Source organism: Theobroma cacao, chromosome 1 (genome assembly GCF_053813885.1).
Source record: "Theobroma cacao isolate CCN51 chromosome 1, ASM5381388v1, whole genome shotgun sequence".
In the NCBI taxonomy this organism is placed as follows: Eukaryota; Viridiplantae; Streptophyta; class Magnoliopsida; order Malvales; family Malvaceae; genus Theobroma; species Theobroma cacao.
In genome coordinates, this window is record NC_142639.1 from 15,081,911 (window position 1) to 15,218,974 (window position 137,064).

Below are 137,064 nucleotides of genomic sequence, written 5' to 3' on the forward strand. Positions count from 1 at the left end.
GACATGAGGTGTCATTGTGCATGTTCAGGTTAATATCACTTGTCCTTATTGTAAACAAGTGTTAACCATATGATGCTTGTATATATACTGAGATTTGCTGACTAATGAAGCATCTTCCTCTCCATCCACTGCTCTGTTGTTCTTCTTTCTCTCCACACACAATCAACACCACTGTTTTATCATTTTCTTTTACTTTCATATCACCGTGAAATATATTAGTGTCAGCAACCCAAACTGGGAACAAGTCGAGTTTGTCAAGCAGGTCCTCTTCAGGAAAATATCCAAAATGATTGGAAAAGGTAATGTAATACACCCAGATCAGCAACTTGAGGATGAAAGGAGCGTTTGCTAGCTGCTGAACTCTTCACAAACAACATTAAAAAATGTTGCCTAGAAATTTTTGAAAAAAGAAAGAATACCCAGAAAACTTTCTGGGGATAGCACATGCAATATTCAACTATGTGGAACTCAAAAAGCTGAGAAGTCAGGACGCCTAGCTACCATAACCAACACCGCCAGGTTTTTACCGTTTGAGAGAGGAAGGGATGGCAATGAAAGCAAAACTCATTCATCAAAGCGGAAGGGGAAGGAGACACCGGATCTAGAACAAATTAAATGAAATTAAAAAAAAAAAAAAAGGAAGGAATGAAAAGGCTGAAAATTTTTCAAACAAAATAGTTTATTGGAATGAAATTTAAGGAGCGCTCTTTAGTGAAAAGGAAATGAGAATGATTTTTTACTTTGAATATTGTTTGAATTTGCCGTAGAGTAGGAGGCAATCTACAATGGTTTTCATTTGGCTTGAAAACTGTCTGCAAATATATAAATTTATGCATGGTTTTAAGATTTCAAGACGGGAAAGAAGCAAGTATCGGTTCTCCTTTAATAAATTTTTGTAGTTGAAATGATGATCGTTATTAGTTTCAATGACAGTATCCGTCATGATTACACCGTACAATTAAATTCTCATTGAAATATTTCTAAATAGCCTTTCATTTTCAGTGAAAACCCCTCCTTCCCCTTCATTTCCCCCTATTCCTTAATACATGAGACATTTCATACATTCTACTGAAAAAAACTCGTATTCACGTTTTAGTGTTTGACTGTTAGATGGGCGTTTATTTTTTTCCGTGTTTTAAAAGTGTGGGTGGACTCAATTCGAGGCTTCTTCGGTCTTGCGAATTGATTTATTCAATCTAAACAATCTCCAAGATTAATTCTTGAAGTCTCAATTTCTACTCAGGAATTAGTACCCTATATTTCCAAAATCCTAGAATAATAAACCTCTTCATCTGGCCAACAAAAAAAAAAAACAAAGATACATATAAAACATTTTCAAACAATTGTTTCATTGAGTGAACTTCCTCTTGAAATTTGAGATCTAGAAATCGAAAAAGAAAACAGACCTAGAAATGAACGACATAATACATTGGAGAGGTCTGAGCATTTTTGTTTTATTTGATCTTTTAAAGTCTTTTTTACGCATAAGCTTTTTGTCAATTTGTGTGAATTGATGATTTAATTATGAAAACAATTTTTGCGCAATGGTCTGTTTGTAGGCATCTGTCTGTAATAAGTCCTCTGTCTATATTTAAAGCTGAAGACTCCACGCCGTGTTAATAAATATTCAAACCATTGCATTAATTCAAATAATTTATTTGCCTTTTAAAAAAATTCTTAAAATCATTTTGTAAGGTTTTGTGAGTTTTAATCAGGGATGAAGTCAATTTTTTTTAGTACTTTTCATAAATGAGCTTGAGACATAAGGCGTTTTTAAGAATGGTCCTCCTTATAATTTTATCTATTTTTAATCAAGAGAAAAAAAATTGAACAAAATTATCTTTAATGAAATCGACCCATTCGCTAGGCTCCGCACCTCAACCCGAAACCTATTAACGAGTCAAGTATATTTAGGTTTGTACCTCAAACTGACTCATAGTTTTTTAGCTTTCCTCACCAGACTATTCATCTTTAGAGTATTCCTTACCAGAAAGAAAAACGTTTAAGTATTTTGAGCATTTTGGAGTAGTTTTTGATACACGAAGAAAATCTATAAGCATTTTGAGCATTTTTAAATATTTTAGAGTGATTTTTAATATATGAAGAAAAACTTTCGAACATTTTAAGCATTCATATTTGTTAATTATATTGTTAAATAGAATATGGTGTATTGTTTGAAGTTGTTGATCTTGTTAAATGAAATTCAGTAGTTTTGATGATTTTTGAGAATTATGTGACTAGTTTTTAGGCATTGCGTGACTGATTTTGGATATTACGTTACTGAATTTGAGCATTATGTGATTGATTTTTGATAAAGCAATACCTAAAAATCAGTAAACTCAATTTTGAGGTTCTATGAATAAACCAATAAACTCAAGAACCTAAAACACATATTTTTTTTTTGCTAAGCCATGAAATTGTGCATTTCATAAAAGATAAGTTACAAAACTCCATAACCCTCCAAAGCAAGAGAAAATATATCCCTGTCGGGAGGTCTTGCTCACTCCCCTTATACAAAAACAAAATATACCCTATTTACAAAATATTCCTTGAACAATTTCAACTCAAAATCTCATAAAAAAAATCAAAATCCCTAACAAACATGCTTAACAATTATCCCAATCCCAAACACAACAAAACCGTGAACCACTATAAAACCCATCAAACATGTTTTAGCTGTTCTTTCTCCCTGAGCAAAATCGTTGCCTGCAAAGAGCAAAATCGTTGTTCATCGCTCTTAAGAACCCCAAGATCCACCATCTAAAAAAATAAAATAAAATAAAAACGAGCTTGATGTCATATTTGCGAATTGGATAGCGAGATAGACATATTTGAGTAGAGAGAGAAATCGAGATTTAATTTTAAAATTTTTATCTGGATGGCAGGAGAGAGAAAACTGAAACAATTTTAATTTGTCTGAAATAGTTTAAAAGGTATTATTGTCAAATCATACCAAAAATAGTTAAAATTATAAAAAATAATATTTTTGAATTGGACTTATGAGGAGTGTTATTTCTTACAATTTTTTTTTTCATAAATAGTGCCGATATAAAATTATATATTACTACTGTACACAAATTTTAAACACTTAATGAGTAATTCTGTGTTAAATTTAAAAAAATACTAAAAGAAGAAAGTACAGAACGAAAAAACGAGCAGATAGAACAGTAATAAGCTATATTATATATGTTGTCCATGCATTGTATATGATTCTTTATGATATGATTAGTTCAATAATGAGTGTACTAATAGTAAAATAATTATTTAAAACTAATATTTGAGTGTAAAAGTGAAGTGGTACTTATTTAATTGTGAAAATTTTATCTTATATTTCAGTTACATCACGTGAATAAAGTATTAAGTTTTGTTCAAATGATTTAGACTCTTGAGTACTTACTCTATTTAATAATAACTATTAATTCGTGAATGTTGATTTTAAGTTTAAGTTTTATTTAATTATTTATAAGGAAAAATTTCATAAAAGAAGTGCTTTGCTACCACGGAGAGAGCCAAACCACCTGCAGTCCAAAAATTTTCATCAAGAAAGCTGGGGAAAAGTTATTCTAAATTTCCCCTCAAATTTTATTTTATTAAATTTTCCTTTATATTCTTACCCTACCCAAACACAAAAAATAACAAATCAAGAATTTTAAATTCTTTTCTCCCATATTTTTCCACAAACCGAACAGCACGTAAAAGTTTTGGGAAAAACTTCTTAAACAAATTCACCTCTCTTGGTTTACATTCATATATTTAACTAATTTTCTTCCTCATTAATACAAGGAAATCTTTTTAATTCGAATAAATAGTAAACTGTATTTTTTAATTCTGCAATAGTGACAAGCAAAAGGAGAGCAAAAGAAAAAATTCTATGTCATGACTCATTCTAACATCAAGACCTTGACAGTGTTGTAATGATACCGTCGTGAAAATTTCTTTGCATTTCCCCCAAAGGTTGACTAATTAGCAGTCAGCAGTTTTCCAGTCAGCTTTTAGGAAAGTCCAATTTTAACCGCGGCCAATATTATCTATATAAGAGCATGCAAAGATCATGAAACTGGAGAGTTAATCACAAAAGAAAATAGAAAGGTCTTGTATTCATATGGAGATGAAGAGGAAGAACCAAAATTTGCTTTTATTTGTCATCATCTATCTAACCATCTGTCTTGAAAACTTGAGTGCCAAACCAGTACTTACTAACAAGACGGGAAATGAAATGGCTTATGAGGTTCATGTCGGAGTCATCCTCGATATGGGGTCGTTGGAGGGAAAAATTCTTCAAAGTTGCATTTCCATGGCAATTTCTGACTTTTACAGTGGGCATCATTACTATAAAACAAGGCTAGTTCTCCACACAAGGGACTCCAAGGGAGAAACTCTCAACGCTCTCTCAGCAGGTAAGTTTTCTTGAGTTATTTACATATGGTGCGACATTTATTGTTTTGTCATTTTTATGATCTTCTTGCATCCAACAGTTGACCAATGAGTGCTGTGAGGAGTACCTTTTCCGCTACTCAGTTTTTTTGTTCGCCAATCACTAATGGTTGAAAAAGTCAATAAAAATTACAAAAAAAATTATTTTTTTTGCCCTCTTTCCCTTAATTGTGATAGTTTTTATAATATATCTCAATTTTCCTAGATCTAAAATCATTAACTTGTAAAAAAATACTTGTTTCTTTCAAGCATTTTATTTCCAAAAAAATTTAACCAACCTATGTTTAGTTGTTGGGTGGGCTCAAGCACTTGAAACGAAAACAAGCGATGGCTAAGTGGTGAAAGAAATGGTGCCCCAAATGATAGTCTAAAAGATTTTGTTATGTGGTCCTTTTCGTGCAAAATTTATTTCTAGCACCTGGCTTCTATTGATGCTTGATAACCTTGGATGCCTTTGTTTTTTTTTGGAATACATCACATAGGCTTTGAGATCCTCAACGATGGATTACATAAAACTCATGACCTGGAACCCAGAAAATGAGTACAAATATGAATTTAATAAATGTGGTAGAAAATATTTCGTTTTTGCTCTTGAGATTGAATTCTCATTCTGAATTACAGATACGGTTTAACCGAACCGCACTCTTTCCCATACTAATCTACAAACATCTTGCAATTGTATTGATGTGTCGATTGAATTCTGGGGCTGAGTTGTTTATGGTTGGGCTGTACCGGGTACAGTGTTATGGAATTTTTTGCTGGGCCTAAGGGAAATTGTATGTATTTTGTGCTGGTATACCTCTGTTATCTTTTGTAAGGGGCATAGCCTTGCAAAAATCCTTTGAAAAGAGGTGATCAGTGGTTCCCTATTTTGATCAATGCATTATGAAATTTCAAAAAAAAAAATGATTGTGAAATTATAACTCAGAATCCATTGCAATTTGCAAAATACAGCTCTTAATCTCTTGGAAGATGCCAAAGTGGGAGCAATCCTTGGTGCACAAACATCATGGGAAGCAAAGTTTCTGGCTGAGTTTGGGGACAAGTATAAAATCCCAGTGATTTCATTTTCCACACCTAGTTCCTTTCCGATCTCAACCAGGTCTCCTTACTTTGTTCAAATTGCACATGACCAAACCTCACAAGTTAAAGGTGTCGCAGCTCTTATTGAAATATACAAATGGAGGAATGTCATCCTTATCCATGAGGAGAACGATGGCCTGAATCTTGATGATACCATATCTTACATGGCTGCTTTCTTTGAAGAGAAAAACATACGCATTGCATTTATGAGTGCAATTGCTGCATCATCTGAAGATGATCAAATCATTGAACAACTTCATGAGCTCAGGACATTGCAAACTACAGTATTCATTGTGCATTTGTCTTATTTTCTTACATCTCGCCTTTTCATAAATGCAAAAAGATTGGGAATGATGAGCGAGGGGTATGCTTGGATTGTGACTTCTAAGGGCATGAATCATTGGCATTTAAGAGACTCATCTATCGTTGAGTCAATGCAAGGCGTCCTTGGGTTTAGGTCTTATACTCCAGCATCGGAAGAGCTGCACAATTTTACTTCAAGATTAAGAACAAAATTTTTTACTGAGGGGCCCCTTGAGATTCAAGACATGCAGTTAAATATACTTGGTTTATTGGCCAACGATGTTGCCTGGAGTCTAAAAAGTGCAGCCGAAAGGGTAGCGGTGAAAGTTTCCTTTAACAGCAATCTAGATGCTCGTTCAAACTCAATGGATTTAGATATCTATAGAACATCAATGTATGGTTCAATGCTTCTCCAAGAGATACTGCGCAGTAACTTTAAGGGTTTAAGTGGTGAATTTCGATTCATCAATGGGAAGTTAATCTCAAATGCATTTGAGATAGTTAATGTGATAAGTAATGGGGAAAAAAGAGTTGGATTTTGTACTTCCACTGGCAAAATCACAAGGGAAATATACGAATCCAATCATAGAAGACAGCTGCCTTTCACCAACAATCTTGAATCGATAATCTGGCCCGGTGGATCTTCTACCATTCCACAAGGTCGGATGTTGCAAACGAGTGGTAAAATCCTTAAAATTGGTGTGCCTTTACAAGTAGGGTATCCGCAATTGGTGGAGGTGAAACGTGATCCTCGCACCAATGCTACAACGTTCACTGGTTTCTGTATAGATGTTTTCAAAGCTGCCCTGGAGGGTTTAGACTATCAACTGCCATATCAATTCATCGCTTTCGAGGATCCTAACGGAAAGAGAGCTGGAACTTACAATGAGCTCATTTACCAAGTTTATCTCCAGGTATGGCATTTACCTTCAAGCTAATAAACATTTTCAAAAAATAAATAAATAATTTAGAGTATTAGTCCATAACATTTTCGTAATATTTTATATGATATCCCCCCCACTAACATGTTAAAAATATAAGCACAATTTGTCACCTATATACCCACTTAATTGCCAGCAAATTCTATCCATACTAATGAAATGTTACCAATGAATGTATAAGAACAAATCCTAAAATTCATGGATAAATAATTGAGTTTTAAATCACGATTAAACATTAATTATTACTAAATATTTATGAAATAACGGTGCAATTTACTAAAACATATATATAATAAATAAGCTCTAGATAAAAAACAATCTCCTAGGTGACTGTTTTTTGTTTTATTATTATTATCAAATTTTGACCGACAGTTTTATCTCCCCTTGCATGTCATGTTGCGGTCGGATAACCAAATAGAAATTTGACGCTGTTGTCGGGGACACAACGATCACAGCAAATAGATCCTTGTATGTAGATTTCACGACGCCATACACTGACATTGGCATCGGAATTGTGGCCCCAACCGAGAATAAAGACATGTGGATTTTCTTCAAACCACTTGCGCCAAAACTTTGGCTAACAATTGTTGGTTTTCACATCATAACCGGATTTCTCATTTGGCTAATTGAAAGTCAAAGTCCTCGTCCTAGCGCTGAAAGCTTACCGTCCCAACGAAATGGGTTCCCCTTCTCAATCCTAGTTGGTCGTTGTAAGCGCCTTTCTCTTTCTGAATCAAAATATATGAGATATGCTATATGTATCACAAATAAAGGGTTAAAGGATTAATTTGTTTGTCCACTTAACATTTCAGGGGAACAGTTGAGAAACAACTGGTCAACATTTTTAGCTGTTGTTTCGCTGTTCGTAATGTTTATATTAAGTTCCAGCTACACTGCCACGCTGGCTTCAATGATGACGGTCCAGCATATTGAATTGAACTCCAAGAGAAGTTACATTGGATACCATGTGAGTTCAAATATCACGAAAGGAGTTTTGATCAACAACCTAAATTTTGAAGACGATAGCCTTAAGCCATTTAATTCTATAAAAGAATTTGCTAATGCATTATCAAAAGGAAGCAAAAATGGTGGCGTCTCCGCTATCCTTGATGAGTTGCCATACATCAAGATATTTCTTGCAGAGCATTCTGCCGATTATTCCTTGCTCAAATCCTTGTCTACCACTAATGGTTTTGGCTTCGTGAGTATATCAATATATCCCTTCATAATTACAATGAGAATATTGCTTTTTTATGTTTAATTTCTAATATTGTTGTCAATTTGGTCAGGTTCTTCCTAAAGGTTCACCACTGGTTCCTGACATATCGAAGGAAATTGCAAGGCTGAGGGAAAGCGGGAGGCTTAATATGTTGGAAAATACATGGTTTAAAAGCAAAGCATCACTGACATCTGGGGATAGTGCAGGCAATGTGAGGCCTCTTACACCTACTAACTTTGGCGGGTTGTTTCTTATCAGCGGAATTCTTTCAGTTGTAGCATTTCTCATATTTCAAATACCTTTGCTCAACAAATATTGGCTTGCTGTGAGAAATTGGATGATAAACTCCGTCAATGTATGGAGGCAAGTTCATCAGTTTGGAAAAGAGAATTTCTCCATAAATATTTTTAGAAGGATTAGGACGGTAAATTCTGCTGCAACGCATCCGCAGGTGTAAATGATTTAACTTCAGCAGAGACCGCTGTTAGGACATCTTATTTCCTTTTTTCTTTTTTCTAATTCTTTAAACATTTTTTTTTATTTCTTGGCTTGGTTTTGATTTATGTTACATGTTTAAATATCATAATACATTTTTATTATCCATGAAGAGACAATTAAACGGTTAGAATTTGATATTTTAATTTTAGAAGTTGGATTTGAATCTGTGATATAATAACTCAATATTTTTTCTTTTAGAAAGCAGGATTAAAAAGGTCATAAATTGTCATTTAGGATTGCAAGAAATCATAGCGGAAAGTGGAGTGACCAATCCGCTTGATTCGAATAAAATGGAGCTATAGGATTCAATTCATGAGTTACAGACGGTCCCAAACTCTTAGGCCCCATTTGACATATCCGTGGGATTTGATTCTAATGAAATGAAGCAACGATGGTAGTGAAATTGATGACAAGATTAAAAGTTGCAGCGATAAAATTGAAATTAACGACGAGAAAAAATAACATAATTACATTGTGAGAAGAGAAATTATTATAGTAAAATTTTTATAAATTAATAATCTCAATTAAATAATAGTTTTTATCAATTGTAATAAATGAATAATTTATTAATTTAGAAGGTAATATATTTTAAAAAAATTACATAGTCCCACTTGATATTTAAATTAATAATCTCCTTAAATATATCAAAAGTATATATATAAATAACTATGATTCATTTAATTATACAAAATTAAAAAGCTTTGGGATAATATTTGTGTATTGCAAGAAAAAATTATATAATGTGATTGTTGCTTTAAGTGCATCTTTGCACAAGACAAGCTCCAGCATAGAATTATCGTTTTCAACTTCATCTCCTTTGTCATTTCCTATGATATTCTCAATAATTTACTCGTCACGAATAATGATAATTAGTAATTCGGTAAATAGTTAATATTTGTATAATCACAATACACAATATATGTATTCAAGTTCAATGTTTAGGCAAAAAATAAAGAATATCCTGATAAATTAATTTTTTATTAATTAATGTATAAATTAATAAATTATTAATTTATCGATCCAATAATATCTCGATTAATTAATAAATTTTCATGATCCCAAAGTGTTAGGCATCCGGTTTGTTTTTTTTTAATATAAATTGCATTGTTTTTAACATAAGTGCATCGTACTACATAAAACCTTCCGTATCGTTTGCTTGTTCCCTTTCTATGTTCACTCATTGGGTTCACACTCATTCTTTTCAACTTCATGTTTTGGTTTTCAGATCCGGAGGAAGTTGGATCCTAAGTTAAGGTACTCCCTCATACTCATCTTTCAGTAGGTTTGCCCTGACACTCAATGATAGTACCCATACTCAGAGTCACTCCGTTGGTAGTCAAGGGTCTTTTGCATGTGTGTATAGTTGTTTTAATGTAAATTATGAGACTTGTTGTAAACACTATATGTTTAGTTTAAACAATAATGTCGTCATAGGTTGGCAAGTGATAAAACTATTTTGAGGATGGTATATGCTTGGTTGCATGATTTATTTTCGAAGAAATTATTATTGGAGATTACGAATTATAGATATGAAAGAAAGAGGGGTGATAGATGGACTAATAGATAGGTTTTCATAGAGAGGCTTGCTTAGGCCTAGTGGGCTATGCCTATTGGGCCCATGCGCGGGTCATAGCTTGAGATTGGTCTGTGACAATATGTCATGATCAAACTTGACAATCAAATTCATATTCAAATGCATAGCTCAAGTCAAGTTTTAGACTTTAAACATTAAGGTTAAGCAAAACTAAATATTATGTAAGCATGTGACTTGACCAAATACAATGGATGAACTAAAATTAATTTTCATGAAGTTCAATGGGTTCATCATAACCAATTCGATATGCATAATCAATTAATCAATTCTGAAATAATCAATTAAGTACATTCATAAAGCATATTCCAAGAACTGATTTTACACTAAGCATTTTAACATTTAAATTTCTTAAGAAATGATGTTATCTATGCAAGCACATGAGTAATAATAACATCAACAAATTCAAACATTTACTCATGCATTTATTTTCATCAAGAACAAGTCATAATAGCATTTTTAACACAAGGCACACTTGTTTAAGTTTTACATCATTAAAATCATTGTTACCTTAAGAATATCAAACATTGATGGAATGTTTGTTCATTTGCTTGAAAACTTTCATCAATGCCAAATTATAATGCTCAAGATCACACTTAAGAAAATTCTTTCAATAAATTTGACAAAGCATGAGAAAATCACCAATGAATAGGAAATTTATATGCATGTATCAAAAACAATTTGTTCAACCAAGCTATTGTCGTAACGTGCGGGTTCGGGAACCCGATCGCTAGACGTGGCTGTGAAAACTCACTAAAAAATTAAACTAGGAGTCGCCACCAATCCTTTTTTTTACTAGGTGCGATTGGCTACCTATTGACTCGATTCTAATCGATGCAAACTTAAATTAATTTTAAGCCCACCGAAAAAAACCTTAAACCGGTCTACAATTTTTTGGATCTAGGTTCGGGAGTACGGTTACGCCCGGGGAAGGATTAGCACCCCTCGGACGCCCGTTCCATGAACGGTACCATTTTTAGATTATCCTATTGGGCTTTACTTTTTAATTTCACTAGATTTCCTTAATTATTATTTTTATTTTATCTCCTATTTAACCTAAAATGTAATGCAAATGGGTGGCGAGATGAAATGCATGGCGTGAGATAAAAATGCCGGACAAATAACCTTTTATCGAGGATATTTTCCGAATCCGCCCATCATACTGGTGGGACTCGGGATATTCTCTCACCTAGGGAGTTATCCGAGAAACTCGCCTTCGCGAATTCGACGAATAATTCCCGTCTTCGGGGTCATCGTACGTTTTCTTTTTAAAATAATATTTCATGCATAATGAACCTAATTCGGGCAAAAGCCTTTTATTAAAGATGGTTCTCGAGCCTTCCCATCACACTGGTGGGACTCGAGGACATCTTTTCACTTAAGGAACTTTTCGAGAAATACCCGCCTTCGCAGGATCCCCGAAAGATCCCATCATCGGGGCTTAAACTCGAAAACAAAAATATTGATATGCAATGATATGTATGATGCAATATGTATATGCTATGCTAATGCAATTTTTTATTTTTTATTATCATTAATTATTTTTATTTTATTATCATATTTCCTATTCTTATTTCTTATTATTACTATTTTTTTATCTTTATCTTTACATTTTTTTTGTTCTAATTTCTTATGTTTTCCATTTATACTTAGACAAATTGCTTATAATTCTTCATTATTTTAGTAAACAAAAATTATATATTTTATTATACTATTTTTCATTTTATATATTTTTTTATATTTTTATTATTTACATATTTTTCATAAGCAAATCTTTTATTCAAACCTAATGCCTAAGATCTTACTTCATATGTATACTATTATTATTTTATTTTTTTTATTCTTTATCTGCACATCTTTTATAGTTTATACCACTTAATACTCAATGTTTAATTTTAAATTAGTTATTTTTATTATTTACTTATTTATTTATTTATTTAATGTCATGTATATTACATTTTCGTAAATTAATTATTTATCATATGTTTGAATTGTTATTACTTTATCATTATTTATTACTTATTATTATTTTTGTCAAGTAAATTTTACCGAGTAATTTTTTGTATAATCAAGCTCTTTATTTACTAAGGATTTCGGAATCTTGAAATCGAGGCCCTCCCATCATACTGGTGGAGCCTTGATTCAGATCCCGAGCCTAGGGAACATAAACTCGGGATTGCGACTTCTCGCATCTCGATCGATTATCCCATCATCGGCCTGTTATACTTATAGTTAATATTATAGTATTTTGTATTTATTTTATTATTCATTATCTTTTTTATTGAAGAGTTAATTATTTTTTTTAGATTGATTCCCATATCTATTTTATTATAATTATTTTGATACTTAACATAATATATTTATTTATATTTATTTACATTTATTCATCTATCTCTATTCACTATATATATATATTTTAATGTACATAAATATTTCCCATGCTCTTTTATATATTTTATTTAAGAATACCTCACTAATAGCCTAATAATTTTCAATTTCACTTACTTATTCTATATGTAGCTCTTTAACTTACTATTTATTTCATTCATTTATATATATTTCATTTAGCAATCTATTTTTTTGTTTTGCATATTTACTTCCCTCACCCTTGCTAAACATTCTCCTACATTTATATTTTTTATTAGCTATATATATATATTTTTATTTTTATATTGTATTTTTATATATAGATTTATATCTCTCTATGTGTATTATCTTCTTTGTCCTAAAAATAATATCTAAAAGATTTTGGAAGCTTATGCTAAAGTAAACCAATCCTAATTCTAAAAGACATTCTTCAGAAATTTCTAGGGCACTGTATTAAAATATTTTCAGATTAATCATATGAAGCTTAAATTGAATTTTATAGATTAAATCCAAACAACTCAAACCATAATAACCTAAGCAATTAAATCATTATGAATCAATTAGGCAAAGGAGTGAAGTTTTCCTTACCTGATCACACTAAATTACTTCAAGACGATTAGGCTAACCACAACTGGCACTAAACGCGCCATTTGGCTCTGCACAGCACCTTCTGGAGCACCAAACGACGCCGCACGGCTTAGGGGAGATGGACTTCCTTTTCTTATTTTTCTCTCCTTACTTTTCACCTTTCTTTCTTCTCTCTATGCCGGCGGTACTTTCTCTTTTTCTTTAAAAATGCTGCCTTTCTCTTCTCTTCTCAAATCATCTCCCACCGGCGGCTAACACTCCATCTATTTCTCCTCTTACCGGCAGCAAACACTCCAGGCTGTTACTCCTCTCTCCGGCAGCAAACCTCCAAGCTGTTGCTCCTCCTACCGGCGGCAAACCAACCCAGATTTCACTCCTCCTACCGGCAGCAAACACTCCAGATTTCACTCCTCCTACCGGCGGCAAACCACCCCAGATTTCACTCCTCCTACCGGCGGCCAACCTCCAAGCTGTTGCTCCTCCTAACCGGCGGCAAACCTCCAAGTTGTTGCTCCTCCTACCGGCGGCAAACCAACCCAGATTTCACTCCTCCTACCGGCAGCAAACGCTCCAGATTTCACTCCTCCTACCGGCGGCAAACCAACCCAGATTTCACTCCTCCTACCGGCGGCAAACCTCCAAGCTGTTGCTCCTCCTAACCGGCGGCAAACAACCCCAAATTTCACTCCTTCTACCGGCGGCAAACAAACCCAGATTTCACTATTCCTCTGCTCAAAATCCCAAAAAACCCCCACTCTCAATAATCAATTCCTATTTCTCTTTTTTTGATTGATTTTTCAGTGCTCATTGTGGAATTTTTCTGGGTGTGACTGCTGGAAATTTTTTTGTTGCAGGTTCCTCCTCCCCGAAATGCTACAGTGCCCCCTCTCCTTTATACTCGATTCTCGGGTTCTGAGGGGGGCACGCCCCATTGCCTTGTCCCTGGGCACCCAGGGGCAAGTTCCACTAACCTGCCAGACGCGAATTCTTCGCGTCTGGCAGGTGAGAGAGGTGCCTGGCAGGGTGCGTCCGCACCCTGCCAGTCGTACCTCTCTCCTTTCTTTTTTCATCATTTTTCATTTATTCATTTTTCATTTTTTTTTGTTTATTATATTTTTAAATTTTACTTGTTTATAATTTAGTGTCTACAGCTATATCATCAAAATCAAGAATAAATCAAATTCATTTAAATGAAATCAAGGAGATTTTGCAAGAAAATCATTTGACAAAAATTTAATTTCTCTTTTCAAAAACTTTGTGCTTGGAACATATAAGATTTGAGTTTGACATGCTTGGTGTAAAATCATGAGCTCAAAGTCATTCAACCTCATTCAATTATGCTCTAAATGATTTATGAAATGTGTAATAAGCATAATGAATCATGTTTAAGCATGTTAAGGGTCATTTTCAATTACTCATCAATTATGTATCAAAAATGCCTTTATGATCATTCAAGCTTGCAAGCAATCATGAACATCCAAAAAGAGCAAGTCAAAAATTATTTTCATCATGATGCAAACTTGTTCAAATCATAAATCACTATAGGCTCTAAGATGGCAAGCATTTCTCATATGAATTCAAGTAGTCAATTAATGTAAGGCTCACCATTAACCAATTTGAACTATTCAAGGAATTTCTAAATCTCAATATTGTTCAAATCATTAATTTATCATAGACTTAAGGAAATAAAAGAATCAACTTTGAAAGTTCACTTTTCCTGGTTTGGATTATTATATTGAATGACAATGTAACTGATCAAATGTGCTCATATGCTATCAAATCTTTCATGCTCAAGATTATGTTCAAAACCATTTTTTAAAAAAAACAATTATATGAAATCGATTTCACTAAACATGAGGAACTTTTATCAAAACAATATTCACAATCAAGTAAAATCAATAAGGAAAATGATGATATATTAAAGTTTAAATATAAGTGCATAGTTTTAGTCTCATAGGTTCATACTTTCTTCAAGATTATGTGATTTGTAACATTTATATCATTTCAATCAATTTTCATAATCAAGGTTTGTCAAAAAAAAACTTAAGGAAGAATTATGCACTCAATATTCAAGCAAGAATAAACAACAAAACATTTTCAATCAGAAATGCAAAAAACTTTTAGAAAACAAACTAAATCAAATTATTCCTCCTTGTTCTAGCACACTTGCCCTTTGGAGATGAGGATCTTTACTTAAAGGCGGTTATACCTATAAAAGTAAGACCAAGCTCTGATACAAATTATTATAAGTGTTAGCTCAATGAACAAGTGATAAGAATGTCCAAAATAAGGGTGAATTGGACTTTTAAAAATTTTGGAGAATTAAAAACAAGATGCTATAGTCGATTATGGTTGTGATCCTATAAACCGACTAACTTCAATGCCTTTCAATAAATTTTGTAGTCGACTATAAAAACTTAAGGATTGATCTTAGACCAAAAAACTCATTTTGAAACTTGTAAGAGAAATTTCAACAAAAACCTTAATGTGCATGCAAGTTTTAATCAAATCTACTCAACCAAACATATGCAAATGATCACTTGAAATACTTAAAAAGTTCTTCAAATGTAAACCAAATAAAGCCAACTTAAAAAAATATATCTCAAGAAATATTTTCAACTAAAATTAGGTAAGTGATGATGGTAGAAAAGATTTGACAAAATAACAACCAAGATGTGAAAAGTATGAATCAAACGACAAGCACTTTATGAAGTGGCTTCTCTTGAAATGAAATATGGCTAAACAAAACAATGATAAAATGATGACATTAGGTAAAAATCAAAACTTCTTCAAAATGATTTTCTACTTGTGTTAAAATCAAAGCAAATGATTTTTCTAAAATAAAGTTTCAATAATAAATTACAAAGCATAAAAGTAAATCAAGACACAAAGATTTATAATGGTTTAGCTTTTCAAGTGCCTACATCCACTCCCTTGGTTCTCCAAGGAATTTTCAATCCGCTAAAAAGATTCTTGCTTTTTAACAAGAAATGATAACCGTTACAATAACTTTTAACCGGTTCAACCAAAAACCTATGATTTTAACGGGTTCACCACAAACCCAAGGGTTTAACGGGTTCACCACAAACTCATGAATTTTAACGGGATCACCACAAAGCCATACTAACTTTTCAATGCTAAGTTAGAATCTTTACAAAGGTAGCAATAGTGCCTCTAAGAGGTGGATTTTGCTAGTTTGGTATAATAGAGAAAGAATGCCTAACATTGGGTAAAAAGATAAGATGTAGAGATGGAAGTGAAAGCACAAAGAAATTTTAGCTCAATGAGGCTTGAATTCTTTCATTTTCTTTCAAGACTTTGATCCTCAAGAGTTTGGCATTTTTCTTTCTTCTTCCTTAACTTGAAATGTTTCCAAATGGTCCTTTTTATAGTTTAAGAGTTTTAGAGCCGTTGGACGTGATTAAGGCAAGAAACTAGTTATTTTCCTTTTGAATTTTGTGTCTAACGGTCATTTATAGTCGAGTATCAAAGTTCTCTAGTTAATCCACTTTTAAAAAGCTTGTATTTTTTAAGGCTGGTTTGGTGTAGTCAACTACGGCTTCTTTATAGTCAACTATGTCTATGTAGAGTCAACTTTTTCATGCTTTTGAATTATCAAGGTTAACTATAGGAGTTACAGGGTCGACTATGGCTATGTATTTTTCAAGTTTCCTTGTTCGATCTTGCCCATTCCGCCATAGGATCGACTTGCCTTGCTCTAAGATCGATTTGAGCTTTGTTTCTGCAATATTCCTTGACATTTTGGCACTCAACTTCAACTACTTCTTCCTTGTGATCAAGTTTTGGGTTGAGAATGAACTTCTTGGCATGAGATAACCTTGGCGATCTTTGAATGCTTTGAGATAAACTTCACCATTTGAGAACCTATCTTGCAACTTCAACATGTCAAAGATAAATGTTAAAGGGATCATAAATAGAAATTTTTTAAGTAAATTTAACACTCATACAATCACGTCATTCAAGCTTGTAGACATTTATAGAATAAGTGTGTGATAATTCAATAACTTCAAAACTTCATACAACTAAAACAATCAAGCTTGTAATCATGTAAGAACAAATGTATAAAAGCTAAATCATTTCAAAAATTTATCAAGGATCATTCAAATATTGTTGAAGCAAATTTTGTCATAATCAAAACTATAATAATCTTAAAGCAAATATAAAAGTTTTACTGTATTAAGAATAGTAGACTACTGTTGGTTATAAAGTAATTTTTAATATATTCTACATTTAAAGCTAATGAAATTGACAAGATTAATAAAAAAAATTTTTAGATTAAATAGTTGTAATTCTCAAGAGCTAATAAAAAAGACAAAAAAATGAATTGAAACGTACACAAGAAAGCTATTTAAAAAATAGGTACAAAAAGGAAAAAAAAGTGAAGGAAAGGCCTTTGTGATAAATCCCATATTACTTGAAAATAGAGCACCTCAAGTTCTATAAAATGGTAGGAAGAGGGATTGATATGTTTTTGTTGTTCCTTTATCAGACATTAGTTAGATCGTTAAAATAATGGTTTTTTTTTTACAAAATATTTCATCAATTAAAGTCAAATTTCAATGGACATATTCTTTTTCGACAGAACTTTTAACTAAAAAATTATGTTAGATATTCCTAAGTTGGTCATGTTATTTCGTCAGAAAAGAAAATTCTGTTGGTAATAGTTAAACCATTATCGAAGAATATTTCTATCGTTAATAATTTAAAAATCTATTCATAATAATTTTTTACATTATTAAATTTTATAAAATAGTTTGTAATTTTTGTCAAAAATCAGTTGGTGATAGTCAAAAGTGACTTTTTTAATTTTATATTATTTTTCTTATTTTCTTTAATTTTTATATTTACTTTTAAACTAATCATATGAAAATTAAAATACACCTAAATAGCAAAAAATAAAATACTAAATTTTTATTGATCAAAAAGTAATATTTTACAAATATGTTCATGATTTCAATTTCATTAGTTTCTTTTTTTTAGATTTAATTGGTCACCTCTAATGTGATTCTAAACTTAACTTTCTTTTCAATTTAAAAGGAAAGGGTTTAGTCTAGAAAATGGATTTGGATTCCAAAGTATAGTTACGTCCAAAAAAGGTATTAGCACCTTTGAGATGTGAGTTTGAAAAATGATACCAATTAATCATATATTATCTTAATTTTATCCACGATAACTAACCCTTGACTTTATATTTAATTTTATTTCTCTTAATTATCAATTTTTTTTCTTCTCGTTCCTTTTCTTTCATCCTATCTTTTTTTTTTTTTGACCTATTATTGAATATTGGATACTTTTCTTGAGTTTTTCCAACACTTTTGGTAAAGCTAAGGAGTCACTCACCTCAATAGGATTGGTATATTATGGAAAGGTTTAGATTAAATCTTCTATTCTTTTTGTTTCTCTTTGTTCTTTTCTTTCACCTTTTTTTTTAATGAATTTTGTTATATATTTTATTTTTTCCCTTTTTATTATTTCTTTTTTCTTAAGAATTAATGAAAACCCTTGATAGAATTTTAAAAAGATTTCTCACATACGAATTTTTAGGAAAATTGTCACTTTCAACTTTCTTATAATCCCATCATTGGTTGATTTTCATTTGCTCGCAATTTTTTATATCTTTTATCTTTTTCTTTTTCTTTTTATTCTTTTTATTTTTCCTTAATATTAAATGAAACCCCTTGATATTGAAAAATTTTCTAATTTTTTCAACATTTTTAATAGAATTTTAAAAATTTTCCTCATTGAAAAATATTCAAGAAAATTGTCACTTACAACTTTTTTAAAATGGTGTGGTGGGGACAAGCTAAACAACCTAATAATTTGTTAATGAATAATCTTGTGAAGTTTCCTAAGTTGGGGGTTATATCAAAGGAAGGAAAAAAGAAGAAACAGATTGTTGGATAGCAAAAACCTCAAAAAAAGTGTTTAAAATTTAATATGGATGGTGCTTCTTGAGGAAATCTAGGAAAAGTAAGAGTTTGTGGTATCTTACGAGACAATAAGGGTGATAATGTAGCTTTATTTTCCAAGGCCATAAAGATAGCTGATTTGATATAATAGAACTACTTGCTGTGAAGGAAGCTTTTACCTTTTATGCAACATCTCGATGGGTAAATACACATAAAATGATTGTTGAAAGTGACTCATGTAATGTAATTAAATGGGTGCATGATTCTAGTAATGTTCCTTACTAGTGGCTGTGAAGGAAGCTTTTATCTTTTATGCAACATCTCGATGGGCAAATACACATAAATTGATTGTTGAAAGTTACTCATGTAATGTTGTTAAATGGGTGCACGATTCTAGTAATGTTCCTTAGAGAATGAGGAGTATTATTACACAAATTTACAAGATAAGCGAAAAACTATTAAATTGGGAAATTGATCATATATCCAAATATGCAAATGAAGCTGTAGACCAGCTTGCTAAGGAAGGAGTGATGAGGGCACAAGATTCATATTAGGTTTAGGCTAGAATTGGAATGTAGAAGGTGAAGATGCGACAAGTAATGGGGTAAATAACTGATGTTGGATATGATTTAAAATTGAAAAAGTAGATTTCAAGATTTAGATATGTCTGGATTGGGTATTTTTAAGGGAAAGTTACGATCTATGTCAATAGAGGTTCTGCTAACCTTTATTTTTCTAGTTACAAAAGTGTGTTAGGTATTAGCTGATTTTTTGTAAAGGTGTGCTGATACTGTTATACATATCATTAATTGTGTGGTAGTTTGTTAGCTAGCTGCAATGAAATTGCATAATAAGGATATATAAATAAAATATGCTTTTAAGACAAAACTCTTCGTTATGAATATGTGTGAAGATCCATTATATTTCATAACATCCAATGTATCTCCCCATATCCAATGTACATATTTATGTTGGTACATCCCTATCTCTTGGTTTCATTCAATTTATGTGCATTCCTTTCTACTAAATTCATCTCCTTTATTTATGTAAATTCATTCCCCTCCATCTATCTGTGCTTATAAATAAAGGCATTATAGTTGATGGTAGTTATATTGGAACAAGAAATAAAATAAAAGATCTTCTTACATTACTACTACTTCTCTCTAATATTCTCTTTCAAAGTTATATTCCACAACACGTTATCAGCATGAGGCTTTAACCAACTGTGAAATTGTCAATACAAGAGCAAATGAGAATCATGGAGAAAAGATAAGATGTTTGTTTGCTTGATAGTGCAACAACACATACCATACTTTGTGGCAAGCACTTTCTCGAGTGTGACATTGTGTAAGGCAAATGTGCATACAATATCAGGTCTCGTTAGGATTACTAATGGCTCCGAAAATGCCATAATTGTTCTGCCAAATGGCACCACTTTGCATATCGAGGATGCATTGCTAAGCAGTAGATCAAAAAGGAATCTACTTAGCTTCAAAGATATACATCATAATGGGTACCATCTTGAGACAATTTATAAGCAAAATAAGGAATGTCTTTGCATCATTTCTTATAAAATGGGCTAGAAGACCATCCATGAGAATCTGGAAGCTTCAACTATAGGATTGTATTGTGTCACTGTTAGAGCTATTGAATTCTATGCTACCATGTCTTCCATTATCTCTGAGGAACCATGTGGTATCAACGCTTAAGCGAGTACCTAATTAAGGAAATGTACAAAAATGATCCTATCGACCCATGTGCGTTTATTAAGAAATTAAAAACCAGATTTGCAATAATAGCAGTTTATGTCAACAATATGAATTTTATGAGAACTTGAGAAGAGTTATTTAAAACTACTGAATATTTGAAAAGGGAGTTTGAAGTTAAAGATTTAGGTAAAACCAAACTTTGTCTTAGTCTAAAGCTTGAGCATAAAGCAAATGGCATACTTGTCTATTAATCAACATACATAGAGTGATTGCTTCGACATTTTAACATGGATAAGGCTCACCCATTGAGCACCTTTATGGTTTTAAGGTCTCTTGATCCCCAAAAAGACCCGTTTTGTCCTAAAAAACCTAATGAGGAGATACTTGGCCTTAAAGTACCATATGTCATTGCAATTGGGGCTTAGATGTACTTGGCATAATGTACGAGACCAGATTTTGCTTTTACGATAAATTTATTAGCACATTTAAATTTTAAGGCAACTTGGAAACACTAGAATGGAATAAAACATATCTTCCATTATCTACGAGGAACCATAGATTTAAGATTATATTATTTCAAGGATTCCATTAACCCTAGTTCATTTGGTTACGTTAATGTAGGATATAAATCTTATTCGCACAAGGCTCATTCTCAAACTAGTTATTTATTTTGCTATAATGGCACCGCCATTTCTTGACGCTCTACTAAGCAAATGCTAGTAGCTATATTCCTTAACCACTCTGAGATTATCGCTCTATATGAAGCTAGAAGAAAGTGTGTTTAGTTGAGATTCGTTACAATGCATATTCATAATTCTTGTTGTTTAACACTAGTTACAAATTCTCCCACTGTAATTTATAAAGATAATGTTACTTGTGTTGCACAAGTTAAGGGAGGATATATTAAAAGTGATAGGATCAAGCATATATCGTCAAAATTTTTCTGCACTCGCAAACTCCAGGAAAGTTGACATTAAACAGATTTACTCCACTAATAATCTTCCAGATTTTTTTACCAAATCATTACCAATGTCTACATTTGAGAAATTAGTATATGGCATTAGAATGTAGCAAGTTAACAAGATGCAAGATTGATTTGACCCTAAAGTGGCAAAGTATCAAATGCTCTAGAAATGGTAGACCCCAAAAGTGGAAATATGACTTAATTGATGGGGAGTAATTATGGACTATGCACTATACTTTTTTTTATAATCGATTTTTGTCCCACTAGGTTTCTCCGACTTAAGGTTTTTAATGAGGTAGTTCAGAAGTGGCAACATGGCTTAATTGAGGGGAAGTAATTATGGACTATGCATTACACTCATTTGTCTTTCTTACCAGTTTTTGTCCCATTAGGTTTTTCCGGCTTAATGTTTTTAGTGAGGTAGTACAATGGACATTCAAGATGGAGTGTTATAAATATATGTGAATATCCATTGCATTTTATAACATTGAATATATCTCCCCATATCCAATGTATATAATTATGTTCGTATATTTCATGCAGTGTATGTACATTTATATCTATTAAGTTCGTTCCCTCTATTTAGATAAATTCATTTCCCCTCCATCTATTTGTGCCTATAAATAAAGGCATTGTAGTTGATGGTAGATATACTAGAACAAAAAATGAAATAGAAGATTTTCTTACATTCTTACTACTTCTCTATAATATTCTCTTTCGAAGTTATATTTCACAACACTCTTTTAAAATTAAATCATTGGTTGATTTGTATTACTTGAATAATTAAAATTAAATGCATATGGTGCAAGCAAATAAATATCACGATGCAATTTGCAAGTTACTAACAATTTTAAATACTACATATTCATTATTTTGTATATGCTTTTGTAATTATTTAGAAATAACTCTCTTTGAAAAAAATAATTTTTGGATTCCCCAAACACTTTTTGTAAGGTCTCATAATTTTTTCTACTTAGGAAAATTTAAGAAAATTACCACATAAAACTTTCCTAAAATTCACTTTTAAGAGATTTTTATAAATAATAATAATTTATTATTATTAAATTTATTTAATTAAGAATTTAATTGTATCATTTATATTGTTTTTTTACTTACTATTTTTTAACAATTTCATATATTTAAATTTTTATATAAATAATAAGGAAATTAAATAAGTTACAAACAATGGGCTAGGACAACATACCTTAATTAGGCTTAGCCCAAATCTAATGAGTCTGAGGTTTTTTAGGCTTTGTTGGGACAAATTCCTGATAAGGTTGAATTAGTTAAAGCCTAATTCTTTATTTTTCTCTCTTTTTTTTCTCATTAACAAATCTACACTATTTTGACACCTCAATTAACTTTAAGTATAAAGTTCCTTTTTCCATTCTTTTCTTCCTTTTTTCTCCTTAACTCAATGTCATATCCTAATTTTTGGATCATAATTGATGCAAAGGCCTAATGGGAATAACCAACTCGACCTGAACAAGTCTCAAAATTATAGACAAAATTGGATAATCATATATAAAACCACGTGAGGTATCACCTTCCATATATATGTATATGAAAATCATTATAGTTTATAAGCATCATCTTGTTCTCAATATTCGGAAGTAAATTATCCTTTTTAAAATAGATAAAAACATATTCCAACTCATGGCCAAATCTATAAAATATTAATACTTACTACAAAGTTTAAACAGAGTACTAAATCCAAATAAAACAAGCAGGCAGACAAACAGACAAAAAAGACAACAGCGTACAACTCAAAACACAGGATGTGTGAGTCATAAATAACTTCGTGAGCAACTATAGGGAGGGCGAACAAGCTAAACGGAAAAGTGTTTACAGAAATACATTTTTAAACACAATATAAACAAAGTAGATTTCAAATCTTTGGAAGCTTCGCTTTTAAAGTATAATTAAACCGATTTAGAGTGTTTCAAATGTAAATAGAATCTTTAAGAACAATAATTGGGAAAATCCAAGTCAAATGCATCTCAAAATCCTTTTAAAATAGTGAAAATTTTACAAATAAGCCTTAAGTATCGATACTTACTCTCAAGGTATCGATACTTTTCAAACAAAATGTTTTCCAAGGCTTCTTGGCCAAAAGGTATCAATTCCTATGTAATAAGTATCAATACTTCTAAGATAAAACGTCTCTTAGGAAAACTCTAAACAACAAGTATCAATACCTCAAGCAAAGGTATCAATACTTTCTTCATAATTTCCCAAATTCCAATTTTAAACCCTTCCTCCAAGTTCCATATAGAGCATGCAACAATTCCAAGAGCAGAGTTTTGACATTTAAGATATAAAATAGGCTAGAATAACTTATTCATATATGGTTTCCTTAAACCAACAATTGGATCAACTATGATCAAAATTCTAATTCAAAATTGTTTCATAACTCACGCTTTCAATTCAAGAATGCTAATAAATAGGTTAAGTATTTGTGGAGCACTAATATCATGTCCTGATTCTAGAGACATGATTAGCCTAAGGACTTACATGGGTATAACCCAGTAGGCCCAAACAAGCCTTTTATTCAACATTCATGTACTCACATCATCATTATTCTATCCATTGTCCATTTAAAGGCATCATCACACCTTATGGTAAGCAACCTCGTGAAGTATGGCTAAAACATGTAATTCATTTAAGAAATCAATATCACAAGTATTATCATTATGCGTCCTTTAAAACATATTACCTTAGGAAAATCTCATGCTTAATGTACATAAAATTCAATGCTCAATTCCATCTATGGCCTCATCATTATAAGCTATACATATATAAATCACCCATCTTGGTGTTGAACATAAACAACTTTATCGTGAGTATCATGAACAAGGTATTTTCAAATATTTACATAATAAGTCATCATATAACATAAGATAAATCCAAGACTCTACTTGACACACTGCAGAGTGTACGACATAATGTAGGCTTCAAAAAAAGGCACTATCACACATACCAATGCACGAGTTGAGCTATTCCTCCACAAACGATGAGTCAAACGAGCTATTGATCTAATAAAAAAGTAAAGGAAACTATCGAGTAAGTCATAAAGACTCCGAGAGTAAATACGGAAAGGGGAAAATGTTTACAGTAAATCATAATTTGCAATACAAATGGATTTCATAATCAATCATCACATTTCCTTTCAAATGCTTAAAATGATGTTGTTCAATATCATTTCTCATGAATCAAGCTCAAATATAAATCACATAATCATTTGGATTGAAAATGAGGCTTAAAACCATGCGAAAAATCATTAGAATAGTGAAAAATAGAGGTTCTGTACCTCGAGTATCGATACCTTCTCCATAAGTATCGATACTTTCTATTCATAATGCTTTTTGGGCTCAAGGTATCGATACTTCTCTTGGAAGTATTGATACTTTCAACACAGAATGTTTTCTAAAGCATTTTGTCCCAAATGTATTGATACTTGTACTTCAAGTGTCAATACTTCCCTTTTAAAAACCTAGAATTTGGACATTTTCCAACACATTCAAGCCTCTATGTAAAACCTGACCCTATAAACACATGTCATGACATACATGCACTAAGTAGCATGTTATTATGCTAGGAAAAGCACCTAAGAATAGACGAAACTCGATATTGTACCTAATGGTACACTTGAGTTGATTTAACCTCGAACTAGTTCAAATAGGAATTGTAGGATGAAATTTAATATTTTATAGTCAAGGAATAACTAAAAATGATTGTTCGGAGTTCGAGGGTTCATTTGGGGTAAAATCAAAAATTTTGATGTTTAGGGGCAAAAGTCGTCATTTTACCACCTAAGATAATAATTTGATCAATGAGTGAAATTTTTTACCAAGATTAACTATTTGGAGTATAATTTAATGATAGAAAGTGAAAAAGTTTAATTCTGATGATTTCTGGAGTGTAGGGACAAAAATCGTAATTTTACCACTCGAGGATAAAATTTGAGATTTTAAGAGAATTTAAATCAAATTTGACAAATTGGAGAATGGTATGAGTATAAGGGATGAAAAATATGTCTATGGGCAATTTTTCAGTTTTTTGGGCAAAAATATAATTTTTCACTTTTACGAGGGCAAAAGTGTAAATTTCAAAAATTACTCCACCGAGACTTTGGATAAGTCTAAGAATTTTATCTAAGCTATGAATATATGGGACAAGTGTATGGTGAAAATTTGAAAACAAATGGATGAAATTTTAAAAATGGGCTAATGGGAAAGTGACACATGGCATTTTTTTAATGATATAATATTATTTTAATGAAAAGGCAGCCCATTTAAACCCCATTTTAAGTGCTGGCCGGCTATAATGAAGAACAAGAGAGGAAATAGAGAGGAAAGGAAGAAAAAAAGAAAAACCAAAGAGAAACAAGAAAATTCAAAGGGGAAATCGCGAATTTTGTCTGTTTACACGTCTAACGGTAAGATTTTTCGACTTTAACTTGATTTCTACCTTTCCTAAGCCTTTATTTCCATTTAGCATGCTTGAGGAGAGGGATCAAAAAGTGATATCAAGGGCTGGACGAAATTCTAGGGGAGAGATTTTGAAATTTTTAGGTTTTGATTTTTAGTTAAATTAGTAGTTTTAGTTAGTTAAATGTGTATAGAAATTAAATTGGGCAAGAAAACATGAAATTTTCACAATACCCACTCTTGGCTGAATCTACAATGAGGTACAATGATGATGATCTGAAATTTATTCTAAGAGAAATGAAGAGAAAATGATGAAAAATGATTAAATGTGATAGAAAAACAAAGTAGAAAATTTACCGAGTTAATGTCCCATTTTTGGCCGAATTTTTCAAGGAAGGGAGTGAGCTGATTTTGTTGTTTTTAGAAGGTTATTGGCTGATATTTAATGGTTAGAAATGTTGGAGAGAGAATAGGATGATATAGAGCTAAAATGGAGTGCGTTAATAATTTATCGGGCAAAGTACCAAAAATAGGTTAATACCGCGTTTAAGCCATTTTAGGCTATTGCATTTCATACCATGCATTAGTATAGGATTTAAGTTAATTATATAGTGATTTAGCATCAATGTGATGAATTGTGTAAATTTTTGTAATGTGTCTAGGAGGAGAGCCTTCCGAAAAAGGCAAAGAAGTCGTACCCGACGAGTAGTGATCGGGGCGCTTAGAAAGCTTTTAGTTTGTACAAACTGTGAGTAAACTTATTATTATTGTAAATTATCTAGAGTTTATTTTTAAATGCCCTTTATGTATTTTATGAAATGAAAACAGGATTTTTGATGTTTTAGGAATAAATGTGACAAATAAAAATATATTGTATTGATTATGAAATTGAGTAATTGGAGGCTGCAAATTGACTTGAAAAATATATATTTTCCTAGGAATGGCTTATGAGAAATGAGTATATGTGGCTATATTTTGTGAGTGCATTGAGAAATTTATGTAAGTTGTTTTTACTATGCAGGCTGGATAAATAAATAAAAGCCACGTTATACTGTTGAAATTTTATTAAAATTAGTGGGTTAGTCACTGCAGTGACGGGTTTCCGCGGACTACCTATTAGAGGGGCACGGTAAACTCAGTTATATAGTTACTTCGGTTGTAGAGGCGATGAGGGTAACTCCTGAGGTAGTATTAGAGCTCACTTCACGTCGAACCTCCACGTCAATGTGTAACTCGGCCAACGCCAAGGGACGGCTTGTTTTAAAAATAAAAATATGTTTCACGTGTGAATATTTTAACACCCTTGGCGGACTCGGTTAGATGCCTCGGCCAAGGTATCCCCGAGGATTAGTTTTGGCTTGAGCCTTGTTTTAATAAAAGACATAAGCCTTAACAACTGTTTTGGTAAATTACAAATATTTTATGGTTTAAGAAATAAATTGAAAACATTATGAAATGGGTTCAAATTTGTTGTTTAAACTTGCATCCATTTTACTCGCCTTTAGATATTTATAATAATGTCTGTTTACTCATTGGGATTTTATAATCTCACCACCCTCCTTTCCACCCATTTCAGATTCAGTATAGACTGCAGATAGCTGATCTCATCGAGGACTACCACTGGATCTGCATTTCCAAACTGTAGGTTCACAGTCCTCTTTACTTTTGTTTATTCGGGGGCCCTCTTGTTATTGTAAATTAAATTAAATATTTTGGCTTATTGTATTTCAATATGTATAAATTTATTTAGCTTTTACGCTATAAAAATTATTCACGTATAACTCTATAAATATTGTTTTATAAGAAAATAGAATATTTCCCTTAATATTTCTTTTATTTTCTTATTATATTCAAATAACCGTAATTTCGTTTTAAATGAAGATTTTAGACTTTTAAACTCATTTTGAATATGAATTATGTGTTTTGTACTTGTATATTATGTTTTAGCCAGTTTCGAAATTTTTTTAAAAAAATTACCAAAATACCCCTGTGTGGCGAAAATTTTATTTTGATTGTTTTTGATCTAAAATAGTGTATATTCTCTAAAAACTTGATATTTAATAACGATTGCTCACAGCAAAGGAAAGAAACTGATATGTAAGCCTTGCGGGGTTCCGGTTGGCATTCTGAATAATGAGTGTCAATCGGGACGTCGCGACGATTATCATGGGCTTGATGGAGGTTTCGGGTCGTGACACTCTAGCTTCTACCTATTGTAGACACCTGTTCTTGACCAGGTTTCATTTTATTCTTGTTTGATTATTGATTTACATATATTATATTATATATTACTCATTACATTTTCTTTATTGATTATTTTTATTATTATTTTTTTATGGTACGTTGCTTAATGGGTTTTGGAGGCCCAAAAATAGAGTAGATATTTTATGGGTCCCCAAGGCCCATGTTTTTTATTAAAAAATTCAAATAAAAAAAAAAGGCCAACAAGGCATGGTGACTAAGCCATGCCCAGCATGAAATCTGCATGTTGCAAACGCACCTTGCCAAGTGCAAGATTTTGGCACCTAATAGAAACTATTTTGTGAGTAGCTAAGAGGGATAGATTGCCACCTCCCAGCACTTGTGAAGAGCAGCTATAAAGCTACCCTTTGCTTACTCAGCAAAGGAAGACGAGGAAGATTCAGCAGAAAAATCCTTTAAAAAAACATAAGAAAGAAAAAATAAGAAAAAAACCCCAAAAAATTCTTTCTAGCAACTACAATATACATGAAACTTTAGGAACCCTAAAAAACTTTCCTTCACTAGCTATTAATCACACAGTAAACCCTAGAATCCCAACCTTTACTACCAGCCTCAACATATTACTGAAAAATCTATGAAAGAACCCAAAATCTCTCGACATCAACCATAGAAAATCTAGGAATCCTAAACCCTATTTCTACCAACTTCAAGCCTCAATCAGACAAGGAAAATATCAAAAACATATACATAAATGGCTAAAAAAAGGATACTACTTTAAGAAAAACTAGAGTTTGAATTTCTCATTATCGAAGGCTTTAATTTCGAGGTAGGTTATGACTTTAGGGCACCGTTCTTGGAGAGAGGATAGGGTTTTCGACTTTGAAGGGAGAAAAGGGATAGGGGACACCATTTGAAAAAGAATGTAAAAGGAAAGAAAGAGAGAAAATAACCCTTTTATCATTAGGATTTAGTGGAGGAAAGATGAGAAAAAATAATGTAGTTTAAGTTAGGTTCAGAAAGCTCTTTAACGGTGCTTGAAATGGCATCGTTCAGAGATGAAAATGCAAGCTTGAAGCTAATCCTTGGCAAGATGGGCTTGGTCAGTGAGTGGGGCAAAGAAGGAAAGGTGTAAACCCATTTCTATGGTCCAAACTTCTTAGAACATTTCTGAGCCCAAGCTTTGGTAAAGGTCTTAAAGTCTTTGTTTGTTGGGTTTTGTATTTGGTTTATGTGTTTCTTTTATTTTCATTTGGTTTGTTTAATTGTTTATTTTATTTGTTTGTTATTTAGCTTACATTATTTGTAAAAAAGGATACAATAAAAAATAAGCTAGTTTATGAGAAAATGTATATGTCCATAAATATGCATCATAGAAAATATAAGTATAAAAAATAGAAAAAAGATAAAAATATAGTTTAATAAAGCTTTCCAAATATATATATGGAAATATTTTAATTTTATTTTTTCTAAACTTAAGCTAATATGTATGAAGTGAAACAAAATGAATTCAAAGTTAGTTGATAATAATAAAAGTGCAAAGTATAAGCATAAAGATAACATAAAAATATAAAATGATAAACTTTCTAACCATTTCATATCATTATTATTCATCCATAAATATTCATGTCATGCATTTTTGGGTAAATATTGTTGTGCAATATATGATGACTCCTATGACAGGACTGTCTCAGGAGGTTTGTAAGAATAAGTCTCTCAAAAAACTCTCTAGATGAGAAAGCAATCTCGAAATTTACCAAAAATATGGGAGGATTTGAGTTACCCTTTCAACAAAGGCATCGTCTGAATTAAATAAGCCAAAATTTGCAACATGATATTTACGTTTTGAAAAGAATGTTGTCTCCGAGGATGAGACTCTCTCTAAGAGTTTGTAAGGATAAACTTTCCCAAGAAATTCTCTAGGTGTGGATCTATTCTCGGATTTTACCAAAAGGATGGAAGGAATTGAGAAATGTTTCCAATAATAAACATCAATTCATATTACATAAATTGGGATGTGCATTATACTATATAATGCTTATTCTGTGCACAATTGTCAACCCCGTTGATGAGATTTCTTAAGGATCTTGTAACGATAAGTCTTCTCAAGGAATTCTATAGGTGAGAGGACATTCTCAAATTTTACCAAAATGATGGGAAGATCCAAAAAATGGCTTCAATAAAAAGTTGTCAATTATAATAATTAATATGTGTAAAACCTGACCCTATAAACACATGTCATGACATACATGCACTGAGTAGCATGCTATTATGCTAGGAAAGCACCTAAGAAAAGACGAAACTCGATATCGTACCTAACGGTACACTTGAGTTGATTTAACCTCGAACTAGTTCAAACAGGAATTGTAGGATGAAATTTAATAATTTATAGTCTAGGAATGACTAAAAATGATTGTTCGGAGTTCGAGGGTTCATTTGGGGTAAAATTGGAAATTTGGATGTTTAGGGGTAAATCGTCATTTTGCCATCTAAGATAATAATTTGATCATGGAGTGAAATTTTTGACCAAGATTAACTATTTGGAGTATAATTTAATGATAGGAAGTGAAAAACTTTAATTCTGGTGATTTCTGGAGTGTAGGGGTAAAATCGTAATTTTACCACTTGCGGACAAAATTTGAGATTTTGAGAGAATTTAGATCAAATTTGACAAATTGGAGAATGGTATGAGTATAAGGGATGAAAAATATGTCTATGGGTAATTTTTCAGTTTTTTGGGCAAAAATGTAATTTTTCACTTTTACGGGGGCAAAAGTGTAAATTTCAAAAATTACTCCACCGAGACTTTGGATAAGTCTGAGAATTTTATCTAAGCTATGGATATGTGAGACAAGTGTATGGTGAAAATTTGGAAACAAATGGATGAAATTTTAAAAATGGGCCAATGGGAAAGTGACACGTGGCATTTTTTAATGAAATAATATTATTTTAATAAAAAGTCAGCCCATTTAAACCCATTTTAAGTGCTGGCCGGCCATAAGGAAGAACAAGAGAGGAAATAGAGAGGAAAGGAAGAAAAAAAGAAAAACCAAAGAGAAACAAGAAAATTCAAAGGGAAATTCACGTTTTTCGCCCGTTTACGCGTCTAACGGTAAGATTTTTCGATTTTAGCTTGATTTCTACCTTTCCTATACCTTTATTTCCATTTAGCATGCTTGAGGAGAGATATCAAAAAGTGATATCAAGGCCTGGACGAAATTCTAGGGGAGAGAAATTGAAATTTTTAGGTTTTGATTTTTAGTTAAATTGATAGTTTTAATTAATTAAATGTGTTTAGAAATTAAATTGGGCAAGAAATCATTAAATTTTCACAATACCCACTCTTGGCTGGATGCTCAATGCTGTACAATGATGATGAATTAATTTTATTCTAAGGAAAATGAAGAGAAAATGATGAAAAACGATTAAACGTGATAGAAAAACAAAATAAAAAATTAACCGACTTAATGTCCCATTTTTGGCCGAATTTTTCAAGGAAGGGAGTGAGCTGATTTTGTTGTTTTTAGAAGGTTATTGGCTGATATTTAATGGTTAGAAATGTTGGAGAGAGAATGGGATGATTTAGAGCTAAAATGAAGCGCGTTAGCAATTTATCAAGCAAAGTGCCAAAAATAGGTTAATACCGCGTTTAAGCCGTTTTAGGCTATTGCATTTCATACCATGCATTAGTATAGGATTTAAGTTAATTATATAGTGATTTAGCATCAATGTGATGAATTGTGTAAATTTTTGTAATGTGTCTAGAAGGAGAGCCTTCCGAAAAAGGTAAAGAAGTCGTACCCGACGAGTAGTGATCGGGGCGCTTAGAAAGCTTTTAGTTTGTACAAACGGTGAGTAAACTTATTATTATTGTAAATTATCTAGAGTTTATTTTTAAATGCCCTTTATGTATTTTATGAAATGAAAACGAGATTTTTGATATTTTAGGAATAAATGTGATAAATAAAAATATATTGTATTGATTATGAAATTGAGTAATTGGAGGCTGCAAACTGACTTGAAAAATATATATTTTCCTAGGAATGGCTTATGAGAAATGAGTATATGTGGCTATATTTTGTAAGTGCATTTGGAAAATTTATGTAAGTTGATTTTACTATGCAGGCTAGATAAATAAATAAAAGCCACGTTATACTGTCGAAATTTTATTAAAATTGGTGGGTTAGTCATTGCAGTGACGGGTTTCCGTGGACTGCCTATTAGAGGGGCACGGTAAACCCAGTTATATAGTTACTCCGGTTGTAGAGGCGAGGAGGGTAATTCCCGAGGTAGTATTAGAGCTCACTTCACGTCGAACCCCCACGTCAATGTGTAACTCGGCCAACGCCAAGGAACGGCTGGTTTTAAAAATAAAAATGTGTTTCACGTGTGAATATTTTAACACCCTTGGCGAACTCGGTTAGATGCCTCGGCCAAGGTATCCCCGAGGATTAGTTTTGGCTTGAGCCTTGTTTTAATAAAAGACATAAGCCTTAACAATTGTTTTGGTAAATTACAAATATTTTATGGTTTAAGAAATAAATTGGAAACATTATGAAATGGGTTGAAATTTGTTATTTAAACTTGCCTCTATTTTACTCGCCTTTAGATATTTATGATAATGTCTGTTTACTCATTGGAATTTTATAATCTCACCACCCTCCTTTCCACCCATTTCAGGTTCAGTATAGACTGTAGATAGCTGATCTCATCGAGAACTACCATTGGATCTGCATTTTCCAAACCGTAGGTTCACAATCCTCTTTACTTTTGTTTATTCGGGGGCATTCTTGTTATTGTAAATTAAATTAAATATTTTGGCTTACTGTATTTCAGTATGTATAAATTTATTTAGCTTTTACGCTATAAAAATTATTCACGTATAACTCTATAAATATTGTTTTATAAGAAAATAGAATATTTTCCTTAATATTTCTTTTATTTTCTTATTATATTCAAATAACCGTAATTTCGTTTTAAATGAAGATTTTAGACTTTTAAACTCATTTTGAATATGAATTATGTGTTTTGTACTTGTATATTACGTTTTAGCCAATTTCGAAATTTTTGAGAAAAAAATGACCAAAATACCCCTGTGTGGCGAAAATTTTATTTTGATTGTTTTTTATCTAAAATAGTATATATTCTCTAAAAACTCGATATTTAACAATGATTGCTCACAGGAAAGGAAAGAAACTGATATGTAAGCCTTGCGGGGTTCCGATTGGCATTCCGAATAATGAGTGTCAATCGGGACGTCGCGGCGATTGTCATGGGCCTGAGAGAGGTTCCGGGTCGTGACAATATGAATTTGCATTCTATTGACATGTGCACTAATATACGAACAATGATCTCGATGATGAGATTTCTTTGTGAAGCTTGTAAAGATAAATTTCCCTAATAAATTCTCTAAGTGAAAGTGCATTCCCAAATTTTACGAGAAGGATGGGAGAACCCAACAAATGCCCTTAATAAATGATTATAGTTCGTATTTAATTTAAATTTCATAATATTCATCATCTTTGCATTTCATACTCATCATGCATATTCACATTTTCAAAATAAGTTCGAACAATAATTCCAATAATGAGATTTTTTCTAAGAAATTTAAAAAGATAAGTTTCTTGAAAAATTCTCTAGGTGAGAAGATACTTCCGAATCTTACTAGAAAGATGGGAGGACTCATGAAATGGCTTCAATAAAAAGATAATCATTCAGCAGCAAATAACATAAAAATAGGAATAAAAAATGAAAAGAATAATGATTAAGGAAATATAAGAATAAAATTAAAAATTAAGATTAAACTAGGATAACATATGATAAAATGGTACCATTCGTGGGATTGGTATCATAGAGGTGTTAATCCTTCCTCATGTGTAACCATACTCCCAAACCCAACTTTTAAATTTGTAAATTAGGTTTTTGTTCTTTAAACGAACCTAAAATTAATGTAGAACCTCGTCAAATAAAATGAATTTAGTAGATAACCAACCACACCTAACAAAAAAGATTAGTGGTGACTCCTACACTTTCTCGTCAAGGAGGACGAGTTCCTGGACTTACTCGTAGCAACAGATTAGCAACTCCATTAGGGACTACAAGACTCGAGCTAGTAATTAATTATAGGTTATCCTAAGCTTTAAATAATTTAATGTTTAGTTTCAAGCATTATTGTTTTGTTACTGTTATTTATTTATTACTTTTAATAATTGTGGGGCATTTATGATAGAGGGATATGAGATGAGTGATTAAAAGTTGGTCCAATCCTTCACACACACACACAACACATTGCATTCATGCATGAAAGTTCTTCCAAGCTCTATCCTCATTAAGAAAAGGTTAAGTAGCTATGCTCTCATGAGGTAATACCCTCCACATGGGTATTGTCAAATTTTTTACCTACGTAAATATACGTATCAAATAAATAATATAATGGTAAGTAGAATATCAATCTTATAGAGAATTAAACTAATTCCTATTGTTAGGTACTATAGTTAACACACCTTAATTTTATCCAAATAATTAAAATTAAAATTATTAAAATTAAAACTAATAAACTAAAAATAAAACTAATCTGAAATTTATCAACAAATTGTTTTAAGAATTTAATTAACTACTAGACATAAGATTATGATATCCTTCAACATTTCATCTGAGTATAATCTCTTTCTTTTAACTTAATTTAATAACCTAGAGTCCTAAATTATTTACAAGTCTCTATCAAGTTTTTTATAAAAATATCTCTCCCAATTAACTTACTATATGTTTATGTAAATTAAATTGAATAAAGATTCATTAAGTTCATGCTCTAATCTTGACTACGTATGGCTTATATATGTATGTTTACCCTATATGCAAATCAAACCATCTAATTAACTAAGTGCATTCAATCATATGCTATTCTATTTAAGATCTACCTAAATCTCCTTCGTCAAGGTTTAACTTAAATTTTCAATTCAATCTAATTGATGGCTAGGCAATTAAAAGCACTAAAAATATAATAGAATAGAATAAACAACTTAAAACCATCAAACATAAGCAAAAGAGAAATAAATAATTCAAATTACATATTGAGTTCAACCATAATTTTAGATAACTAAATTAGCTCCTCATAATGTCACAAATCATCATTAAATAAAGTTTAATCATTGAAACCAAACCAAGAAAAATAAAGAATAACAGAAATAATAAAAGAAACTCCAAGAGTTGAACACTTGATCTTTAAATCTTTTTGAATCTTTCAATTTCTTCTCAACTTCAATGAGAATTTTCTTGAATGACCTTTTGTAGCTAAATCTCAGCTTTAAATCTGGTGTTTGTTCTTTCAAAAGGTTGCATAAATAGGGTGCAAGTTTGCATCAAGAAAGAAGCTCGATCTAACAAGGATTTCTTCACCAAACTAGGTAAGTCGCGCCTACCTTCACCAAGGCTATGTCCTTGACCACTTAAATAGCCAAAAAAAAGTGATTTTTAAGTCGGAACTCCACGGCTTACCTCCTCCAAGGCCACAGCCTCGCTTGGATTGCTATAATGCTTCAACTTCGACAAGGTTTTTGACCACTTTCCAAGCCAAACTAAGCAAAATGGTAAACATGAAAGTTCACTACCAAAAAACAAGCTTTTTCCGACGAAATTTTCCTTTGAAAAAAGTTAAAATTTTGTTGGAAATACATTTTTCCGATGTGTTTTCAACGAAAAAATCCGCTAAAAATTTCGTTGGTAAAAGTATTGTTGAAAATACTTTTCGTTGGAAATCCATTAAAAATTTCCAATAAAAAATTCCATCGCAAAATTCCATTGAAAAAGTGCATAATCCGTTTACTGTATTGAAGTAATTCTGTTGGAAATTCTTTTTGAACGGAATTCCATTGGAAAAGCATTTCCTACGAAATTCTGTCAAAAATTGCCACTAGAATTTTTCGTTGCAAAAGTATTTCCCATGGAATTCCGTCAAATATTTCTAACGAAATTTTCCGTTGAAAAAGCATTTCCCATGGAATTCCGTCTGAAATTTCTAATGAATTTTTCGTTGAAAAAGCATTTTCAACCGAATTCCGCAAGAAATTTTCAACAAAATTTTCTATTAGAAAAGCATTTCCCACGAAATTCATTAGGTATAAAATTAGGTATTTTTATACAAATACAATTATACATACATATATATTAAATAATTTATTATAGAAAATTATACGTTTTATAAACATATACTAAATATACATTAGGTATTTCTAGAGACTAGAAAAATATTTGATATCATGAGCTTCAAAGAACTTTATAATCACAAAGTATTCAAGAGAAGAACAATGCCAATATATTAAATAAACCATTGAACCAAAATTTCATGTATTTGCCTAATTGCATTGTACTGTTAGACTGCATTCTTTTCCTTCAAAGGGATAAAAGAAAGGCTACATTTGAATATCAACTTTATAAGAACATAAATTTTTCAAAGGGAGATAAAAGTAACTTACAAAAAACTTTACAATTACAGAGTAAACTTACAATAACAGTTGTTATAATGGCTTTCAGCTCCCCCTTACCAGCTATGGTCAACTCCGCAAATCTCTTTGCAATGCTCTCTATATACCTTAGCCTTCCATTCTCAGCCAATACAACTAGCATAGATAAATATAAAAATAAAAAATAAAAAATTAGAGAAGTATTTAATCCTTACAAACAACAAATTAGGATCTATAAATAAAAAAGAGGAGGTGACAAGAAAATTATGAAAGTAAGTCCAGCAGTACTACAGGCCAACATGCAACAAATTAAATCCAGGCTAAAAGCCACAAAACACGTGATGAATATCATACAAAGAGTTGCAAATTATAGCGAAAGGCAAAAATGCTAAATTGAAATCCGTTGAAATCAAAAAAGATTTTATAGACAAAAAAAAAAAAACTACAGAATAAGAACAGATCAACAATAGGAAAAAACAATAACAAAAATATAATCATGGGTGAAAGAAAGAAGTGCTCCATATTTAGTTTGTAATGACAATAGGATAGTGTTTGGTCTACAACCATAAGAATGTACAATAAGTCAAACATAATTCAAATAGATTACAATAAGTAAAAAATAATTGAAACAGAAGCTCAATAACGCATCAAGTGAAGCACATGCCAACAACTTATCCACAACATCCCAAGCTAAAAATCTCACTTGAAACTTTTAAACAAGTAGCTAGCTAACCACATCCAGGAAGATTACTAACTTATCATACAATTCCAAAAATTCTTTTAACAATGCCTTAATCATCCTATAGTTTCATATGTCAATGCCACCATCCTCCATTTCCTGCATCAGTTTAAGATGCAAAAGTAGCTACTCTAGACCATAATTCCATGAAACTATCAAGCTTTCCAACCACCTTATAATTCACAAGGCATATTGTTATACAAAGCAGTAAAATTTCTTCATGAATTCGATTCTTCACATGAACATAACATACCTATGGTCATTGAGAAGAAACAAGAAAAGAAAGTCTTATACATAGTCTCAATTTCTCATTTCATCACAACCAAGAAAGATCTAACTTCATGAACAAATAAAATTAATTTTTCATTTCATGACATAAACTCTTTTTTTGTTTTAGTATATGGAAGTAAACGTATATAATCATTAAATAAAATTATATGTTACATAAACAAATGTCATTAAATTTTTCAATTACACCTCTTTCTTTCTTTGTTTTCTTCTCTTTTTCTTTTTATATGTTACATGAACAAAAAGGGTCAATGTACAGCAGCAAAAGAGAAGGGCAGTTAGATGCAAACTTCATATAAAGAGGCTAACTCCTCCAATCATTTACCATTCAATTACTAAGCACGAGTAATAGCTGAATTTGGACTCTTACCTTTCCACATTTGCAATGGATCAAAACAGGATGATTTCTCACATCTGTAAACAACCAAAAAGAGTCTCGTAGAAATCCATAAAGGTCAAACATGCTGGCAAGGAACAAAGAAGTGAAACTGAAAGACGTGAATTGCATGGTTTATGAATTCAATACCAATTAGGATCTTGAGAGCCCCCTTGATGGAATCCTTGAGAGCTTCACTTATCAAAGAATTCCTTAAATCTCCTCTCTTGCCTATAAGAGCTTCACTGGTTAGCTTATATGCAACCACACAAGGTGGGGAAAAGAAAAGAAAAAAAAAATTCTTGATTTATATAAATGAAATAAAACTCCCCAATCAAATATTAGTATAAACTCAATCTAACTATTAGTAAAGACTACGCAACCAAATTAACTGAGTGGTCTATATTTTAATTTACAAAAAGCTTAATTATTATCAGTTGCTAGATCCATATTTCAACACAAAACCTATCTAGCACAACCAAAATGCTAACTTTAAAAGTTTAATGGGTATAGGTCGTTCTTTAATCGTAAATGATGAGAAAGACAACTGCCAAAATAGTAAAACTAAAGTCTAAACTACCAACTAAAAATGTCCCAGAAAAAGCATTAAAAACCTCAACAGAAAAAACTGATAATCATAAATGAGAACAAGAACAACACCATTTTGAACAGACAAGTTGGTAAAAAGCCCCGAAGGAGAGCTACTTTACCTCAGTAGGCTTGAAGTAATCGGCTTCCCTTGACTGTGATGATCCATTCCCAATAACTCGTATGAGCTATCCATAGCAGACGAGCTCGTGGCAGAGCTCTGCCTTGGATAATGAGGAGGTAACCCTGAATAACTCTACTGCGAATTCGCATAGTTAACACCGACCTCTGTCCCAGATTTATCCTCGATTTCGTTGTTGCCGCCTCTTGAATTGATGAATCTGGATATCAATCTGTCTGACTCGAAACTGCCTTTATTGACCCCACAATCAAGGTTATTGGTGAAATTAGCGAGAAGAGAGCTTGGAGCTGAACGAAAACGTAATAGCCCTGAATTGGGCTGATTGTTTTGGTTTTGATAGCTTTTTTTCCCATTTCTCTTAGGTCATCTTCGACGATAAGGTTCTGATTTCCTCCTGTAATCTTTCCTTCTTCTTCTGAATTTGAAGATTCCGTGGTCATCTTTTGAAAATGCCCTAATTTGAAATATTCAAAAAACATAATCCCCCAATTCCCTCCCAAAAACCTCCCAAAATATAAACGGGGCATTTAGAAGTTAATAAACGTTTAGTTTATTATTTTATTGAAGTAAGAAACGTTTAGTTTAGTTAATAATTCCAAAAAGAAAAACGAAAAATTTGGTTAAATTTCCTGTTATTTAATGAATATATATATTTTTTAAGATTGTTACCTATCCATGGAGGATAGGATAATTGAGTAAATTAATTTACAATGATATCTATATGAAAAGTTTAAATAAGAAATATAAAAGTGTAAAAAATTATTTTACTACAATTTTAATTAAAGTATTAGGGTAATTAAATGGAAGTATATCTCAAATTTATAAGGATGATCCAAAAATAAGATTTATTAATCTATTAATTTCGACTCCAATGTTAATTTTAATTCTGACTTTTAACAATTACTATATATATAACATTTTATATTACGAAACAATACTATATATTGGTGTAATAATTATAACATATTAATGTGTAAAATATTTATTATCATATATTATATTAACATATAAGTTATATCATTTAAAATATATAATTTATAATTTCATCTTAATACATATTTATAAATATAATAATACAATTCAATTATTAAAATTACAATATGAAACCAATCGTAAAGGATCCTGTACTCAAAATAATATTAGAATTATCTAATATGAATATAATTCCGATATAAATATAATCAATGTAAAACATAGTATTATATTACTTTCTTTTTTATATATATACATAATTGAGGGAAGGGGATTCAAATCTATACTCTTTAAGTAGAGAAGTCATGTACTAATCAATGAATTAAATGTTTGAATTTTTATTGTATATATATTAATGACATAAATTATATGTTATAATGTTATATTTATTACAAAATTTGTATAACCAATAACTAAATGTAATCATATAATAAGTTATATGTTATAACGTTATAAAAACTAAAATAATAACTAATAAAGTTATTAACTGTAATCATATAAATAAAATTTATTATAAGCTTACATATAAAACATAAGTGTAATAATTATAACATATACCAATATATATGTACGATATTTAATATCTCATACATACATATATATAAATATATTAACTTATAAAGTTATATCATTTAAAATAAATAACATATTAATACATGTTTATATATAATTACATATATATAATTTGTATATATATAATAAATTAATATATTTCAAATATATTATATTAATAAATTTACTATATATATCAATTTTCTTAATTTATACTAACTAATATTAGTACGTATCTAATAAAGTATTATTAGTTTTTGTTTAATATATTATTAGATTTTATCATCTATTTTAATAAAATTAAAAAATTTTATTACGTTATTTTTATAGACTTTTTAATTTTATAACATTAATGAATTTTGAGCAATTAATTTATAATTTATAATTCAATAAAGTTTTCAAAATATATAAAATAATAATAAACAAAGAAAAACATATTTAAATTTTTAATATTATAAATCTCAGTATGTACATATTTAATATTATTAATATATTACCTTAAAGGATTAATAAAATTTTTAAAAAATGTTAATATATTTAAAATAAAAAATAGTAATATCGATAGAATTCTCCAACAAAAAATTTTGTTAGAAAATTTCCCTTGGTAATGGCTTATTCCAACGGAAAATTTCGTTAAAAAATTTAGTGAGCTTTAAATTTTTTTTAGTCCATAAACTTAAATTTTTACCTCGGGAGTTACCCTACTCGCCTCTCCAACCGAGGTAAAATATAACAGGATTTCGTGCCCCTCTAATATGCTAGTCCACAGAACCTAGCCCACTACAACAGGTCAAACCCACCATACAATAAAATTTTGACAGCATGACAGGGCTAATATATTACTACCCAGCCTACAAGGGTAAAATAAAGCAATTCATACAATTCACAAAACACAGCCCAACTAGTCATGCTAACACAATAACATACGCCATCAATTAAATTTTAAATTTACAACATATCAATGGTCTCCAATTACTTTATTTTCAAAATCGTTATTTCGTTTCAAGACAATTTATAAAATATTTTCATTTAAACTCATTTTTGTTTATAAAACCTAAAATTAACCATTTAAAATCATTTTCATACAATTTTACCAAAACCGAATTAAAACATACTTTAAATAATTAATATGATGATAAGGTTACTCACACTACTAGGAGTTCGATATACTCCTATTCTCGGTCTTCGGGCACAATCTCCTTACCCTTGTTAGAGGGCTCACCACCTATACATCATACGTGACACAAATTTCAATAAATTGTGTCAATTTGTCATAAACTATTTTAGGCTCTCTAAATCTAAATGAATGCATGCGATGGGATGCAAAATATCCGATTAATCACTTAAATGTGATATTCGACCTAAGTCACACTATACTCGGTCTAATCGACTAAAATCTCCAATTTAACTCCAAATCAATTCTTCTCACTTTCTACACTCCAATTATACCTAAATTACCTCAGTGACTGCGAATGAAATTCAATTTATCAGTCCCGGATTAATAATCACACATGTCTATACATTAGGTAAAAATTCAAATTTTCACACCAAAATTTTCCATTTAATTTCTAGCCTCACCAAACATCAAATATCACCAAAATATCATGCAAATATCATCAATTTCAGCCACAATATCCTCCCTAGAAAATTTAGCCAATGATGGTGATGGGAGAAAATGAATTTTTCTTGTTGGCTTTTCATGCTACACATCACTAACTAACTAAAAACACTAGAATATCTTAAAATCTAACCAAAACATCATCAAATTCTCTCTCCTAGGTGTTCGGCCAGCAAGGGTATCCTCATGAAATCTTGAGTTCTAAGCATGGAAAATGAAAAAGAAAGCATGAGTAGAGTAAATCACAAGATAAAATCAAGAAATTTTACCTTTATTAACTTAATCCCTTGAAATCCCACACTTTTTCTTCAATTTTCCCACCTAGGGTTCTTGTTCTTCTTTTCCTCTCTTTGTTCTTGCTATGGCCGGCCATATGAAGAGAAAATGGGCTGATTTGTGTTAATTTATAAGCCAAATATTTAATGGTTATAAATATGCCATGTGTCACCATTTCATTGGTCCATTTTTATTTCTTAACTATTAAGCTTTCTCTCTCCACCATATAAATTCCTTCAATTATCCATGATAAAATTAGGTAAAATCCATGTGCTGGACAAGTGTCCTGGTGGTGGAAAATTACTGTTTTGCCCTTGGGGTGGCAAAATTACCATTTTACCCCTATGCTTCGAAAAATACCAGGATTACAAATTTTCACTTCTCAACCTCAAATCATACTCCAATAAGTCAAATATGATCAAAATCTTTCAAAAAAAATTCCCATCTTGTCTTCGAGTGCCAAAATTACCATTTTGCCCCTAGATAGTGAAATTTCTTATTTGACTCCAAATTGATCCTTGAACACCGAATCACCATTCTAAGTCATTCTGATATTTTAAAACTTTCAATTTCACCCTCAAATCTCTATTTGATCTAGTTCGAGGCTTAAATCAACTTTATTGTACCTCTAGGTACAATACCAACTTTTGTCGATTTTTTGGGGCTTTCCTAGTATGTAAACATTCAGTCAATCACATGCATGTCATGACAAGTATTTTATAGAGTCAGGCTTGACATCTTCTCCCCCACTTGGATAAACCATATGATCCTTCTTCATGACTGATTTCGACATCCGACTAAATATTAATATTTTAATATTATTTTATTAATAAAATATTATTTTATTTTAAAAATTTTATCTTGTCTCTTTGGTTCCCAAAATACCTTATTATGCCTCAATTCACATCCGATAAGCTTTATTTGTCACCATATCAAAGTATGGGGCATTTCAAGTTATATATCTTAATAAACCCATAACATAATTTGTTAGAATGCTTTAGTTACGGGGGCATTCATGGGATTTACCTATGTGAGTGTGAAGTGTGGCTGCTTCTAGGAGTTCAAGAGCTTGGCTCTAACAGCACTCATGAAAAGAAGATACAGACGCATGGCCGTAAAAGCGTCGTCAGATACTGTGCATTCATTGGTATTGAAATCATTGTGTGAGATGTATTCGGTTAACCAAATGGAATAACTGGTTCAAAGCATAGTCTACCATGCAATTTCGATTAACTTTAATATGTTTTCACTAAGTGAATGTTCAATCGGAAGACACTTTCATTTATGCAATTGATTTTCAAGATTATCGAAAATTTGAATTAATTTGAAAATGGTGGGGGATTGTTGGATATTTTCAAATAAAAAATATGATTTCATATCTTAATAAAAGGAAAAATTGCGACTGTTAGAAATTAAATTAAAAGAAGGGTTGTGTTTGTTGGAAATAAATAAATAAAATTAAAAAAAATAATAAAAATAAAGAATAAGAAAAAGAGTTACGTCTATTGGAAAAGACCAATAGGAAGCAACTCTTTGAAACAGACACAAACAGTGTCTGTTGAGAACAGGCATTTATGCCCATAAAAGAGACTCCCTTTATTCAACAAAACGTACACCAGAAAAACAAAAACTTTCCTTCCTTTCTCAAATTTCTCAAGTTTTCTTCTATACTATTTTCCTGCAGAAAAATATTATAGAAGTTTGATAAGCTTGTTATATTCCGGTGAGTGCTTAGTGGATTGATTTCGTCAGTGCAAAACACCGTCAACATTGGGCTTTATTGTATCTTCAAGGTTTATACGCCGAAACTCTTTTTCACACTACAAATGGGGGCGAATAAAACCTTAAGGACAGTGGCATTGATACACGCCTTGAAGCCAATTTCTAAGTTTTCAGTTTGGTGTTCTAACAATCTTAAGGTTTTATTTTCGTTCCAACAATGGCTGCTGTAAGTGGGACACTAAGAGAATTAGCTTCTGACTTTGTAAAATTGGATCGGTTTGATGGTGGCAACTTTCTAAGATGGGAAAAGAAGATGGATTTTCTACTATCAACCTTGAAAGTTGTCTATGTTTTGACCACACCTAGACCAGAAGAAGAAGAAAATGAGTCTGTTGCTGCAACGAGAGAAAGGCAAAAATGGGAAAATGCCGATTATATGTGCAAAGGTCACATCTTGAATGGTTTGGCTGATGGCTTATTTGACACATACCAGAATGAGGCTACTGCAAAAAAATTATGGGACAAACTGGAAGCCAAGTACATGACAGAAGATGCAACAAGTAAGAAATTTCTAGTTAATCGCTTTATTAATTATCAAATGTTTGATGGGCGTTCTGTTATAGAACAACTATGAGAAATTGAAAGAATGCTTAATCAGTTTAAATAATATAAAATGAAAATGGATGAAACTATAATTGTATCCTCCATTATAGACAAATTTCCTCCATCATGGAAAGACTTTAAAAGAAGTCTAAAACACAAAAAGGAAGAAATAACTCTTGAGACTTTGGCAAATCATCTTCGAATTGAAGAGGAATACAGGAAATAAGAACAAGTTGCTATTTCTGGTGAAGCCAAAGTACATGTTGTAGAGGAAGGACAGACCACTAAACCTGCCAAAACAAAGTTCAAGCAGATTGCTAATGGTCCGAAATTCAAAAGACATAATAAAAGCACATGTTTCTATTGTGGAAAACCAGGACATTTCAATAATGAATGTCGATTATTGAAGAAGAAAAATAATTCTTCAAAAAGAAAAGCTTCTGAAAATTTTATAGCTATGATTTCTGAAATCTATGTGTTTGAAGAAAATGATGCCTGGTGGGTTGATTCTGGAGCAACAAAACATGTGTGCAATGATAAGAGTATTTTCAAGAATTTAATACCAAGTGAGTGTGAAAATTTCCTATACATGGGAAATTCTTCTACAGCAATGATTAAAGGCAAAGGGACTGTTGAACTTCAATTCACTTCTGAAAAAACTTTAACTTTGAAATATGTATTCTATGTTCCAGAAGTTAGAAAAAATTTAGTGTCTGAAAGTCTATTAAATATGTTTGGTTTCAAGCTTGTATTTAAGGCAGATAAATTTATTCTGTCCAAAGGGGGAATTTTTGTTGGGAAAGGTTACATGTGTGATGGAATGTTCAAATTAAATATTGTTAATAATAAGATAGATGTTTCTGCTTATACGGTTGAATCTTCTTATTTATGGCATTATAGATTAGGACATTTAAATTATAGAAGATTGGATGACATGTATAAAATGGACTTAATTCCAAAATTCAATCCAAATATTGATAAATGTAATACATGCATGCTAACAAAAATAACTAGAAATCCTTTTCCTAAAGTTAAAAGAAATACCAAATTACTTGAATTAATACATAGTGATGTGTGTGATATGCATAGTACACCTACATTAGCTGGAAAGAAATATTTTGTCACATTCATTGATGATTTCTCTAGATATTGCTATGTATATTTGTTGCATTCTAAAGATGAAGTACTTGATAAATTTAAGGTTTATAAATCAGAAGTTGAATTACAATGTGAATCTTTTATCAAGTGTTTAAGATCAGATAGAGATGGAGAATATTATAGTCTAAGTTATTTTGTCTCCACTAGAATAATCCATCATATTTCAGCACCTTACACACCACAACATAATGGTGTAGCAGAAAGGAAGAATAAGGTCTTGACCGAAATGGTAAATGCTATGTTATCATATTCAGGTCTTGGAAAAGGTTTTTGGGGAGAAGCTTTGTTAACAGCTTGTCATATATTAAATAGAGTTCCTATAAAGGAAACTAAAATGACCCCATATGAGCAATGGAAGAAAAAGAAACCAAACCTTAATTAAATGAAGGTTTGGGGATGTAGAACTGTAGTTAAAATTTCGGAACCCAAAAGAAACAAATTGGGTGAAAGAGGAATATAATGCATATTCATAGGATATGCACAACATAGTAAAGCATATAGGTTCATGGTAATTGAACCAAATGATTCAATTCCTGTCAATACTGTTATTGAATCAAGAGATGCAATATTTGATGAAAATAGATTCAAATCTGTTTTAAGACAACTACAGCCACTACAATCAATTCAGTCAAATGTCATTCCATTGGAACAAAATGAAGGTAATGATGTATCTAGACCAGAAATAAGGAAGCAAAAGGGCTAGAAAGGTAAAAGATTTTGATCCAGACTTTTATATGTTCTTTGTAAAAGGAATAGGGGAAAATATTAATAATAAGATTCCTTATTGTTTTAATTTAGAATCAGACCCTGTTACATATGATGAGGCAATGAAGTCTCAAGATTCTGCATTTTGGAAAGATGCAATCAATGATGAGATAGACTCAATAATGGGAAATAATACTTGGATTTTGGTTGATCTTCCACCAGGTTCCAAACCAATAGGTTGTAAATGGATTTTCAAAAAGAAAATTAAAATAGATGGAACCATAGACAAATTTAAAGCAAGATTAGCAGCCAAAGGCTTTACGCAAAAGCAAGGGATTGACTACTTTGATACTTATGCTCTAGTAGCAAGAATTGCTACAATTAGACTTCTAATCTCGCTTGCATCAATTTATAAGTTGGTAATTCACCAAATGGATGTCAAAACAACATTTTTAAATGATGAATTAGAAGAGGAAGTCTACATGGAACAACCATAAGGGTTTATTATTTTAGGACAAGAGCATAAAGTTTGTAAACTTGTCAAATCATTGTATGGGCTTAAACAAGCACCCAAACAATGGCATAAAAAAATTGATGAAATTGTTTTAGCTAATGGCTACAACATAAATGAATCTAACAAGTGCATATATAGCAAATTTCAAAATGGTAAAGGTGTTCTAATTTGCTTATATGTGGATGATATGTTAATTTTTGGTACGGATTTAGAACAAGTCGAGGAAATAAAGAAGTTTTTGTCAAAAAAACTTTGCAATGAAAGATATGGGTGTAGCAAATGTCATTTTAGGAATTAAAATATTTCGAGATGAAAATAACATAACTTTATCTCAATCGCACTACATTGAAAAAGTGCTTGAAAAGTTTAATCTTACTAATTGTATACTAGCATCTACACCCATGGATCCTCAAATTAAATTAGTACCTAATGCCGGTAGAGCTGTTGATCAATTATAATATGCAAGAGTAATTAGTTGCTTGATGTATGCAATGACATGTACAAGGCCAGATATAGCATTTGCTGTTGGAAAGTGAAGTAGATATACAAGTAATCCAGGTACTTTGCATTGGCAAGCCATAAATCGAGTACTAAGATATTTAAAGAAAACAATTAATTATGGACTTTGCTATAATGGATATCCATCAGTACTAGAAGGATATTCAGATACTAGTTGGATTACAAGTTTAGAAGATCATGCTTCCACAAGCGGATGGATCTTCATGCTTGGTGGGGGTGCCATTTCTTGGGGGTCCAAGAAACAAACATGTATAACTTATTCTACCATGGCAGCCGAATTTATTGCATTGGCTGCTGCCACCAAAAAAGCTGAATGGCTAAGAAATTTACTCTATGGTGTGCCTTTATGGCCTAAACTAATTTCTCCAATTTCTATCCGTTGTGATAGTGAAGCAACTCTAGCAAAAGCATATAGCCAAGTGTATAATGGAAAGTCTAGACATATTGGATTAAGACATAGCTATGTTCGACAATTAATTTCTAATGGAGTGATCACTATAACTTTTGTGAGGTCTAGTGAAAACTTGGTGGATCCTTTAACAAAAAATCTTGCTAGAGATCTTGTAAATAAGACCTCAAAAGGGATGAGCCTCAAGCTTATAAATTGAAAGTCACCAATGGTGGAAACTCGACTCAACGCTTGGTATAACGTCAAGTCTTGAGTTCAATGGGATAAAGTACATCATTTGTATGTGGCTGCTAGCACTATAATATAATATATTTTATCCTAAGTGAAGTGCTAGGTACCCGTAATGGTAAGGAAAGGATAAGTTATGTCACAACCTGGTACTCCCTTCGAGCCCGTGACAACCGCCGCGACATCCCGATCGACACTCATTACCCAGAATGTCAACCGAAACCCCGCAAGGCTTTAATATCAACTTCTCATTTCCCCTGTGAGTAATTGTTACCAAATACCACGTTCTAAAAGATTTTAAACTGTTTCCAACTTAAAACAAACAAAATAATAATTTTCATCTCACATAAGTATTTTGGTCATTTTCTCCTAAAAGTTTCGAAACCGACTGAAATGTAATATATAAGCACAAAACACATAATTCAAAATCAAAAATAAATTTGGATGTCTAAAACATTCATTTACAAAGAAATTATGACTATTAGAATAAAATAAAAATATATAATAAAATATTTAATTTTTTAATAAAATAATATTTTTAAGAACACTGCATAAATAATTTTTTACAGCGTAAAAGCAAAATAAATTCCTACATACAGTAGTACAGATAACCAAAGTATAAAATTAAATTTACAGTGACACGTGGGTCCACGAATGACTAAAAGTATCAAAAGAAATGAACCTACAATTTTTGGATATGGCAAGTTCAACTGTAGTCCTCGTCGATATCAGTTACCTACAATCTATTCTGAGCCTGAAATGGGTAGAAATGAGGGTGGTGAGATTATAAAATCCCAGTGAGTAAACAAATATCATTTAAAATATCTAAAGGTGAGTAAAAGGAGACTATTAAAATATTTCATCAAACTATAATTTATCATCTTTCAACTAATTTCAACCAAATGAAATCAATTTATTTAAATCAAGTAATTAGTATGGCTTATGAATTTCTTAAAAGCTTGGCTCATGCCAAAAATTATTATAATACTCAGTTATCTAGGATACCTTGGTCGAAGGCTATCCCAACTGAGTCCGCCAAGACTATTAGAAAGTCATGTTTTATTTTGAAAACATAGCTGTTCCTTGGCGTTGTTCGAGTTCCCCCTCACGTGGTGGTTTGGCGTGAAGTGAACTCTAAAAGTTATACCTCGGGAGTTACCCTACTCGCCTCTCCAACTGAGGTAAAATATAACAGGATTCTGTGCCCCTCTAATAGGCTAGTCCACAGAACTCAGCCCACTACAGTAAATCAAACCCACCATACAATAAAATTTTGACAGCATGACAGAGCTAATATATTACTGCCCAGCCTGCAAGGGTAAAATAAAGCAATTCATACAATTCATAAAACACAGCCCAACTAGTCATGCCAACACAATAACATAAGCCATCAATTAAATTTTAATTTACAACATATCAGTGGTCTCCAATTACACTATTTTTAAAATTGTTATTTCGTTTCAAGATAATTTATAAAATATTTTCATTTAAACTCATTTTTGTTTATAAAACCTAAAATTAACCATTTAAAATCATTTTCATACAATTTCACCAAAACCGAATTAAAACATACTTTAGATAATTAAAATGATGATAACGTTACTCACAGTACTAGGAGTTCGATATACTCCTATTCCTGATCTTCGGGCACAATCTCCTTACCCTTGTTAGAGGACTCACATCATACGTGACACAAATTTCAATAAATTGTGTTAATTTGTCATAAACTATTTTAGGCTCTCTAAATCTAAATGAATGCATGCGATGGGATATAAAATGTCCGATTAATCACTTAAATGTGATATTCGACCTAAGTCACACTATACTTGGTCTAATCGGTTAAAATCTCGAATTTAACTCCAAATCAATTCTTCTCACTTTCTACGCTCCAATTATACATAAATTACCTTAGTGACTGCGAATGAAATTCAATTTATCAGTCCCGGATCAATAATCACACATGTCTATACATTAGGTAAAAATTCAGATTTTCACACCAAAATTTCCCATTTAATTTCTAGCCTCACCAAACATCAAATATCACCAAAATATCATGAAATATCATCAATTTCAGCCACAATATCCTCCCTAGAAAATTCAGCCAATGATGGTGATGGGAGAAACTGAATTTTTCTTGTTGGCTTTTCATGCTACACATCACTAATTAACTAAAAATACTAGAATATCTTAGAATCTAACCAAAACATAATCAAATTCTCTCTCCTAGGTGTTCGGCCAGCACGGGTATCCTCATGAAATCTTGACTTCTAAGCATGAAAAATGAGAAAGAAAGCATGGGTAGTGTAAATCACAAGATAAAATCAAGAAATTTTACCTTTATTAACTTAATCCCTTGAAATCCCACACTTTTTCTTCAATTTTCCCACCTAGGGTTTTTGTTCTTCTTTTCCTCTCTTTGTTCTTGCTATGACCGGCCATATGAAGAGAAAATGGGCTGATTTGTGTTAATTTATGAGCCAAATATTTAATGGTTATAGATATGCCATGTGTCACCATTTCATTGGTCCATTTTTATTTCTTAACTATTAAGCTATCTCTCTCCACCATATAAATTCCTTCAATTATCCATGATAAAATTGGGTAAAATCCATGTGCTGGACAAGTGTCCTGGTGGTGAAAAATTACTGTTTTACCCTTGGGGTGACAAAATTACCATTTTACCCCTATGCTCTGAAAAATACCAGGATTACAAATTTTCACTTCTCAACCTCAAATCATACTCCAATAAGTCAAATATGATCAAAATCTTTCAGAAAAAATTTTCCATCTTGTCCTCGAGTGGCAAAATTACCATTTTGCCCCTAGATAGTAAAATTTTTGATTTGACTCCAAATTGATCCTCGAACCCCGAATCACCATTCTAAGTCATTCTAGGACTTTAAAACTTTCAATCTCACCCTAAAATCTCTATTTGATCTAGTTCGAGGCTTAAATCAACTTTGTTGTACCTCTAGGTGCAATACCGTCTTTTGTCGATTTTTCGAGGCTATTCTAGTATGTAAACATTCAGTCAATCACATGCATGTCATGACAAGTTTTTTATAGAGTCAGGCTTGACATCTTCTCCCCCACTTGGATCAACCATATGATCTTTCTTCATGACTAATTTCGACATCCGACTAAATATTAATATTTTAATATTATTTCATTAATAAAATATTATTTTATTCTAAAAATTTTGTCTTGTCTCTTTGGTTCCCACAATATCTTATTATGCCTCAATTCACATCCGATAAGCTTTATTTGTCACCATATCAAAGTATGGGGCATTTCAAGTTATATATCTTAATAGGCCTATAACATAATTTGTTAGAATGCTTTGGTTACGGGGGCATTCATGGGATCTACCTATGTGAGTGTGAAGTGTGGCTGCTTCTAGGAGTTCAAGAGCTTGGCTCTAACAACACTCATGAAAAGAAGATACAAACGCATGGCCATAAAAGCGTCGTCAGATACTGTGCATTCATTGGTATTGAAATCGTTGTGTGAGATGTATTCGGTTAACCAAATGGAATAGCTGGTTCAAAGCATAGTCTACCATGCAATTTCAATTAACTTTAATATGTTTTCACTAAGTGAATGTTCAATCGGAAGACACCTTCATTTATGTAATTGATTTCCAAGATTATCGAAAATTTGAATTAATTTGAAAATGGTGGGGGATTGTTGGATATTTTCAAATAAAAAATATGATTTTATATCTTAATAAAAGGAAAAATTGTGACTGTTGGAAATTAAATTAAAAGAAAGGTTGTGTCTATTGGAAATAAATAAATAAAATTAAAAAAAATAATAAAAATAAAGAATAAGAAAAAGAGTTACGTCTATTGGAAAAGACCAATAGGAAGCAACTCTTTGAAACAAACACAAATAGTGTCTGTTGGGAACAGGCATTTATGCCCATAAAAGAGACTCCCTTTATCCAACAGAACGTACACCAGCAAAACAAAAACTTTCCTTCCTTTCTCAAATTTCTCAAGTTTTCTTCTATACTATTTTCCTGCAGAAAAATATTATAGAAGTTTGATAATCTTGTTATATTCTGGTGAGTGCTCAGTGGATTGATTTTGTCAGTGCAAAACGCGATCAATCATTGGGCTTCATTGTATCTTCAAGGTTTATACGCCGAAAACTCTTTTACACACTACAAGTGGGAGCGAATAAAACCTTAAGGATAGTGGCATTGATACACGCCTTGAAGCCAATTTCTAAGTTTTCAGTTTGGTGTTCTAACAAAAAGTATTTTCTTTCCTTTCCTTTTCTCGTCTTGTTAAAAAAAGGAAAGGAATAAGATTTTTTACATTCATTATTTCTCTATTTTTAAAAGATTTTTCTCTTTATTTTTACTTTCAAATTTCAAAAGATTAGTTTTCTTTCTTTTCTCCTAAAAAAAAGATAAACATGAAAAAGAGAGAAGATTCTTTTCTTTCTTTCGTTAAAAAAAAACAACAAAAATAAATGAGGAAGGAAAAAGAGAAAATGGTGTTTCCTTCGAGTGAAGTCTTTTCAAAAAAGAAAGAAAAAAAAAAGAAAGAGTCTTTAGTTCTTCTTGTCCATAAAAATGAGAGAGAAGAAAAAAAAAGGAGAAAAGCTTTCTTTTTTACAAAAAATAAATGAGGAAGGAAAAGGAGAAAATGTTCTTTCCTGCACCTCTTCCTTTTTCTAAAATGAAAGCAAAAAGAAAAAAAAAGAAAGGGTATTTCATTTAGGCAACAAGAAGAGAGAAAATATAAAGGTATTTTCATTTATTCCATTTTCTACAGAAACAACAAAAAAAAGAGGGATTTTAGTTTTTAATAAAAATTTCTACTTATGATTTTCAATAATGTGGTTTTTGCGTTTCACTTCATATCATTCATACATCAAGGCACCATAGCATTTCATGCATACATGCTTATATCATATTTTCATATACATGCAATCATCTCATGTTTATTCTAATAAAGAAGAACCCTATAATGTTATTATCTTTGTAAGAAAAGGAATAAATCTATTTTTTGAAAAAAATAAAAAAATCCAAATTTTTAGTAAAGTTTCAATTTTCTTTCCTAATTTATTTCGGTTTGGGTCAAAAGGATTGCAAGATATGAAACATCAGTTGGAAGTAAGGATAAGTGCGCTAGAACATAATCCCGAAAGAATTTGGACATGACCTTTAAGAGATAAAAGGACAAATTGCCAAATTGATGAAAATTAGTTGAATGTCTCAACGAAGCCAACAGAATTCATCTTTAAAAATCTTCATTGCTTCAGACTGAACCACGCCTTGAAGCAACCACTGAATGAAAACCAATTTGTCTTTCATAGGTCCAACACCTTACTTGGTGGCCCAAGTAAAAATCAAGATTTGGAAGGAGTCATGAGAGGGATAGATTAGTTGAATACACAAATGACTGAATTGAAGAGCTTTATGACCAAAATAAGTTCTTTGAGTCTTGCTCAACCTTCAAACAGTGATTGGCAATCAAGTGCATACCTCCAACCTACCACTTTTCAACCAACATTTCAACCCATGAACACTAATTTGCATCCCAGTTTGCACCCTTGCACAAGCACCTTTTGACCACTTTTTCAATAAGCTCCTCAAACCTAGTTACGCGCACCATCATGAACCACCATTACTCTTAGCCCAAGCATCACTCAAAAACAATCCAACAAGAAACAATAGTTTGACCTCATTCATATTTCCTACAGAGAACTATTTTGTCAATTGATTCATGATCATGTCATTCCCACTATACTTTTGGAACCCTTGTGACTGCCATACTTGAAGTGGTACAACCAATAAGTGAGATGTGATTATCATTACGAAGCCACTAGACATTCCTTTGAGGATTATGATGCTTTTAAGTATTAGATGCTACATAAATAGACACCAAGTGGTTTGATCTAGCAAAAATGGTTGGGCATGGCTATGGGAAACGCAATTAGGTTATCGGATGAAAGAAAGATTCACTGTAGTGTGGTTACTTTTTCCAGACAAGGATTTTGAGACCCTAAGACATTTAATGTTTAGACATGGTTGTCTTTGGTTTCTTTTAAATTTGTAAAGAAAAAAGAAGGTTTATATTTGTGAACAATTACGTGGAAATGAATGTGTTTAAGGTTATGCTTCAAATAATACAAAATGTTTTCATGATTTGGAATGAATGTATCAATGTTGACTTTTGAGGTTTTGTTCAAATTTCTCAAAAAAAAAGGAAAAAAGAAAAGAAAAAAGAGATGAAAAGAAAGAAAGATGAAAAATGAGCTGGTTCAAGAAAATAAACGTGCTATACAATTTAGATTTTGTTAGAATCTCATCATGCATATAAAGTTTCATTGCCATTCATGAACAAGCATTTTTGTGTTTTAAATCATTCGTCATCTTTTACTCATACATACATTTAGTCATCCCATCATGCATTCACGCATCCCTTAATTTTAACATGCATGCATTCATTCATCCACTTTTGTTGTAAATGGCATCATTTGACTCTACTGTATTCAATGAAATAAGGGGCAACCATGTTATTGATTTCAAGAGAGAATAAAAGATCTTTTTCTAAGTTTTATGAGGATGCAAGATATCTAGCAAGATCTTTAGTAATGTATAATTTGACAGTTAGTCTGATGTGTTTCCATCTTGTGAAAAAAGGAAAGCTCAAGGAAGCATAATTACCATTTGCACAATATGTGGGCACAAGTCAGAATCATGGGAGATAAACAATCAAAACGGATGGACAAGATCGAGAAACCTTAGGAAGAGATAAAGGAATAGTTGGCAAAGCTAATAAAGATGATAATTGCTAGTAAAGGGAAAGGAACTATCGAAGGATCTTCAAGTTCATAAGGTCTAAGCCAATCACTAGTACAAGTGCAAACTATGTCAATACCAAGGGCAAATCATTTTTACACGATTTCTATACTTGACTTGGATGACCCTAAAAAGTAAGAAAAATTGAAAATAGACTCATCAAGACCTTGAAAAGAATCGAAAGTGCAACAAAAGCATGACATTTTAAAAAAGCATCTCAAAGCCATTGAGGGGGTGGATGCTTATGATTGCATTAAAGCAATAGAATTAAGGTTGGTTCTTGATGTGGTTATCCCACCAAAGTTCAAAGTCCCAAAGTTTGAAATGTATGATGGAACCAAATGTCCTAAGGTGTATTTGGCCATGCATTGCAACAAGATGGGTGAATATGCGCATGGTGAGAAATTGCTCATTCACTTCTTCCAAGATAGTTTGAATGGAGCTGTGGTTAAATGTTATTTTAAGTTAAAGAGAAATCATATTTGCAAATGTAGAGACTTGGTTCGAACATTTTTGGGGCAATACATGTATATGTTAGGGGTAGGGCCTAATCAAGTAACCCTTTAAAACATAAAAAAAAAGCCTTTTTGAAAGTTTTAAGGAATATGTTTGTAGGTGGAAGGGGGTAGCATTACAAGTATAACCACTTTTTACTTGTAGAGAAATAAATACTCTATTTGTTGATACTTTCCCTCCTTCATATTATGGTAGATTGATGGGTAATACTTTTTTAGATTTTGCATTTTTGGTGTTCTCTGTGGGAAATATTGAAGAAAGGATAAAAAAGGTAAAGATTATAGACATTTGAGCAAATGATCTTATCAAAACAACAGATGATGCTATTGATAAATATGTTCAAGCAATGACTTTTGAAAAGAATAACAAGAGAAAACTTTGTGCCTTACAAGGAGATCCTGTGGGCACTTATCCACACCCATCCCCATATTCCCACAATCTACCTCAACTTTTAGCTTCTTACACTCAGTCACCATTTGTGCAAGCTTCTTTACCCCATATGTTCACTTCAATTGATCAAGGATTCAATCCATATTGCTTTCAAATATACAAAACAAAGAAAGTTAAAGTGTACCATTCACTACCAATGTCCTAAATAGAGCTTCTCCCTTTATTGGTACAAAATCATAAGATTTCCATCATTTTTACCAAGTCTAGAAAACCTTCTTACCTGAAATGGTATGACCTAAATGTTAAATGTGACTACCATGTTGGGGTTGAAAGTCATTCCACAGAGAATTGCATTGCACTCAAGAACAAAGTTCAAGCTTTAATCTATGCAAACCTAACTAAATTTAAAGAACTTGTCAACAGTTGTGAAAATTGAATATGATAGATGCAAGCCTCATGTTTTGGAACAATTGACTGGCATGCCAATCTCAGGCATTCTTTACTCACTTAATAGTTTTGTACATGCTTTTGAAAGCATCAATTCTTGGGAGGATGAACTCTTGTCTTGCATGAACATGTGATTGGGAATGAATGAGTTTTAAACTCTTATCTTGTATGAACATGTGATTAGGAATGAATGAGTTTTAAACATCATAGCATGTTGTTTGATTTGAATCAAATTTCTAAATATGGATCCTTAAGGATTGCTTGAATTTCTTCTGTTTATTTATTTATCCTTTTTTGCATGATAGAGAGGGAGTTTTCAAAAAAACGAACAACAATGAAAAGAAGAAAACTGGAACATTAGCTTGAGAAATAATCAAGTGAAGCAATTTAAAATTGTTTGAGAATAAAGCCCTGATTACTTATTGTTTTTAAAATAAATGGTGAGAATGATCTTGAAAGAATTGGTGGTTACTATTTGCAAATGAACCCATCCTCATAAATATTTGCAAGCCATTTCTCTAAACACTCTCATAACCTAAATCACTTGAGTAAAAGCCATTCAAGAGCTTGAATCCGAAAGGTAGTAAAGGTTTTAAAATTTCACCAACCTTATCATGAGATACCAAAGAGCAATGGCCTTTGTCTAAGCAATGATCAACGTTATAATTGGTTTTTTTGAAATATTATTCCTTTTTTATTCCTTAAAAATGAAGCAAATTAGGCATTTTTAAAAAATCTAAATTTGGTAAGTTAATTAATATTAAGACTATGCCGAAGCTTCAAATATATCAAAGCCACTCAAATTCTTTTGGATCCAAAATGCGAACCTCTCAATCCATCATCTAAAGCTATCCTTCATCCATACTTTGGGGCAAGATGACCAAAAGAAAAGGACTTCTCAATAGCTCCAAAAAACTTTAGTTTGTAAAGTACTTTTCGCTTCTTTATCATATGGCAAAGATAATATGAGCAATTCGTGCCAAGAAAATTGATTATGATAAGGGTTTCATAATGAGATCTTTGAAGGCTTTAAAAAGATCATTGTTGCTTAAAACCTCCATCCAAGTGGCCAATTGACGAAGGGCGTTCACAATGAATCTTTCATTTTGAAAAGTTTAATTCAAGTTGAAGTTGTGAAAGCAAGAAGCAAAAATTAAGATAGAGAAAGAGGAAAAATGAGAAATGGTGAGTAAAAATTGATAGTAACAAGTAAAATCAACCTTCGCTTCAAAATTCTTCCATTTTAAGGATTACTCTTCAATGTAAATAACTATATTTGAGATGAGAAATGGCCATGTTACATTTTCTTTTCACATATGAGAAATTATCCACTTACTGCCCTTTTGAGCCTATTGAATTTTTTCTAAAATGCACCTCAACTAAGGATCACTTCTCACATTAGGGGTAATTATATAAGAAAATTTTTGTCAAAACCAGGGATGATAGAAGATTCATTTTGAAGGAAAAAGGAACATCCTCGATATTACCCTAGCAAATGCAAGTTTGAGTTCTAGAAATTTTTTAACTCAATTCATCAAAATGAAAATTACAAGAAAAAATACAAAAAGGAAGAAAGAAAAAATAGAGAAATGAAATGATGAAAAAACATACTCTAAAAAAGGACAAATGTCTGAAAAGAGTCATTCACATCACAAGAAATAGTCTTTGGTTTAATTACCCTTCAATACATGTTTGGGCCTTTGTATCCACTTTTTCAGAACCCTTAATCATAGCTTACAGTATGTACTTGAAAAATTCCAATTTGATCAAGTGTGGATGCTTAAATTGAAAGGCTTTCTCTTAGATGGGAATTATCGAATAAAAAACGAGGCCTTGGCTTCTTTTCTTTACCAACATTACCTTTTGAATCCATCAAACCAATTTGAAAAAATTTTATAGTTTTCATGTGCATGATAGAACGATCAAGGGTGTAAAATTAATGAGAAAAGAAAAAAGAAAAAGAAAAATGGAGCTTTAGGGTGAAAACTCGAAAAAGTAGTCTAATGCAATATAAGAACTCACGAAGGCACTCATAATTTTAGTCAAGGTTGAAACAAGAAGCACAAGATAGAGGTCATTCCAAAGCAACTAGAATGCATTACATACCTTTTGCCCAAGAATGTCAAACACCATAAAAGATTCAAGAGTTGTTGGAAAATCTATTCTGAATTTTGAACCTTTCTCTTCCAGAATAACTTTGCAAATCCTAACCCTTCAAAAGCTAGTCTTAGCACTTATCAAAACTCCACACATCATGAGACTAAGAGAGTGTCAAAATTGATCAAGATTTGAAATGAATCTTTTTTGCAAAAAATTTGATTCTCAAAGAATACAAGTTTTAAAAAAATCATGTTTCATTTGTGAGCTTAGACAAAGAAATGTCAATTCATCCTTTCTCTATCCAGTAATGAAAACTTTCTTATTAACCAAGACCTTGATGTGCCAACCAATCCATTTGAAAGACTAAATTGTGATTCAACCCATCTGAGGTCATTTCAAGTAGTTATCATTGATTCTTAAAAGATTCAAATATGACATGTTTTTCAAAACTTGGATATTTTATCACTATAATAAGAAAAGTGTAGAATTGATACATTTTTGTTCCAAAGTTTAATTATCTTTGATCATGAAAAACAATTATGTGGGGCATATTTGTTGTCATTTCATCAAAGTTCAAGATGTTTTTGATAGTAAAAGGAAAATGTAATCATTGTAAGGTAACTCCCATTATCATTGCATGAAGACCAAAAGTTTTGAATGACTTTCTCAAGGAAAAATAAGGATGCTTTTCAAGGCAGAGTTTTTATGATTAAGAGGCATGGAATGATTGGAATCAAATCTGAATTGATACATAATCCTTTGTTGATATTTATTGGTGAAAAATGATTTCGAGTATCAAATCAATGTGATAACATTAGCTTGAAAATTCTTTTGTAGCAAAAAGATTGGCAATTGCATAAGATCATTATCAAAGAATGCACAAAAACAAGAAAAATGGTTTTCAAGAGGGAATTACATTATACGAAACAAAGGGATGCAATGAAAATCATTTTCTTCCATCATTCAATCATGCATACATCATGTACATCATCACACATCATCAAAATTGAAAATTTTCAAGCAAAAGTCAAAACTAATGCATGTTTTTCAAACTTTGGGAGTTGAATGGCTCAATTTTTTAAGATTATGAAATGTCAATTAAGTGGAAGAAGGATTTGAGTCTTTCATTAAATTTCATAAACAACTAACAAAGAGAGAGTCCAAGCCTAATATAGCTATCACTAAGATGATTTAAGCTCAATTAAGTTGGCAAAAGAGAGTTTAAGCCCAATTTTAGCAAGCACCAAAATGAATTAAGCCCAGTTAAGTTGGCACAAGAGATTTTAAGCCCAATTTAATTAAGCCTAGTTAAGTTCACACAAGAGAATTTAAGCCCAATCTAACTGGCATAAAAAAGAATTAAGCCTAGTTAAGTTGGCACAAGAGATTCCAAGCCTAATCTAGCTAGTAGAAAGATAAATTAAGCCCAATTAAGTTACCACGAGAGATTCCAAGCTCAATCTAGCTGGCACCAAGATGATTTAAGCCTAGTTAAGTTGGCACAAGAGATTTTAAGCCCAATCTAATTAAGCCTAGTTAAGTTGACACAAGAGAATTTAAACCCAATCGAATTGGCATAAAAAAGAATTAAGCCTAGTTAAGTTGGCACGAGAGATTCTAAGCCTAATCTAGATAGTAGAAAGATAAATTAAGCCCAATTAAGTTACCACGAGAGATTCCAAGCTCAATCTAACTGGCACCAAGATGATTTAAGCCTAGTTAAGTTGGCACAAGAGAGTTTAAGCCCAATCAAGTTGGCACAAAATGATTTTAGCCTAGTTAAGTTGGCATGATAGAATTTTAAATTTTTAAATCGAACCTATTTTGAGCTATGTTAAGCCTAGGTTAACTCTAGGAATTTTGAATTTTAAAATCGAACATGTTTTAAGAGAGGTTGAGTCTAGATTAAGTCTCAAAACTTTAAAATTTTAATCAAACTTGTTTTGCGATTCTTGCTTTTTATTGTTATATACAAAGAGTCAAAAATTTGAAAATTATTCCTTTTGATTTGGAAATCAAAAAGATCTTTCATAGACTACAAAGAGAGAATCAACAAGCTTCAACTCACCGTGACACAATGGTTGATGAACAAGAAAAGAACAAGTTCATAGACCAAAAGTTAAAATTCTATTGTAATTCTATTTTAGCTCAAAAATAAAACTAAAAACAAGAATCGCAATTTAAATAGAATTAATCAATCGAACAAGACTTAGAATTACAATATCCCCTCAGCACTTCATTTGAATCTCTTCTACTCTTTCTTTACTTATTAGATAGACGAAAGTTGTTAGCCTAAAGTTCTAGTGTATTTATAAGTCTTCGTCGAGGTTCTTATCAAAATATCTATCTCAACCAATTCACTATATATTTGTGCAAATTGTAATTGAGAAAGACTCATCCAATTGACTTTACATTCATCTTACCAAACTTTTTTAGCATTTCCTTGGTGCATTTCGTTTGGTAGATGAAGATCCCATCCTCACATTGTTTGATTTGTATACCAAAGAAGAAGCTTAATTCTCCCATCATACTTATTTCAAACTCACCTTGCATTTTCTTAGCAAATTTCTCACATAATTTTTCATTAGTAGCTCTAAAAACTATATCATCCACATATATTTGAAAAATAAGTAGATCATTTTGACTTTTCTTAATAAAAAGTGTAGTATCTACTGTCACGGGTTTGGAACTTTAGCCAAGTTTCGTGCGACGCTGTAATCTCGTATTTGTAAGACTACGCAAGCCTTAATGAGGTTTATTGACGATTGTTGTAGAAACGTAAAGTAAGTGAATATGAAGAAAGAGATTGGGGAGAATAAATAAATATTATTGCTCCAATGAGAGAAAAATAAAGTACCTAAGATTTAAGGACAAGTAAATTGCTTGATAATACGACTTCGGCAATTAGATGCCTTACAAAAACTCTCTAAGGTGTTATTTATAATAGCCTACTTGACCTAAACTTGGTGTGCAAGTAATATAAAATTGCATCAAAGGAAAGTCCTAAAACTAGGTTTACTTGGTGAGCAAGTATCCTTGCAAGTAACAAAATTGGCAAGTGTTCTAGAATTCTTAGAAACTTGCTTGGCTGCCAAGTCAGTTGCACTATGGCTCTATGTTCTGAGCGTACTGGCTATTGGTGCCGCCTGCTAGTGCATGTCGGTTGTTGGGGCACTCTACTAGTCTGGTGCGTAGCCCATATTTTTGCAAAGCCCCATAGCCATGTGCGATAGTGGTCTGGCACAGTGTGCCTTTGCGTGCTACTCTTGGGTGAGCTAAAGGGTGTCCGTGTCAAGTCCTCTAGTGCGAGGCTTGCTAATGGGTGGTCCTCCTCAGGGTCGAACTCCAAAGGTGAACGACTCCTAGACAAGTTGGTTTGGTGCACGGCACCCATGTGGAACTAACTTGCACCGTTTGCTGATGGGCATTTGCCATGTGCTAGCCCCAAGGGCATATGACCCCCTATCATTAGGCTGTGGGGTGCGCTGCCCGTGTGAAGCCCCTCTAGTGCTCGGATGTTGGGAGTGTGAGGCCCGATATTTCACAACCTATGTGCGTTGCTGCCTTGTGTACAAGCAGCTTATGCAGTAAGACTTGTGTGGGCTTCTGTTACACGTCCCAATAGTGTTAGGTTGATGAGCGCGTAGTCCTTTCCTGTGAGGCTGAAGTGTGTGTGGCTTGTGTGCACACTACCCCCTACTGCGAGGCCTTGCGCTGCTCGGACTGTGTGGCCCAACTCTGCTTGTGCATCCAGCATGCTAATTTGTGGAATGCGTGGCCAATATACGTGCTGTGTGGCTATGCTAGCTTGGCTTGTCGTGCTGGCTGGCCATGCCGACTGACTGTTTCAAGGTGTGTTGTCTGTTGGCTTACGTGCCACTGTTGTGGCCTAGCCACCCTATCATTAAGGTTGTTTGAAACCCTTTTCCTGCGGACTGCCTACCTGTAATCCTCAATGAACTCCCTGCTCCAATTATGCTTGTGGGCTGGGTAGCAGACGTACGTGCCGTTGGGTCGACAGTGGTAGATTGGACTGGTCACAAGTTTGCAGACCATGACATTTACACTTCCCTTAAAAAATCCTTTTTCAATCAAAAATTTTAAAAAGCCTTTCATACTAAGCTCTTGGAGCTTACTTCAATCCATATAGTGCTTTGTGCAATTTATAAACATGATCAATCTTTTTAAAATCTTCAAAAGCAGGGGGTTGCTCCACATATACCTCTTCTTGGATAAAACCATTTAGAAATACACTTTTAACATTCATTTGGAACAATTTGAAATTTATATAACATGCATATGTAAGAAAGAGTCTAATTGCTTCTAATCTTGCTATGAAAGTAAAAGTTTTATCATAATCAATACATTCCTCTTGATTGTAGCTTTGAGCAACTACCTTTACCTTGTTCCTTTCAAATTGCCCAAGTTCTTCTTACATGGCTATTATCCAACTCTCTTCCTTTTCAACTTCTTAAAATTTTTGGGTTCCACTGGTGATATATATACCACAAATTCACTAGTTTCCCTTAGTCCTTTTCTAGTTTTAACACCTTTAAAGGGATCTCAAATCATTTGCTCTTGAGGATGATTTCTTATAAGTTCCAAAAAGATCATTATGCTATTCTCTAGTTCTTTGTAAGTCCTCCAATAGTGGTTTTTTTTTCATTTATCTTCTTGGAGTTGTCTTCATCATCTTCTTTGTTCTCCAAGTTTATTTTTTCCATTTTCTCCTCAATAACATTTGCATCATCATCATGCATTACCTTTCTTGGTGCAACATTAGTCTCAATAAAAACCACATGAATAGATTCTTCTACAACTAAAGTTTTTTTGTTAAACAATTTATAAGCTTTAGAATTTATAGCATAACATAAGAAAATAGCTTCATCACTTTTAGCTCAAACTTTCCCAAGGTGTATTTTCCATTATTTAAAACAAAGCATTAACATCCAAAACTCCTTAAATGTGCAATGTTTGGTTTTCTTCCTTTGTAAAGTTCATAAAGAGTTTTTGAAACCAAAGGCATCATGGAAACTTTATTTAAAATGTAAGCAGCTGCATTTACAACTTACCCAAAAATATTTTGGCAAGTTGTTTTCATAAAACATTGTTCTTGCCATTTCTTTTAAAGTCTTATTTTTTTCTTTCAACAACTCAATTTTATTGTGGAGTTCTAGGACCTGAAAAATTGTGATCAAAACTATTTTCATTGCAAAATGTTTCCAAATCACTACCTTCAAATTCACCACCACAGTCACTTCTAATGCTAATAATGGAAAACTCTTTCTCATTTTACACTTTCTTACAATGTTTAACAAAAGCATGCAATACATCATCTTTTTAAGCAAAGAAATACACCCAGTTGTACCTTTAGTAATCATCAACAATAACAAAGCCATATGACTTGTCTCCCATGCTAACAACATCAATAGCTCCAAACAAATCAATATGCAATAGTTCAAGTGGTCTTGAAGTTGAAATCACTTTCTTTTATTAAAAGAACTTTTTACTTGTTTTCCAAATTGACATGCATGACAAATTTTATCATTTTCAAAAAATATCTTTGGAAGTCCAATGACTAAATCTTTTCTTAAGAGTTTTAAAATGGTATGCATGCTAACATGTCTTAATTTTCAGTGTCACAACCAATAATCACAAACATCATTGGCCATAAGACAAGATTCATTTTGAATATGAATTTCGTCAAGAAAAATCACATACATATTTTCAACCCTTTTGCCAATGAATACAACTTTATTAGTCTCAATGTCAATCACTTGACATACATGAGAATTAAAGTAAACTTTAAATCTTCTATCGTAAAGTTGACTAATGCTCAATAAGTTATGCTTTAAACCTTTGACAAATAAAACATGCTTACTTTGAGTTCAAGTAGTGTCACCAATAGCTCCAATTCCTTGGATGATGCTTTTAGAGTCGTCAGCAAAAAAAACACTACAACTTTTTTTCTATCAAGCTTGACAAACAACTTTTCATTTTCAATCATATGCCTTGAGTAGCCACGGTCCAAGTACCAAGATTGCCTCTCATTTGGTTGAGCTTTCAAATATTGTTCCTTTTACTTTTGCTCAACCTACGAAATAATTTTTCATTTTTTTTCAAAGGTACCCATGCATTGATGAGTCCTTAGGTTAATGGGCATATGAGAGAACCTTTGGCACCCAAACCAATTTAGTTTAAGGAGATTATTTCCCTTATGATAACAATCATGGGAGAAATGACTTCTTTTGCCATATGCATAATAGTGACATGAAGATACATTATTATTCTTTCTAAAAACAACATTTCTTTTCGGTTTCTCTTCTTTGTTCAATTTATGTTTTGAACTCTCTTCCATTGAAGCTTTAAAAGCAACATTCTCATCCAATGCCTTTTGCAATGCCTCATTTTTACTCTCTAGTACCAACTTCAAAGATTCAAAATCTGTTTTGAAATGCTCCAACTAAATTTGAAAAATGTTACTTTAATCAAAAACAGATTTGAGATCACATTTAATCTTTTCTAAGTCATCATCTAAAGATAAATTTTTCTTTTTCAAAGCTTTATTCTTTAAAGCTAACTTTTCAAATTCAGCATATAAAGAATCATACTCATCTTGAAATTCATCATATGAAATTTTAGCTAGATCAGAAATTACCTTAGGTTTTTTTGTTAGGTATAAGCCCTATAGCCAATTGGATTGCTAAAGGTTTGTATCCTTAATCATGCAACAAGATCACTCATAACGAGTGATCAAAGGTTTTCCTTCATCAATAAGTTATTATGCATAGGCTTATTGGATGAAGTCCAAGGAATTAGCATGCCTTACAAGAGAATTGTAAAGTGTTACAATTATGAAATCCTTATGCATCAAAGCAGTATTTCTAAACTGTTCCTAGTCAAAGTATCATTGAATTGGACATCAATGATGCTTAGAGATTAGCACATTCGATGTTCCTTGTGAAGTAAACAACTAATCTCATAGGTTGAAGTATGGAGATACTTGAAACTAGAATGTGAGTGTAGGGATGTCAATGGGTACCCTATTATAGGGTACATACGGGTACCTTACCCGGTCCGGATTAGGGTACTCCATAAAAGGGTTTGGGTAGGATTTGGGTAGTGATTTCATTACCTGAATAGGATTCGGGTAGGGTTCGGGTACCACCCCTTCGGTACCTGTTATCCGAACCCCGATTAATATTTATAAATATTTTATTTATTATTTTAATAATTAAATTAAAAAATTACAATTTCTATCAACTTTACAAGCAATTTTTTTTTGTTAAAAACTAACAAGTATATGAAAAGTATGGTTACTCTAATTATTAATATGATGACATTAATATATTTAAATTAAAAAATTATTAGATTGTTAATTATATTTAAATAATTTGAATATTATATCATATTATAAAGGAATATAATTACTATTATATATGTACTTTTAATATACATATATTTACTTTTTGTTTTGTGTTAACATTGCAAAAATTATGACTTATAAAATTATTAATTATAATATATATACCATTATTTATATAATCTTATAATATATATACGTAAAGAAAACTTTTGAGATTATAATAGTTTTAGAACCTAAATTTTTTTTTTTAATTTCATAAAATTAAGAACAAATCCTTATAATTAATTAAATTAATTCATGAAACTATTATTATTAATTAACTTGTAATGTCTTTTAATATATATAGTTTATATATTGTGTTAATTTATAAGAAATATAATTACTATTTTATATATTAAAATATTTTTTATGTATGCGTGTATGTATATATGTATGTACTTTAAATATAAATATATTTACTTTTTATTTTATAATAACATTGCAAAAATTATAACTCATAAAATTATTAATTATAGTATATATACCTTTGTTTATATAAAGTTAATTGGATAATTGGGTACCCATGAAAAAGATTTTAATAATTTTTTTATTTAATCGAGTATTTAAACTGATTAGGGTAATTATAGGGCAGTAGGAATGTATTAGGGTTAGGATAGTAATTTTTAAATTATTCGGGTAGTTAATAGGGTTATGGTAGTTAATTTTTAACAGGGTTAGAGTTCGGGTATCTCGAAATTATAGGTACCCGACCCGTTGACATCCCTATGTGGGTGCTTGTTCTTGGAACAAGCTCACTAAACATGTCTTGCCATGAAGATTCCATTTGGTATGTCACTAAAGTATCTATAGAATATATCCTCATGTGATAGTCGTGCAAGTGATCCTTAGACTTTAAACACCAGGTTGTCTTATATGAGGATTTCTATACTTTGATATTATCCCTCCGAGTCCTAACTAACACTACAAAAAATCATTGTATTTCCAACGAAAAAAATTTCGTTGGAAATTTCCAATGGATTTGCAAGGGATTTCCAACGGAATTTAATTAAAATTTTTAAATGCTTGTTCAAACGGATTTTCAACGGATTTCTACTGAAAATTTTCCAACGAAATTTTTCGTTGGAAATTTGACTTGTACAACACACACATATTACTGTTTAATATTTCCAACGGATTTCCAACGAAAAATTTCGTTGGAAATCCGTTGGAACTTTAAACTTTAAAAAAAAAACGTGTGAAATCTTTACAGTTTCCAACGAATTTTCAACAGAATTTTTCGTTAGAAATTCAAGACACACGTGTTACTGTGTATTATTTCCAACGGATTTCCAACGAAAATTTCCGTTGGAACCCTAAACTTTTCCTATGTTATCTTTATCTTTTCCAACGGAATTTTTCGTTGGAAATCCGTTGGAACATTAAACTTTAAAAAAAACGTAGGTAATCTTTATAGTTTCCAATGAAATTTCTAACGGAATTTTTCGTTGGAAAGTAACTTTTTAGTGCATCAAAGTGTTTATGACTTTTTAAACTTTCCAACGGACGTCAACTGCCGGCCTACCATGCCACGCTCGTCAGCTGCCGACCTACCACGCCAAGCTCGGGTCCTTTATCGATTCATCTGCCTTTTCTCTCCAACCGGGCAGCCACAACCACGCCCTGCCGACTACGTGGGTGTCTCCCCAAGCCCGACGCCGTTGTTCTTCCCTAGCTGTCGGCCTACCACACCACACTCGTCAGCTGCCGACCTACCACAACAAGCTTGGGTCCTTCATCGGTTCATCTTTCTTTTCTCTCCAACCGCCCAGCCACAGCCACGATCTGCTAGTTTCGTGGGTATCACCCCAAGCCCCAAGCCCTTGTTCTTCCCTAGTTGTAGGCCTACCACGCCACGCTCGGCTCCTTCATTGGTTCATCTTTCTTTTCTCCCCAACCATAGCCACTCCCTGCCGGTTGCCTCTGTGTCACCCCAAGCCCTACACCATTGTTCTTCCCCAGCTGAGATTTTGGTATAGGATTTTGTTAGACTAGGTTCATTCTTAATAATTGTTATGCAAATAAGATTTGATGCTTCAATTAGTGCTGTCTGTTACTGAAAAATGATACTATTTTATTGACTACTTCAGACAGTTTTTTGGAGTTGATGTGTTGCTATTGTTGTCTGTTAATATCTTAATGATATTAGTATTGTCTGTTACTGAAAAATGATACCCTAAGAATTAATGGAATATGCCAATGTCGATGTTGTCATTAGTTTACTGGAGAGTTTTCCATTACCCTAGATTGCAATTAGTACTTTCAAACTTGATTTTTGGTGAGAATGCTGTTGTTTGGTTCCCCAGATATTTGTTTTTAGTTATTTAATTTTGTGTTTAAGATTTTGTTTTGATTATTTAAATTTAAATTTTAATATTTTTGTGGAAAAAAATTTAATTAGTACTTAATTTTATGAAATACGTAGAGAAATATTATTGTATATGTATACGAATTCGGATATACACTGAGAAATTGTATGAAGAAGATTTTAATAATTTTTTAATATAATCGGGTTTTTAAACGGGTTAAGGTAATTATAGGGTAGTAAAAATGTAATAAGGTTAGGGTTAGGGTAGTAATTTTAAAATTATACGAGTAGTTAATAGGGTTAGGGTAGTTGATTTTTTATAAGGTTAGGGTTCGGGTTTAGGGAAATTATAGGGTCCATGACCCGTTGACATCCTTAGCCCTAGGGGTTAATTTTGTATATCTTGTTTATTTGATGTTTATCCAGATTTGTTTATCAATTGATGCGCCCTAGGTATTTTTAATGATGTTATTGTGTTTTAATTATTTGACTTAGGGTTACAAGCCTAAACGTTTCATTGCTTTAACTTCAATCAAAGGCTAAGGTCGGCTCTGGAAACATCAAACTAGTGTTTGGTTTGCTTCAAAAGGAGATTGGGTTTTGGTCTAATTTTTCAGGTGAGTAAAAGAAACACACAAGCAATTAAATGTTGGTATTTGAAAACTGACCACCCCTGTTAAACTTCAATTTTATAAATAATAATACTAGCCTTTCCAATGGATAATAGTACATATATTTTGACCCACCGACAATACTCATGTTGTTCAATCTGATGTTATCCTAATAAATATAAACCATTTTCCTAGGTTTTTTGATAATTCATGTATGCAATAATTTATACTATAAGGGCTACTTTGCATCTTACAATGTAATTTTGAATATATATATATATATATATATATATATATATATATAAATATAATACATATTGGAATGTAAGGTTTAACAAATTGTTTTGTTACCATCAATACAAATTAGTCTTGATAATGATATTCTATGACACTTAGGATTATAGAATGTTGGGAGATTGCTCTTGGATGTATCGTCGATTACAGAATGGATTCATTACAGCTGAATTTGTAAATGGAGTTACTGAATTTATTAATTTTGCATGTTCGAAGACTACATTTATGTGAAAGAATAAAATTAGATGCCCTTGCACACGATGTAGTAACAACAAGTTCTTAGATAAAGATAAAATTAGATAAGTTCTTAGATTCACAATTTGAGTGAATCATGTTTTGATCGACTGTTGAAGATAATAAAGAATATGTTGCCATCTGATGAGAATTTACCTATCGACTTTTATAGGATGAAGAAGAAGGTAGCAAAGCTTGGTTTGGGATATATCAAAATTGATGCTTGCAAGAACAATTGCATGTTATTTTATGAGCGATTTGCTACATTTGAGCATTGTTAGGTATGTGGACATCTTCGGTATAAATAGAGGAATTCAAGTGTGAGAAGGTAAAAGAAAATTCCTTACAAGATTTTGCGTTACTTGCCACTTATACCGAGGCTTCAAAGGCTTTATATGTCATGTAAAATTGCTGAACATATGACGTGGCATGTGCAACACCACAATGATGATGGACTCTTTAGACACCCTGTTGATGGTGAGGCTTGGCAACACTTCAACCGCACACATGAATTCTTTGTAATGGAACCTCGAAATGTAAGACTCAGGTTATGTGCTGACGGTTTCAACCCTTTTGGATTGACTGCCAAGCCTTATTCTGTTTGGCCAGTAATGCTTTGTGTGTATAATTTACCCCCATGGATGTGTATGAAACAATAATATATATTTCTTAACATGGTTATTCTGGGTAAGAAAAGTCCTAGTCAAAATATAGATGGTTTCTTGAAGCCTTTGATAGATAAGTTGACTTTATTATGGAGAGAAGGTGTTGTGACCTATGATGCATATAGGAAACAAAATTTTCATATAAGGGCAGCATTATTGTAGACAATTAATGATTTTCCTGCATATGGTATGTTGTCAGGGTAAAGTACACATGGACGATTATCATGTCCATATTGCATGGAACATTCTAAATCTTTCATATTGGAACATGGTAGGAAACCCTGTTTCTTTGATTATCATCGGTAATTTTTGCCAGCTAATCATCCTTTTAGGAGGCAAAGAGACAAATTTATTAAAAAAAGAGTTGAACATGACTTACCATTTCCTCGATTATCAGGCGAAGAAATATTGACACGTTTGAATTCGCTTCCTCATCTCCCATTCGGAAAAAAAATGTGGTGAGCGAAAGAGTTCAGGATATGGTGTTTGTCATAATTGGGTGAAGAATAGTATATTTTGATCTCTACCTTATTGGCATACGCTTCTTATTCGTCACAATTTAGATGTTATGCATATTGAACATAATTTTGTTGAGAATATACTCAACACAGTGATGGATGTTAAAGGAAGGATAAAGGACAACATAAAGGCACGACAAGATTTGAAGGTGTATTGCAAGCAGCTAAAATTGGAATTGGTGGAAAATAATGGAAAACTATACAAGCCTAAGGCTGCGTACACATTAAATAAGGAGGAAATAAGAAATGTTTGTGCTTGGGTTAAACAATTGAGATTACCAGATGGTTTTGCATCGAACATTTCTCGGTGTGTTAATGAGATTGATGAAAAATTTTATGGGATGAAAAGTCATGATTGTTATGTTTTTATGCAACGATTGCTCCCAATTGTATTCCGTGATATGCTACCTCAAACAATTTGGAATGCAATTACTGAGATATCTCAATTTTTTATGGATTTGTGCACAACTGAAATACCTATTGATCATATGGAAATGTTGCAAGGAAAAATATGTGAAACTATATGCAAACTAGAGAAGATATTTCCTCTGGGTTTCTTTAACTCTATGGAGCATTTGTCGATTCATTTACCTTACGAGGCCAAGGTTGGTGGACCCATCCAGTATCGATGGATGTATCCATTTGAGAGGTAAAATAATTGTTATTTGTTTTCATATATTTATTTTGAAGAGTTTAAAGTACATCATAAGATTGATGAATATTGTGGTTGTTAGGTTTTTGCAACAGTTGAAAAAGAAAGTAAAAAATCGTGCCTCTATTGAAGGATCTATATGTGAGGCTTATGTTATCGAGGAAGTTTCCTCATTCTGCTCATGGTATTTTGAACCTGCTGTGCGAACAAGAGTAAATAGAGTGCCACGTAATGATGATGGGGGAAGGGTGGACTCTATGGGTCGTCTTTCAATTTTCACTCACTCGGGGTGAGCTTTTGGTTCATGTGATAAATCTCAATTTTTAGATGAAGATGAGTTTTATGCTACTGAGTTATATATTTTAATGAATTGTGAAGAGATGCTCCCATATATAAAGTAAGTACCATTACTTTTTTAACTTGTTAATACCCTATAATAAGATTGAAGTTAATCACGTAGTCGTCGATATTATGATAGGATATTTGATGAAATTGTGAAGGGAGATGTTGTGGAAATTTCAAAAGAGGAATTGGAGAAAGTACGTGATGCGAGATTCGTTAAATGGTTTAAAAATTATGTAAGTTTTCTTAACATACAAGTGAACTTTTAATTAATCATTGACGAATAAATTATGTAATTTATTATTTTATTCTCTTGTATCTCATGTTTGTAGGTTGCAAAGCATAATGAGGAAATAGACCAACGTATAATTGAAATCTCTTATGGTCCCGGACGTATGATAAAGTGTTACAGTGGATATTTTGTAAATGGTTTCAAGTTTCACACCTTAGATTACGGCCAAAATCGTAAGACAATGAATAGTGAGGTTTGCATAAAAAGGAGTTTTTACAATGATCATGAGCGTGACTTTTACGGCATCTTAGTGGATATAATCGAGTTGGAGTATTTTGGTATAGGAAATAGAGTTGTTCTATTCAAGTGTCACTGGTTTGATACTGAAAAAGGAATAAAGGTAGATTGATTGCATGGTCTTGTTAATGTGAATTACAACTCAATACTGGCCAGTAATGAACCATTTGTTTTAGCTGCCCAAGCTCATCAAGTTTATTATAATAGTTATCTATCAAGAAGAAGAGATCGGCGTGATTGGTGGGCAGTATTTAAAACAAAAGCTAGGAGTAGATTTCAAATTCCTATTAGTGGTGATAGAGAAAATGAAAGTGATTTGAATGAAGGAGTATACCAAGAAAATGTGTCCAATTCAATTACTAGTACTCAATCAGAGGAAGTTGATTTAACAGAGTTAGTGAATGGTGATTATGAAGAGGTTAATCTATCGATTGAGGATGAAGAAGATGATATCGATAAAGATGAAGATGAAGAAGATGACATGGAAGGAGAAGATAATGAAGATGATGATGAAGATGAAGATGAAGATGAAGATGAATATGAAGATGAAGATCATGTGGAGCACGACGATTGTGAAACTTATAATGATGATAGTGATAATAATGCAGAACATGAGTTTGATTATTAAGGAAGTGAATGATGACTGTAGGTACGTACAATATTGGTTTAATATTTTCTTTTGACGGTATTGTTGAACTTTAATTTTATAATATTAAAGTATTTTGACATGATGTAAAATTAGAACGTTTGAGTTAAAATCAAGATATAAATGTTGAATTAGTTAATATATAATTGCTGCTTTGCTTCTAATAATTAAGAATTATATGTGTCATTGCTGTGAATTGATTTTTTTATTCTGTTATAATAATAATCATATTAATAATAATTGCTAATGGGATTTTAACAATATAATATTGCAGGAACGATGGTTAAAGGGAAGCAATCAAAACCAAGACCTAGGTCTTCATATGCATCGGCAAGCATGGCTGTGCCTACAAGTTCCCAAGCATGTGATGATATATCCATTCCACAACAGGTGTAGCAGGAGAATAATGATGCGCCATTTGAGACACAGTCTTTGTACGATGCATTTGCAGAGCAAGTAGAAAATGAGACATCTGCACATGATATTACAAGATCCCCATCTATTAATTTAGGTGGAAATGCAAATGAGGAATCGTAGGGGACCCAGTGTAGGACTACAGACTCTTGTAGATCCATCGGACAGACTACGTATAACTTCTATTGGGGATAGGTATTTTATCTTGTTAAACTTGTTATATTTTTCAACTCAATTTTTAATTTTTTTAATTTTAATATATACAATTATTTGAAATATTTTACAAGTACTTTTTTCAAGAGAGGGGTCACATCTACAATAACAAGGATCATCAAAAATCACTTTCATGGTCCATGGTCGACATGGAGGAAAGTCCCTAATGATATCAAAGAGTTAATGTTTCGAAAATTTCAGGTATTATGTTTGTTATATATTTATTAAGCATTTTCTTTTCCATTAATTTATATAACTTTGTTAAATTATTGTATTACATTATGTTGTAGGAAAAATGTGTTTGGTATGCACATAAAGATGTTTTAGTTCGACGCATATGGGAAAAAATTTGTTCCGATCGATTAAGAGACATGCTTTCAGAAGAAAGGCATAAAGCAATGACTGAAGCCAAAACTAACAACATTACAGAATGCAGAGGCATGTCGAGGGAATGGATCACAAATGAAATATGGGACACCCTGATCGATACAGTATGGGGTACAGAAGAGTGGCAAAACAAATCGCGAAAAGCAAGGCAAAATCGCTTAACGCCAAAAGAAGGAAGCATTCCAAAGCACACTGGTGGTTCAGTTCCATTTGTGGTTCATGCAAAAAGGATGGTATGAATTAATGTTACTTAGAATTAATATGTATGTTTTTCCATGAATTTCATTTAAATTGCTCAACCATAGTTGGATTTCAGTTTTGCTATATATGTTATATATATTAGGATATATATATATATATATATATATATATATATATATATATCGATTATGATTGACTAAATATAATTGTTAATAAATTCAGGCAATTGAGCTGAAACAAGATGTTACCTTCTTGGAAGTGTTCAACCGTACTCATAAGCGCTCAGGGGGTCATGGTGATTTTATTGATAACAAGTCCAAGTCTATGAGTGTAAGTAAAAATTCATTAATTTTGACTATTTCTTCTAAGTTGATGTTCTACTTCAATATTAATCATTAATGATGGTTTTTATGTAAGAAATGTATAATTTTGTACTTTCGCAGAAGTATGGCGATGAGTCATCTTCTCAGCCAGAATTCGATCCACATGCTTGGACTGAAGCAATTAGAGGGAAGGAAACTACACGCACTCACGTGTATGGGTTTGGCACTCATGTCCCTACTACAGCTTTACTAACTGGAACACAATCCAATGTAGCAACATTTGAGTCTGCGTGTGGCCCTATCAACTTAAACTTTAACAGTCCCGTAAATGCATTGGAAGAAAAAGTGGAAAATCTTGCATAAAACTTGAATAAGATATGTGAGGAAATACGTGGGGAAATACGTGAAGAAATGAGAAATGTGATGGCGGGAGGCATGAGTGAATTTATGACACGTATGGAAACCATGTTCATGAGTAATGCGTGTTCAACCCTTAGTGATGCGGGACCTTCAAGACTTGACTAGTAAGAAAAAAAATTCTCTCACATGATGTATAATTTTCAGTGCAAACACTTGGATACTTTTTAAGGATGTTATGTTTAATATTCATATGTATTAAACTATTTTATATATTGTGTGTTAAGGATAATTTCTAATTAGATGTTAGGACTTGAATCTCAATTTTGTAATGTGTTTTCCTTTTATATATTTTACAGTTGAATGCGGAATTAAATTTAGTATTAGAAACAAAAATGGTAATTTTTTCTGAAAATTTATTATAAAAATAATAGGTCAAAATATTTCCAACGAAAAATTCCGTTGGTAATATTTTTTCAATGAAAATTTTCGTTGGAAATGCTAAATGTTTTTCCGTTGGAAATAGAATTTGCAACGGAAATTTTCGTTGGAAATAATTTTTCCAATGGAAAAAATTTCAACGGATTTTTCGTTGGAAATCCGTTGGAAATTTCCAACAGATTTCTAAAAAAAAAGGGCAAAATTTCAAATTTCGAACGGATTTCCAACGAAATTTTTATTGGAAATTTTCAATGGATTTCCAATATATTTTTAACAGAATTTTTCGTTGAAAATTTTTAACGGAAAGTATTACCCACAAGGCTTGTACCGACGGAATTTTCAACGGACTTTTCCATTGGAAATAAACATTTCCAACGAAAAAAGGCCTATTTCCAACAGAAATTTCTGTTGGAAATAGCCAAATTTTTTGTAGTGCAAGGATGCCCGAATAGGATACTGTTAGGTATAACATGAAACATATAAAGGCAAATGAATGGTCAAAAGAAAATTCACCACTCTAAGTGATTAAGGAGATGTGTCTTGATCGATCTTGCCCTAAATTAGCTTAATGAAGTTTTTAGCCAAAGTAAGGTGAATTTTGGAAAAGAAGTTTTCCATAATCCGTGTTAGCTAATTAATGGTTGCAAGAACTATTATGGAAAGATCAAAGAGTAGACATTGCACCATGCTCTTTGGATTTCTAAGACAATTAGTGAAGAGATTAAATGGCATTAAAAGACTGATCACTGAAAGGTTGAGTCAAACCATCATGACTCTTCTAACATTTAAGTGGCCATAATAGATTACTAGATTATGCTTTTAGTCTATGAACTTTTGATAGTTAATTTAATTAATAGTTAATTTAATTAATGATAAATTCAAAGTAGTTTGAATTTATCTAATCTTAATTTTAACTTAAGGATTATATCTTAATTTCATTGTCAACATGTTGGAAGTTTAATGGGTCACACACCCAGAATGAATATTGAAAATAAAATGGAAAAGGTGATTAAGTTAGACTCAATCAAATTAGAAGTTATAAGCTTATTAAGGACTTATTTAAATAATTTAATTAAGTTATTGGGTTAATTGATAGTTACATAAAAGCTATGTAATTAACCTAATTAGGGCTTAAATTAATCAAAGGTATAAATACCTTGCTATAGCCTCCCAACACAAGCAAGACTACACACTTACAAACATTCTTACCCTAGCTGCACCCCTTGTGAAGAGAAAATTTTTTTTTTCTCACTTTAGTGTGTTTGGCCCTAAGGCTGTTAGTGTGGGAATTTGAGTTTATGAAACTCATCTTTGCTAGCACATTACCACGGCATAGCACTCCCAATCCTTAGAGAAGGATTTTCAGGTTCATTTGTGTGGATCACTATTAGGAGCTACACAAAAACTCCTTGGACATCTTTAGTTTGCAACAATCGGGCTTAGGTGGTTGAGCCTTTTAAAGGGATGTTATGGTGGTTTCAACTTCCATTTCTAATGAGGTAATATGATTTGATCATATAGTTATATCCTCATTTTGTTTGGGTGCTCAATTTGACAAGAAAGAGATCCTAGAAATGTTAGGTGCATTTTGTTTGTTAATTTTCTTCCTCTGTGATTTTATTTGTATTTGATGCTAGCCTTCACCCAACATCTTCATTTTTGGCCATCAAGCAAAAGTTAGCTTTTGCTTCTATTTTTTCTTTCACATCATCCAAGTTAGAGGAATTGCTATTAGACCAAGTAGCTGCCACCATTACTTTCTTTTGCTTCTTGTTCTTATTTGAATGTTCCTCCTTAAGCAATGGGCAATCGGATTTGAAATGGTTTGGTTTTTAGCATTTATAACATACCACTTCTTCTCTTTTGTTGATTAAACTTTGCATTAACTAATTAAAATCTTTATATTTGTTACAGTGTGCATTCTAGTATTCCTTTAATTGATTAAAATCTTGTGTTAATTGATTAAAAGCTTTCTACTTGTCTTAATGTCCCTTCCAGTGTTACTTTAATAGATTAAACCGTGAGTTAATTGATTAAAATCTTTCTGTGAAGCTTTGAATCCTCCTTTTTCGACTTGTTTGATCAATCAAACTAAGATGTTAATCAACTAATCTTTATAAAATGTCTTTTATCTTACTTGAATCACTTTCTTTGGACTGAAGACTTATCATGGGGAATTTAAGATGTGAGATAACAATAATATACCAATTTTACCCCTGCACACTCAAATAACATAGTTAGACTTTAAAGAATGAGAAATGTTTTGTTGTCATTAAAAACATATGGAGTCAACAATTATTACATTGATATAAATTGTGATTTTAATCTTTTACCTTCTCTGGATGTTGAGAATAACACTTATTCTACTAATGTACCCATTGATACCTCACCATTTATTCTAGTTGATTCTATTCATCCCTATAACTCTAAAACACAATCTGAAACACATACCCACTCTTTTGATAATCCTCTTTATCAAAATGCTTCGAATAACTTGCTATTGATCTTTATGTCAATGAACAACATATCATAGTTACTCCATCCTTAGAATCTTTACCAATGCCTTCATCCAGTAGAAAAACATCAAAATAAAGAGTACTCCCAAATATTTTGAAGATTACCAACATAATTTACCTTCCTAATCCAATTTGATCACCAATCATTCAATTTAAAAAGTACTTTCTTCTAGCCAATTTTCTTATCCTCATAAAGTTTTTACTACTTCTTTAAGCCAAATTCCAGAACCTAAAACCTATAAACAGGCAGTGAAGTATCCTTAGTGGCAAGCAACTATGACATTTGAAATTGAGGCTTTACAGAATAACAAGACTTGGTCTATGGTTTCTTTTCTTAGTAATGCACACACCATAGGATGAAAATAGGTGTATAAGGTAAAATAGCAAGCTAATTGGAGCATTGAACGATTTAAAGCTAGGCTAGTTGCTAAGGTTTACAATAAACAAGAAAGATTTGATTATCATGAGACTTTTAGCCTTATGGCTAAACATGCAACTGTGAGGGTATTTCTATCTCTAACAACAATTTATGGTTGGCATCTATCCCTATTGGACATAGACAATGCTTTCCTTAATAAGGACTTAGAGGAAACAATGTACATGGATCTACCCAAGGGTTATTTGGTAAAGGGGTTTCCAAGATCATCATAGTTAATTTGCAAGCTTAGAAAATCATTATATGGGCTTAAACAAGCCTTCAACTAGTGGAATTCTAAATTCACTACCGCTCTCATATATTTTGGGTTTCAACAATCTAAGTCTGACAATTCTCTGTTTACAAAAATGATTGACAAAAGAGAGTTCATAGCTTTAATGATTTATGTTGATGATATAGTAATTGGCAACACTACAACGACAATAGCAAAGCATGTAAAACAATGTTTGAAATCAAAATTTAAGCTCAAAGACTTATGATGGCTTAAATACTTCCTTGGTTTGGAGGTAGCAAGATCAAGAAAGGTATTTTTCTTTGTAAAAGGAAATATGCTTTAGATTTTATCAATGACTATGGATTTTCAGGATGTAAACCTATTTCAACACCTATAGATTATAATCATAAGCTTGCAAAAGATAATTTTAATGAGAAATTTGTGAATCCTACTATATGTAGGCAACTAGTAAGGAGACTTTTATATTTAACTTTCACTAAACCGGACATAGCATATGTTGCCTAATGCTTATCACAGTTTATGGAAAAACCTAGTGATAGTCGTTTGCAAGTAAGTATTTGGAAAAAGCTCTAGGACAAGGTATATTACTAGCATCTCATTCTAATTTTCATTAAGGTGTATACTGACAATGGTTGGACTGGTTGTCAAGACATCAAAAAGTCTATTATAAGTTTTGGTGTGTTCATAGGAGATTCCCTTCTCAGTTGGAAATCCAAGAAACAATCTGTCATGGCAAGAAGTTCTACAGAAGCTTAATATAAAGCCATGGCTGTGACCTCTTGTGAAACTGTATGGATTTTATCTTTACTTGTTGATTTTGGTGTTACACATAAAAAACTTAGATAATTTCTACATGTGATAATCAATCTACTTTACATATATGCAAAAATCTTGTTTTTCATGAAAGAACTAAACATACAAAAATAGATTGTCACTTTATTAGAGATAAAGTACTAGAAGGAATCATCACTCTACAATATGTTTCCACAAAGAATCAACTAGCAAACATGTTCACAAAAGCATTGCAACCGGCACAGTTCTACCATTTGATGGGCAAGATGAGCATTATGGACATTCATGCTTCTCTCGAGGAGGAGTGTGAAGAATGAAAGTCATAGAAGATGGGTAAACTTGTAAATATCTACAAAGGTCAAAAATTATTATTGTAATTAAAATAAACCCTAATTTAATATTTGTATCTATAAATACCACATTGTATAAGAAGCTCAGCCGTGTATTCAACTATTCAAATAAAACAAAGTAATTCCAAATTCCTTGCTCTCTTGAATCTGCATCTTCACTCCCATTTCCTATGGTTTTTCATCTTTAAAACTTTCAGAGGAAGAATTTATGATTGAAGTAGTTTAGAGGGTGCCACTAGCATTACTAGTAGAAGGTTAGTGACAATGATGGAGCAAAAATTATCTGGTTGGACTTGTTGAACAACATACTCATAGAAAAACAAAGATGTTTAAACAATATTCTATTATTGATGACCTGTTGAGCAGTCTACTAATATTTACTTGAGACGTATAACATAAGCTAGTTGGAGATACAACTTTGATCTTTGGTTTTCATGTAATAACTGCATTTAAGAATTAACCTTAATTATCTTGGCAGCAATGATAGATGGTTCAAAAAAATTATTTTGTTAGGAGAACCCTTTCACAAGGTGGGTTCAAAACAAGCCTGTGCCTTTGTTTTTCGAATTTAGCACATAAGTTTGAAGGGTTTTGGACTAATTGCCAAGCAGAAATTCAAGAAAATGGGTTTATTGATGATTCAAGAGTTAACAATGAGTAGGACAAGATATTATACATCGTGGAATGACTAATTATGTTTTTAACTTTGTCATGCTTTATTTGTTTTATTTTAAATAGATTTATTATCTAGGAGTAAATTGGTTATATTTAATTATTGACAACTTGTGTTTAACATTTTATATGTATGGTTTTATAATAAGTACTTATTTTGATAGGTCAGAAGTTGATAGTCATTTTGCTTTCCTAGATAATTAAATAAGACCAACAGATAACTGGTAATATATGTAATTTCCCATACTATCTCTTATAAAATTTCTAATTAATTTTAAACAGTTAAAAATGTTAAGACCCTTAATTAAAAAAGCAAAAAAACAAAGAACAAAGATGATTTTTATAAAGCTACGAGATAATTTATATGATGATCATAGTAGAATGAACTAGGAAGAATCCGCCAATCATGTCCTTAAACACTCCTTTTACAACTATATCAAATACAATTTACAATTTGTATCCTTTTGACTCGATGATAAGTATATTTATTTATTATTCAAAAAGTTAAATTCAAAATTCAGTTTTTTTAAATAAAAAAAATAACAACTTACTCACGATAATAATTAAAAGCGTTTAAAAATATTTCCTGATTATATGATACCATTTTGTACTTTAGATCCACTCCAAATACAGGTATTGATCAATACATTGAACAACAACATGAAATATAGACATCAAATTGAAAGATAAAAGTAAAATGTTTAATAGTTAGTAAAGATGTCAACTTTACCAACATTACTATTACTTATATGGTCACATAAAATAGTTCAATTGTACCTATATGCATTTTTTTTTACTCTTCATTTATGTCATAGCAATATTTCAAACTAATACATGTCCTGGTTGGTCTGAAAAAGTAGGAGGTTCTATCTAAGATTAGAAAAGACTTGACTTATTAAATTAACTTCCTAATTATAACACTCAAAATTAAAATTAATCAAATTCAAAAATAACGACCCAAATTAAATTTATAGCATCACTAGCTACTAAGCTATTAAGCAATATAATATTTTCTCTTGAATCCAAAAGCCAAGAAGCTCACTTAGAAATAGTAGTTACATAGTCCTAGTAGTAGAGGTGGTAATTGGGTGAGTTGGATTGGGTCATTTGGGATCGGATCATATAAAAAATTAGGTTATTTTGAATTTGAGTTATTTTAAATTTAAAACTTTTTAGATATTGATCATCTTAGACTCGAATTATTTTAAATTCTGTTCATTCAAATTTAACGTTCGTGATATTTAATTTTAAGTTGTTTTATATTTAAATTATTTTATGTTCGAGTTAGGTGAATTCAGAGAGTTGATTTTTTCTAATTAAATCAGATTGGATTGAATCCAAATTCAAATTAAGGAATTGAGAAATAAATTTTACAAATTGGGATCAATTTTACTATCTCCACATAATAGGTTATGATCAAGAAATCATTTTGGCTTTTGGCCTTTTTATAGCATCAAGATGAGGAAACTTGACTAAAAGTTTAGTCAAGACTGATTAATCTTTTCAGCTATCAATTTCTTATTTTTATATAGTCATTCTAACATGTCAAGGGATTAGAAAGAACTAAGATTTGGGTAAAGTTTAAGAAAGAGCTAAGGTTTGGGTAAACTTTTAGGTTTAAGTTGTAATGAAAATCGTTGAAACTCTATGCACGACATAATTAGTCAGATTTCATAGTCCTTTGTAGATTACTCTTTTTAGGTTGCTAATTGACTCATGTGATTCTAGGCCCTCAAGCCATTTTCATATGCTTTTTAAGACTATATTAGATAAAACCAATGAAAAATTCTTATAGTAACAAAGAATAACTTAACCCAAAATAATAAAGAGAATAAATTATTCAAAAAAAGAATATTTTAACCAAAATTTGACCATTCAAATCTAATCTGACATGATAATAAAAATTATCGTTAAGATTAAATTAAATTACAATGAGTATTATTTTTTATATAAATTTGGATTTCAATTTTTTTCTACTAGCAAACATGTGTATATCATGTATTTATTAAAAAAAGATCAAGTTATTTTGGTGTAAATTAATAAACTTTCCATTTTCATAGCTTTTTATGGGAGCAATAGTTTAAAAAATAACTGTTAAATATAATAATATCTTAATATTAATAATGCATATAAATTTTTAAATCAATTTGATATTAGTATCACCCTCATAATATCTTATATATTTAATGGTTAAAATTTTTATTATAAAAATAACTATATTTTTTAATTAATTTAAAATTTTATATTTATGGACCATATATATAGAGAATATAAAATCTAATGATTTAACTGATAAAAAGAAAAATTATATAACAATAAGCAAAATGTAAAACTCAACAAATTTTATATCCCTCGTTTTATTTATTTATTTACTAATAAAAGTTTTTTTTTTAACTTTTTGCAGTTTTGAGATGCGGAACATCAGATTCTAACCAGCTTTGGTTGTTGCAGCTACCGGCACCAAGCTTACGCCAGGACCGCAAATGACAATCTCGTAATCCAAGCCACTTGGGGGCATTTTAGTGAACTTATCCCTACTTTCAAGGAAGAAACAAAAGAATTTTGTCCTTCACTTCACCCCACGTAAAGGACAACTTGTTCAGAGGCCCACGCCCACCGCCTCTCGCGTGTCCATCACATCCACATTGATCATCGACTCCGAAAGTGACCTTCCTAACCTCCCTTCGCGCACTTCACGCGCTGTTAAGCTACAGTGAGTGACAATCTGGTACGGTTGTGCCAAGCGATCTCATTTGGTCTTGTACTTGTGTGTTTTTAGGTCTTTCTAATCTTATCAAGATATTGTAGCGTACGAAACAAGTGTCAAGATTTGGACCGTTTGATCTTCCAGGCATATCTTCAAACCAAACAAAGAGGCGGCTTTCGACACGTACCTGGGATCATCAATTACCCCGAAGTCCTTTTAACCCTTATTAATTATCTGCAATTAATCCTTTTTTTGTTTTTGTTCGTTTATTTATTTTTTGCTATGCTTTTCTTTCTTGCTATGGGAAACTGATGGAATTCTCCATTGTATTTCCAACTACCATTTATTAATCTTCAATTTTTTGCTTTTTATTTTCTTGTTTGAGTAAACAGTCTCTTTCTTTTCAATCTTTTCTTTACTCCAAAAGTTTGTTTTGACTCTGCAGCAGTGCAAGTGGGTGCTTTGTGCTTCATTTTTGCAGTTTCTTTGTACTTTAATATGAATATATTTTTTTTAATGTTTTTACTGGTTGAAGAATTGGGTCTGGATCTGGGACTTCAGTTTCATGGTTGTTCTTCATCAAAGTTTTTTCAACTTAGTTTCGTGCTCTTTTCGGTTTTGACTTTTTCAGTGAATTTTAAGGTTAGGGTTGGTTATGCTTGCAAAATTTACTATATTTAAGTCTTTTTACTTTTAATTCTTCTACTAACACTTTGTTTTTTCTTTGGCTTTCAGTGAGAAAACTGAGTTATGTTTCTTCAAGAAATTTCGGTACTGTTTAATTTTGGACTTTGTCTTGGTCTTATTGCTGAGAAATATGGAGAAAACAAAGGCTAGAAAATTTTGGTTTATTTTTTATGTTGTTTAGTCGAGACAACCTGACTTCCTTTACCTTTCATTTCTCTGCTGTTTAAGCTTTTTGCAAATTCAGCTGTTTATTATGGTTTCCAAATCCAGTAAATGTTTCTTAGTGGCTTTTGATTTTATTTCTTTCATATAAAAAATTTGCAAAGCTTAAGATGTTTGATAAGTTCTTAAAACCTTAGAAATTCTTTTAGCTTAAGCCTTTGTAATATGCATGATTGCATATAGAAGTTCCCCCTTTTCCAGCTTGTCCAGCTAGAGAGAGTCCAGAATCTGTGGTGAGTTTTTGGTGAATAACAAGCTCCATTTAGAATGAAAAATAGAGATATGGGATTGTAAAGGTTTTCTGGATTTTTTTTGGTGTACTTGTCATCTGGATCAAAGTTGTTTATCTAGCATTGCATGTGATATTACTTCTTTTCGGTATGAATGCTTACAAAATTATGTTTTGTGGACGTATACTATCTTGTCATGAATTCTAAGCAGTTCACTTGATGTTTTGACTTTTACTTCTCCTTGTATGTTTTTTAGTATCCGAAGTTCAATTCTTGTCTGTTGACAGGTAATTCCATCTCCTTCTTTCATGTTTGAAAGAAACCCATATTTCTGTGAGTAAAACTATATAGATCCCTTTGTGTTTTTGGTGCTATTCATGGCGATCTGAATATTGTTTTGCTTGGACTGTCCGTGTCATAAATGATGATGTTTATGAAATGTAAGATATTGGTGGCTTTGAAGAAACGTTGTTAGATGTCACTATGTGCATAAAGATTTTGTGCATAGAGTATAATAAGTAGCTATGAATGGTTTCTGCTGGAGTTGCATGATTCTTTTTCTGACATTTTTTATCTTTAATTTTTCAGGATTGTTAGAACTATGAGTTTTGGATGCAATTCTACTGCTTTAGGGTCAATGGAAACTGAATTTATGGAGTTCAATGACATTTATATTATTTTGAGATTGAAAACAGCTTGGTACTTTCTCAATTGTAAGCAAGCCACTGTACTTAAAGCATCTTTTCTGTTAACTAATGCTTCTCTGCAATATATTCTTACTATTTCCCAATTCTCTTTGCAGATTTTACTTTGAGATTTGACACATTATCAATTGACAACGAGAGAGAGCACGCTCGTTGGCATTCTTGCAAGGACATGGATGTGTACAAGCGTGCTCTCTATCGTTGTCATATGATATGTACAAAGCTGTCTTTTCTCAATTTCTTAGTCTGTTGCTGCAATGGCTAGCAGGTGATTCTGTTCAGCTGGAATTTCAATTTTGCTGCAAACTTTTTCAATGAAATATAGATAATAAGATGGTTGTTATTATCATGTTATACATTTGGCTGGAATTTCAATTTTGCTGCAATGTTTTTGATGAAACATGAATAATAAGTCAGTTGTTATTATCATGTTATACATGTGTGTGTTGTTTAAATTTACTTATATTTCTTTCTAATCATTTATCAAAAGATTAGTATAGTAATTTTCTGTGTGATCATTCATTCAATGCTTCAGGTACTTCTATGTTTTTTTTTTAATCTAATCATTGATTAATGCCTGTTATAATTGTAAACTTGAATAAATATTTATAATTCCTTCTTCTTTATTGGAGAGTCTGCAACGATTTGCTTCACAAGATGCATCAGTTGCCATCTATCAAATGGTTTTTTTCTGACTTGTGCCTTAAGGGCACAGGTTAAGTTAATTCTTTCAGAAATATTGTTGCTTTCCATTGCATTGAAATTTAATATAAGACAAGCCTTAAAATTTTTGTTTAGTAGGTGTCTTAACCCAGTCACAGGTTAGAAAAACCCCTTGAAAATGTATTGTTGTCTATTTCCTTGTTACCACTAGATCGTCTCGCAACACACACTGCTAAGACTGGGACATTGCTAATGATATATGTGTGAAAATAAATCTTATCAGTTTATGATAACATAATTAAGCACCGAAGATCATTTTTCAAATTCAATTTTAAGTGCGTTAGAAACTCGCACTTAATATTCTCCAATAAAGTATTCTAGTAAGCTAATCTTATTTTTATTTATCTGCTGAGCAATTCTGATACAATAAAGCAACTATAATCATAACTGCCACTATTATTGCACCACCAACAATACTTGCTTCACCACTATCCTTGGTATTAAACAAAGTGCAACCACTGTTACTTCAATTTTTAACGATTCCACTACTATTGCATCTATGGTGACAACTATTATAACCATTGGGTGTTCAATGTAAATATTGAAGCTGTATATGGTATGTGATTCGTAGATATTTGATACCTAGGAGTAGCAAGTGCCTCATTTGGCTTTGATATGTTGTTTGGTATCAACATAAAATGTTATTGATAATTTAGTATTTTGTAATTTTTTTAGTTAAATAAGGGTATTTTTGACCAAAGATTTTACCTCATCTCTGCAAACTGGTTATGAGATATCAATCTTCTTAAGTTACATTCTCTTATTTTAGTTAAACAAAGTATTTAAGATTGCCATCAAGATAAAAGGTGCCCTTTCAAGATTACTAATAATCCTCCAAAATTTCTCAAACCAATGCACCTTTGGGTTATCATAGTCATTACCATCAACATAACCACTTGTGCCATCATCAACACAATTGTTATTCCAACTATTTCAACAATTTCAGATTGATATCATGACCATGAAAGTCATCATAGATATCATATCCTTTTCCAATTTTATTTTCCTTTACACCTTGTTTTTCCTTCCTTCTTTTCCTAAGAATATTGTATGAGAACTTTTTTCTTAGCTTCTACTGGAAAAACAAAAAATTGAGAAAATTGTTTGGATAATTGCTTATCTAAAATGGGGTAGATTGCTCAAATGAAATTCCTTCGGATTTATAGTTTATTAGAAATATGATCTATAATATGAAAATTCTATGTTTTTTTTATTGAAATTTATCACATTCATTTAAGATTGACATAGAAAATTTCTAGATGACTGGCCGGGGATAGTAAGGTGGCGTTCGATACCTTGCAATGCAATGTGATTACAGGAAAGATAACATTGCAGTATTTGGTATATAAGTAAAGTAATGATTAAAATGTAAAGAATATAACATTACAGTATTTGTTTCACAAGTACTTTACTGTAATGTAATGTCAATTTCCAAAATTACGCTTATTTATTAAAATGTAAGTTTAATATACTTGTATTTTTTATTGTTAATTTTTATATAATATCATCTCTTAAATATATTTTCAATATCATATATTTTATTTTCATTCTTATTACAATCTTATATATTTTATTTTCATTTCTTAATCTAATTTTTTATATTATATATTTTATTTTAATTTTTTTTTCCTTTAAAAGACTATAAATTTTATTAACAAAGAATGGCTACCAAGGGTAACAAACAGACATCTCTCGAAATCTATATAAAAAATTATAAAATTGCAAAATATCTTTAACAAGGTAATAAAGTTGAAAGGCAAAAATATTTTTGATAACATTGTAGAGTGCAATGCAATCTAATTGCTTTAGTTTTGAACTACAATCACATTACATCCATTGGCTGTAATGTGATTGCATTACAATCTTACATTGCAGTGGTTTGTTGCAAAATAAATACTGTAATGTAATTTAATTGGGCACATTTCAGGGAATGGGCTTTCACTTTCCTCGTACCAAATGCTCCCTAAGATTTGAAGACTAAGTTTTAGTGTGAAGAATTTAATATTTAGTTTAGCATTCTTTAAGTGAGATCTAAACTTGTTTGTATATCCGTCAGAGGAGTGGATTTGAGGGAATGAAGTTATTTTCATCACTAGAAATAGATAGCTTAATGGGGTTTTAATCCAAGCAGGTACATGATTTATCTATTTTATTCTTGGGATTCTTTTAATTAAAATTATGTTCTTACTCTTCAAAACAAAACAAAAAAATTATGTTCTTAGGATTTTACTGTCTACCTACTAGATATAGTGATCCTCTTTTCCTCATTGTTTTGACATACACAATTACATTATCATAGTTAAGATGATGCAGTTTTGATGTGTCAGGCTTTTGTTTGTAGTTTGTATTTATTTTCACAATCAGGTTAAATGGTTATTGTTAATTTTGATCCATATTGAATTAGTGATCATTTGAAGCATATTTCAATGATTGCAAAAGGAACTTTTATTGTCAACAGGTAAGACCAATTTTTCCTTAGAATCCTTTTATGGTAACCATTCATGTTGGCTTTTTAACTTCTTTTCTTATTTCAACATTTTAAGATCTGTTCTTCCTTTGATTGCATTGTTCCATGTCAACTGTAAATATAATAGGCTTATATGCTGTGTGTTGTACAAGAGCTTCCTTGTTTAATTTTCACTGACGTCAAAGAGAAATTTCTCTAGATAAGTTCTTGGCCTGTGCTTGCTGGATGTGACTTATTGTATAAGAACTTTTTCTCAACTCCTACTGGAAAAATAAAAAATCACAGGAAATTGTTTTGGATAATTCCTTATCTAAAATGGAGTAGATTGCTTGGATAAAGTTCCTTTGGATTTATAGGTTATTAGAATCATGATCTGTAATATTAATATTCTATGTTTTCTTTATTGAAATTATCAGAACATTTAAGGTTGACATAATTATAAAAGGGATGCTTGATGAATGTGAAAGGAAATACAATATAGAGATCTTTTGGAGGTAGTTTTAGCCCAGGGCAACCTTGATATTCTGGTTGTTACTTGCCACTGGCCTTACAAGCATAAGATGTCATTTTATTTTTGCTCAGCAATAAGATGTCATTTTATTACTTTGGATTGACTATAAAATATTTGTATGTATGTCAATAATGACCTTTACCATGTGATAAATGACAAAAAAAAAATCAATTCTACCTTTTTGGAGCAGGGTCGTCAAAAAAATCATTCGAGACAAAAAAAACCAATTCTACTTTTTTTTTTTTTTCTGCAAAATGGCCTATGCTTGTGATGATGGAGCATGGAGCATTGACAGCTTTGTTCAAAGTTTTAAACCTATTTTGAAGCCAAAGGCTAAGGTCATTAGCAGGTTTAATTTATCAGTTAAGTGGTTTTTGGTGTGCAGGAGTATTTTATTAATTTTATGTCTTCCTGGAATAGGCATAGTTGTGGCCTGCTTGGTCTGGTCTTGGGTTTATTTAAGTTTCTAAGGCTTATAATTTCCATAAGTTGAGTCTAGTTTCAAACTCTAATGATTTCATGATGATAATAATAGTTAGTTTTCGAGTAGTCTAGAAGAACCTTTGTGATCTTCATATTTCGCCAGGCATTTGTTCAACTAAATTGTGAGTACTTTGGTTTATTTAGGCATGTGTGCTTAGGAAGATAGTTTATGCTTTTTTTCTTTCTTCTTCATCTTCTTCTCTCTTTGTTTATTTAGGCATGTGTGCTTAGGAAGATAGTTTATGCTTTTTTTCTTTCTTCATCATCTTCTTCTCTCTTTGTTGCTACGGCATTTTCATAACACAAAAAAATCCCTTTAAACTGCTAAATGCAAATTGTGCTGGTGCATGAATTTCCAGCACTCTTTTAATTCTCAATTGATTTGTAAACCGTAAGGTTTAGTTCTGCCATTGCCACAGATCTAAATCCTTTTCTAACCTAAGCTCACCATCATAAATCCTAAGTAGCTAGCTAAGTTTTCCCAAATTTGTTCTACACTCATGCAAACTTTGGCCTAGAAGGTATCAAATAGCATGTATTAGTCAATAAATCTCAAGTTTGATTGCAAGATTGCAAACATGTGGGGGATTGAAGATATTAATAGATAATGAAAATAAAATTTCAAAAATCTTTAAAAATTTACTAATGCAAATTTAAACATGTTAATTTAGTTTCTTGAGTTTGTTAAATAAATCTTGTTTGGAAAAAAAGATAAATTTATTTAAAAAATGTGTTGGATATCTGTATATATTGACCTCATCTAGTTTGGGATGAAGGCTATATTGATCTACTATAATTGGGTTTTTTATTTGAATTACCAACTGCAAGGAGTCAAGTATATTTATTTTCTATAGGGTAGGTGATTTGTAGACATAAAAAATGCCAAGAAAAATCAAAATTAAATACTAACAATATTTGAAATTGTGGTCTCTATTAGTGTAGGACTGATTTAAGCTTGGATGGATATTATTAAGTTGAAATCTTTTGCCTCTTTCATGTTAAAGGTATATTTTCTTTTTGTCTTGAGTTTAAAATGCTAGTTATTCTGGCAATTTCTAAATCTGCTGGAAATTGCAGGTTTTGAGAGTTTAATAAGGGTTTTATTTTGGTATTTTCCTTGTGTTATCAGCTCTTTCTTCATTATTAGCAGTTTTTTTAGTCAAATTTGATAATTTCCTTTGGTGGTCTACATCTTTGTTAAAGTCCTTATGGGACTAGGAATAACAGCAGTCTGCATATACTGATATTTGATCTTATCCTTGCAATAGAGAATAAGTTTATGAGATTTGAGCAGCTATTATGTTTCTTTTTGTTAGGGAGATAAGCCAAACCTTGAGCTCATAAGGAGCATACCAAAGTGACTCATACATACATGCTGGACACCATTTGAACCCAGAGGCCTAAGCTTATAGGTTCTTGGATCCTCCATGTATATATGCTACCTTTACATCCCAGTTTCTAAGTGATGTGAGATTTCAGTACATGTGAACCTCAACATTTTTTATGAGATTTTATCAGCTTTCATGTTTTCTTTGGACTTTTAATCTGCCAAATTCTAACTGATCCGACTTTAAAGAAACCATCATATGTCAACCCTAACCCTAATATACTGTTTAAAGTCATAACATGGTAGCCAAAAATGGCTATCTAAACCTTGGTTTTTTCATTATATGTCAAACCAGTACCAAAGTGCATTGCAGGCGCTAATTCTTTGCATAAATATCCAGTTGGACCTCAGTTTACTCTAGAACCTAGATATTAGTGTAAAACCCATCTTTTCATACTTCCCTACAACAGCCTTTTTGGGATAGCTAAAATTTTCATCACCAAAAGGAAGCAGGAATGCTGTATAACCTTCTATAAAGAGTGCCAAACCTGTGGAATAGCAGTGAAGCAACAGCAAGAAACAGATAGAAAATTAAATCGTGAAATAGCAAATCATAGCATCAAATTAATGATTTAGCAATATGCAGAGTGGCGATCTAATGTTCCTTTATTTAAACCCCAACTTTGACAGAGAGCTTTGGTTAAGGCTTGTTGGCAAATTTTCAAGCGACAGTTGATTGTAATTCAGATAACATCAGCTATATGGGGAAAATGCCTGAAGGAGGCTGAGGACTTTTTCCACACTCCTTGTCATTCCTTTCTTTCCAAATAAAGCAGACTGCATGACCAAGCAACCTCAAGAATGATTGCTAATGAGGTTTTATCTCTTAATGAATTTTTTGCCAGCAAAACTTATAATCCCTGGCCCTAGTCTCTGCCTGTTCTTACTTCTTTACACATATCTAGCAATTTTTGCCTATAAAGATCAGCCTGCTCAGTTAATGATGAGTAGTGAGTTACATGTGCACACTATAATAGGCCATTGTTCTTGTTTACTTAACCACTCATACGGCTTACATAGCTAACTTGCCAGAAGAGACAACCTCTATAAGTAGAGACAACACGATTCCTATGTGCAATTCACTTGGTAGAAAGCGTGGACAAAGAGGCTTTGGTACCTTGTTAAGAACCAGTTAACCTGAAACCTGGAGATGTTAGGTGAGGTTTCAATAAGAAATTTTACTCTCAATGCATTAAGGCTTCCCAAGCTTGTGTTGTAGTTGATTGGTACCAGAACTTAGGTATTAGAAACTTTCTTTTTTCTTGTTTCTTTCCTTTGTGCCTGGTGGGGTAAGTCTGCATGCATGGACTCTCTTGTATTCTGCATGTATCCCTACTGCCCCTTTTTAATGTTGATAATTGGTTTGTTTTCCCTTTCTTTTTTTATCTATATAGATAAGTGAAGGCAAAACACTAAAAGGCACCAAGGGGATGACAAACCACGTCCAGGGCTAATGAGTAAAATATATCAACCCAAGTTGATGATATGTATGTAAATTAGCTTTTTCAAGTTTTTTATCTTCTGTATGCCATAGATGTGTACGCTTTAGCTCGGACTGCCTTTGACTACGTTTTTTGTTGTTGTTGGTAACCAAAATTTTGTTGATAGGTATACTGATTCATCTAGTTAAAGGCTGTTGGAGGTCATTTGCAGTTTCTTGTATATTTATGCTAACATTAGAATTGTATGCAATTGATAGTTGATTTAAATTTATATTAGCATTAGATTGATATATTCTTCCGTAAGTCTTCATAGCATTTTTCGTTCTATCCTTGAAATTGTTGTATTATACTATTCATTTCCCATATATAGAAATATTGAGTTGCTGCAAAGAGGACTGTTGTAATGCAAGATGCATATACCCTCTCTAATGGTTTATACTTGCAGATAATTCTAGTGATGGCCTGTTTTGCTTAATTATAATGTATAGATAGATAGATATATTTTAAATTTCAATCATTGTGTTTGTTTCTCTTTAATTGAATGTTCGATATCCATATCTTGGCTTGCTTGTTGACTCTTAATGGTAGGACTGTTGTAGGACCATTACTCTTGATGGCATGATCTTTCCTTTTTTTTTGGTCACAATTCATGTTACTTTAGAGTATTATATAGATTATCTAGTCAGGGATTTCATTTACGATTGTTTCATTTTATACCACAATTTATTTTGTTTGCGTTCTTGTTGGATAATGAAGTCATTTTTAATGGCATGATTGATCTTGCCTGCATGACACAAGCTCTATACCTGGAATTACATGTTGAGTTTCACAATACCTTAATATACTAGCAGAGTATAAGTCTTCTTATTCCTACTAGTATTATAGAAACTAGAAGGGCATGCATTTCTAATTGACCCTTGATGTGAAGGTATGCACTTGTAATCTTAGTATGAAGTTTGACATTTCGTATGTTTAGCATTTAATTGTCAGCAACAGCAAGTAGTGCAAAGTGGAATTCAGTATATGGATTTTACCGTGTGTTGAATGTGTTGAATAGTGAAGTGCATCAATCTTGTCATGGCTTAGTTCCTGGATTCAATATCCTAGAAGTGAGGTGGGGAATATCCATGAGCATGAAAATGCAATAACCAGGCTGAATGCCTGATGTTGCTACATCTGATAAAACCTTAAAACTGTTCTCTTTTCTGTGTTTTTTTTCGTTGTTTCAAGTCTTATGTCCAATTGAGATAGCAAGTGCATCTTGATTGGTCCAAACATAGTGTATTGCGATGGGTTCTATGTTTGTTTGTTGTTGGTGTTGTTCCTTTTTATGTTTGAGGGCTTGTCCCCACAGATCCGACAGACAATTGGAAGAAATAAACGTGGAATGAAGCCTTGGGGGTTTAACGGCCACAGCATAACATTTCATTCTCTCCAAATTGTTTAAACAAAGTCAAGTGGCTGCATCTGGCTATCTTGTATTTTTCTTGAAAGACAGACTGCTTGTGCTTTACGTGATGGACTATATCTTGATTCTGCAATGATAGTATACAAAATTTTAATCTCACGTCATGTACTCCCTCTCTTACTCAGTTGTTACTCTCATTAATTGGACAGATGGGACATTGGAAATCGTTGTCCATCTGAACAAGGAAAAGAAAACGAAGCTACCAACTTCTAATCCATTCTTTCAACATTAATTGCTTCATTCATTCCTCTTATTTTTCTACATTTTACCTTCCAACGTTTTCGCAAGTAAGAACCTTATCTAGACACGAAAATAATTAATGTAATACTGAAATGTATGATTTCATTTTTTCTAAACGGGCAAAATGAGTATAAAAACATCACTCAAAGTCATACGGTGGGGTAACGGCAGACTTGGAGGTACGTCACCCACAAGATAATAGCACAGTGAAATAAAAACAAAACGACGACGTTTTCTTCAGCGAGGAGAACAACAACACCCCGTGTAACCAAACCGGCTTGAATTTTCAACGCAGTGACGTCGGGCAAAAAGCTTTTGCGACCAACTGATACAACAAGAACAACCGACCAACAGATACTCTAAGGTGCTCTTCTCTCTCCCTCTTTGCTATGGAACATCATTTGCTTATTCTTATTTTGTAATGTAAACCTTTTGCTTTATTATTGAAAACCAAGGATCTCTGATCTGGGAATCACTTACAATCTTCTATCCTATCCCACCTTCAACTGAATTTTATGTGTTGATGGAAAAACAGAGCTAGCATAACAGAAAATTGCTATGTTTCTTGGAAGCCCAGGGGTTAGTTTGGTGGGAAAATGTGGGCATAACTCTAAAATTTTAATCTTCGAGGCTTTTTCATAAATTGGGATTAACACAGGAGGAACTTTAATGTAACACTCAAAAATGTGTTCTTCAAGTGACAATATGTTGCTTTGATTTTGGGCTGCACTCCCATTTTATTGTGGGACTTTTTCTTTTTCTAATTGTAGGATTATTTGTGAGTTTCTGATCTAGAAAATAAGAAGCAATTATGAGATTTGGCTATAGTCTTTCACTGAATCGAACCTGATAGAACATTGTGTAGTATGAAACTTGTATATATGCCGTCGTATTATTTCTAATCAGATCTTGATTATTGTCTGAGCTATATACCTTGTTGACATATTTATCTTTGATTTCAGTATGTTTGTGGTTGATGTCGATCAAGAGTAATATAGGTTGCTTAGGTAGAAAAACAAATGGTTCGAAGAAGAGAGTTAGAAATGGATTTAAACAAAAAGGTTATCTAGTCTTAATGTGGTTGTGATAGAAGTATAAGCAACCTAGCCTTGCTGGACAATATTCTAAAATTTTGCATTCTTCAGGTTTAGATGTGAACTTAGTAATCAACTGTTTATTTCTCTGTATTACTGTAACTATTTTTCAAGCAAATGAAGGATCCTTGTGTCCATAAAATTCTGGTATGCAATTGAGATGATTTTCCATTTCTTAATCCTACCTTGTGATTGACTTGCAAACTCTTCAGCTCTTCTTACAAATGCATATATTGACTTATAACAGAGATGCATGATAATCGAGGACCCCTGCCTGGAGTGTCAGGACCACTGCTAAATCCCCCATCCAGTCCTTTTGGAAATTCATTTTATGGAGCTGGTTCTGGGCTCATTCGAGGAGGATTAGGGGCATATGGAGGGAAACTTTTTGGGTCAGGCTCTGATTACGTACAAAGCAATGTAAGTTATAAGTTATTACAACATCAACAAGATGCAAAAGTAACCTCCTGATATTATGCATGGCAGTTAACCAATCTCTCAAAAATCTTTCTTGTGCCCCACTTTAGTAAATGCATTACTGAGTCCAGGATTTTCTTTCCTGCAAGGGGAACAAAACTGCATTTATTTTACAATTTCCTTTTTAAAGCCTAATAGTGCCACTTTAGCCGTTCTGATAGCTCCATGCTTCCAAGAGGTAAAGATAACCTCCTGATCAGTGGGTCCATTCCCTTTTAACCATTTTGGTAGATGAATTTTTACATGAAAATTATGTATTTTTTGTGATTAAGAATTCAACAGTTTGAATTTGCAAACTGTTTTCGTTTGACAGATAAGCAAGTACTTCTCTGATCCTCAATATTACTTCCAAGTGAATGATCATTATGTCAGGAATAAACTGAAGATTATTCTGCTTCCTTTTCTACACAGAGTAAGCACAAGCTTCTAATAGTGGCTTAAGTACCTCAACCCTTTCTTCTATTGACAACATATATATATATATAAATGACAAAGATTGCTTTATTTATATCTTTGCATGTTTAGGGTCACTGGACAAGAATTACAGAGCCAGTCGGAGGCAAGCTATCTTATAAAGCTCCTGTTAATGACATAAATGCCCCTGATTTATACATTCCATTTATGGCATTTGCTACCTACTTGGTTCTTGCTGGCATCTCATTAGGTCTTTCAGGAAAGTAAGTTTGGACTGTTGGAATGCTTTTAGAGCCTCAAAGTTATCATTATATAACAATCTTCAATTCTCTAATTCATGCCAGGTTTAGTCCAGAGGCCTTGAATTGGCAGTTTGTTAAAGGAATGTTGGGCTGGTTTCTCCAAGTGATGCTGCTGAAGATATCATTGCTTTCACTAGGGGGAGGAGAGTCCCCATTGCTTGACATGATAGCCTATGCTGGATATTCTTTCACTGGGATGTGCGTCGCCGTGGTGGCAAGGATCACTTTAAGCTATGCATATTACTTTATAGTTCTGTGGATATGTTTGTGCATGGGCACCTTCTTGGTGAAGACAATGAAAAGAACTCTGTTTGCAGAGATTAGAAGTTATGACTCAAGCAGGCACCATTATCTCTTGCTCTCCATTGCCCTTGCTCAGTTTCCTTTAATCTTCTGGCTCAGCAACACTACTGGGAATTGGTTTTTCTGAAGCAACTCATTGAGGTTGTTCACGCTTGCTTTGATGGTTCCCGCTGCTGATAGCATTTTATTCTGTCGACAACATACCTTTGCTTGATTCTAGCAATTAAATTCGTTTATATAAGATAGCAGGATAATTCTTTGTAACCCAAAATTAGTTTTTCCTTGTTTAATCCAATCTGCTGTACTAATCATTTGACTTAATTGTGTTTTACACTTAAACTTTTGATTTCGTATCCACTTCCTTTTCCTGTTTCATTAATTTCCTGCAAAAACCCATTGCTAAGAAATAGTAGAGATGTCCATTACTTCATTCTCTTCACTAGTAAAAAGTAGTGGACATCTCTAGTACTTAATCTTAGGGTGACTAATGTACATTAAAATTAATGAATATAACTGAATCTTAAATTTTGTAGGAAGATTATGAGAATGAAATGGATAAATTTTGATCCTCAATTTGTTTAAAAGTATAAAATTAGTGGATATCTTCATTAAAAAGTTAATAAAGAAGATTTCTTTCCTAAAAAGAAAAAGCAAAAGATATGCAAAACCACTGGAACCTAAAATTACTTAACTGTCTTTAAAGGAAATTTTAAAGAGTTAAAGCATTTATAAGAGAGGAAAAGATCAAGTTCAATTAGCTTTTGTATGAGCAAACGAAACAAGAAGCAGGCTATGTTATAAATACAATGCACATTGTTACAGCAGTAACAGTTGAAAGGACAAGAAATGAGTTACTCCACTCTAGCCGTTGTAGGAAACTTTACTTACCCGCCAAATTCAAATCCATATTCCTTCAACTCTACTCTACAAAGAAAAGAATTCATTTCACTCTTAAAAAATTGCAAACGCATCAACCAAACCCTACCAATACATGCCAAAATCATTAGAACCGGCCATGACCAAGATCCTTTTATCCTCTTCGAGCTTCTTCGTCTTAGCTCCACCTTCCACTCCATTAACTATGCCTCCAAGATTTTTCAACAAACACATAACCCAAATGTGTTCCTCTACACTGCTCTCATTGATGGGTTTGTTTTGGCTGGTTCTTACTCTGATGGCATTAGCCTTTATGTTCAAATGATTAATCGATTTATCGTGCCGGATAAGTATGTGATCACCTCTGTTTTGAAAGCTTGTGGGTCTCATTTTGCCTTGAGAGAAGGAAAAGAATTTCATTGCCAAGCTTTGAAACTTGGGTTAAGCTCGAATAGATCGATAACCATGAAGCTGTTGGAATTCTATGGGAAGTGTGGGGAATTTGATGATGCAAGGAAGGTGTTTGATGAAATGGTGGAGAGAGATGTTGTCGCGTCACCAATAATGATTAATTGTTATCTTGATCATGGACTGGTTGAGCAGGCAATTGAGGTTTTCGATCGGGTACGGATTAAGGATACTGTTTGCTGGACTGCAATGATTGACGGGTTGGTCAGGAATGGGGAGATGAATGGGGCTTTAGAGATGTTCAGGGAAATGCAAAAAGAGAATGTGAGGCCTAATGAGATCACTATTGTTTGTGTTTTGTCTGCTTGTTCACATCTGGGAGCGTTAGAGCTTGGAAGATGGGTTCATTCTTACATGGGGAAAGAGCATGGGATAGTGCTTAGTCATTTTGTGGGGGGAGCATTGATCAATATGTATTCGAGGTGTGGTGATATCGATGAGGCAGAGCGAGTTTTTGCAATGATGAAAGAGAGAAATGTGATTACGTATAATTTGATGATTTCAGGGCTTGCGATGCATGGGAAGAGTATTGAAGCTATTGAGATTTTTCAAGTAATGATTAAGAAAGGGCTTTTGCCAACTGGTGTTACCTTTGTTGCTGTTCTGAATGCTTGTAGTCATGGAGGTTTGGTAGATTTTGGGTTTGAGATTTTCCTCTCTATGACTAGAGATTATGGGATTCAGCCACAGGTTGAGCACTATGGATGTATTGTTGACCTTCTTGGTCGTGTAGGCCGTCTTAAAGAGGCTTTTGATTTTATTAGAAGCATGAAAATAGCACCAGATCATGTCATGTTGGTGGCTTTTCTAAGTGCTTGCAAAATCCATGGAAACCTTGAATTAGGAGAGCAAGTTGCGAGAATCTTAGTAAATCATGGAGTTGTAGATTCTGGGACTTACATTCTGCTATCAAATGTTTATGCTTCATTAGGGAAATGGAAAGAAGCGGCTCATATCAGGGCAAAGATGAAGGAGGATGGAATACAAAAAGAACCAGCTTGTAGTTCCATTGAAGTGAATAATGAAATCCACGAGTTTCTTCTGGGAGACCTAAGGCACCCTCAAAAGGGAAAAATCTATGAGAAGTTAGAGGAATTGAACCAAATATTAAGAGAAGCTGGATATACTCCGGCAACAGAGGTTGTTCTGCATGATATTGAAGACTGGGAGAAAGAGCAGGCTTTAGCAATACATAGCGAGAGGCTTGCAATATGCTATGGTCTAATCTCTACTAAACCATTTACCACAATAAGGGTTGTGAAGAACTTAAGGGTTTGTGATGATTGCCACTCAACGATCAAGCTCATTGCTAAGATTACTAGGAGGAAAATTGTGGTGAGGGATCGCAGAAGATTCCACCACTTTGAGAATGGGAATTGTTCTTGTGGAGATTACTGGTGATTAAAAATGAAAAAGAAAAATATCTGGCTGTGATTAGTCAAAAGAAGACCTCAGCATGAGGATTGAGTAGAGCTTCAGTTTGTTCACCATTGCTTATAACATTTGTATGTTGACTATAGCTTGTACAGGTAGTGTGATTAAGTAACGTCTGTATTTTGTCAACAACTGTAAATCCAAGGGGTTCAATGTTCATTATCAATGATAAGAAAAGAAGAAGAAAAAGTTATGCAACAACTACAAATATATGGTCATTTTCTATTCTCATTGTTGGATATGAATATGAATTTCGTTGTTGTTTTCCGATGTCACAACAAGAATGCATCACCCATTGGAAGATCTTGTTAAGTGGGATCCACCACTAATTAATCAGAACCGTAAGATAACATAATCTTTTTGCGTGAAACGAGGAATTCCCTCCTAATATACGTACGAGAGGGGTATAACTGTCGTTTTCAAGTTTTTCTAACGTAAGAGGTAAGCAAAAGTTAGTTAATTGAATTAATTGATCAAATTCAGGATATGTTAATTTAGTTAAATTAATTAAGTCGTTTAAAAAATTTGGTTAAATCCATTAAACTGGGTCAATTCTGTTAAAAAATTTTAAAACCTGCTAATCAACTTAATCGATTTTGAATTTAATATGTTTTAAAGGTTTTTGTTTTTACACGTATGCATTCACACAGTTTTTTGTACTTATATATGAATAAAGGGTTTAAATTTGATCATCAAGACATCAAACAACAAAAAATAAAATAAGAGTAATAAATTACATAATCTCATTGCTATTTTATTTTTTTTATTTCTAAATTTATATATATATATATATATATATATAATACATGGCTATATTAAAAATTTCCAATGCAAAAAAAGTCAATTTACATAGTAAATCTTTCTTTAGACATGAATATCGTTGATATAATCATATCAAACATCTATATAAAATTAAGCATAATGCAAAATATAATGATAACTATATGAAAATTTAAATTATTAATATAATAAAATAACTTATTAATATGGTAATTTAATTAACATTTAATATATTACAGTATATTATACTATAGTAATACAATATTACTTATTATATTAAAATAGTAACTTATTAATATACTCATATAGTAATACACTAAATATTACTATACTATATATTATACTATAGTAATATGGTATAACTTTTATTATATTATTAATATGAATTTGGTATTTGTTTTTGGATGTTCTGTACTGTTTGTAATCTCTATATAATAAGAAATTTTGATATAGCTGTCATTATATTTTGCATTATGTTTAATTTTATATAGGTATTTTATATGATTATATCAATGATATTAATGTCTAAACAAGGATTTATTGTATTGAAAAGTTGAATATCGGCATGGATTATATATTTATCTACAAATAAAACTTGAAATTCAACAAAAATGAAAATACTAATTGGATTATGTGTTTTTTTTTTTTTTGGGATAAGCAAGATATGTATATTTCATATGCAAAAGAGCCAAAAATGATACAAAAGGAGGAGTAGTGGATAACAAAAGGAAGTTCAACTTTACTCCACAATAACTGATCTTGCTTGGTTAACTAGCAGGTAAAGGGAGAAACAAAAACCCGTACAAAGGGGTCAATCCAACGAGGATCAAACTCAAGCCTAGCAAGGTTCATCCAAATAAAAAGTAGCAGGAGGAAAAACTCAAAAGACAAAAGGAACATAGCAATCGATAGGAACCCATAAGCACAACCAGAGGAAAATTATTTGTTCACACAAATCCAGAGCAAAGGTTGTGAGTTGTGAGTTGTGAGCGTGACAAACTCTTTTTGGCCAGGTGATCTGCTTTGTCATTAGCAAATCTAGGAATGTGGTTAATATTCCGGTTTCCGACTGTACAAAGAATCTTAAGGATTTTCATAATTAACGGCCTTAATTTCCATGGAACTTCAGATGGCTTTTTGAGCCAGTCAATGACGTTTTTGGAGTCCTAGTCAGTCAATAAAGAATGGGAAGAGCACCACCTTAAAGCTGCAAAAATCGTTGCAGCTTCATTGATAGCAAGCAATTCAGCATTACTGGCACAAGTAACCTTTCTTTGCGAGTGTCTCTTTTACAGCCAAACGACCTCTCACGAGCTGCCAGCAAAAGATCTTGATTTTGAAAAGAGCTAAACTCGACCATATCAACTTCCAGTGATTAACACTATGGGTATTAGTGAGCATGACTTGTCGACAAAAAGATTTGGAGGTACAGTTGGCTTGAAGGGTCCATTTCCAAATGAGTTTATTAGGGAAGACTTTGTCCATAACCTGATTATCCAAGGTTGAGTTAAAATAGTCCCACTGCTCACACTCCCAACCAAAGACGCATCTCCAAAGTTCAATTTTCCAAGCCCAATTATTCTCGGACCATTCATCAAATTCACAAATTTTCCCATCTTTTTTAAAGAGCGAGAACAAAGACTCGTGGAAAAACATATTTGAGAATGAAGCATTCGATCCATTCTGTCTTACTAAAAGTCGATTTTACTACCATCACCCAAAAAGAGATGGGTGCCCTCATAAACAAAATTGCCATACTCACATCTCCCATAAAGAGGCTTGGTTGTATTTTTCCACATGGAAGAGGCTTTATTGTTGCCGTTAGGACTCGGAGTAAGGCTGTTGTGACCTAATCCCAGTTTAACGTCAACAATCTACCTCCAAAAACTTCCTGATTCATTACCATACCTCCATAACCATTTGTTGAGAAGAACCCTGTTTTTGAGTCCAAGTTCGATCATCCAAAGTCCACCAAAATCTTTATAATTATACACATTAGCCCATTTGACGTGATGCAATCTACGAACTAGATTAGGACCACCCCATAAGAACCTCTTTTGGATATTTTCAATGGGTTTCTTGACTTTTACCGACTTCTGGAAAAGAGACATGAAGAAAAGAGGCATGTTGTTCATGACAGATCTCAACAAAGTAACTCGCCCACAAATATATAACACTTTAGCTTTCCATGCTGCTAATTTACTTTCTAACTTTTGTATGAGAGGCTGTCAGATGGTGATAGAGCTAGCTGGGACACCGAAAGGAAGTTTAAGGTAAGATGACAGAAGAGTCTCGAGTTGGTAGCCAACAAGATCAACCCACTACCTTGTCAACTGTTGATCCAGTCCCACAATATAAAAAGCTCTTTTGAAAATTAATTTTAAGGCTAGAGACAACTTGAAAACATCTAAGTAATCATTTAGTATTAAAGAGAAAGATAGGATCTAGGTCACAGATGATTACCATGTCATCAACGTATTGCAAATAGGTCACATTAACTTCTAAGGAGCCAACTTCAATTCCTTTTATGGGTTGCAGATCAGCAACTTTAAACAACATGGCATTAAGAACTTCAACCACACTATTAAAAAGCAGAGGTAAGAGAGGACATCTTTGACATAGCCTTTTCTTCATGTGAACCTCTTTAGAAGGCGAGCCATTAACAAGAACAAACACTATGGCAGTGGTGGCACATGATCTAACCCACATACGCCATTTGTTTTCAAATCCCATCATCTTCTTAGCGAAATCAAGAAAATCCCAAGAGAAGCTATCAAAAGCCTTTTCAAAATCAACTTTGAGAAAGATCCCACATTTGCTATTCTTCTTTATGGAGTCAATCATTTCATTGGCGATGAAAGCACAATCAAGGAGCTGTTTTCCTTTGACGAAGGCAAATTGGTTAACCCTACAACCTCATCAATAACTTTTTGTAGTTGAAGAGCTAAAGCTTTAGTAATAATCTTGTAAATGTAACCAATAAGACTAATAGGGCAGAAGTCATTCAGAGAGCTTCTATTGTCTTTCTTAGGCACCAAAGTGATAAAAGAAGCATTGATCCTTTTGCCTTTAATCCTGAAGTTCTAAATTCGATGACAAAATCCATCACATCATTTTTGATGACCTTCCACTATTTTTTGACGAACCAAAAATTGAAACTGTTAGGGCCGAAGGTTTTGTTACCTTTACAACTATCAATGGCATCCTAGATTTCCTGCTCAGATAAAAGAGAATCGAGGAAAGCAACTGACTGTTCTTTGACAATGGCAACAAGGCAGTTAAGCTCCCTCAATCTCACCAAAGTTCGATGGTTGTAGATATCTTCAAAATGACAAGCTACCACTTCTTTAATTTCAACCAAATCAGTAAGTTCCCTACCAGGATAGTTAAGATTAACAATATAGTTAGATCTTCGCCTGGAAGACGCTACATTATGGAAGTAGCGCATGTTACGATCCCTCTCAAGAAACCACTTAATTCGGGATTTTTTGTGCCTTGCTTTCTCATCAATTCTTAAAAGTCTCTAAAGCTCGCTTTTCTTCTCAATAAGATTTTTCCTCAACCTAACATCAGAATTTCCTTACTAGATGTTGACTTCAATACTATGAAATTTAGCTTTAAGTGTACGAATCACAACACTCATGTTCCCAAATATCCTCTATTACCATTACCTAATAGGTTGTTTGATACCCCTCAATCTGAGCCAAATCGCTTTCGACTTGCCTATAAACCTTTTTGTCTCGTGCCATGCCTCTAAAAACATGTCACTGAAAGAATGCTCCTCCAGCCAATGGTTGTAAAATCGAAAAGGGTTTGGGCCCCAATTAAACTCCTCAAGACAAATCATGAACGGGTTGTGATTAGATATAGATGCCAAAAGACAAAGTTAAACTAAACCCGACCACTTCTCCATTAACTCAACCACAATAAGGAACTTGTCTAGTTTATTGAAAGAAACACCTTCTCGACATTTGCCCCAAGTGAAGCTACTACAATTCAATGGCATGTCCAAAAGTTCTATCTCCTGAATAAAATTGCTGCACTGAATTAGAGTATTTTCAACAACATTGCACCCAAATCTTTTTTTAGTGCATTTTACTATATTAAAGTCATTGCCAATAACCCAGGCAATGTCCCATACCCTGATGGCTTGAAGAAGTTTTCCCCAAAAAGAGACTGTTCACCCTCAACGTTAAGACCATAGATATTTCCAATGCCAACAAAATCATTAAGACCCTAAATTGTACTTTTAATGAGAATGAACCTTCTAGTTACCACTAATTCCTGAACTTTAAAATAATCATCTCTCTACCAAGTGATTAAGCCACCTAAAGCTCCATTAGCATTGGAAGCAATCCAACCACATGTCCTTCTTCTTCAGATTCTATCAACAATTCCTAAATCAACATTCTATGATTTTGTCTCCTAAAGCAATAAGAAATTTGGCTTGTGCTTTAATGAAAGGCATTGCACAACACGTTTTTTCTTAGGTCTCCCAATACCTCGTATATTCCAAGAAATAATAGTCATGTAAGATGGTAATGAACATACACACTAACAAAAAAGATGAAAATTGCAACATAGCTAAAACAAACAAACAACCTAAAATAAAGATCAAACATTTCTTTCATCAATTCTAATAAATACACTAACCATGTCTGAATCATCATGTTCAAAAACCATACCAACCTTTTTTCTCCAATGTGTTAGTAGCTTCTTTAATAGTTATTGAATTTCTCATGGCGATGTCATCACTAGTAATATGTTCATCTAACCTTCAAACGATCTCAATTCTTCTTTACCTCCCCCTTGTGAGGCATTTCTCCTAGACCCTCTTCCTTTTCCATGCCTTGTGCCAGCCCGGGTCATATTCTATCTGGAACGAACGACAGTGGTGGACTCCACTTCACTATTTTTTTCATCACCCAAATTTTTAGCACAAGTATTTTCCTCACACACCAGGTTTATGATAACTAATTTAGGCTCGTCCGTTTCAATGGTGGGAATCACAACTGCCGTAGCCTCTTAAAGTAAGAAATTCATCCAAGTCACCATTACCACTTCTCAAGAATCGTTAACTTAGGCCTCAACATGCCGCTCAGCTTCTTTATCGCTTAGTTCAGAAGGGTGAATAGGCTTTATGGTGCTACAAATCAGTTGAAACGAAGTTTGCTCCTTCACAATGCCATCAAACAGTGCAAAAGTCGCTTGACTCAATAGCTCCAATTCTGACAAGCAATGGTATTCCTCAATTGAAGCCTTGGCCATCACCCTTGTCAGATGAGAACAACATCGTCATAAAGATCGAGGGACTTCTTCACAAGTATTAGACAATCTTCAGATCTACCCCATGGGCTTGAAGAGGCATTGGATTCAGACTTTTCAAATAAGTAAAGCCTAATTGGGCACTTGAGATTGACCTTTGATTGGTGAATGCAGTGATGACATAATGAAAATGGGCTGATGTTAAGATCAAAGGTGGGCTTGGTTCTGTTAACCACAGGCTCGACATCACTATGCACTCCTTGATTCCAATTGCATTACGCACTTAACTTTTTCAATTCAAAATTCAATTTTCCATATGGAAAAGATAAGTTAGCCTTTACCCTTTAGGGGAACATGTCGGTTGAGTCTTCCTGAGTGGATGTCCGGTTAAGAAGCTTGCTTTTGGAACAGTTTTTGGTGGCTTCTAATAGTGCCTTTGCCCTTTCATTGGACTTCAAATCCACACTAAATCTCAAAACCATCCTAGATCCATTAATAGTAACCTTTTTCCAAGCATGAATAACCACATCCTTGTCTGCCATGATAAGAACACTTGCATAATCCAATCGCTCCAAACGACTGCTGGTATTGTTAATTTTAATGACTCGTCCCCATAAATTACTAATTTTCCTGAACATAGGATCACACCAGAAATGAAGAGAAAAATTCTCAATTTTAATCCAATTGCTTTTTTATCACCTTCAACAGCCACAGTTAACAATATGATGCTAAAAAACGATGGCTTTAATAGTTCAGGATAATCGGCAAGGATGATCTTCATTTCTTCCAAGTCCCCGAAAATGAACATGGCCTTCAGAAAACCATAAGAATGAATAGTCATAGGAATACCTTGCTGACACAAGCTAGATTGAATGAAATTCAGAAAGGTACCCTCTTTCAAGATAGCAATGGCACTTTTTTTGGTCCATTCAATTTCTTTATCTGAAATGGACACAATGAGATCAACAGGCTAGGAATTTGCTTGTCAAGGGATACCCTTGTTAGGGTAGGATTTTGAAGATCTCTGTTCACCAAGCCTTTGAGGAAAATTTCTTTAAATGTTCTTTTGGACCTTAACTCACTTTACCAATAACAACTTCCTTGCCTAAGATTCCAGGCCTCTTAGAGATGGTTCTATTCACCATGATATTTCGACCATCCAGATTAACACCATTCCCCTGAACAACAGCTTCGTGCAATTGATAATGCAATTTGAGCCTTTAATTTATATATGAGTATGAAAAAAATTATGTAAATGCATACATGCAAGAATGCTTTTTAAAAAAATATGAAATCCAAATTTGGTTTACTTGGTTAACTGACTTCAAACTTTTTTAAATGAATCAATCCAATTTAATTGGCTTCCTTAATTGATTTAACCACATTTATTGAATTAATTGACCCAAATTAATTGAATTTTGTTAATTAATTCAATTAAGTCAGTTTTAATTGACTTTTGCTTACCCTTAAACCACTTTAAATATTATTTCTTGTGTGTTTTTTTTTTCTTTGCCAATAAAGTGGATTTCATTAATAACTGCTATAGGTAGTGAGGAGTTAGTGTGACCTAAGTACAACATAGAAATGCAAGCACCCAACTAACTAACATACAAAATTCATTAATACAAATGCGGACAAATAATTGGTAGAGCTAGTATGGACATGAAACCACATCTAATAGGCTAAGTTACATATAGAAGATGTGAAACATATATAAGAGAGAAAAGTAATGACAAAGCTACCACCATTTTGAAAGCATTGGTGAGAACATAATCTCACACTTTCACCATTTTAGATAGCATGTTTGTAAGAGAATTACCTTCCCATAGAGTGTTGAAAATAATCCTCTGAGAGCAACTTGAAGTGCGTCAATCTCATTTAACACATGCCAAATGTTCTAAGGACAACCCATCTTTTCCTTCAAATTGAGCATTGTGTTGAAGTCTCCTATACATAACTAGCATTTATTGAATGACAACTTAAGCCCAATTTGTTCATACCATAAAGCTTGTTTATTGTCAACATCATAGGGTGCATATACATTGACAATGTTACATGAAAAGTGAACAATCCATGTGCTCTGCAAGAGAATAAATTTGCTCCAAGCAGTTGTTAACGTGAAAAGGGACTTATTGCATATTGTAATTATACCATCGGACCTCTTATCTATTTCTAAATATAACCACTCTAGATTGCTCATTGCCCATAATCTTTCCATTACTCTATCCACATTTTCAGATAGCTTTTTCTCTTGGAGATGTACTATCTTTGGTTTGCTTACAAAAGTAGCTTTCTTTAACATCCTTGTCTTGGTAGCATTACCCGAACCCTTTACATTCCGAGTCATTAAATGCATTGTGAGGGAAAAGTGACCTATAATAATAGATTGACCAAGGCAAATATATTCCAAAATAGCTCAATTAGTTTAGCACATACAGCATGAAATGACGACCCATTTGGCTATTTTCTAAATTTTGCTCAAAATGTGATTTTCTAGGTAGTTTGGTGTGGGCTCAAGCTTTAAACTAGTTTTCCAAATATCTTCATCTTCTTTTAAAATAATTCATTTCGGTGGCTAATATCAACATTAAAAAAGGTAGAGGCTAAAGATGGACTGTTCGGGTTTGGTGGGCATGTCTTCTTGGTGAGACCTTTAATCCCCTTCTTCCTTAATTTCTTAAATTTCCTTGTAGTTTTTGCAAGTATCCCTTCTTCAAGAAAATCTACCAAGCACAGCTCATCAAGGTGATCTTCAGAGTTAGTTGTTTTAGTCGTTTCCAAATCTGCATGTTTTTAATGGGTGTTCAAAAAAGAACTTACAAGGCTACTAGTTTGCAAGTAGTGTAGTCGCAACTGCTAGTTTGTGGGTGAGGATAAAACATGTCAAAAGCATTTAAGAGAAATAGGTCAACTTGACAATTGAGTTCTATCACCAAGTGGGATTAGGGCGGGTTAAACTGGTTAAACACCAAATTGGTTTAGATATTTAATTGGGCATGTGGTTAGCAAAGGGACCTAAGTTTTCCATTATAAGTCCAAAATTTTTAATAAAATTAGAGCATGGGCCTACCTTTCCACATAGACTTGAATCAAGTCCGCTGTAAGCAACTGGTTTATATTATGCGTAACTGGGTTTGTAGCATCAGCAATTAAACTTGGGCCTTGGCATGTTGGGCTTAGGTAAGGCACATTGTTGAGTTGCGAGAGCATCTGGGCCAAGCATGGGCTCATGTAGCTTCAATTGTGTCATCGTTGGGCTCACTTATTAATAACTCTATTTCATATAGCTATTTTATCACATTTTGAACATTAAATTTGCTAAGTTCTCGAGAATTAATATATGAATTAGGTATTTTTAAGTATTTATTTTATTTTAGTAAATTATGTTAGGTTCCTTTGCTTTAAGTTAATTTATGATATTTTGTTTTAAGTTTAGTTATTATTTAAGTTAGTTTGTTGCTTTTGTAGGTGTGCTTTGAAAAGGGTGATAATTTGTGAAGAAAAATGCATTCAAGCTACAGACTTTCACTGCACATGTTTTGGTATTTTGAGCATATCTTTCACTACAATAGTCCAATTGATTTGATTCTTGAGCAATTGGAAAGCTAAGAGACAGAAATACAACTTTCATGTTAATCACTTTACCTAGTTCAGACTCAAAGAAGCAGAAAATCACGTCACAAGAGGAAAAAGTGTAGAAAAACCAGAAATTCCAAGCCAGAGTGTGGAACGCCATGGCCATGGAAGAATGAGCACTGCAGTGCCTTGACAAAGGATGTACACTTCAAAAAACCAAAGGCTTTGGCACCATTACCTTCAAGGAGATAGTGCAGTGGTGCCCAAAAGGAAAATGTGAAAAAAAAATAAAAAAAGCTACGGCACCATGTCGCCCAAGGAGAAAAGGTTGCGGCACCCACATGCTAAGGGAGAATCAAGGTGCATTTGGGCTTCTATTTTGACATAGATTCAAGCTTTATTTAACCCATCTTTTAGAGCACGTTTAAGAAAAAAAAGCAAAGGTTTTTTGAAGAAAAAGAGGCATTTAAGCTAGCAATAAAAAAAAGAAAACAAGGAAGATTGCAAATCAAAGAGTTGACAAATCTTAGAATTCTTTCTTCTTTTGTTATCTTTATATTTTTTTGTTTAGTTTTGATGGTTAAACTTTTTTGGATGATGTTTTTAATAGATATGTGGAATTAAATTTTGAATTTGGAATTGTAATTGAACCCAATGTGTAGTTTGAATTTTTAATATTCTTTCCTATTTAGAATTGATAGTGTTTGAATTATTTATTTCAATCTTGTTCTTAAGGCGTTTGATTGCTTGATCACCAATTAGATTGATTTGAAAACCTAAACGGAATTGGAAGTGGGAGTTTACAATAAGCCATGGATGAGTGTTCAATATCAATTGTATGGAATAATTGATTTAATTCACATGTAGGGCAAGAATACACTTATATGTCATATGTAACCATAATTAAAGTTTAAGCTTAATGAGTCTTTCTTAATTTCAATTTGCATAGGAATATAGTAAGTTAGTTAAGGAAAATATGTTTATAAGAACTTTAAAAGAGACTTATAATACATTAGAGCTCTAGGTTAATAACTTAAGCTTATCTAGTGAAGTAAAGAAAGAGTAGAAAAGATTCAGATGAAACTATGAGGGGATATTGTGGTTCTAGACTTTTGATTGATTGATTCTAATTAAATTGTTACTTTTGTTTTTAGTTTTTGTTTTAGTTTCTTTAATTGTTAGTAGTTTTAAATTCAGTTGTTTGGATAAGATTAAGTTGTATTAATTTTAGTACTTAGCAAAAAGATTTGAGCAATTTTTCGTGAGAACGAACTTTACTTTCTATTATGTTATCTATTAATGATACGTGCACTTGCATGGTGAATCCAACAACACTTATAATTGCCACATATCTTTCAGGTTGGGCTTTTATTAAATGGGCATTCTAGTTCATGGCACTAGGTACCCTATTACGTCAAAAGCTACTTGGTCTGCATTTTTCTTTTGCAAGTAATGAGCCAATATTTTCTTCAAGCAACATTAGGCTTTTTCTTTTGTCAACCATCTTGTTGGGTTGACTCACCCTAACTTTCTTAACATCAACAACTGCCATGGGTGGCAATTGGAAATCTTTTGATGAGGATTTAGAGGATAAGTAAGACATATTGTAGAATTTCCTCCTATTAAAATCAACCTGGATATTTCGCAACATAATTGAGGGCAATTTCATGCACATTTATAAAGAAAATTTGGTTTTCAACAGTAAGATGAATACACTCATCTTAAATTGCACTTTGTTAGTAGTAATCAACATGGTGGCTCTTTTAAAGGATTATAGTGTCATTGTTTCATCACTGAGATAGATAACTTCTCTTCACAAATTGCAATGTTACTAAAGGTCATCCTGTTCTATACTTTAGTAGGAATCCTTGAGCAAGACAACCAACATCTTTTAACATTGATACTTAAGTTTGGGGACTATACTTCGTACTTATCAAACCATTTGTAACACCCTCAAGTTTTGATGTAAACTAAGTTAATTGAGAATGAGGTATGAAATACATTGTCTAATGAAGACTTTGATGATAGATTGAATATGTTGAGTATGTGGAAGCATGCCTTATGACACTTAGGCAAATTTTTATGAATATATTTGGTAAACCTTAAAGTTTGATACTTTTATCAAAATTTGATCATATTATTAAGTATATGTATGAAAGATTTCAAGCAATATGAATAATTGAGGTGTTTTGATGGAAAGAAAGTGAATTGGAGGCCTTAGAAATGAATTTGGGGACTTGAGGAAGTGGAAATATGAAATCTAGGAATGATCTATCGATAGATATTCTACATTTATAGATAGCTGCAAGATAAAAGGCTTGGGAAAATAATTCAATGAACATCTATCAATAGATTCTCTTAACTATCGACAGATAACTATTTAAGAACTTTGTAAAGCAAAGAGGCCTAGAAATTATCAATAGATCTGCGGAATCTATTGATAGATAGTCATGTGAAATTAATGAAAACTAAAGTGAGAAGCATCTATCAATAGATCCGCGAAGTCTATTGATAAATGGCCAAATGGGAAAAAATAGAAAGAGTGCTCGGGCACAATTTATTGATAGATTCGAGGAATCTATCAATAGATAAAAGTCAATGCTCAAAAATTTTTAGAAGGATTTATCGATAGATGCCTTCCATCTATTGACAGATCACCTTGAAAATGCAAAAAAAAAGGGGCTGAAAGCATCATTTGCTTTTAAAAAAAGGAAAACCCATTCTCTGTCATACCCCTGAAACCTAGCCTCCCAAATAAAATTTTAAATCTATCTAGAGTAGATTAGAGCTTAGGAAACACTTCCATAGGTTAAATTTTGTCTTTTTATTGATAGATTTTCAATTTAATTAGTTAATAACTTAGAATCAATTTGTTTCAACTTTGGTGAGATTTTCTCTTTTGAGTTTGCTAGGGATTTGGAACTGAGATTTGAGCAACCCAGCCACTAAGATAAGGATTTAGCTCATTGTTGAAAGCTTTGAGCTCATATATTGAATTGACTTGTTTTTGAAAAGCTGGATAGTTTCAAAGGCTAAGAAACAAATATTATTTGAATGTTTTGATGTGTTTAAAGGAAAGTTGAAGCTACCTAACTCATTCGTGAGCTAAATGACAGTTGAAGGCTAAAGATTGGAGCTTGATGGTGGAACGCGTCTTCAATTGCCACTGCAAATGGGTTTAATTAAAATGCATGTGATGCATGACGTTTTGAATAATGTGCTGCCATGGTACTAGAGTAATTTGTATATATATATTTGCCTAGATGAATGTGCCTAGGTTAGAGAACAATATGTGTGTGTGTGTATGTGTGTGTGTGTGATCATATGTGTTACATTGTGTGCCTTAATACCAGCCACGTAGTAGCCTATGATGTTTGAGCCTAGATTATGAGGTCTAGTGAATGTGATGAACATCTAAGAGTAGATTAATCAAGATAAATAATTTCAGAAAAATTGAATATTGGATGCCCTAGAGGTTTAAGGGAACTTCAAACTATATTGAGCTTATAAAAAATTGAAGCTCATTAAATGTGATCAATGGTGTGATTGATGGATATGTGCAACATTAAAGGCATGATGGCTTCATTTATGGATTCGTATTTGTCCGATGATGAGAATTTCGAACGTTGATTTGATTTGAGGTTGAGTGGAATCCTATGCTCTATGACTATTTGTGCTTGCAAAGATGGTGCTAAGTAAGGACGGTGGCATTAGTCCCACCCGTGATTCCCACTGATAGTGCTTGATGTCACTCGTCTAAAATTACTCTAAATGATGCCATCCATTGGGAGATTACTCCGGATGATGACTTTAATTCTCTGAACATTGCTTCGATAGGCATGTGATTTGATTCTTTCCCACGACTTAACCTTGAGTGTGACTTGACTCCATTGATTGGCCACCATGTGTGATTTGATGATGTCTAAGTGAAGACCACTTTATGATTATGATTTAAATTGTGAGTGATATGACATAGTCTCGGATAAGCTTAGATAAACATGATTTGAATTTGATATATTGACTTAGCAGCTAGTGTGTGCCTATGGATGTTCACTTTGATACGGCTTTGAGAATAAGCTTAGTGATATACTATTTATGGAGACTTTTAGGGATGATTGATATGCTTTTAACATTGAAGATGTTTGTTAGAACAATTGTTTGCAATGATAGTGCAATAATTGTATATGTGTCTAGTATATATGTTTGATTTTTCTGCACCCCTCACTGAGTATTAGATGACTCACACATTTGTTGTATTATGTGTAGATAAATAGGTTACAAGACTGTATGGCAAGGGTTATCTATTGATAGACCAATTTTGGCATCCAATAAGTCCCTATTCCAACACATCTACTTCGTCGAGTCTGTCATGCTGTCACGACCCAAATTTCGAGCCATGACCGGCACATGGGCCCAATGGACGTAGTCCACTAAGCCTAAGCAAGTCTTTTCACCATTCCATTAAAAGTTGCTAAGTCACATTTTATAACTTGGAATCAAAATAATACTAAACATTGCCATCTCATAGTGGCATACCAATCAAAGAGTACATATATTATCTAAACATAATTTAATAATTTACATCGGTTTGTCTATACACAACAAAAGAGTACTCGACTTCCAGCAGAGAAACTCGACCTAATGTACAGTTATAGAATGCCGAGACACCTACCAAGGGTTAAATACACGAAGACACTTCGACCTAGTTACCAACTGTCTTGTGATCTGAAAACTTGAAGTTGAAAACAGTAAGTATAAACCTAGTGAGTGAACAAGAAAGGGAATAAGCAAACATTAAGGAATGTTTAACGAAATCATGATGCATTCATTTTTTCAAAACAATGCAATTTGTTTTAGTTCTCGTTAAAACCCCTCATGTAAACCCCACATGAGTAAATCATTTTATGAAAAGGGTCCATGCTCAATAAAGGATTTGGAGAGTGAAAACTTTAATAGCATTCATGCGAATTAGGTCACATAAACGACGGGTCCTCGTTGCAGTGACACTTGATTTAAATTATCAACTAATCAAGGGTTTCTCACCAAACCTCATCATTTTAAACTTAATTCATTTATTCCTTAATGTTGGAAGTCCATGCTCAACTATGGTACCAAAGAAATAGAAAATAGGGTAGCAACCGAACCAAATAAGGAGCAAAATAGAAAATTTTTTACTACAACGAGATTGAATCTAGTTGCAACGAAATTTTTGGTCACAAAACAGAAAGTTTCTCACTACAGTGAGATTTCGGCTAGTACCACCCCTCCAAACCTGAGAGTTTCTCGCTACAGCGAGAAACATGACACCAGCAAAAATATTCGCCTTTCTCTCAAGCAAAAGGCCACCCTGTTCACATGACCAACACAACATGAAACTCATATAATTTTCTAAAGTTTAACATGTCAAATTTCTTAAATGCATTACATCCATATACCATATTATGAACTTTATATAACACACACATTTACATATACATATATCATCATCATGCGTGCACTCCCTACTCGTACACTCCATCATCGTCGTGTGCAGTCCCTACTCGCACACTCAATCATCATCATGTGTACACTCCCTACTCGCACACCTCAACATCATCACCCAACATCATTCATCAATACACAACATGTATTCATAAGATATATACATGCATACCAACATAATAATAAACATATAGATTTATCCTTATACACGTATCCCATTTCACAATATCAAAAACATTTAATCAAGGCTTGCTCCCTGGCGCACATTTTTAAAGACAAGTTGGATAAAATCATTCACATTCCCTAAAACAAGTTTGAAATGCAAGTCCACTCACTGAAATTATTGAGCCTTTAACCGACTCTAACTTCTCTAATTGTCCAAATGGGGTGATGAGGCTTCGTTGGAACCTTAATAGCTTTGTAACCTTGAAATTCTTTTTAATAATTCCCAAGCTATTATAGGGGCTTTCTTTCTCTTTCTCTCCCTAAACACCTAGCTAGTGAGAAAAAGTATGGAAGTGGGATTTTTCAAGGGTTTTAAAGTGAGAAAGTGAAAAAGCACAAGGGTTATAGTCAAAAGGGCACAAAGGTATGAAAATTAGAGCTAGAGAGAGAAAGTTATGAAAGTTTCATACCAAGCTTCCATGGAAGATGGAAGCAACATGAGATGGAAGAAGAAAAAGGCGAAAAGCTGCTGGAAGGAAGAGATATTTATAGCCCATGCTTATCCACTCCACTTAAATTATCAAAATGCCCCTTCACAAATTAACTTATTCTCCTCCAATCTTTTATGCAATCTTTTTACTCCTTTGACACTGGGACAAGGTCCATAATGGTTTAGAAATGCTCGGGTTCATGAAAACTTAAAAATTCTAACCTGAGGTGAAAATGACCATTTTGCCCCTACAGTGAAAATCATCAAAATTTTTATTTCCTTGTCATTTTACCCATATTTTCATCATTCATTTATGCCTTAGGCCTACTTAGGCCATAATATTGTTTAAAAATCTTACTTTTATGGGCTTACTAAGGAAATGACGAAATTACCCCTGAACAGGGATATCGTGTCTATTACTAACTATGAGCCTATAAAGGTCAAGGTCTCACACATGCCTTTCTACCTTTGGAGTTTGGTTTAGCTTGCTAAGTATGTAGGCACGATGCGCCATTTGAACTTGAGTTAAGGGTTGTAAGATACGAACCCGTTTGTTGGCTAATGTATAGGCTTATGGATAATATATTGAATACTGTGCATGAACAATGTGATAAATGCGACTATTTTTATTTAGAATTTAAATATTTTGAGGAATGTGAATAGTTGGGACCTTTGGTTTTGTGTTATGCAATTCAAACTTTGAGGCTTGCTTAGGTACCATGGGTTTCACTTGTCAGACTTATGCGTCGATCACGGACCCCCGAGTTTGGGTCATGACATCATTATCCAAGTGACGACCAATTCCCATTCTTTTCTTCCTCAAATTGCACCTTGTTCTTATAATAAATGAGGTAACTGAAACTTGTGATTCATCTATTATATATCCCTTTTCTCCCACTTTCCCACATCAGGCTTTCAATTTTTTCAAACTCATAGTGATTTTTACAAATACTTACAAAGAAAAGACTTTTTTCAAGCCACTGTAGGGTTTCATCTTTAATTAATCTAGGATAAACCTTGCACTTAAATGAGCTCGATGGAAGTGACAGTGTTATGTTCGGTGGCTTGGGTTCCCCTCCTATCAAAACTTGCATATAGGATTTGGTTTTTCCTCAATATTTCCAATAAAGCTTTTCATGCTCAAATGCCTCAAATCTAAACCCAATTTTGGGGTTTGTTGTGGAGCTTTACTCTTGTTGTTGGACCTTGCTTGAGTATTAGGTTAAGCGTTTAGTACAATTATTTGAGTGTGTGGTTCCATCTAAAGTTCTCGTGGACCTAAGCTTTATAGCTTGTCTCTTTGTCGTTAGTATTATGGTTACAGTTTATGCTTTGTAAGGTAAACCCCAAGCTTACAATCGAAGAACCAAATCCTATGTAAACCTTTAATTGCATTTTGAACTTTAAAGAGGGACTACTAGTAGACATGTTAAAACGGGCTTGGTCCATTGGGTTGGCCCATTTTTAATTGAAATTAGGATGGGTTGGGTATGAAAGTTCAGGCTCATATTAGAATTGGGTCTAAATGGGCCAACTTATCTAATTAGTGGGCTATCTCGAGATGGTATGAGCCAGCCCTACTGGGCAAGGCAGCTAAGGTTTCACTTTCACTCTACCCTTTTTTCTTCAGCCACTTTTTTTTTCTTTACCTCACGACTGTTTCTTTTTTCCCTCTCTTCACTCATCACTATTCACTGTTGTCTTCTTTTTTCCATTATTGCTCCATCTCTCATTCTCACGAGCTTCACATTTAGTCCAATTCCACTCTCTCACGAGTTTTCTTGATTGTTTGCAAGAAATTGTTGTTTTCCAGGGTAAAACCATGCTCTAATCACCATCTTATTTTGTTTATTTTTTTATTTAATTTTAATTTTTTGAGTTTTTTTTCATTTTCCAAGGAAATGTGTGTATATAAAAGGAAACTTCGGATTCTATAATTCTTTTAATTCAAAGGTTCAGATTCAATCTCATATCTTAGTTTTCTGGAATGGTTATTGGTTTCTATGAGGAACTTGTTATTATGTGATTAAGTACAATAGGGAAATTGATTTAAGATTTTATTTTAGAATGGTAACCTAATAAAAAATAATGAAGTAAACAAGCATGTGGATCCTACTTGTCTCAAATTAAGCATAATTATGAATGCATTTTGATTTACATGTCTGTAACTTTCTTCCTTTCCTAGTTAATTTATTTATGTTCTTTTAATTATATAATTGAAATAGTAACGGTGGTGAGTTTAAAGAATATTCATTCATGTCAATTGTTTTATAATATTTTACTTAACACTCATCCATAAAAACCAATGCTTTTGATAGAAAATAATTTAACATAATCAGTTTTTAATGTTTGTTATTCATGTTAATGCTATTTGAAGGTGATGGGGATGGATCAATCAATTGAAAATTGTGTAAATTTAGGTGATGATGTGAGAATTTTGAATAAGGATGAAATTTCCTCCAATCCTATAATTTAAATCTGAACAATTGAGTAAAAAGGCCAAAACAGAAACTTCAAATGTTTGAAGTTATTTCACAAAAATAGCAAAAAGTAAGATAGAGTCGAAAAGGCAACTTGTAACGGTTGTAAAACAAAGTATAAGGTTGGCCCTAAACTTGGTGGTTTTAATTATGGCACTTCACATTTGTATTGTCACATTGAAACTTGTAAATTCATTTCATATCTTAATCCACATCAAATGTTTATGGATCACGAAAGGAAAGTAAAGGCTAGAAAATTAGATCTTAGGATTTCACATGACATGCTTGCTGAAGTCATACTTAAGCATGACTTGCTTTATACTTTTGTTGAATATGATAAGATTAGAGATTGGGCTAAGTATGAAAATCTAGATGTAGTGATGCATTCCAGAAACACTATTGTATCTAATGTTCAAAGGATTCATTTGAGAGAGAAAGAGAAACTTAACAAGCCATGGCCAAGGTAACTAATAGAATTTATTTAACTTTTGATGTATGGACTGCATTTACTTTTGAGCACTATATTTGTTTGACTACTCACTTCGTCAATGAAAATTAGAAGTTATGTAGCAAGTTACTTAACTTTTGTCGTGTGTCTCCTCCACACATTGAAATTGAATTAGCTGCCATTATGTTTGATTGTTTGGAAGAATGGGGAATAGATAAAAAAGTTGTCCCTCTTACTTTAGATAATACTTCTATTAATGATACCATGCAAGCTACCTTGAAAGGCCATCTACGTTTGCAAAATAGCTTGATTTTGTAATGGTGAATTCTTTCATGCATGTTGTTGTGCTCATATATATTAAATCTTATTGTTCAAGAGGACTTGAAAATAGTCAATGAAGCATTATTTAAAATTAGAGAGAGTGTGAAATATGTAAAAGCATTGAATGGGAGGATGAAAAAGTTTCAAGAATGTGTTTAACAAGTTGGCATTGATGTAGGTGTTGGGTTACTTTTAGATGTGTCAACTAGATGAAATTCAACATATTTGATGCTTGAAAGTGCAATCAAATATCAAAAAGTGTTTGCTAGCCTTCAATTTGTTGATAGAACTTATAATTATATTCCATCCAATAAGGAATTGAGGAGAGCAATGATAATTTGTGAATTCTTGGAGCCGTCTTATGAGACCACAAACTTGATATTCCGTTCATCTTATCCAACTTTTAACTTGTATTTCATGCAAGTTTGGAAAATTGAATCCATTTTAAATGAGAATTTGCATAGTGAAGATAAGGTTATCTAGGATATGTCTTAAATGATGAAAATGAAATTTGACAAGTATTTTAAGGATTATAGTATAGTGCTTGCATTTGGAGCTATTCTTGATCTAGGATGAAGCTTGATTTCTTAAAATTTTACTATTCTAAGATTGATGCTTTTACTTGTCATGAAAAGTTAGAAAATGTGAAGAAAAAGTTGTATAAGCTCTTTGAAGAATATGCAAGCAACACTTGTACATCTAGTATTTCTTCTCACTTACTGAGTAATTTGCCTAAGCAAGCCAAAGAGGGAATTAAGCCCAAGGGATCAAAGATCATTAGTGTAAGTTTTGTGTTTTTCTAACATTTTATTACATGAGAATTTATTTTACTTATGTTTTGATAATTTTTTTTTGTTTGTGTATTTAAAAATTGTAGGAGTTCAAGATGTTTCAAAATAAAAAAATTTATGCTGTTGGAAAATTTGAGTTCGATGTTTATTTAGATAAAGCAAAACTTGATTATGAAGTTTTTGAAGACTTGGATGTACTTAGTTATTGGAACGACAATGCTAAGCATTTTCTTGATCTTTCTATTATGGCACGAGATGTATTGAGCTTCTAATTACTACGGTAGCATCAAAGTCTGCTTTTAGTACTAGTGGCCATGTTCTCACAAAGTTTAGAACTTCCCTCCGCCATGAACATGTTCAAATGCCTGTCTACACGCAAAATTAGTTGCATGGCTTTTCTTTAGCTATAGATAGTATTGTTTATTTTATATATTTTAATATCTTTAATCTTTGCTTGTCAAATTAATAATTTTAATTAAGATTGAAACTCATTATCTCTTTTTATTTTATGGCAACGAATAATGATTCAAGCCTTAAGACATCATTACTATCCAAACAAGATTTAAATGTTTTGCTTGAGGATGAGTATATAAATGAGTCTTGAAATTTTTATTTATTTGATTATATATTTTTGTTGATGTTTGGTGCAATTTATTTATTTGCAACATGTTCTTATTATTCAATTTATAAATTAAATTATGAGACAATTTATGACAATGAATATTAGATGTTTTTATTATTAAAAAAAAAATGAGTTGGTCCAGCCCGTCCCATAGGTTGATAAGGGGTGGAGTAGATTAGGGTTTTGACAACTCATTTAAAAACTGGACTAGCATGACCCAACCCATATTTTCTCAGTCCATAGTGTTTTAGGATAAACTTCCCACGCTTTGCAGGTGCATCTTTCTTGCGTAACAAACAATAGCCATAATTTGCTGCACAATTATTTGGTACTTAATTAGTGAAAAAGGATGAACTAACTACTTAATGTGATATCGTTTGTTTGAGTACAATGGAAAATATTGAGAAGAAAATGCTTCGGTATCAACCATTAGTATGTCATCTGATGTAACGCGGATGTGTATCTTTCAAGATTAGCTAAAGCTACAATTGTTACGTCATTGACTTAAATATACTTTCCTTTTTTATAATATAAATATAAATATAAATATAAACATGAAGATTGCAATCCTTATTTACTGTGTACTCATGGTGAACACCTGTTTTGATCCTGATTTTTTAAAAAGAAAGTACAAATAGGAAACTGGAAATGTTTATTTCATATATAAACTTCCAGTTTGATTATAAGATAATAATGACTTGAACTCAGTTCAGCTGCTAACTGGTATATTTACTGATAATCATCACCACATAATCATGGACCAAAACCGTATGAGGTAGTATGCAGGTACCAAAAACTGCCAAATTCCAGCAGAAAAAGTTGCAAATAATTTAATCTTTTGTAGTATAACAAAACATCTACATGTATGTATATATGTATGTATATATGAATGACCGCTCTGATTTTCGGTTCGAATCTGACTTCACGCTGCATAGTTGCAACAAGTAAAGCAGGGATTTAACTAGTATTTCTTTTACGACAACATTTTTGGATACCCAAAATTGGGACGAATGGACCACATGACCTTACTTGCAGAAGCAACAACACTGGGGCATTACTGTCATTCCACCTTATCTTCATGTCCTAATCTATTTATCTGCAAAGACATTGATATGATCCTTTCTCAAAAGTTGAAACAAACTCCCAGCTATTTCCCGTGTCAAAGCGTCTTTCAAACTTTCTTTCCACAATTTCCCCTACCCACCCCAAAACGCCAAAGGCAATATAAAAGCAAAGCATCTCTCTTTTCCCTCTATATCCCTCCCCCAAGGGACAGTACGTCTCAACCCCACAAGCAATTAAAGTAAGGAAGCTGGCTACCTTTCCCCTTCTCTTCCAGGAAACATAAGACCCTTCAAGCAATACGATCAAATTTCCAATGGAGGAGTAAAATTTCCTTTTCTCTTTTTTTTTTTTCCCTTTCTTTCATTAAAAACATTCAATTTTTTAAAGATGTCTAAGTGTAATTCATCTGTTTCTCAGATCTGAGGAGTACCCGAAGGAATATTACACCAACAATGGCAACCCCAGAAGACTGACCTCCACATCCTCTTCTTCTTCATCAACCACAAGCGTTCACGTCACAGCCTTGGATGGCCTTGTCAACGTTAACTCCCTCTTCACCATCGCCGTCTTCGTGGGCCTTTCTTTAACTACCCCGGGCCAACATAGCCTCGAGAATCGAGCCCCCTGCGATGCCGACATCGACGTAGCGAAAAAGCTCCTAGTCTTCGAGGTTGTCTCCTTCAGTTTCTTTCTTTTCTCGTCCCTGGTAGCTCAGGGTTTAAAACTCGCCATCAACTTGTTGAATAGTAAAGATGTTGATGAAGCTTTCAGGGCCCACATTAACCTTAAAGTTTTGAGGTTTGGGATGATGGGTTCCGCTGTAGGGTCCGTTATGGGATGCTTGTTCTTGATGCTTTCGATGGTGAATGTGATCGAGATCCGGTTAGGGATGTTGTCTTGTGGGAGTAAGTCTGCGGTTCATGCGGTGACGGCTTTAGTCATTCTGGTTTCATCCGCTCTCTTGGTTTACATTTCCACTGCTGTTTATGCTTTCTTGCATTGAATAATGAAAATTGGCGGCTATAAACTTCAGTATTAGTTTCGGTAACAGTATTGTAAATTAAATTGTGGGTTGCCATTGTCCTTTTCTTTTTGGTTGAGTTGAGGAAATATGTTGGCCTAAATTGAGAATTTAAGTATTCAATGCGTTTAACTTGAATCTATCATTAGTGTATTATTGTTCATAATTTGGCTAATTTTATAGCAGTGGTGCAAATTAGTTTTGGTTTGTTGGGTAACAGGGGGATTCTTGAACCGTTGTTTAAGATTTGGTGGTCATATACACCTTTGGATGATTAGCTAGCTAGATAAGTATAGCGGTGTAGTTGTTACTTTCACGGACAGCATTTGGGCATTAGTATGAATTGGTTTTGGTAGACTTGATAGCTGTTTTCTCAGGGCAGAAGTATTTGATCAGAATCCTTGGCTACAAAGTAGTTGAAACCTTTGACTGTGATTATTTGAGGAACTCAACTTTGCTGCAGAATAATTTGTGAATAGATGTTGGAGTGTGTGTTGGGGAATGGTACCGTAGCTATATCTGATTTATGCATCTGTGCCTCCTTTTGAGGCTTTGCTGAGTATGAGCTTAGTAACTCTGGAAAGACCACTTCCAATTGTATAAAACTTTTGAGGAAATTGTTAACCTTAGTTAGCATACTTGGTTGATAATTGCTTAAATTGTCGGCTTTAGGATTAAATATAACTATTCGGTATATAGCACCAAGACAAGTAGCTCAAGTAGTTATTCTATTATCAATTAGGACAGATTTATTGTTCTTTCTTTCTTTCTTTTCAGAAGTGTAATTTTTCGTTTTATCTAGTCATTTAGAATTGCATATCTAAGCATATGTGAAAATGCAAATATAATTCCAGTTAATTATTGTAGTTTGCAAATTCTTCTTTTGAATTGAGACTTCTGGAACCTTTTTATTCATTTAGTTTTAGAGAAGCCTATTTCAGATGTATCATCTTTCCCCAAAATTATATGCCATGTCATGATTTGTTGGTTTTGCTTAAGTAATACTTTTCTAGGGTGCTACTTTTTGCTACAGCTTGCAAGAATACTGCAGGTCAAGGAAATTATTTAGTCAATAGGTCTTATCACAAATGTTGACAAAGCTTCTACCTGATATTTCTAGTCTTCATTAGCACTATGCAAGAATTACATCTCATTATGGATTTTTTTTTGGTGTGTCCTGTTCAGAATTTATTTTGAAGCACTTTATAAAGAAGAGGAAAAAAATGATAAACCAACTACATGCGTGATTGGTTTCTTTCTGTAGGGTCCATATTCCAGACATATCCTTTTAAGGTGGTTAGCTACCAGGTGGCTACCACAATTGTATTCGTTGCTTTGAAAATTACAGGAATTTAATCACAATGTTGTAGCGCCCCCCCCCCCCCCCCCCCCCCCCCCCCCCCCCCCCCCCCCCCTGCCCCCTGAAATCACTGAATGATGATCTTTGTTTAGTAAAATGATCCCTTGTAAGGAATGATTTTCTTGCCTTATCAACTAGACGAGCTGCAAATTGCAATGTACAAAACTTTCTTATGATTTATTCCTGACTGCGATATATCCACATAATTTGTGCTGTTTATGATGACTGATGAGATTGACTTGGGGATGGATATGTTAATCCATATTCCATGACTTGAGGGCTGAAGTAGTGCTCAAGTCATACGTCAACATCATTCTTCTTTCTTATCTGAGCCAAAAAAAAAAAAAATGGAAGGGGGGTCATGCATTGAGCATCGTTCTTCTATTGATTTAAGTACAACCACATCCAAACTAACTTCTTCACTTGAGGATGCTCTTGTCGACAAAATTTGGTTCCAGGATTTGCTTGAAATAACATGTGTAGGGTTTCATAGCTCCCATATCATGGTCACTTGTATGCGTATTCAAGTGACTAGAAATTTGGATAGATGTGCATGTGGAATGAGAATTGTGGTAATTATGCAAGGTACTTGGAGCTTGATAAAACTGTTTCATGTCTTCATAGCTTTTCCGGCAGATCAAATGTCAGTTTATTCTCCATGTAACTACGATACAGCCTCTCTGTTTGTGGGATGGGAAGACAAGAAAATCCGAAAATTAACAGCAGCTGAAATGGTTTAGAAAGAATTGGGACGGGTGCAACCTTGTCGGAAGTGCTCAGGACGTAATGCAGAATGTAAAAGCTGTTGAGACTGAAGATTGAAGATGGAGAGTAATTATAGCTATGATGTAGTTGCCTTGCTACTCTTTAGATTCTTAGCACTTACAAAAAAATTCTCTTTCTACCTATTCTTCTTTATGCAACTAAGTGGTAAAATACTTAGTCTTAGAAGATCCCCAAGGCAAGATCTCATATTGTATGCAAGCCAGGTGTACTTCCACGTTCATAGCATAGGGGGGCGATGTTATCGTTATCCAACGCATTAGTTTCTCATGCTGTAACAATCGTTAACTCATCACAGCATGGAAGCATAAGCAAATTCATCATCCAAAAGCCAAACCCACAGTAAAGCCAGCGAGTATCAGCATTTTCCTAGGGCCTGATTTTTCATCTCCTACTCTGTTACTGCCTTTCATTTTCTTTTGAATGGCTGTGCCATTTTTCTCGGCTCTGATTGCTCAGCTTGTTCAATTTTTATTTTTTTTCTTGTCAAACAGTGATTTACACTAATATAATTGCATTAAAAACAAGTGCTGGATTCCCGATTTCGTCAGAAACAAAAACAAGTGGATGACAGAAACAAACTCGTGTCAAGCTTCTGTTTATTTAATGGGGCCTTTGTGTTTTATAAATACAGACTCGATCCAGTCCATCATGAAGAAGTGTTTAAGACCTGCTGAATGTATGAACGTGGGATGAGCTAACACACTGCTGGGCTTTGGATACCGGTAAGTTTGAAAAGACAAGCTTATAGCCTTTTAATTGGGTGATAACTGAAGGCCTGTGTAATTGTAATCACAACTCACAAGCAGCCTCCTCTACATCTGACCTTATTAGCAAAGAAAAGAAAATGTATCGCAGATGATAATTTCATAATAAAATACCAAAAGAGGTGAATATTGGAGTCCAAAAAGTATTCATTCTTTCCAAATAAGTAAATTAATAATGAACATCCAAGCATTTGATTCATTGGCAGGTGCATAATTTTCATGTTTAAAGAGTAGGTTCAAATCTTTTTCCCCCAATTCCAAAAAAAAAAAAAGTAAATTAACAATGAGTAATATGTAATTTTTGGACCAAAAATCTTATAAAATTTTATATTCTATTATAAATATATCCATGCATACGTTTTTTATTCGGACATTTTTTTTAACCTTCAAATATAAGATGTTTTTGAAAATAACTCTTCCCATAAATTTGACTATTTTTAGCCGATAGATAAGATTTTTGACCAAAAATACATTTAAATGAAACCTTCTCATTCACGCGTAATCATACACATGTAAATAGGTGAAAAAAATATTCCCAAAATTTGATAAACTACAATTTGTTAAAACCATCCTCTTGTTGCAGGAGATGATTTTCTCTGATTTATTGGACATTGACGTAAACAGAAATGCTAGGTATATAAAATGGCAAGATTATTAAACGATTGTTTCATTTATTCTCAAAGATAGGAAAGTGTTCGAACAAGTTCAAAGCAAAGTAATCAGTGACAACAAAGAAGATGACAACACACGATAAGTCAAGGAATGTCAAATTTTTTTGTTGTGTTTTGAGTGGGATTAGTGATTTGAATGCCATATTGGTTGAGAATATGGTTTAGGGTTTTGTTGTTAAACAGCATTTGGTGTTGTTTAAAGTTGTGAAAATTGTTAGAGATATTAGATGGCATGGCTATTTAGGTCAAATGTTGTAGCATATGGAAAGAAAATGGGCATAGCGTGTAACAATCTAATGATTTCCCTGATTGCATGAATATGGCGTGTAAAAACCAACGAATTTGAGGAATTTTGTATCATTGCATTTTTAAATGTATGACATGTAGAATGTTAAGAAATTTAGGCATAGCGTATAACAACAATGGTATTATATGTATGACATGTATCAAAATAGTTATTATACAGGTCGTGTAACAAAAGAAATATTTTGTAATGTCATGGAGCTTATCTGGTTAAATGTTAAGTGCATCTAGCTTACATGTGCATGATTGTATTCTATTGCAGATGTATTTTAGAGAGTACGAGAATGTTTAGGTGAGGTGAAAGAAAAAAAAGAACCGGATGTGGTGAGTCCAAAGGAGAAAGAGGTGAAACCATAAATCCTTACTATTGCGCTAACTCCAAAGGAGGAAGAAAAGGAACAAGAAATCCCTAAAGGTTCATTCTGATCCGGTCTCTTAAACAACATCATGCTTCGCATAATCAATGAACCAGCACAATGGATCATTATTACAAAGTAACTAGGAGAAACAAGCCAAAATGGACACAATGTCGAAGGATTAATCTTAATGTCTCCTATTGCTAGTTGAAGATTAATAGAATTGGCGAGGTTTGAATAACAAAGAAGAAGATGAATCAATTGGACATGTGGCCATTTTCGCATCATTGTATTGGTTTAAGGTTGATTGTTGACTGTTAAGGGTTTATGGTTGAAGGTTTAAGTGAGAAATAATAGGAGAGAACTAGAATTCAATATGATATGACCAAAGTAACTAATAGAGTTGTCGTGTACTTGGAGAACAACTTACACAAATGACTTCACGTACAAGTTGAATTACATAGGTATTTATAGTAATTGAAAGGGTTTAGGTAGACAAAAAACATATAAAGAAATTAATATTGAAAATAGAGTAACTTGAGAACGTAACAGTTTTCAAGGAAGGCAGGTGAAGAGATATTCAATCTGTATGCATTTAATCAGAGTAATGAAAATGAAGACTACTGATTTAACTTAACATCCCAATACTCTGCATCTAAATTTAAAGTTGTTGGATGAATATAAGTGTTTTTTGGTATGATCTTCTAAATCAAACACATGAACAGGCAAGCCATCAGTTAGTTATTGCACATGGCGTGTAACAACTATATTTGCTGGCGTGGCATATAACAACATGGATAATTTAGGCTTGACATGTAAAGCCTGGTGGAAAAAAGTTGTTATTAGACATGATGGATAAAAATTGGATTTTTAGGCATGAATTGTAAGAATTTAGTGATGACGCATGGCGCGTAGCAACTTGATGATGACGACCAAATATCATTAGGTTGGCCTGTAGCAGCGAACGTATTTAGGCATAGCTTGTAGTAACTTAGTCTGGTGTGTAAGAAAATTGAACTAGTTATGCATTGGGTTTAGAGTTGAGGAGTCAGTTTAAAGACAAATTGTGAAGCAAACCTTCAAATTCTCTCAACTCTGTGTATGCAATTTTGTTTTTGTGGTGAATAAGAGTTTATTGAAGTTTGGCTAACACGTTTTTATAATCAAAACGCCATTGTTTCCCCATAAAAAACACTTGTTTTGTTAAAAAATCGAAGAAAATCCCATTTGAAACCTTAGGGTTTAAAATTTTCAAATTGTCATCTATACTTGGGCTTGAGGCTAGAATTGATCCGAAGAAAAGCTGTTTGAAACCTTTGTAATCATTTCAATCGTTTAAGTTTCATAAAAAATAACTGAAAAGAAAAATCCCCAAATTGTCACTCCCCCCAAGCGTACGAAACCCACTAGTTGGTGACATTAAGGCAACAGCAACATCGACAACAGTATCGAAAGAGTCAGTACTTTATCGGATTCAATACTGTTTAAGATACTATCTTTGCCTCCCACAATAGATGCAATGCGCACTTTCGTTTTCTCAAGTAGTTGAAGTTTTTCTTAGTCCGTCAATTTCTATTATTGATTATTAATTGGTCAAAATACTTGGAAAGTTTCTGTACTAGGGTATTTTCTTCAATTTACTCATTCTACTCAAAATAGTAATATTTTAATCCCTTAATTTTGAGAACTGCTTTAATGTAGTCCCTCTAATGTATTTCATCTAAATTGATCGTTACGGTGCTGACGTCATCGTTAACGTGGCGTATAAACGGGAGTTTTTGGGTGCTGAAATGGCACTGCCACATCACACTTCAAGGTTGGGTCGATGGCCATGTCACCATCATGATGACTTAGCACGACCACGTCACTCTATAAATATTGATTTCCACATGGCACATCAAGAGGCAACCACATGGCACGCTTAGATGATGACACATGGTAATTTATTCTTTAAAAGAAACACTTGTTAAGATTTGAACCCAGGACCTCTAGCAAATAAATTAGTATCTTTACCATCGCATCTAAACGCTTACTTTTAATAATATCTTGCTTGAATTTCTTTTCTTCTTTCTTCTTTTTTTTTCTTTCTTATTTTTGTTTTTCTTTCCACAAAACTATGTCGTTTTGAAGCCTTCTTATACTTTCAAAAACCATAACCATTAAAAACCTTTGGAACCTTCTTCTCAAATGACGTAATTTTATAAGAAAAAAAAAAAGGTTTCAAAACGACATAGTTTTATAGAAAGAAAAAAAAAGTAAGAAAGAAAAAGAAAGAAGAAAAGAAGAAAAGAAATTCAAGCAAAATGTTATTAAATATAAAAGCACCTAAGCATTTAGCTCATTGGTTAGTGCATAATCCCCTTACCTTAAGAGCAGGGTTCGAATCCCCCCTCCCCCAATTATATAAAAAAAAGTGGTATTAAATATAAGAGTTTAGGTGTGATGATAAAAACATTTGTTTATTCGTTAGAGGTACTGGGTTCAAATCTTAACAAGTGCTTCTTTTAAAGAATAAATTACCACATGTCAGCATCTAAGTGTGCCATGTGGCAACCTCTTAACATGCCATTTGACAATCCATATCCATAGGGTGACATGGCATTGCCACGTCATTAACCCAACCTTGAAGTGTGATGTGGCAATGCCACATCACCCTTGGCATGCTGACGTTGCAATGTCACTTCAACACCCAAAACCCCTTTATATGCCACATCAGCGATGACGTCAGCACCATAACGGTCAATTTGGATAGAAAACATTAGAGGAATTAAATTGAAGCAATTCCCAAAAGTAAGGGACTAAAATGTTACGATTTTGAGTAGAGGGACTAAATTGAAGAAAATACCTTAGTACATGGACTTCTCAGGTATTTTGACCATTATTAATCAGATCTTGATGGTTATCGACTTTTTTGTGTGTATTATATCTGTTGCATTATGTTGAAGTCTTAAAGAACTTTAGTTACAAATATCCATAAGAGAGGATTCTTGGGGTTTATTGCCTTGTAGTCTCTTTAGAAATAAGGCAGTTATCATATTGGAACTACATGTTTATATTATTATTGTTATACGCATCCTTACTGACATATCGTTTCCATGTATAAAGACTATCCATAATGGCGGTGTAGACTTTGTTGATCATGATTCAATTTGAAGGCTTTGGTTCGGTTGTTGAGCAATTGAAGAATTGCTGATTCAGTTTACTCATCCATTTGAAAGTGTTATCGAGTTAAATATTTGTAAACCTAGCAAAAGGTATTGGATTTATATGATCATGGTGAAATGTTCGATAAACCTTTTCATGTTGACCTTGATGACCCATGGATGTCGAGATGAGTTCAACGTTGATGTTGCAAGTACTTTGTTTAATGGCATGAGTAGTGTTGGAACACTTCAGTTCACTGATGAGTTACTGCGGATAAGTTCACTGACTTTATTTTCTGGATGCAACATTTTGATTATATAATTGGTACAAATATCCCATAATGTAACAGTTTCAAAAAAAACCTGAGAGAAATGCTTGTAAGTTATTGCTTCGTGAATCTAGGTGTAATTTTTTGCATAGTGTAATATATTGAATTTACAGTTTTATTGAAAGTTATAGTATAAAACTTGAGAATTGTTTTTATTATCTCATTTTTAGTTTTTTGATTTAAGGTAAAAGCATGTGGGTCTTTCTTTTTCCAAATTATGTTAGCTACATAGTGTAGAATGATGTTAAAAGAGTATAGAATAATAAGGTATATTTACACATAAAGTGTAACTGACAAAATATATATAGGCATCGAGTGTAATTGACAATATATTTAGGCATATCACGTAACTAAATATATATATATATATAAGGTTAGTGTGTAATTAACAATATATATAAGCATAGTCTAAAAGTGAGAAAAAACATTGGCACGACGATTAGCAACAATTGCCTATTATCCATGGCTTGTACCAATAGTGTCATAGACGCATTCTGTGTAAAAAATTGGTCATAATGCATATTGTGTAGAAGTCATAAATTAGATAATGGAAATAAAAAAGTTACATCCCAAGAAATATATTTGAATTTGACAATGATAGAAGTATGTTATAACTGAGCAATGTTGGTAAAAGGCATGTTGGATAGTCATACCCTTAACATGAAAACCAAAGGACAAATGCATTAAAGTATTGAAGAACAATAAAAATGATCAACAAAAGTCTTTCAAGGTGGAAAAGAAAAAAGAAGACATTGAAGTAATTGTCATTCAAGATCAAAAGACATTTGTAGCAGCCTGAGCGATTGCTTCATCTATATGGAGTTTTTACTTTGACAACAATGATACAAAAAGCAAAGGAATGTGGATCGAGTCACATGATGCGGGTTATAACACGAACAGGTAAAATGGGTTTTAGGGTGCCACAGGTCAAAAATAAATTTTGTTCACACGTGTTGAAACCAATATGATCCACGTCGTTTAAAAAAAGGTTGTTGTTTCCAAAAGAGGTGGAACATAAAAGTTACACGCCAAATTAAGGTTAGTAAATGCCATGTTGACAATTTTTGTTCAACAAACCATGGTGAGATTATGTGACACACCATAAATTTAACCACTATAATCTAATAGAAAAGAGATACGGATAAGAATGCTCTTAATGAAATTGTTCGATTTTTCTTCAATGTATATAAGAGAAGGATTCTGTCTTGCAATAACCTTCACGAATAATGGTTTTTCAGGGACACATCATGATGGGGTCTTTTATTGGATTGTCTATTGGAAAATGAGTTGTGGGGTTATAAAATATGAAAATACATGTCATGGAATTATTGGATTTGATATATCCTTTGAGGAGTTTGCTATAATTGACATGCCTAATGATGCTAAATAGGGATGTCAACATAATGTAACATTGGTGGTGATCGTACAATGCCTAAGTATGGCTAAAAACGACTAAGTTAATAGCATCAAGATTTGAAAATTACAGAGAAATGAAACAAACTAGAGTTGGATAAGGTTAATGACAATTGAGCCTCTTGGCCCATCGAGTCGATGCTTTTCCTTCAAGCCAATATGCAATTCACAAACTAAGCAACTCCTCTTTATACATAAAGGAGGTGTGCCTTACAGCACACTATATGCAAAGTCAGCCAAACTAGAGTTATATGATCTGGTTAAAGGCGAATTCAGAAGGCTAAAAGTTGCTCACATAAGGCAATGGTATGGAGCAATACCATACATTAAGAGTTTGGTATCACCAAATTCTTATGGCATGTGATACTTCATTATTCTAGGAAATTGCTTTAAATTATTGTGGGTTTTGTTCAGTTAGTATGACTTTGTATTTGATACACATTAACAGTTTATGCATAAAGGGTATATGAAATGGATATTTGTGTAGTTTTCAAATGATTTATTTGATGTGAAAGCTGAGGAATCTGCTGACGTAGCATGGCGTCTCCCAACAATACGTGATCGCAAGTAACATCATTGTAGATATGCAAGCCACGATGGGCTACAAAGGAATGGCATGTAGTGCCATCACTATTATTTAAAACATATCGTTGAACATCTATCTCATGTAAAGGTTTAGGGTTTAGCATTTATGGTATACTGATTAGGTATGGAATGACAAAAATTAGGAACAATTGGCATGTCGTGTAACAAGTAAGGAACATTGGACATGGCTTGTATCAAAAAATTATTTTAACGCATGCCGTCTAGTATTTACGATAATTTACGAATGCGTCACCCTAATACAAAAGATGTTTCAAGCCTCTGTCATCATGTCTACAGTTTTATTTCATCCAAACCACATAACAATCAAAAGGTCGAAATGGCGACCAGTCCCAATCAAAACAAAACATGCAAGGGTGTTATCTTTTAAACAATAAAAGTGATTAAAATCTATTAAATTAGGGGTCATATTGAAAAAGATTCCTAAACCCTAAATTAATTAATAATTTTTGAGAAGCTTAGAATATATGTTACTCAGGATGTTAGAGAACATTCTTAGATTACCAACAAACTGATCATGGTAACCCTAAACCCCAAATACATGCCAAGTCCAATTAATTACTGGTTTTATACCATGAATTAATATAGATATTTATTTATTGCAATTGTATGTATCGACCAATGATTTTTATGCATCGTGTGTAACAACAATTGCGTATTATCCATGCCTTGTAATAACAGTGTTTATATCTACCAAGTCCATAGAACACGATTTTGTTACTATGGCGTGTATTAACATATTGAATTCTACGCTTGGCATGTAACTACTAAATCTTTACCCATAACCTGTAATAGCAATGCATGTGTTCACATTATAAGGCTCCAATATTCAATTCACATTACAAGACACGTTACAATGACATAACCTAAACCTCAAATGTCCCATTAACGTTGCAAATTAACTTTATTGAAGTAGGTATTTCCTAACCATGGATACTATTGAGAAGAATATGTGATAAGCGGAAAAATATCCATGACATACACCCATTGTTATTGAGGTGTCATTAACCTAGGCTTCAACCTTGGTAGTACCCCAAATTTGCAATAAACGAATAGAAGGAAAAAATGATATCTCCATAACTCCTCCAAGATTTGCATGAAAACAAATAGAAATGTGGGTTTAAAAATGGAAGATTGCAAGAAGCTCAAATCCTATATCACGGCCCACCCCAATTTAATTACATTAAAGTAAGTTTGACTAAATCAAGATCAACCACCAACAAACACATAAATGATAAGGAAAATCATATGTACAAGGCTATAAATGGGGTGTAGCAATTAGGTTACTAAGGCATGGTGTGTATCATCAAATATCCTAAGTCATGGCATGTAACAAATCCTACTTACTACTTATTGCATGTTACAACACTTTATATGTGCATACACTGATAACCGACAAACCCATGGCATGTACCACCATCGTTTATTCAAAGCATGTTGTTATAACATTTTACGAATATCTCAAATTTAGGGCTTTATGAGTTTTTTGCTTAGCCATGGCATGTAAAAATTTAAGTATATATAAGACATGTCATTTAACATATTAGGGTTAAGGGAAGGTGAGCATTTTACAAATAATTTTTAGTTATGTTGTTTACAATATTGGGCAATTTACTCATGCTTAAGCCAACCACAATAGCTAAGTGAAACCTCAATCATTTTCACTATGTTTATTTCATCCAAACCAAATATCAATTCAAATCTCCATATGGCCACCAGCACAAGTGACCCAAACACACATAATGGCAAGGGTTCAAGGATTTTTTCCCTATATTTTAGCATCAACCTGCAAATGAACCTTCTTCTATCTTCTAAACATTAAAAGTGATTACCATATATTCATTTCCTGGGCAAACGGAAAAGGAAACCCTAAACTAAAAAAAAAAAAACTACAAGAGCTTTTAATAAGCTTAGAATACATATTGTCAAGGATGATGGAGAACATAAAGAGCGTACCATAAATCTGTTCATGGTGACAATGGAATCAATGATATGCCAGGTCGAATTCATTTTCTGGTTCATAGCATGAATTAATATAGATATTTATTTTGCTTTTTTGTCTCACACCAAATAAATTTATGTGTGTTGTGTATAAACAATTAAGTAGTAGCCATGCCTTCTTATAATAGTGTCTATACGAACAGCACACACATGGGAAATTGTTGGCGTGGCACGTATCAACATATCGAAATGAACGTTAGGCGTGTAACAAGTCAATTTGTCTTTATGACATGTTATAACAATAAACCAGGATGCATGGCTTGTTGTAACAACATCAATATCTTTAATCGTTTCATTCCTTATAATTCAGACCATTTCTTTTGTTGTTATAACAAAGCAAATGTAGACATTACCCTCTTTGTCAATATTCAATTCACATTACAATTTGCAACACAATGGCATAAACAGAAGTAAACAAAGCATTGACTCTTTAGATAATTAACTTTATTGAAGTAGGTTTTTCTTAACCATTACAAAAAATATAGTTGTTTCGGTAGCGCAGAAACAAGCATCACAATAAAGGAGGTTATCAAATGGATTTGGTTTAAGTTCCCTAACATCATTAAGATTTGAACACAAACTAGCAAGATAATTGTAGCTCAATGCTGCCTTAAGGACAGATTCTCTTAGACCTTTCAAAGTCACACAAACCCACATCAACCTCAACATCTTCTCTGCTTTACTTCTGAAACTTGAGTAAGTATGATCGAGAGAAGACAGAATTTCAACCCTTTTATTTAACGTTCACCCCCAGAACAAATCAAGATAATATCATACACATAATTAGCTTCAACATTACCTTTACCCACTACTTCCTTGAGGTAACTTAACCCAGACTTGACTTTACTTTTGCTAAAATAATTAAGCATCCCTTTCTTGTATAATGTAGCTACATTCCTAGCATTTTTGCATATTCTTAGAAACATTTTCTCACTGTTAGACCATGGGACAGGGCTCATTTTCTCGATTAAAATATTCTCAAATACTTGATTATTCTTTAATGCTTTAAGAAAAGCCTTGCAAGTTAGTGCCGCATTGGCAAAATCACCAACTAAATTGGATGCCACATGCATTAGAATATCTGCCAACACCTTACTTAGGAGAGATTGAATATTGCTGTAAATTTTCTTCATTGTGGTCAATGCAGAAAAAATTAATAAGAGAAAAAGAAACCTTAGAAGAAAGTAATGAAAAAATGTTGGTTCAACCTTTCAACTTCTTATATGAACTTACTTCAACCTATCAACTTCTCAATGTGACCCTTGTCAAGGATAGGGATGTTTTGGAGTATAAATTTAAAGTTATGTCTCTTGAATTGCACATAGGCATCTTTTCGAATATGAAGTGTTTCACATGTCTTTGAAAAATATATGAAGCGTTACACTACATTTATTGCAATTATACCTATATTATATGTTCCTATAGCCAAAGAAAATAAACAGTGAAATGATCAAATAAAGGAACCAAATAAGTCAACAAGCCACACAAAAAATATATAATTGAAGCAACATATAAATTATCAGTCCAAGATTACTTTTCATGGGGTTTAGAATGTCTCCCATTTCATTGTACCCTTGCTCTACATGAATTTTGTTTCGCTACAAAACTTATTGTCAATTCATTATTTGTGTGTACTCTTTGTGTATCATATTCTTAATTTCAACATTTACAGCAATCAACAAATGACCAATGCTTCCCTATTGACACAAAATCGATATAGAATGGCGTGTAATAATGATGTATAATAACACATGACGAGTAACAACCCTTTTTGTTGACATGGCATTTTGCAACCTTTCTTACATGTTCGCATGGCATGTATCAAATGAACTTATGTTGCAACAAGACATATTATAGACATGGTGTGCTAGAACAGATTATATATAGATGTTGTTTAGCAACAATTGCCTCTCAAGGCCTGGCGTGTAACAACTGCTGTTAAAATATTAAAACTTGCTTAGGTAGCCAATTTCAGAGGACCAATACCTAACTCTATCTTCCATATTGCCCTTTGTTTCATTTACCTTATAAGTAAAAGGATTATTAGTTGCACTAATAAATTATAATAACAAGCAGTTGAAATATGAAGTCAGTCTATTAGTAGATAACAAACAACATATATGAATGTAACAAACTGCACGGCATATCATCCGTTCGTACTTACACAGTTTCAACAGTTCCACCCAGAACTACTCTCCATGTAAGAAAAGTACTAGACATGACTCATGCATTTAGGTAAGCTGACCCACTTTCTTCATTTACAAGACACTTTACGTTCTCAAACATTGTCCCTCATCTTGGACAGGTGTTGTGCGTGTGATTGGGTTGTTTACAAGTTGAACAAACTTTCCTTCATTGCTGTCGTGGAGGCATCAACTAACTTGGAGATGGTGCTGAATTTGTGGATGGAACTGCAAACGACAATGGCCAATTTTGTCTATTATACCTTGTACCTCTTGTATTGTGAACATCTTCGTGGTTGACTACTTTCCACGGTTGATGCAATCCTTATCCTCCTAGGTCTTTTCACTTGATCTCATCAAGGTGGTAGCAAAACAACTATTTTTTTTTTTTTACATCAAGGGGAGCTTCCCAATCACTAGGATGCCTAACTGAGAGAATGGACCCAGCATAACCCTCTACCAAATAGGTAGTCTTGTAATAGTTCACCCAAAAATCAACGACCTCCCATTTACACTTACTACTAATCCAATGAACTCATGGTTGAAGCACAATGTCAAAGTTAAGTTAATTAAAATCAAATAAGAAACAAGGATATTCACACCATATTGTCGCAATGGTGACTGCATAGTAGTAAATTTATCTAAAACTCACAACATGAACATGTCTTAATGGACAGGTTCACAACTTTGTCCATCCTACTGTCATTAACTTCGAATTCCACTCAATTGATAGGTTTAACTACAAAGTGATGTGCATCATTGAACCATTAGCTCAACTACCTCGCAACCTAAGGGCTGAGGGGCATGCTTACATTGACAGCCTCCTTGTATCGATCATGGAACCAATGCTGAAACATGTATCTAATGAACTTGATTAGAAAAGTGATTGGCATTTGTCTTGCATGATTCAAGCACAAGTTAACACATTTCGTAATGTTGGATGTCATGAGTTGGTATTGCCTTACCAGTGATTGTGCATGAGCCCATTTCTCAAGGCCTATTCTTATAGGGTTAGAGTGGGCTCTTGCGTACATTTGCTTTAGCTGGTTCATAAGTTTGTTAAAATCAGAAACCTTGTAGCTGTCTCAAGTAAGGGTGAAAATAACTGAAACGTCATCGCTCTTGAACTTGTTTTTGAAGGTTTTTTTCAAGTGGTAACTGTATAGACCATGGTATGCGTTTGGGTATGCATTTTGAATTACTTTATTGATGCCAAAATGCTGATCAGAAATGAACATTGTGCTATTAAGATAACCAATCACATGACGCAAGTTGCTAAGAACCAAGTCCACTAGTCTTTGTCCTCAATGTGGCCTATGCCAAATGTAACTGGATATATGCACTTGTTCGCTTCTTTGCAGATAGCCATAAACAGTACACCCTTGAACCTGCCTTTCAAATGCGTGGCATCAATAGCAACTACTGGATGCATTACATCCCTGAACCCTAGATACAAGCCTCGTATAACTAGAAACAATATTTGATTTGTTAAGCCTCACCAGTAGCCACTGTTGTGACAGTACTAGGATTTTCAAGTTCCAACATATGGAAATACAAGGGAAAACGTTGGAATGACTCCTCCAAGGGACTAAAAACAAGCATTTTTGTATACTTTTTCACTTACTAAACCTTACTATGAAAGCATATCAATCCCCAGTGAACCCTCTCCTCACCACTTATGTCCTTAAGTCTCAATGCTACTCCATTAGCCTGAAGTTTATGTGACGTAAGTTTACCAATTATCTTCGCACTCGAAATTTGGAACTATCCTTACAAACCATTGACAGTACACATGTGTAGCTTTTGGAAAGTTTGAACTTGCCAATAATCTCCTTTAGGTAACTTGATTGCACGCACATTGAAATTGTATGCCTTGTCTTTACAAGCAACCTCAAACAAGCCTGACATGACCTTTTAACTCTTATCTCAAACTACTCTTTTAGTGTCAACATGTTCAAAGCTCGTTTTAATTCTACCTTTGATGAAAACATTTTCCTCGGCATAAGCGACCCTCAGTTGATGTGGACTCCTCTATGGTCACTATTTGTAACGAGAACAATTTTGCACTTGGAATAT

General features: G+C 32.7%; 7 protein-coding genes and 2 pseudogenes across 8 annotated transcripts in view; 8 read left to right on the plus strand and 1 right to left on the minus strand.

Moving 5' to 3' along the window:
- The window catches only part of LOC18612605 (glutamate receptor 1.2-like), a 3,735-nt gene extending 3,734 nt beyond the window's left edge, over position 1 (plus strand). Inside the window, exon 5 of the mRNA XM_018117448.2 lies at position 1. This exon is cut by the window's left edge and continues 365 nt beyond it. The gene's annotated coding sequence lies outside the window, so the exon portion shown is untranslated.
- A 4,101-nt stretch (positions 2-4,102) lies between these two features.
- LOC18612606 (glutamate receptor 1.2-like) lies at positions 4,103-8,549 on the plus strand. The gene is made up of 5 exons (XM_018120733.2): positions 4,103-4,397; positions 5,389-6,734; positions 7,180-7,471; positions 7,574-7,962; positions 8,051-8,549. The coding sequence occupies exons 1-5, from the start codon at positions 4,103-4,105 to the stop codon at positions 8,435-8,437; spliced, it is 2,709 nt and encodes a 902-aa protein (XP_017976222.2). The 3' UTR covers positions 8,438-8,549.
- Positions 8,550-36,569: 28,020 nt separating this feature from the next.
- On the minus strand, positions 36,570-39,211 carry LOC18612608 (transcription factor bHLH130-like; annotated as a pseudogene). The gene is made up of 3 exons (XR_016026370.1): positions 38,829-39,211; positions 38,113-38,156; positions 36,570-36,871 (listed from the first exon to the last, which is right to left on the minus strand). The product of XR_016026370.1 is annotated as a transcription factor bHLH130-like (transcript).
- An 8,542-nt stretch (positions 39,212-47,753) lies between these two features.
- Positions 47,754-70,214, plus strand: LOC148764570 (uncharacterized; annotated as a pseudogene).
- A 223-nt stretch (positions 70,215-70,437) lies between these two features.
- Positions 70,438-71,371, plus strand: LOC148764571 (uncharacterized; the record flags this gene model as incomplete). Its single annotated transcript, XM_088803066.1, has 2 exons — positions 70,438-71,075; positions 71,161-71,371. Coding segments are annotated over 2 exons (849 nt in total), but the record flags the coding sequence as incomplete, so codon positions are not given.
- Positions 71,372-82,828: 11,457 nt separating this feature from the next.
- LOC18612609 (uncharacterized) lies at positions 82,829-84,911 on the plus strand. The gene is made up of 2 exons (XM_088805436.1): positions 82,829-83,207; positions 84,581-84,911. Exons 1-2 carry the CDS (start codon positions 83,138-83,140, stop codon positions 84,745-84,747), a joined length of 237 nt encoding a protein of 78 aa, XP_088661562.1. The 5' UTR covers positions 82,829-83,137; the 3' UTR covers positions 84,748-84,911.
- Positions 84,912-93,428: 8,517 nt separating this feature from the next.
- LOC18612610 (uncharacterized) lies at positions 93,429-96,165 on the plus strand. The gene is made up of 5 exons (XM_018118841.2): positions 93,429-93,567; positions 94,545-94,717; positions 95,088-95,186; positions 95,300-95,451; positions 95,533-96,165. The coding sequence occupies exons 2-5, from the start codon at positions 94,547-94,549 to the stop codon at positions 95,918-95,920; spliced, it is 810 nt and encodes a 269-aa protein (XP_017974330.1). The 5' UTR covers positions 93,429-93,567; positions 94,545-94,546; the 3' UTR covers positions 95,921-96,165.
- A 448-nt stretch (positions 96,166-96,613) lies between these two features.
- OTP80 (Tetratricopeptide repeat (TPR)-like superfamily protein) lies at positions 96,614-98,779 on the plus strand. Its single transcript, XM_018118657.2, has one exon. The coding sequence runs from the start codon at positions 96,640-96,642 to the stop codon at positions 98,536-98,538; it is 1,899 nt and encodes a 632-aa protein (XP_017974146.2). The 5' UTR covers positions 96,614-96,639; the 3' UTR covers positions 98,539-98,779.
- Positions 98,780-120,122: 21,343 nt separating this feature from the next.
- Positions 120,123-121,218, plus strand: LOC18612613 (uncharacterized). The gene is made up of 2 exons (XM_007049497.3): positions 120,123-120,376; positions 120,473-121,218. Exons 1-2 carry the CDS (start codon positions 120,369-120,371, stop codon positions 121,056-121,058), a joined length of 594 nt encoding a protein of 197 aa, XP_007049559.3. The 5' UTR covers positions 120,123-120,368; the 3' UTR covers positions 121,059-121,218.
- Positions 121,219-137,064: the final 15,846 nt, after the last annotated feature.

Excerpts from the sequence above, each read along its gene's own strand:
- LOC18612606 (XM_018120733.2), top strand. The coding sequence starts at position 4,103 with ATGGAGATGAAGAGGAAGAACCAAAATTTGCTTTTATTTGTCATCATC. Across the intron at positions 7,472-7,573 it reads CTCAATCCTAGTTGGTCGTT|GGGAACAGTTGAGAAACAAC; the intron begins GTAAGCGCCTTT and ends TTAACATTTCAG. Across the intron at positions 7,963-8,050 it reads CCACTAATGGTTTTGGCTTC|GTTCTTCCTAAAGGTTCACC; the intron begins GTGAGTATATCA and ends CAATTTGGTCAG.
- LOC18612609 (XM_088805436.1), top strand. The coding sequence starts at position 83,138 with ATGAATATATTTTTTTTAATGTTTTTACTGGTTGAAGAATTGGGTCTG. Across the intron at positions 83,208-84,580 it reads TCTGGGACTTCAGTTTCATG|ATTTTACTTTGAGATTTGAC; the intron begins GTTGTTCTTCAT and ends TTCTCTTTGCAG.
- LOC18612610 (XM_018118841.2), top strand. The coding sequence starts at position 94,547 with ATGCATGATAATCGAGGACCCCTGCCTGGAGTGTCAGGACCACTGCTA. Across the intron at positions 94,718-95,087 it reads CTGATTACGTACAAAGCAAT|ATAAGCAAGTACTTCTCTGA; the intron begins GTAAGTTATAAG and ends TTCGTTTGACAG. Across the intron at positions 95,452-95,532 it reads TCATTAGGTCTTTCAGGAAA|GTTTAGTCCAGAGGCCTTGA; the intron begins GTAAGTTTGGAC and ends AATTCATGCCAG.
- OTP80 (XM_018118657.2), top strand. The coding sequence starts at position 96,640 with ATGAGTTACTCCACTCTAGCCGTTGTAGGAAACTTTACTTACCCGCCA.